At 42.4% G+C, this 144,179-nt stretch overlaps 1 protein-coding gene across 1 annotated transcript; it reads right to left on the bottom strand.

The window, feature by feature from the left end:
- Positions 1-50,162: 50,162 nt before the first annotated feature.
- TEDC2 (tubulin epsilon and delta complex 2) lies at positions 50,163-140,910 on the bottom strand. The gene is made up of 11 exons (XM_089683077.1): positions 140,838-140,910; positions 137,155-137,224; positions 133,723-133,821; positions 121,121-121,176; positions 97,341-97,977; positions 94,945-94,998; positions 87,046-87,124; positions 74,731-74,851; positions 68,347-68,445; positions 59,599-59,789; positions 50,163-50,574 (listed from the first exon to the last, which is right to left on the bottom strand). Exons 2-11 carry the CDS (start codon positions 137,181-137,183, stop codon positions 50,434-50,436), a joined length of 1,506 nt encoding a protein of 501 aa, XP_089539203.1. The 5' UTR covers positions 137,184-137,224; positions 140,838-140,910; the 3' UTR covers positions 50,163-50,433.
- Positions 140,911-144,179: the final 3,269 nt, after the last annotated feature.

Genomic DNA, 144,179 nt, shown 5'->3' with positions numbered 1-144,179 from the left:
AAAAGGTCATTCATTGTTGTGCTTGCAGGTAAAAAAAATGTGCATTTATTATTTTTGTATACAGGAGCCTGGAAAGCATTGCACCAGCGATCAGTAGATCACTGATGCCATGCAAGTCTCCTGCAGACCTGTAGATATGCTGACAGGAAGCTTCAATGAACTACCACGGCATTCCACAGCGCCGTGGTAGTTAATTGAAAACTTCAAGATGACAGCCACTAAGGCTGTCGGGACTTGCAGTTCATAAGTCTGTGAATGAACGATGTAGCAGTGTGGGTGGAGCCCCCTGTAAGATGGGGAAACAGCTCTCATTGTTTGAACACTGTTTGGAGTAAATCAAATGTTTTGACTGACATTCTGCGGTTTAGCCACAAGATGTCACTGTTTTTCTAACACAGCCTCAGACTGCATAGATACTTCTATATTCATGAAGAGGTGGGGTTTTCACACAGGAGTGGAGTGAACAAGAAGAGGAGACAGCAGCCATGCTTTGGAGAATCTCCAGGTGTGAGAACATCCCTCCGTAATCAGAAATGCAGCTAAGTGAAGCTGATGGTGTTCAAGACGCTGATCCTGTTCAGAGAAAGGAAGATTACTGCCAGGAATGCTGATGAGATTGCTGCTTGTTGGAGAGACATTTGTTCTGTTCAGAGTCACCAGCGGATACAAAGCAGACCCCGGTTGGTAAGATCATGCACGCACCTCATTTCAGTGTTGGCGCCTTGAGACTGAGACAGGCCTATAGTTAGTTAGTTAGGGTCTCTGTTTGTGTCAGGCCACAAGTGTTACTGATCATTGGAAGGATTCCACAACTTAAAGTGACATTTCACATTGGAGAGCTGATAAAATCCCACAAACTCAAGCCAGACTGGCGTTTTGCTCAGAAGGAATACTCAGGCACATGCTACAGGACCAGTTATGAGAGGGGGGATACTGTAGATTTGTGTAAGAAAGTAAGCTGTTGTGCTGCACCGCAGGCTAGCCCATACCATACACCCATACACTGATTCTTCCTTTTTTAGGGTAATAACAGGTAAGGTGTGGCAGTTAAGTTGTGCCCGCCAGTAGGTAAATTACTTCACTTTCTACCTTCATCCATCAGAAGGCGCCGTGCCGTGCAGCACAAGGGTCTCAGCCTTTGGGGCTGGGTGTATGTAAATTTATTGTATGTTTCCAGCATTTGTGGTTGTGTTTATTTGCCACATCTAAGTAAAATTCTGTTGTTGCAAAGCTGGTGTTGGGGTTGCTTTCCTCGTTAGTGACTTCACTGTATCCTGGGGAGCCCACCCCGGTACACGGCTTACACCCCCATGGCCACGCTGTTTTCAAATTTGACAGATAGTACGGGGATACTTCTCCCAGTACTATCTGTCAGAGGGAGGAGGGGGGCAGCGGGTGGTGGCTGCGGCTATGGGAACAGGTTACATGTTCCACCCTGAAAATGAGTGGAACATGTAACATGTTCCCAAAGGTGAACTTATCCTTTTTAATATAACAAACATGTTATAGATACCAGCTCTGTGCAATGGTTTAGTACAGAGCAGCCCTGAGCCGCCTTTTTTTTCGGCTCCCCCACCAGTGCTCCTGCTGAATGCCCCAGGGCAAGCTCCCGAGTCGCCTCAATGCATCTATAAGACACACAGAGCATGTTTCTGCCTCGCTCCCACTCCCTCCTCACTGTCTGTGATTGACAGCAGTGGGAGCCAATGGGTGCCACTGCTGTGTCTCAGCCAATGAGGAGGGAGAGACCCCGGAGAGCTACTTATCTTGTGCACATCGCTGGATCGAGATCAGGCTCAGTTACGTTGTGGGGGAGGGAGAATCTGCGCACATAAGGTTTTATACCTTCATTCATAGAAAACCTTTAGAACCATTTTAAACATATTTGTAAATACAGTTAGTATAGATACCTAAATCTGTCTTTATTGTAGTAGGCACCATTACTACAGTGATTACTGTAGTGCTTCCTGTGCCGAGCGGCTTTCCTGCTGCCTACTGGACACAGTAGGCTACTTGCTCGACACAGGCACCATTAAGAGTACACTTTTAATTTTCTCAATGAATGCAAAGCGTTCTTTGATTGGATAAGGTAGAGATCGTGACATCACGTCCCCACCTCTCCACCTCATTCAATCAGAGAACGCTTTGCATTCATTGAGAAAATGCAAAGTGTTCTATGAATGGTGCTTGTGCCAAGCGAGCAAGCTCCTGTAATCAGTAAGCAGCAGGGCAGCTGGGTCCCAGAAGCTAGTGCAGATCTTTCTAGTAGTAGTTCCTATTACCATAATTTCCAGTTTGTAAGGGGATCCCATAGGTATGGCCACAGGTTACCAACGTAACTTGTAAAAAATATCATACCTAAACTTCAGTTTTAACTTCAACAGGGAACACCCAAAACTAAGACTCCCAGGGCAATAGGTTGGAATTATGGCAGAGAGATCTCTTTGTTGGAATACTCAGAACATACGCAACCAGTAGCACGTACAGCTTGTGGTTCACGAAGGGAAAGATGGCCGTTCGGCAGAGGAAAAGCCTTCTCTAGTCCCATTTACGTCACAGAAAAGGCAGAAATTCTTTTTCAGATGCTTCTCTATAAGCTCCTCACACACCAGATGCCCAGACAGGTCAAAGAAACTCTTTGCCCACACTCCCTATTTTACATGCCTGATTCTACCTACATTCCTTTTCCATGAACAAACGTTCACTAGGCCTTGGGTTTATTACCCTTCCATTAGTGCCTCCTCAACTAGTCATGGCCTGGACAACATGAGGGCATTATTTTTTTTTTCTGGGCTCCAATAGTGCCTCTAAAATCCACACAGTAGGTCACTCATCTCTCTTTGTAATAGTAAAAAATGGAAAATAGCAAAAAAAAAAAAAAAAACCCCACACTCCCACCTTTTTTAGACTTTGTAATGGCATTCTTTAAATCAGCAGAGTGTTATTTTAATAAAAACTCTCTAGTGACAAGCAGTGAGATGATGAAGACGTCATGGGAACTCAGCAGCTGAGGTACATTATGCACTTCAGGAGTTAAGTTACTTATCTATTCATCTCCTGCTGTAGTGTAAACAGGTGCCAGTGGCTTCAAATATGCCTGTCAGGGGGTTTTGTTCTACAGCCAGGCATGAAATAAAAGAAAAGACCTTGAGATCTAGAGGCTTCATTCTTTTCTCTCAGCTCCTAAATGCAACATTTCAACATTACATTTCAATACACAAAGACTATGAAATGAACTGCAGCTGCGGCAAGGCACAGAGATGCTCTGGGCATGAAATAGTTATTCTCCCTATTCATTGTATGCTTCTGAATTTTGTCAGTAAACAGCCATGCCATCCTTTCTATAGATTAACAGCCTGCCATATTCCTATGGTATACCTAATAATTGCATTGTAATGTATAGAAAGTGTTATGTCAGGTACAACAGGAGAATTATATACATGGGATATCTCGATTAAAGGTTTCCATAGTTTTTTTAATACTCAGTTCTAATAAGCCAACCTGTTTCGATAGAGCTATACAAATATACACTATTTGGACAGAAGTATGTGGACACCAGACCATCACACCTACTAAATGACCAATCATATGTGGCTATCCTTACTATGAGTTCAGGTGTGTCCAGTTGTGACATAAATGTACAGATTTGAATAGATAAGATGTGACCTGTAGCAATATGTAATCATAAATTTAGTTCATTCCTTGTCATTAAAGATGTATTCAACCATAGGTATTCAGAGACAGATTGTCACCAATTAGCATCTGAAGGGACCTAGCTTCCCCTGGAAGTGACACCTGGGTGCTAATAAGATTTGTCTATAATCAGACTTTGCCACCTTCCTGAAGTTTAAAAGAGTAACGCAGACCTTTCGACTTCATGACACCAGGGGGGCTCTGATGTGTCTGGGGAGCCCTGACAAATATACACAATCAAAGGAGTAGATTTCATCTCTCATAAAAGCTAAAATATTAGTTGCAGAGAGATGAAAATACTTCCTTCTGATCAGGCACTCTGTGGACTACATCAGTGTGTAAAAACTGTATTTGTGGACTATGTAGAATGCCAGAAAAATGCAGGAAATGGTTATGTGGCACTGGATTGCGACAGTCGAACAGTGATTGGTACTGTCGTGATTGGACTGATGCGCTGGTGTCAGAAATTCAACCCCCGACTTGGTGATTCAAACCGTTCCTGGTCCAATTGCCTTTGGGCAGTTCAGCACCCAGAACAGCCTGTAGGCGGGTTCAGGAACACCCCCCCAGAGTCAATTGGCCAAGAACTAATGTCCCGCCTACGTCCATATCCCCTTAAATTGAGGACCCTGACATTGGGACATGGTGATTCGTATGGAGCTGGTTCGGTCGACTAACGGATTATGGACTTTTTCTGACTTGCTCCAGTCGCAGGGTAAATCTTGGTAAAAGTTTTATTTCTGTTTTATTCCCTTTTATTTTATAGTGAATAGTCTATGTGTGTCTTCTTGTATTTTTTGTATTTTCTGTAACTTTTTATACTTTGCACATAGTTTATGCACTGCCCACTTTTGGGATATTAAATCTTAAAATTAATAAGTGACTTCTGGGTATTTAAGCACGGGCTCATATCTCCGGAGAGATTAGATTGTATTGCATGTTAATGCCATTATATGCTCTTTCAAGCTCATTGCCAATCTGTATGCAATTGCACTGCGTGTTGGCAGATTGCATGCAGATTGTAAAGGTAACAGGTCTGTCAAACGGAGATCTGTGTGAGTGTGGTGTCCCAACAGACCATTCTGTGGATAAAATTTTGGGTGGTGGCAAGCTACCGTTTGTGGTGTGTCTGGTGTGGGGGTGTGTGGACAGTGGAAGAGTGGTTAACACCGGAGTTCTGGCTTGTAGGATTGCTGGAGGAACCCTAGAAGGGTGTGCGGTTGCTAAGCTGCTCCTCAACTCTAATTAGTGCACCAGATTGTATGTAAGATTTGTATCTGCCAGTGTGGGGTCGACCAGCTGGATTGGAGTGGAGTCTCCCTCTGGTGGTGGCCAAGAGGTAGTGCGGGCTGTGAAAGTATATCACGTCCAGTCTTATATACGGTTTTATATATTCAAAGTTAAGTCCCCCTTATTCCCTCTTTCCCCCAGTCACGGCCGCATGTGCGTGCCTTGGTTAGCTAGTCACTGTGGGCGTGGAGTGTGGGTGAACCGTGACACCAGTGAAGGGTACTGTTAATGCTACAATTTAGACAATTGTGTGCCTCTTGCCGTGTGGCAACAGATTCAGGAAGGCCCTTTTACGTCTCAGCATGACTGAACACAAAGCCAGCTCCATAAGGACATGGTTTGAGAAATTTAGCATTGAGGAATGTGAGTGGCCTGCATAGAACCTTGACCACAATCCTACTGAGCACCTTTGGAATGGAATGGAATGCCGAATGTGAGCCAACATCACAGCCTGATCGCACATGTGCTCTTTTGGCTGAATGGGTATAAAGTCCCAGAGGCACACTCCAATCTTGTGGAAAGCCTTCTTACAAGAGTTGAGGCTGTTTAGTCACAAAGGGGGGCAACTCTTACACTTGTGGCCATTAGGTAGTGACGGCTGATAACACTGAGACTTGCATCTCTGAACCATGCCTTGTGGATATCAGCAAAAGTGAAGAGCATCTTTACCTTGTTGCTGGACCTGTGCGATCTGTCAGGAGGCAGATCCCTCTATCCTGGTGACTGAATCATTGTTACATTAGATGCCAATCTCCAGAGTTGGTGAGCACACTTTCTGGACAGGTCCATGTAAAAGGCAGATGGAGTCATCCATCATAAACATTGTCAATGATCCTGTAGGTAAGTGCAGCCTTCATAGCCCTGAAGTCTTTCGAACCTCTCCTGAAAGGTTGCAAGGTCAAATTGCATACATACAATTCCATTACACTTTTGTATGTGGGACATGCAGTCGGATTCTATAAATGGAAGTGGAAACACTATCTCTTGGGCAGAACCTCAACTTACAGAGCTGTCAGTCAGCTGCTTCTTGGCTCTCAGAATGTGTTAGTGGATCATCTGAATCACACTTTCATAGATCCAAAAGAATGGTCCATCATCAGGAAGTATCCAATTCAAGTATTTAGATGTTGGGGCAACCAAGTTATTTAGCTGATGGCCTCATATAAGGAATACTCATCTCCCTCTTTAGCTCTCTAGGATCTGAGAGCCTCTGGCAATGATGACAAATGCCTATTCAATATCCTGGAAATTCCCATTAGTGTACATTTTTCCCCAGCTCTGTTGATTCTTAAGGTACTTGTGAAGGATCAGGAAGAAAAGAGCAATAGAGGCAATAGCGATTGTTCTGCTCTGACCTTGTCGACCCTAATTTCCATTTCTATGCCCACTGGTTATTTGGATCTTAGAATTCCTCCAGAGGGATCTGGATAAAGATCTGCTTTATAATACCTTCAAGATGCAAGTCTCAGCCTTATCAGCAGTCACTATTACCCTATTTGCCTTAGATCTGTTGAAGCTCTAAAGCTTACTACAAAATTATTCAAAGAGACAAGCATGAACATTTTTCTCACACAATACCAGATCGTAAGATTTTCGTTTAACCACTTGCCTACCAGCCACTTTTACCCCTTTCCTGCCCAGGCCAATTTTGATTTGCATGTTGCATTTTGAATGACAATTGTGCGGTCATGCAACACTGTAACTAAAGGAAATTTTTATCATTTCTTTGAGACAAAAGAGCTTTCTTTTGGTGGTATTTAATCACCACTGGGGTTTCTATTTTTTGCTAAACAAATGAAAAAAATACCAAAAATTTTGAAAATAAAAGGTTTTCTTAGTTTCTGTTATAAAGTTTTGTAAATAAGTGATTTTTCTCTTTCACTGATGTGCGCTGATGAGGCTGCTCTGATGAACACTGATAGGCTGCACTGATGAGCACTGATGAAGCTGCGCTGATGAGGAGGCACTGAGGAGTCTGCACCGATATGCGGCACTGATGGGCACTGATAGGCGGCATTGATGGGTATTTATAGGTGGCACTGATGGGCACTGATAGGCAGTACTGATGGGCACTGACAGGCATCACTGATGGGCACTGATAGCCAGCACCGATGGGCACTGACAGCCAGCACTGATGGGCACTATTAGCCAGCACTGGTGGGCACTATTAGCATTGAGAAGCATAGAAGATATTCCAGGAGACAGGCAGTTACTCTAGGAGAGCTGGACAGAGCCGTAGAAGGTCCTTAACCCATCAGCAGGACTGGTATCTGCTCCTTTGTGCAAGGAGGAACAGGATGAGCACTGCCAGAGCCCTATAAAATGACCTGCAGCAGGCCACTGGTGTGAATGTCTCTGACCAAACAATAAGAAATAAACTTCATGTGGGTGGCCTGAGGGCTCTAGTGGGCCCTGTGCTCACTGCCCGGCACCATAGAGCTCGATTGGCAATTGCCATTGAACACCAGAATTGGCAGGTCCGACACTGACGCCCTGTGCTTTTTTATAGATGACAGCGAGTTCACCCTGAGCACATGTGACAGACGTGAAAGGGTATGGAGGAGCCATGGTGAATGGTATGCTGCCTGTAACACACGTTTAGGCGATGGGTCAGTGATGGTCTGGGGAGGCATATCCATGGAGGGACGCACAGACCTCTACAGGCTAGACAATGGCACCCTGACTGCCATTAGGTATCTGGTTGAAAACCTTGGACCCATTGTCAGACACTATGCTGGTGGGTCCTGGGTTCCTCCTGGTGCACAACAATGTCTGGCTCCATGTGAAGAGAATTATGCAGGCAGTTGCTGGAGGATGAAGGAATTGATACCACTGAATGGCCCCCATGCTCACCTGACTTAAATCCAATAGAACACCTCTGGGATATCATGTTTAGGTCCATCTGATGCCGCCAGGTTGCACCTCAGACTGTCCAGGAGCTGAGCTCAGCCCTGGTCCAGATCTGGGAGGAAATACCCCAGGACACAATCTATCGTCTTATTAGGAGCATGCCCCGATGTTGTCAGGCATGCATGCAAGCACGTGGGGGCCATACAAACTACTGAGGACCATTTTGGGTTGCAGCAATGAAATTTCCACAAAATGGACTAGCTTGCTGCATAATTTTTTCACCTTGATTTTCGGGGTGTCTTTGAATTCAGTCCTCTGTAGGTTGATAATTTTCATTTCCATCAAACGATCGGGCATCCTTACATTAATAACACATTACTCAGTCCATATCAGTATAGATGTCCAGCATGATATTTTTCTCCATTGAGATCTGATGTGTTTTCAAAGTGTTCCTTTAATTTTTTTGAGCAGTGTACATTTACCATTATACCCGCTGTCTGGCATACTGCAAACCCAAAGCATGGGTTGTACTGCCCACTGAGTGCGACCAATTTAACTGAATGGGATGCCGCACAACCGCTCCTCAACCACGTGCAATACACATGCTTGTGTAGTGCTGGTACAGGGTATAAGGGGTTAAAACTAGCATCAATGAGGTGATATAACGCCTTCTCACCATTTGATAAGTGTCCGCTGAAGAGCAATCTGAAATTCTGTAACTGGTGGATATTCCTAGATCATTGAGGGAACCATGTTCATTGAGGGAACCATGAACCATGTTCATTGAGGGAACCATGAATTGAGGGAACCATGAACCATGTTCATTGAGGGAACCATGAATGCCAACATGTACTGTGACATACTGAAGCAGAGCATGATCCCCTCCCATTGGAGACTGGGCCGCAGGGCAGTATTCCAACATGATAACGACCCCAAACACACCTCCTAGACGGCCACTGCCTTGCTAAAGAAACTGAGGGTAAAGGTGATGGACTGGCCAAGCATGTCTCCAGACCTAAACCCTATTGAGCATCTGTGGGGCATCCTCAAACGGAAAGTGGAGGAGCGCAAGGTGTCTAACATCCACCAGCTCCATGATGTCGTCATGGAGGAGTGGAAGTGGCAACCTGTGAAGTTCTGGTGAACTCCATGTCCAAGAGGATTAAGGCAGTGCTGGAAAATAATGGTGGCCACACAAAATATTGACACTTTGGGCCCAATTTGGACATTTTCACTTAGGGGTGGACTCACTTTTGTTGCCAGCGGTTTAGACAATGGCTGTGTTGAGTTATTTTGAGGGGACAGCAAATTTACACTGTTATACAAGCTGTATACTCACTACGTCACATTGTAGCAAAGTGTCATTTCTTCAGTGTTGTCACATGAAAGGAGAGAATAAAATATTTACAAAAATGTGTGTACTTTTGTGAGATTCTGTATATATAGGATGGAGGAATTATACCATATCGTAGAAGACAAAATGGAGAAACTTAAAAAACATGGGAAAGATGGAATGAGTTTACAATTTCAAAGAGATATGTAGAACTGGTAGGAGCCTGGAAAGAAGAGAATAAAGAATAATCTCATAAAAGTTAGGGAAAAGAAAGGTATGGAAAAAAAAGGAAGGAGGAAATAAATGAGAAGGATTTTACAGAGAGTATTAGAGGAACAAGAAGAATAGGAAGAAAGGAGAAAAGGAACTGGAGCAGATACGGGGTTGGGGGGGGGGGGGGGTTGGGGTTATGAGGGGGGGGGGGGCAATGGGGGAAGTATGTATAGGAAAATGTTTTCTTTTGTAATGATGGATATTGTGTTGGCTTTGTGTAACAGTGAAATTAATAAAATATATAATAAAAGAAAAAAAGAACATTCCATCAGGGATGTGGCATCATCCTGGGCATCTGTGGCTAAAGTTTAATTGGAAGACATTTGCTAGGCAGCTAGTTGGTCTTTGCAGAATAAAGCTAGCTATAAACTGGTCCCCAGCATGAACCAGCCAAATTTGAATCAGTGTGTGGGCTCCCAAGCTTGACTTCTGTTGAAGGAACATGTTGGAAAATGATCTGTTGATCAGTGGTTGCAGCCAATCAGCTGCAACCACTGATCAATGAATTCTGCAAGCAGCAGGGGAGGGAATTAGTCCTTTAACCTCATTTGTGTAGATAGAGGAAACTGTTAGTGTTTTTTTCATTCAGCGCACTGGCTGAATGGAAAGAAAAAAAGAACTGGACATGACCAGCTTAACTTTGTGTCTCCACATAGGTTGGATGTGGCAGCCAGTGCAAATTTACGTTTTGTCTCTTACATTTTCTTCTCTGTTCTAAGTCATTGCTAATTACAATTTTGATATTTTTTGTCCTAGCCCTTTCCACAGTCATTATTATTGCTCCTAGTTCCCATCAATACTGACATTGGGAGATACCAGGAACATAGATAAATGTTCTTAATCAAATTTTCTTCTCCTAGCATCAAGACTTTTCAGAGATAACCCGTATAAACATGGAGGGGAACTTGATGCAGAGCCTCTACTAGGAACTTAACCCAGAATTGCACAGACCAAGCTCACAATACCAGGCTCCTCACAAGATTTCTGACAGAGGAGTGAAAAGAGTTATCAGAAGAGTTGTCCAAGACCCAAGGACCACTTGTGGAGAGCTTCAGAAAGACCTGGAATTAGCAGGTACAATTGTTTCAAAGAAAAAGTAATGCATTCAACCGCCATGGCCTGTATGCACGCTCACCACGAAAGACTCCATTGCTGAAGAAAAAGCATGTTGAAGCTCATTTATAGTTTGCTGCACAAAATGTAGACAAGCCTGTGAAATACTGGGAGAACATAGTCTGGCCAGATGAGACCAAAATTGAACTCTTTGGATTCCATAATACAGAACATTTTTGGAGGTCAAATGGCACTGCACATCATCCCAAAAACACCATCCCAACAGTGAAGCATGGAGGTGGAAACATCATGGTGGGGGGCTGTTTTTTAGCATACAGTACTGAAAAACTTTATGTCATTGAAGGAAGGATGAATGGATAAATGTACCAAGACATTCTTTATAAAAATCTGCTGCCATCTACTAGGATGATGAAGATGAAACATATAGTTACATAGTTACATACTGTAGTTAGTCTGGCTGAAAAAAGACAAAAGTCCATCCAGTTCAACCGTAGAAAAAAAAAAAGTTATAATCCTATACCCACAGTTGATCCAGAGGAAGGCAAAAAAACTCCAGCAAAGCATGATCCAATTTGCACCTGCTGGGAAAAAAATGTCTTCCTGATCCCCCGAGAGGCAATCAGATATTCCCTGGATCAACTTTACCTATAAATGTTAGTATCCAGTTATATTCTGTGTATCTAAGAAAGAATCCAGGACTTTTTTGAAGCAATTCACTGAGCTGGCCAGAACCAACCCTTGAGGGAGTCTATTCCACATTTTCACAGCTCTCACTGTGAAGAAACCTTTTCATATTTGGAGATTAAATTTCTTTTCCTCCAGACGTAACGAGTGCCCCCTTGTCCTCTGTGATGACCTCAGGGTGAATAGCTCTACACCGAGTTCACTCAGGGTGGACATTTCAGCAAGACAATGGCCCCAAACACAAAGCCAAGGAAACTCTCAAATGGTTTCAAAGAAAGAAAATAAAGCTGCTAGAAGGGCCCAGCCAATCACCTGACTTGAATCCAATGGAAAATCTATGGAAGGAACTAAAGATCAGAGTTCATAGAAGAGGCCCACTGAACCTTCAAGATTTGAAGACTGTTTGTGTGGAAGAATGGGCCAACATCACACCTGAGCAATGCATGTGACGAGTCTTGAAGCTGTCATTACCAACAAAGAATTTTGTACAAAGAATTAAATAAATTTCAGTTAGCATGTTCAATACTTTTTCCTTGTGTCAATCCATTTTATTACACATAACTTAATTTCTGAACTTATTTGTTTTGGTTTCTTTGTATGTATGGATTGCATGGGTTGTTACCGACATGTGGGGAAAATTTCATGTGAATAGCACCTTTAGAAATAGATTTACTGAGAAAAATGGTGACGTGTTCAATACTTATTTTACTAGCGAATGTTAATTTTATTCGACTCAATGAGTTAAGTCAAGAAAAGGCTGAGGTTTTTGTACTACTTTAACCATTATGTCGTTCAGGCTGTGGCAGAAAAATAGCCACCTTCAGTGTATGAATTGGCACCTCTTACTAGTATGTATAAGCAGCAAGCACATAAAAAGAGCATAACTGTGAGTAAATATAGTAAATAAGTTTATAAATAGATTTCTTCCCCGCTGTTAAAATGTGGAAAGCAGATTAAGGATAATCAATGATGGATTTGCTGCAAGCCCATTTTGTGTCCCTTTAAAGACGCTCTGTATGAGCCTAATATTGTAATGGATTAGATATTATTTGCAATTTACTGTTCATTTATTCCACGTGTCAAAATGTTACCAAGAACACATTTCGTTAATGTAGGGTTGATAAGCACACAAGGTCAGCTCCGGCGGAAACCTGTCAAGCTAAACGTGGCAGGAAAACAGTGAGTTTTGCTGAACACTTAATGCCACCCATCACGATATCCAGGTATTGAATAATAGGATGGAAATTACATATACAGTGTGCTAGAGCTATTTATTATCTGATGTATGGCTGCAGAGTACCCTCATATAACTCTTCTCTTTTATTCATCTGGTAGGAAAAAGATTCAGATTCAAAATGTTATCCATTTAATTGCCTACTAATATTATTAGTCCCACGTATAAGTGATGGGCCTATGAGAGATCTAACCGCAATCAGTGAAATCTCATATAAGACGTGGCACATTAAAGTGGCTGTAAAGGCAGAAGGTTTTTTTTTAACTCAATGAATTCACTGCATTAAGGTAAATAAACCTTCCCCCAGTACCCCCTAAATACTTACCTGAGCCCAATCTGAATCCAGCGCTGTGCACTAGAGCAGCAGCATTGCTCTCTCCCTCCTCACAGGACATGGAGACAGCAGCCGGAGCCATTGGCTCCGGCTGCTGTCAATCAAATCCTGTGAGGAAGGAGAGAGGGCGGGGCCACGCTGTCTGAGTCAATAGTTTGAGGTTGGGATTGAGCTCACACAAGTGCCCCCATAGCAAGCAGCTTGCTATGGGGGCGCTCAGAAGAGAGGAGCAGCCAAGAGCCCAGACGAGGGAGACAAAAGAGGAGGTTAGGAGCTGCTCTGCGCAAAACCATTGCACAGAGCAGGTAAGTATAACGTTTATATTTTAAAAAAATAAATCAAACCTTTACAATCACTTTAATGTAATTTCAAAACTGTTTTTTAGGTCTTTTTAAATCTGTAGTTTTCAATAAAAGAATATCTGGTGAGCCTATAATGAAGGTCTTTGTTCAGACACTTCCTGTTATGGTGTGACAACTGTCTACCAATTGCGTTTCTGCATGTGTTATCCTGTCACATGCCCCCCTGGTGTAAAATATAATACGCAGGCATGATTCACTGATGTCTCCCTCAGGAAGCTACTAATCATGTCAGAAATGCAGAACTATCCCGTGTTATCGGAAGAAGTCTAAATAGTCCTCCCCTGTTGTTATCTTGGGACTACAAGACAATTAGATCCTATGTTTTAGAGAGTAGAACAGTGGGAAGGATTAAAGTGTTGCTAAACCCACAACAGTAAAATCAGTCTGTATATGCAGTAAAGCATGCTTGTTATACTCACTGTGGAGCCTAAGGGGTTAATCCTCTGCATTGGGTAAAAAGGCTGTTTGATCCTGTCTTCTCTGATCCTTCGCTTCTTCCAGTGCCCCCCTCTTATCTCCTGATAAGACATACTGTATGGAGTCATTCTGCACATGCTCAGTTTGGTGTGTATGGCTAGAGAGTTTTTTTTCTTGGGAGAGTGCATGTGATCAGCACAGGGCCAATCAGCACTGTCCAGACAGAGGTCAGAGGTCCTATATCCTCCTAGAGCAGAATGAAAACTCCTCCTACAAGCTTTAACCAGTGCTCTGCTGGACACTGATAGAAGTCACAAGAATGCTGTAACTGCTGCTGAGAAAAGGTATTTAGCAGTTTATATTTACTAAAATAATTGCATTTCCATTTTATGTGTACTGTGGGAGACCAGATATAGTGAATGCAGGGTCCTGTGTTTAGTAACACTTTAAGTAGTTTAGAAAAAGACCCTGGACAGGGCTGACAGCACGCATTCCATAAAAGCTGTGTGCTGTCAGGACTTGCAGGAACTGAGTGCATTTCTGACAGATCAACAGGTCTTTTTATGTCATTGCAGAGCCTTTAACCCTTTCGCTACCACTGACGTAGGTCAAACTTCAGCAGCAGTGAGTTTTACACACACTCCTAGCTGCTACAACTGCCGGGAGTGCGTGTAAATTTGAAAAGCCGCCTATAGTCTGTCTGTGGAAGTGATTGTGCTTCACTGACCTCACCTAGCTAGAATGAATACAGAAGCAATGTGCATCATTCCACCCGCCCCCCCCAAAAAAAAAAATGCTGAGCCTGCCCTGCCCCCACATGCATTCACACATGAATTTAAATACACATGCAAAAATGTTGTATGTTGGAGGCACCTACATACAAAAATGTTGATTGCACTACACACTCTAAGGTCATTAATCATGGTTAACTTTAAACTGATGACGTTTTTAAAGTTCCTATTGAAAATTCTGGGTACTGAAGTTCATCGACATTTCATGGGTGCAAGCAATGCTTGACATGTTTGGTATCTATTTACTTGGCCCAACCTCATTATTTATATTTTACCAAAAGTTGTCTGTGCGCTCTAAAAGTAATTTAAATGTTTTTTGTACTGAAAATGTGCACTTGTTACACTGTTGCATTAATCTCATGTGACATAAAAATGTGTAACTATCACCATTTTATTCTACAGGGTCTCTGTTTTCAGAAACTATATAATGTTTTGTGGTTTTAGTTCATCTTAAAGAGTTCCAGCCGTTTTTGTGTTTATTAAAAGTCAGCAGGCACCAGCATCTCAACTGTGGGCACCAGGCTGTGACAGCTTGCAACTTCACAGCCTGGGGTCCACTGCACATGCACGAGTTGCACTGCACACAGGAGCGTATTTACCACAAGGCAAACAAGGCATTTGCTTAGGGTGGCATTTTTCAGGGGGGCAGCACCATCCCCCCAGAGGAAGGGATGAAAAAAGGGACACGAGTGCCATAGGAATCGGGTGGGATCTGAGAGAGGCTTCTTGACGGTCTATGTAGAGCCTGACTCTCATTCCCGGGGATGTCCGAAGCTGTGAAGATGACAGTCTTTCTCTCTATCTCTTGGAGAGGGGGGGATAGTGGAAGGCTCTCCTAGGTGGGGGGCAGAGGTGTTGTTGGTCAATGTCCAGCTCTCTGGGGGTGGTGTTGGTTTTGTCCGTCGGGGCAGACGATTTCTGTGCCTATGGCAACACAAAACCTAAATACACCACTGGGCAGAGGTGTTGTTGGTCAATGTCCAGCTCTCTATGGGTGGTGTTGGTCGGTGTCCGTGGGGGCAGATGATTTTTGTGCCTATGGCAACACAAAACCTAAATACACCACTGAATGCACCTCCTAATTGGTCCGGCAGTCTTCTGGGACCTGTGAAAGTTCCCAGGAGACTGCGGGAGGGAGGATGAGGAGGCCAAATATGGCAGTAGAGGGGAGGAGGAGACAAATAAGCAGAGCTCCCGCTTTTGAGTGGAACTCCGCTTTAAGGCCTAAAATGATTTTTTTAAACATGTTTGCAAAAAATTCTAAAATTGTTCTTGCTGTGAAAGGGTTAAAGAGATAAAACATAGAGAAATGTGCATTCATTGCTGAGTTGTACTGCATATCTTTCTGCCCTGACATATACGTTAACAGCATCTTGGACAGGGCAGGGACAAAAACACATTGTGGAAAGGAAATATGGAGGAAACCATCAAATTTCAAACTTTGTACTATGAACAGGGGGTAAAAAGAAATATTCTAAAAATTTAAAATTCTAAAATACAAGGTCCACTCAAATTGCATGGCCCCCTTCCACCTTTACAAATCACCTACTGTGAATAGGTATAAGATGTTGAATTATACTTACCTTTCAAACATCTTCCACATCGTTGAGTGTGACATCACTATTCTTCCAGGAAGATTCTTGTGAATGCAGAGCCGGCCAAATCTCATGAAAAGACACTCCAGTCTATTACAAGAGCGTAACAAGATTACAGCATCTCTGTGTTCTGCAGGATCTAGCCAGAGGGCATGTGACATCATCCTCGCCTAGGAGTTGAGGATGGAAAACGCAGGTAAGATAAGTGTAAATCCTTACTTATTTCTTTATAGTGTAGCACCCTTCTAGTTAGTGCAGGTTATTAGGTCAATTTTGTTTAGCTCTTTTTTAATCAGTGGAGCAGGGGCAGATTAGTCTGACCTGCTCAGTGTCTTTGAGGCTGCTACTCTGTTTTTTTTCTCCCTGTATTCTTGAGGATTCTAGAAATTTAGTGGGAAGAATAACAGAGTAAGCAACCTGAATATTAATGGTGATCCAGCTAATCCCTGGGAAGGTGTGCCCAGTAGGTGGCTAAAGAGCCCAGAAATAGTATGAAACCTGAGGCAGGAGGGAGAAATTCCTTGGGCTCAGTCTTGCCGGAGTAGACCCCTGGGGCAGGATTACTGGTGGTGCCATTTAGAAGACAACGAAGTCCCAGCTAGAGCTTTAGCTGAGGGACCTATTCACAATATCTGGTCCTGGAGTTGGTTTGGGTCAGAAGTGCCAGGAAGAAATTGGGGAAATAGTGTCCAATGTCCTATGGTGGTGTGAGTCTGTGTCTCCCTCACTGAAGAGTGCCCAGTGTATATCAGAAGGAGGCAAATGATGATACTGTGGCATTGTGAGTAGATAGCCCAAGTGATGAGTGTTAGTGACTCTTGGTCTTGATAGTCACCCATCAGGAGTAGAGAGTCTGTGGGAAATTTGGTGCAGCTCAGTGAGATAGTGAAGAGTCCTCAAAGAGTTCAGTTTACCAGTTTGGGGTATCCCATGCTCCCTTCACCCTATCCAAGTTCAACTTTACAATAAAACATCAAAAAGACACCCTAGACTGTTCTATTCGAGCCAGACAAAGAATGGGAAAAAATGCTGTGTGTCTGGCTGTGTGTGCTCCAATTGGGGAAAAAATGATCATGTTCACCAGCAGTTCCTTAGGAGGTGCACCACAATAGGTATATTTTCCATTGACAAAAGGTAGATGAGTTGGTAAGGGTAAGAGGACCTGGACAGCGTAAGTGGACCTTGCATTTTACTGCAAAGTGTGCTTTAGGTTTCGCCCTAAGCAGAATGAACTTTGAAATGTGGATTTAGCTTGGATCAAGTAGAAAGGCTGCCATTATGAAGGAAAAATAAATAGTTCTTGAGAAGAAATTTTGAAAACCTTTCTTTAACCTCAGCAAATCCATGTGGATTTTCAGCTTTGAAGGACTACCAACCTTGGCTGAGGCAGAGAGACAGAAGATGAAAAGAATTTTTTCCTGTTCCTAAGCCAAGAGATATTTGAGGTTCTTTGAAACATCCATTCAGTGATCAGCAGATAATTAAGAAAAAAAAATTGCCTTAGATGCTTTTATGTGGTGCCATGTTCCATGGATCAGGTCAACAGCAAAAGTGATAATATATTATTGTAGGTAAATGTTGATTTTAAATGGTGCACGTGGCACCAAAGTAAATAAGTCTAATTATAAAAATTAAGAAAATTTTTATTTTTATTAAATGACTTTGAGCCAGGATTTGCAACCCACCTGAGTTTGCCTGCATCATTCCTATTGTTTCAGTGATCATTTAAAAAGTAAACAAATATAAAAGTGATTATTTCAAATGTAAAACTTTCCAATCCATCTAATCACTTTTATCTTTGATAGGATAGTACAAAATTGATTTGAAGAAATAAGAAAAATAGAATTGTAATATTAAAATGATGGTGTCCCCAAATAAACAGATACGTACCTATATGGCAGCATCAGGTTGTTGGTGGCACAGCACGACTCTATGTTGATTTTTTTATTTACATTTCCAGTTCTTAGTAAAACAGAATATTCAGCTTTCACTACAAGATGTATCTTCCGTATTTATCTTCAATAATCTTCACAGTCCCCTGCTCACGTACCAGGCAGTCCTTCACTTAGGGTTTGAATGATTGCCAGCATTGTTCAACCCACTTCCTATGAGCCCAGGCTGTCATGGACACTCATCCTGGTTGTGAACCACCACTGCAGCCTGGACTCACAGTACAAAACTGCAGAGAATGGCACTGATGTCATATTTTCTATAATGCCCTCTGCAATATTAAGGACTGCCTACCATCAATGCTAAAGAAAGGAGAAAAGGATCATGAGAGGTCATGTGAATGGCCAGAAAACAGTTCCAATAAAGATACATATGAAAGAAATTGAGTTGAGTTAAGGGCAGGGGCGGACTGACCATTTGGAAACTCGAGCACTGCCCGAGGGCCCGGGGTCAGTAGGGGGCCCCATGAGATGCCCCTGGTACCTTTTTCATAGGCTTTTTTGAGTTTGGGCAAGGACACAGGGGCCCCATGATCCCCTATTGCCCAGAGGCCCCATGAGTTGTCAGTCCGCCCCTGGTTGAGGGGGAGGGTTTTTGGAGATGTGATATTATTCCTTCCATCCACATTTGCATATACCTACTTTCACTCCCCCACTGTTCCATTCAGCACATGGCTATGGAGGAGAAAATACCCCACTCAGTTTGACAGTATTAGTCCAGTCAGTGCTCTTTCCTTGTCAGTCTACAGCCTTGTGCATATTATAATTCTAGCAAATCGTAGCCGACACTGGGCTTTGCTTTCAGTCCCGATAACTAAATGGTTCTGCACAAAAAAAAAACTAAAGTAAGTATACAATGTTCGGGAGGTCAAAATTAAAATGAATAATGCACCTTCAACAAACTTTGGGTACATATATAACACAGACTTGTAACAAGTGGTTACTGTTGCCTTTGGGTTTTCTTGCCCATTCGATCAAAGTGTCATTAGCCTATTCTTAGAGAGTGGCGGGATGGGGGGGGGGGGGCAAAGTTCAAGAATGTAGACTGTGGAGTGACTGGGAGCGCACATCCTTGGGTGAACATCCTATGACAGGAACTAAGACCCTTGTAGGGCATTATGGAGTGGTATTTCTAAGAGCACCACAGCACCCACTCTTGCAACCTGTTATTGGGATACAACATCCATACAGTGAGTCACCATGTAAGTTTGGACTATCATCCTAATAGGAAATACTATATCATATATTGTCACCATATACAGTATATGAACGGTACTCACTAGAATGAATAGCACTGTGTGTGGAAAGATCTATGGAGTTAAGCATTATGCAGTGAAGATTTAAAGAAAAAAAAAAACTTTGTCTCCATTCAGTGCTATCTGGAAGCACTGCAGTGACAAGAACTGCATACTCTTATCTAGGCCAAAGGCCTAAAAAAGGAGCTTGAAGAGAACCTGTGCTTTAGAACTGGTGGGAGTGGTGTTGGCTTTTGTGGCTACTGAACCTGCACCTGTAACCACAGTATTAAGAGACCTCTATAGTGACAAGAACAATATAATCCTATCTAGGCCAATGGCCTGAGAAATAGAACCCAAAAAGTGTCTGTGCTTTAGAACCGGTGGAACTGGTGTGGGGTTTTGGGCCTACTGCAACGGTACCTGTGACCACAATATTAAGAGGCCTCTAGTGACAAAAAATGTATTGTACTACGTAGACCAATGGCTTGATAAATGGAAATTGAAAAGTGTCAGTGCTTTGGAACCAGTTGGACTGGTGTGGAGTTTCAGGCCTACTCGAACCATGCCTGTGACTAAATTATTAATAGGCCTCTGTACAAGGACTGTATACTGCTGTCTAGGCCAAAGGCCAGTGGAACTGGTGTGGGGTTTTCAGGCCTACTGGAACCATACCTGTGACTAAAGTATTAAGAGTCCTCTGTACAAGCACTGTATACTGCTATCTAGGCCAAAGGCCAGTGGAACTGGTGTGGGGTTTTCAGGCCTACTGGAACCATACCTGTGACTAAAGTATTAAGAGGCCTCTGTACAAGTGTAGGCCGTGTACCGAGGTGGGCTCCCCAGGATACAGTGAAGTCATGAAGGAGGAAAGCAACCCCAATACCAGCTTTTGCCACAACAGAATTTTACTTAGATGTGGCAAATAAACACAACCACAAATGCTGGGAACATACAATAAATTTACATACACCCAGCCCAAAGGCTGAGACCCTTGTGCTGCACAGCACGGCGCCTTCTGATGGATGAAGGTAGAAAGTGTAGTAATTTACCTACTGGCTGGCACAACTAAGCTGCCACACCTTACCCGTTATTACCCTAAAAGAGCAGGAATCAGTGTATGGGTGTATGGTATGGTCTAGCCTGCGGTGCAGCACAACAGCTTACAATCTCACACAAATCTACAGTATTCCCTCTCCCATAACTGGTCCTGTAGCACGTGCCTGAGTATTCCTTCTGAGCAAAACGCCAGTCTGGCTTGAGTTTGTAGGATTTTATCAGCTCTCCAATGTGAAATGTCACTTTAAGTTGTGGAGTCCTTCCAATGATCAGTAACAACACTTGTGGCCTGACACAGAGACCCTAACTAACTAACTATAGGTCTGGACTCAGTCTCAAGGCACCGACACTGAAATGATGTGCGTGCACGATCTTACCGACCCGGGTCTGCTTTGCATCCGCTGATGACTCTGAACAGAACAAATGTCTCTCCAACAAGCATGCAGTCTCACCGTATATGTTGCTTAGTTCCTCTGCTCTCATCAGCATTCCTGGCAGCAATCTCATCAGCATTCCTGGCAGCAATCTCATCAGCTTCCTGGCAGCAATCTCATCAGCTTCACTTAGCTGCAGCTCTGGTTACGGAGGGATGCTCTCACACCTGGATGTCATCAGATTCTCAACTCACACGGCCCCCTCATTCACCATTCTCCAGAACATGGCTGCTCTCTCTTCTTCCTGTTCTCTCTCTACTCTGTGTGAAAACTCTACCTCTTCATATATAGAAATATCTATGCAGTCTGAGGTTGTGTTAGAAAAACCGTGACATCTTGTGGCTAAACTGCAGAATGTCAGTCAAAACATTTAATTTACTCCACACAAGCAGTTTTCAAACAATGAGAGCTGTTTCCCCATCTCACATGGACTGTATACTGCTATCTAGGCCAATAGCCTGAGAAATGGAACTCAAAAAGTGTCTGTGCTTTAGAACTAGTGGGACAGGTGTGGGGTTCCAGGCCTACTGTCCATCAAAAGCTGTAAATCATGTGGTACCTCTTTAGGTCCGGGAACTGGCCTAAAAACCCAGATACTACTCCTACAAACTGGTACTCTCTATTAGTCAGGACTGCATTTTAGTTCCAGTCTGGCACTGATCTGCACAGGCGGTATATGTCAACTCATTCACAGTGTGATAAAACTTTTCTGAAAACTCTAGAAACATCACCAGCTGAAAGATTCCATCATCAAATTTCACAAGAACCGTTTCCTGTAGGGTGTTTTTATTCTTCAATTTGCCGTCTTCTCTGTACCTAGATGAGGAATTTTCAAACTGAAGTATAAACAGTGTGAAGTTAATGTATCTGTATTTCAGGAGTAGGTCAGGGAGGGTTAGCGGCACTGGAAATAGCTCCATTCTGCTCTAGGGAACCTCAATGTTCAAAACACTATCAAACAATCTGATTAGTGATACCACTGACAGGTTACCTTTCTGAGTCACCCGCTTCCCTGATGAGACACCATTCAGGATTATCCTGCCACCAGAGCTTCACACAAAAAATAGACAGTGCCGAAAAAAAATGATATTTACTCTCAAATGCATTTCAAAGTGCAAACAAGGGAGGCTCCAGCAGAGACCAATTTATAGTCCGGTCTTATTTAACAAGCAGCCAAGAATAGTTTTCTATTTTATCTTCTCCTGCAGGGACTGAGCAAAGCAGCCAACCCACACTGTATGTATACACATTTATTAGACAAGTGCTTAAGGGATTAAAGTAGAATTAAACTAAAAAAAAACCTAAGAAATACAGTACATGCAAGGAACGATTTTAATTCATATAGCTACAGATGAACTCCAGACAAACATTTGAAATACACATTTGAGATTCATACTAGGGAGCTGTTTTACCTGGTAAATTGTGTATTTATTTTTAAAAAGTTGCATTTCTGTCCACCCAGTTCTGAGCTAACACAGCCCTGTTTTTCTATGCTGCACTTTCACTTTCACTTACAGGTCTCCTTCTTACTCTCTTAAAAATGAAAATGAAAATGAAAAACATACTCACAAAAAAGTGATGAATATAAAAGCCTGTAAAACCACTGAGATGGCCCAACGTGATGGCTCAGTATCCAAATGGCAAGGTCGGGCTGCTGACGCGTTTCATGGACGTGTCCCTTTCCTCAGAGCTGGTTGTTCTTTCAGTGAAATGAGCATATTTACATTTTGCCAAGCTGGAACATAAAGATCATACCTGGAGTTTAACACTGATCATGATTGCAAAGCTCTTTTGAATTCATTTGTAGATTCACAGTCAAAACCCAGCAACTCGGTGTACTTCTGGTTGCAAGATCTTTACTGGCTACTGATCAACATGTACAACATCTATGAATGCTAACGTGTTTCGGCCACAATGGCCTTCCTCATATTCCATACTGGCATTGACCAGAGCCTTATCCAAAGAACAGAGGTATACCGCTCAGGAAAACAATCCAGATCAATCCACAACAGGTGCAGGCTTTGGCTCACCACCACATCAGTCAGGTTGACTTCACCTATGCTCTGTGCATTAACAAAGCAGACTGCAGTAGGATGCATCTTAGGGTATGTTCTGTTTCAAATGCTGCTTTATGCATTGACGTACCACCTTAGACCCAGTCTGTCCAGACAGTATGGTTACCTGCTGACTTGGCACCATCCACAGGCAGCTTAACTCTTCAATAAGATCCACAAGTTGAATCCAATGCAAATTTACTTTACCTATAGCAGTAAAGAGGATGTTTTTCCATTCTTCTGTAGTGTAAGAAGACAGTGACTTTCATGACCACTGTTTATGCGAATAACTAACACTGACTGAGGGAATATGTTAGAAGTCGGAAGGGTCTAGCTAAGACTAAAAAGGTTGTGAGAACCACAATCGGGCTCAGGGTAGGATTTCTGCTGCTGTTCCTAATTTTGAGATATGGATTGCGTGCACGCCGGAAAATAATTACACGGACAACTGTCCAGTACAACCACTTTCACATCATCTCTGTTTATTGCAGGGCGGTGCTTAACCTTTTATACATAGAAAACAAGAGAGTATACGTCACTATTACGTACCGTATTTTTCGCCGTATAAGACGCACTTTTTCTTCCCCAAAACTGGGGGGGAAATGTCAGTGCGTCTTATAAGGCGAATATGGAGCGGCCGGTCCGGTATTTCCACCGCAGCCGTGTTAGGATACCGGGCCGGCCGCTCAGCTCTGCAGCGGGACCTTACTTGTTCCTCTATCCAGCGGCGTGCTGTCTTCCCGGCTTCTGTAGTGTGGGCGCTGGGCATGACAGCTGGGTGCCAAGTGCGCATGCGCAAGAAGCGGTGCTTTTTGTGAATGGTAAGGCGGTACCTGGGACACATGACAGATCCCAGAAGCCGCCGGACCAATCACAAAGCGCAAGTGCTTCTTGCTCATGCGCACTGGGCACCTGGCTGTCATGCCGAGCGCCATTACAGAAGCCAGGAAGACAGTGCGCGGCTGGATAGAGGAACAGGTAAGATCAAAGAACAACTCTGCGGAAGTAAGAGCGGGTACCTGTCAAATTCAGGTACCCGCTCCCCACCTCCCCAAAGGTCAGCAGTCATCTGTACTGTCCGCAGTCTCTGGTTATCCCTGTGCTGTCCGCAGTCTCTGGTCATCCCTGTGCTGTCCGCAGTCTCTGGTCATCCCTGTGCTGTCCGCAGTCTCTGGTCATCCCTGTGCTGTCCGCAGTCTCTGGTCATCTCCTGTACTGTGTCTGCAGTCCATTAGTTCAGAATTTTTTTTTTCCTGTTTTCTGCCTCTAAAACCTAGGTGCGTCTTATGGTCAGGTGCGTCTTATACGGCGAAAAATACGGTAAATACAGTCACATTCTAAAAGGCACATTTTGCTTGGCTGAAATATAGGAGAAATGTAGAAACTTGATGCTTGCTTCTCGCCCCGTTATCTTTTTCACTCCCCCTCACATACTCAAAGCCCAAGTATAAGGTCCTCTCAGTGCGAAGGGAGGGGTTGAAAACATCGCTCTGAGCAAAACAAGTTAAGGAGGACTGCAAAGCCCAGCAGACAAAAATATATATACGCACAACACATATATTTAGAAATATGAAAAAGTATAAAAGTAAATATGTACAGTCATGGCCGAAATTGTTGGCACCCTTGATATTTTTCCTGAAAATCAAGTATTTCACACAAAAAAGGTATTGCATTAACACATGTTTTGCTATACACATGTTTATTCCCTTTGTATGTATTGGAACAAATATAAAACAGAGGCAGAAAAGCAAATATGACATAATGTCACACAAAACCCCAAAAATGGGCTGGACAAAAGTATTGGCACCCTTAACTTAATATTTGGTTGCACACCCTTTGGAAAACATAACTGAAATCAGTCGCTTCCTATAACCATCAATAAGCTTCTGACACCTCTCACCCGGAATTTTGGACCACTCTTCCTTTGCAAACAGCTCCAGGTCTCTCTTATTGGAAGGACACCTTTTCCCAACAGCAATTTTAAGATCTCTCCACAGGTGTTCAATGGGATTTAGATCTGGGCTCATTGCTGGCCACTTCAGAACTCTCCAGCGCTTCTTTGCCATCCATTTCTGAGTGCTTTTTGACGTATGTTTGGGGTCATTGTCCTGCTGGAAGACCCAGGATCTTGGACGCAAACCCAGCTTTCTGACACTGGGCCCTACAGTGCGACCCAAAATCCTTTGGTAATCCTCAGATTTCATGATGCCTTGCACACAGTCAAGGCACCCAGTGCCAGAGGCAGCAAAACAACCCCAAAACATCATTGAACCTCCACCATATTTTACCGTAGGTACTGTGTTTTGTTCTTTGTAGGCCTCATTCCGTTTTCGGTAAACAGTAGAATGATGTGCTTTACCGAAAAGCTCTATCTTGGTCTCATCTGTCCACAAGACGTTTTCCCAGAAGGCTTTTGGCTTACTCAAGTACATTTTGGCAAACTGTAGTCTTGCTTTTTTATGTCTCTGTGTCAGCAGTGGGGTCCTCCTGGGTCTCCTGCCATAGCGTTTCATTTCATTTAAATGTCGACGGATAGTTCGCGCTGACACTGATGCTCCCTGAGCCTGCAGGACAGCTTGAATGTCTTTGGAACATGTTTGGGGCTGCTTATCCACCATCCGGACTATTCTGCGTTGCAATCTTTCATCAATTTTCCTCATCCGTCCACGACCAGGGAGATTAGCTACAGTGCCATGGGTTGCAAACTTCTTGATAATGTTGCGCACTGTGGACAAAGGCAAATCTAGTTCTCTGGAGATGGACTTGTAACCTTGAGATTGTTGATATTTTGCCACAATTTTGGTTCTCAGGTCCTCAGACAGTTCTCGTCTCCTCTTTCTGTTGTCCATGCTTAGTGTGGCACAGACAGACACACAATGCAAAGGTTAAGTGAACGTCTCTCCTTTTTATCTGCTTTCAGGTGTGATTTCTATATTGCCCACACCTGTTACTTGCCCCAGGTGAGTTTACAGGAGCATCACATGCTTGTAACATTCTTATTTATCCGCAGTTGTGAAAGGGTGCCAATACTTTTGTCCAGCCCATTTTTGGAGGTTTGTGTGACATTATGTCGAATTTGCTTTCTTTCCTCCCTTTTTTTGTTTTGTCCCAATACACACAAAGGGAATAAACATGTGTATAGCAAAACATGTGTTAATGCAATACGTTTCGTGAGAAATACATGATTTCCTGGAGAAATATCAAGGGTGCCAACAATTTCGGCCATGACTGTATAAAATGTATATTTTAAACAGGAAAGAGAATAGGCATTTTACCAAATCCATCATAAGACTACACTAACCAGTGCAAACCAGGAGGGGAGGACAGAGGAAGATGCCAAGATCACATTAGTAAACATGTATTAATGGCCCAAGACCACCACTAAACGCCACTACAGAACAATATTAATCTAATGCAGTTCAATACAGGACACAAAGCGGGGCAGAAAAGGGTACCTGCGTCTCCATAGACTCACATTAAGGCAGTGTTGGTAGGTATCAGGAAGGAAGATACTGGTAAGATCACAAATAAAGCCAAAAAAACGAAGCATGGAATTAAATAATGATATGACTGTCAAGCGATAAGAAGGTTAAGCTACCATTTGACAATTTTTTTTAGAGCTTTGATACACTTTGAGGACAACTTCAAATGTTTTATGGACATGTCTTCAACATGAGACTGTCCACAATCTGATTCAGCAGAGATAGTGTTTTAGCATTCTTGTGAAGAAGTGATTGTGAGGATTCAAGCATTGCCTGTGATGACCAGGCTGTGTAGAGGTTAAGTAGGAGGTTGGTAATGAGCACTTCCATTGCCCATGTACATGGTCTAATGGACAGCCTTGTGGTTGAAGGTTGACAACGTATTTCAAAATCTGCAGTCCTGCAGACGCCATGCTACTGTCCCTCCTTCTGTCTGCAGTGAAATCAACCACACTAATAACACTCACTTTATTCCTTCTTCATACCACCTACTTCCCAACCCACAATTTATTATTTTCCTTTTATTCCTTGCTAAGTCATACCAGCACTGACCTCAATAACATGGTGGTCTAATTGCTACTTAGCTGGTAACGTTGGTGATGAGATTGACACATAATTACCCTGTATATCAAGGAACAAATCCAGGCCAAGCTGGCCTCACACTGCGGATTAGTATGTTGTTATATTAAGAATTTCCCATTATTTGGGAAAATGTCACAGGAACGATTTCTGTTGTGTATAACATTTAAATGCAGATTTAACAGCAGCCTTAAAAGTGGTGTCACTATTGGCATGAATGGATACTGCGGGAGGTGCATTTCCTTCAACTGATTTCCAGAATTAGAAAATTATCTATTTCTGCATACAGCTATATGTTGTATTCACGATTTCATCACCGTAAATATGTACATAGCAGCGCATAGCCATTCATGTCAATGACAGGTTGTAGGCTGCACCTGGGCAGAAGAAATACATCGGCAATTGTGCTGAATGGGTAGAGCTGGCCCATGTGCAAGAGCCAAAAGTCAGCCATAAGGTGGGAATACACGATTAGAAAATCGACCGATCGGTCATCTGAGGACTGAGAGGCGTTCGTTCGTTGGCTGAAATCGTGGCCCACATTAACCAATCTAAAAAAATCGTTCCTCGGGCAATACGTAGTGTTGACGTCTTCCATACAAGTGGAAGTGATGCGTTGTGCGTGTGACCTTGTAGCCACGCCCTTCCGCCCAGAACGAGCGATATACACAACAATTCCCAGCAATGAGTATAATATCGTTCATTACATGACCTATATACATAAATAGTGATACATAAAATATAATCTGCAGAATTCTGGTTTCATGATCTCATTAGGACAATTTACTTTTAACATTTGGATTTTTCGTTCGTGTTTACGAAGATTCCTTGGACATAAACACCCGATCATCTTCTGTTTCCGCTCATGCGTGATAGCGCTTGATAGATTTTTTTCGTACGTCCGTCATATCACCGCATAGAAAATCGGTAGTTCGTATGCGAAATAACAACATTTTTCACTGTTGTTCAACCGGATTTTTTCATTCACCATATCGTTATCGGTTAACCACTTGAGCTCCAGAGGATTTACCCCTCTTAATGACCAGGCCTCTTTTTGCTACTCGGCGCTGCACTAATTCAACTGATAATTGCGCGGTCATGCAATGCTGCACCCAAACAAAATTTACGTCCTTTCTTTCACACAAATAGAGCTTTCTTTCGGTGTAATTTGATCACCTGTGCGCTTTTTATTTTTCACGCTATAAACAAAAAAATGCCAAAAATTTTGAAGAAAAACAATATTTTTTATTTTCAGCTATAAAAAATATATAGTAAACTCAAAGTTGGTTATAAATTTAGGCCAAAATGTATTCTGCTACATGTTTTTGGTAAAAAAAATCCCAATAAGTGTATATTGATTGCTTTTTGTGGAAGTTATAGCGTCTACAAACTATAGTATAAATACTGCAATTTACGCCATTTGTTTGCTATACAGCGCTGCGCTAGTTTAATGGACAATTGCGCGGTCATGCAATATGGTACATAAATGAAATTTACATCCTTTTTTCCCCACAAATTGAGCTTTCTTTCGGTGGTATTTGATCGTCTGTGCGGTTTTTATTTTTTGCGCTATAAAAAAAAAAAAACTGACAATTTTGAGGAAAAAAAAAACAATATTTTGGACTTTTTGCTATAAAACATGTCCAGTAAAAAAAAAATGCAAAAATCTAATTTAGCCATAAATTTCTGCCAAAATGCATTCTGCGACATGTCTTTGCTAAAAAAAAAACCCAATACGTGTAAATTAATTGGTTTACATGAAAGTTATAGCGTTTACAAATGGCGGGAAAGATACTGGGATTTTTAGTTTTTTTTTTATACTAATAATGGCGGCGATCAGCGAATTATGGCAGCGACCAGCGACTTATGGCGGGACTGCGGCGGACATTTGGGGGTACTGACTTGGGGTCACTGACATCCCCAAAAACACTAATACAGTGATCAGTGCAAAAAAAAAACAAAACCTGACACTGTATTAATGGCAATGGGGAGGAAGGAATTAACTTTATTTTGCAGGGAAGGGTTATAGGAGTGAGGGGAGTGTTTTACTAGGGGGCGGGGGTGTGTGCTGGGCGGGACAAGGCTGATCGAGAAAGAGAAACTGTTCTTTCTCGATCAGCTCATCCTCGAGCTGAGAAGGAAGTGACAGACAGCACAGCTGCCGCCGATCACCGGGACATAGCCGCTAAGGAGCGGCTGTGACCCGGCGGTGATCTGCGGGACAAATAGGGCGGCGGCGCACCTCGCGCGCGCCCCCTATTTGTTTTCAAAACACACGTCTTAAAACGTGGTTTTGCCTGAGAGTGCCGCCCTGCCGCCGTATATGTACAGTGGCTGGGCGGCATGTGGTTAAAACATCCTGCTCATCAACGAAGAGAAAATCGTTTGATCGGTGGTTCCGCCAAATTTTTTGTACGATTTTCTTATCATGTGTACGGGGCAATAGATGGATCGAATCTCGGCTGGTTCAGCAGGGACTGGCTGAGATTTGATCCAACTATGGGCTGCTAGTTGTACTGAAGTCACAGTTGATATGTAATATATTTGGTGACATACAATATGGTGGAAGAATGACCAGAAGACTGAGTGAATGAGGTATCATCTCTCAGACGTTGGAATAATAAAAACACTAATGTGGCTAGACATTTCAACCAATTTCATCACCAACATGTACAGTCTCTCAGAGTCCAAATCATTGAAAGGGAAGATTGATCTGCCCAAGGGGGTGATTATTTTCCCTCCCTAGGTAGAAGGGAGGTGTACTGGATATTTATATTGGACACATTTATCCCCAGGGGTCTTCTGAGTGGGACATCACCCACTTTTATAAATAACCTCCTTTCCCTTTCCCCTTCATTCCATCCCCACCCCTTCCCCACTTTTTTAGGGAATACACCTTTATTAATTCATATGTTCAGCATACATGATGTTCAGTAAATCAAATGAGTTATATTACTAGAAAAAATGGAAGAATTCATAGGATTTGCTGATCTGAACCATTTCCCTTAAATAATTTTGAAAGTGCTGTCAAGGTTTTCCATCATTTTGTTTTATAATGAATATGTATCTGAGTTTTGGTTTTATATTACACATAAACAAAGTTTATGGGTTTTCTATGAGAATTTTTGGATTTTACATATAGAGATATGGCTATTTGTTTGATGTTTTGATATGTTTGCTGGTCAATGAGGTTCCCCATGCTCTAAAGGGATTTTTTGGACTGTAGACTCTTTTGTCTTTGGTTTGGTTTGATTCCTTTTGCTGTTTCTTACGTGAGATCCTGCAGATCATAGACCAGTGACCAGCTTTTCCTTTTGATCTTTTTGCTTTGTTATTAAGTATGGGCTTTTTTCCCCCCCAATTATAAGATAATACCTAAGTGGATGCAGCACCTGACCCCCACCAGCTCTAAGGGTGAGAACTAAGGGTGCAAACACATGACCGCTAATTGCTGGAGTGCTGGGCTGTAGAGGGAGCAGCTGGCTCAGCCTCTCAGGTGCAGCTCCAGACTCTGGGGTGGATCCCAACTTTAAAGTCGGGATCTTTCCCTAGGCTGGACAGGCTGAGTGATGTCAAACGACAATGGGCTTCAACCCGCTGTCAGCTGAAAAAGGGTCACAGGAGTGCAGAATGAACTGCACTCCTTTGATCCACAGAAGTACAGCCAAAAGAGCTTTAATTGTGTGACAGCCGATGATGCTATAAAATCACCCCCCCTCCTGCTTGTAACTTCCATCCCCATGACTAAGCTCTGAGGGGTGGAGCAAAATGCAATGGGGGCGTGGTCTGGCTGGAGCCCAGGCTGCGACTGCCATTCATTTCCTTTACATGGGAATGTGCACGATGTACGGCGTACAGATATTTCCCCCGCTACACCATTTAGGCACTTATACTCAGCTTTCTGGAATTCACATTTGAGAGATCCAACGCCACATTTGGGCCCCAACATACCCAAGGTGGAAGGAAAGAAAACTGTTTAATCTATGGCCTGCCCTAAGCAAGGCCATAGACAATGCCAAAACTGATTAAAACATTTGAATTGTTTATTTTTTGCATCCTTAGTGTGCCAGCTGATTTTTGTGCTGTAATTGAGAGTGCCTGATCCAACATGATGGATTTTCTATAGAAAAGCAAAACAATTAATGGCACAATCGTATAAGCTATTTTAGTTTTTCGCTCGAGAGAACCTTTGGATTTCGACTCGTCTGGATCCCCCTGAGTATATGGATTAGGGGTAGTCATTGGCCCACTTGCCATTTACGGAGTCACGTATTATTTTGTAACTGTTTCTGTATACTTCTTAACAGCTTCCCAAACGCCTTATAGCAGAAATACTGCTACAGGGCGGCACGGGTGTGCAAAATCACGTATATATTTATACAGCCGCAGCTGTCTATCATTCGGTCCTGGTTGGTGATTACTCACCGGCGCCCGGTGATTGCCGAGGATCTCTGACAAGGAAAAAAATGATTTGTAAACAAAACAGTTATTCTCCCTGTAGGCACGCGCACACTGCTTTGCATAACTGTGCACAGCACAGCCATATAAAGCAGTGTGCTTACAGTGAAGCACAGGCACACGGCCCCATAGTAAAGCACACACAGTTAACCCTTTGATCGCCCCTCATGTTAACCCCTTCCTGCCCAGTGCCATTAGCACAGTGTCAGTGTTTTTTTTAGCACTGATCACTGTATTGGTGTCACTGGGGATGTCAGTGACACCAAGTCAGTTCCCCCCAGTGTCAGAATACCCACCGCAGTCCCACTATAAGTCACTGATCGCCGCCATTACTAGTAAAAAAAAAATGAAATGAATGGGGCAGCACAGTGGCTAAATGGTTAGCACTTCCACCTAGCAGTACTAGGGCCGTTCTGACTCAGCAGGGGCTATGTTGGACCATGCAGAGAGACCACTGCTTCCACATACAGAAAAAAGAACAAAGGTAGGTCCTTGTATATAAAATGCTGGCTGGGGACAGGATTTTCTACTCAGGTCTCAGCTGCTTTCTAAAAATAATAGACTTCGTACACATTCTTTGTACGCAGGGCAGCACAGTGGCTAAATGGTTAGCACTTCCGCCTGGCAGTACTAGGGTCGCTGGTTCAAATCCCAGCCACAGCACCTCCTGCCTGGAGTTTGCATGTTCTCCCTGTGCCTGCATGGGTTTCCTTCGGGTACTCTGGTTTCCTCCCACACTCCAAAGACATGCTGGTAGGTTAATTGGATCCTATCTAAATTGGCCCTTGTATATGGATGTGAGCAGGGGTGGACTGACAACTCATGGGGCCCCCAGGCAATAGGGGCTCATGGGGCCCCTGTGTCCTTGCCCATACTCAAAAAAGCCTATGGAAAAGGTACCAGGGGCATCTCATGGAGCCCCCTACTGACCCCGGGCCCTCAGGCAGTGCCCAAGTTTCCAAATGGTCAGTCTGCCCCTGGATGTGAGTTAGGGACCTTAGATTGTACACCCCTTGAGGGTTAGGGACTGATGTGAATGTACAATATATATGTAAAAGCACTGTGTAAATTGACAGCGCTATATAAGTACCTGAAATAAATACATTTGAAAAAATAAAAAAAAATTCCAGTATATATACCACCATTTGTAAATGCTATAACTTTCAGGTAAACCAATTAATTTACACGTATTGGGATTTTTTGTAGCAGAATACATTTTGGCCTAAATTTATGACGAAATTTGATTTTTACATTTTTTTACTGGACATGTTTAATAGCAAAATGTCAAAAATATTGTTTTTTTCTCAAATTGTCAGCCTTTTTTTTTTTATAGCGCAAAAAATAAAATCCGCACAGGCGATCAAATACCACTGAAAGAAAGCTGAATTCGTAGAAAAAAAAAAAACGTCAAATTTCATTTGGGTGCAGCGTTGCATGACCGCTCAATTGTCAGTTAAAGTAACGCAGCTCCGTAATGCAAAAAAAGCCTGGTCAGGAAGGGGGGGGGGGGGGGCAAGTGGTTAAAGTGTTTATTACTACTTATTCATCTTTTGGTTATTGCTTTATTGTCTGCTGCACAAATAAACTCTTACTCTTCAGCCTTGGTGTGTCAGAGGGTGTGGCATTGCTGGGAAGGTCGTGGATATCCAGAGTTAGGGGACCCAAATATCAGTAGCTCCTTTGGGGGTAAGCGCTACAATTAATGATCTACGCCAGAATCTACTAAAACGTTCATCTTTTACTGGGTATATACCATGGATGTGTGATTACAGTATTAAAAGCTAATCAAGAACGGCAATTAAAAACAAATTTCCATGACATTTACACTTTTTGTGAAAATAGAATATTTGTTCTCAGCGGGTATCAATCTCAGTTAATAGTCTAATTAAACTCATAAAAAGTGCTCTATAATATGTACATCAGAAATGATCAGTCCCACGGGATAAAGGAGTTCGGTGACAATAAAGTACAAGAGTTGCTAAGCAACAGCATAGAATTGTGACCTCATCGAGATGACACAACAACAAAAAACAGCCTTATCTCTCTGAAAGCAAACAGATTAAAAACACATATCTTTACAAGACACAGCAGAATGGGAATACAATCTCCCCCCTCCTCTCTTGGGCTTATAAATCACCAATCCCCAGACTCCAATAAATGTCTGAACTATAGAGGAAGGAGTGAATATAGAGAGATAGGGAAACTAGCCTGTATGTCAATGAGAGAGAGGGAGGGAGAGAGAAAGAGGAAGACAAGAGAGGAAGACAAAAGAGATAGGGTGAGACAGAGAGAGATGTGATTGAACAGAGAAAGGGAAGAGAAAATAAATACGTAGGTGATAGCTTTTATCAGTGAATTGATTACATTGTGTTGGAAGCTTTGGAGAATACTCCATTCTTTCGTCAGCTATGGTGTCACCAATTTATTAAATTATATTTCTATAGCACATTTCTTTCTGGGAACTCAAAGTGCTTTAAATGCTGTAGGGTCAGATGGTGAAATAACCATCTTGGGCGCCCAATTTTAGACAGATGCTAATTAACCTAACAGCATGGCTTTTGAGTGTGGAAGGAAACCGGAGTAAACCCATGCAAGGATATGTAGATGGTGACCTGACCAGGACTCAAACTGGGTATCCAAGTGCTACTGGGACACAAACCAGAGGAAGGAGAGATAGAGACATAGAATGGAAAGAGAGAAAGGGATACATTATATAGGCAGATGCTGGGCAAGAACGAATTAGAGAAGGGGGATAGAGAGATGAGAGAAGTCATTGAGAAAGAGTGGGATGGAGAAGAGTCATTGAGAGAGAATGTGATAGAGAGAAGAGGGGTCATTGAGAGAGAGAGTGGGATTGAGAGGAGTAATATGTCATCCGTGGGACAAGGGGGTAGCAGATGGCAGACTTTCCTCCATGTTCCCTATTAACACGTTGGACGCAAAGTGTGGGTCATATGGGAGGACTACCCCTGGGGTGGATTCTTCTGGGCTACGCTAGGCATCTGTAACAGGATCACTCTACTTCACACATATGGGGGTACCTTTACTTTCTTGCCATTTTTATCAATACCCCGGGACAAGGCTGAGGGTGCCATGGGGGAATACTTGACCTTAGGGCGGGCCTCTACTTTTAGAGATAAATGTACCATGTACATCTACACCATAATTGTTCTCCAGTTAACTCTCGGGTCCCTGTGTAGATATACATCTTCCCAGTGTATCTTGCAATTAGGCGGGCTGTGCCGAACACAGACCACGGTCCCGGTAGCAACATGGAACCCAACCATGCAGGTTCATTAGTAGCATTCCCCAGCGACTGGTGTCTTCAGGGCAAACCCCAAGTTGGATGACTCTCACATCTTATGGGATCCTAACTAGCTGTATGCTGAAGGACCAGCAGCAAGGTTCTCAGACTCCTCCAGGGGAAACTCTCCACCCTGTCCCACATTATATCAACAGAAGCAGTGGGTTGGACTCAAAGATCCTGCCGAAAAACTCGGGAACTAAGTTAACCCCAGCCTTCCCATCCAGGGAACTAGCTAATTTCCAACCCACTTACACATTGAGAAAGAATGGGATAGAGAGAAGAGAGGAGTTGTTGATGAGAGAATGTGATAGAGAGAAGAGAGGAGTCACTAAGATAGAGTGGGAGAGAAGAGAGGAGTCATTGGGACAGAGTGAAATACAGAGAAGAGTCATTTGAGAAAGAATAGGATAGAGAGGAGTCATTGAGAGAGAGTGGGATAGAGAGGAGTCATTGAGAGAGAATGGGATAGAGAGAAGATTCATTGAGAGAGAGTGGGATAGAAAGGAGTCATTAAGAGAGAGTGAGATAGAGAGGAGAGAGGCATCATTGAGACAGGGTAGAATATAGAGAAGAGAAGAGACGAGACATCGAGAGAGAACGGGATAGAGAGGAGAGAGGAATCATTGAGACAGGGTGGAATATAGAGAAGAGAAGAGTCATCAAGAGAGAACGAGATAGAGAGAAGAATGCAATCATTAAGAGAGAGTAGGATAGAGAGAAGAGAGGCATCATTAAGAGAGAATAGGATAGAGAGGAGAGAGGAGTCACTGGGAGAGAGTGGGATAGAGAGGAGAGAGTAGTCATTGAGAGAGAGTGGGATAAAAAGGAGTCATTGAGAGAGAATGGGATAGAGAGGAAAGAGGAGTCATTGAGAGAGAACAGGATAGAGAGAAGAATGCAATCATTAAGAGAGAGTATGATAGAGAGAAGAGAGCCATCATTAAGAGAGAATAGGATAGAAAGAAGGGAGAAGTCATTGAGAGAGAACAGGATAGAGAGAAGAATGCAATCATTAAGAGAGAGTATGATAGAGAGAAGAGAGGCATCATTAAGATAGAATAGGATAGAAAGAAGGGAGGAGTCATTGAGAGAGGATGGGACAGAGAGAAAGGAGAGAGATGAGAGACAAGAGGAATCATTGAGATGTGGGTATGTAAAGTATTGCAAAGTAACGTCCACATTATTGGCAAGACCAAGGTTTCCCAGCAAAGCATTGCCCAAAGAATCACACTGTCTCTTCTGGCTTGCCTTCTTCCCATACTGCATCCTGGTGCCATCTCTTCCCCAGGTAAGTGAAACACATGCACTCAGCCATTCACATGATATAAAAGAAAACGTGATTCATCAGACCAGGTCACCTTCTTCCATTGCTCAGTGGTCCAGTTCTGATGCTCACATGCCCATTGTAGGCATTTTGACTGTGGACATGGATCAGCAGGGTCACCCTGACCAGTCAGTGGCTACACAGCCCCATACACAATGAACTACGCCCATTTTTTCTGCTTTCAACACATTGACATCAGGGACATACTTGTTCTCTTCCTAAAATTTCCCACCGACTTTCAGATGCCACAGTAATGAGATAATCAATGGTATTTACTCAACCTGTCAGTAGACATAATCTTATGGTTGACCTGTGTAACTTTCACTGAATCATAATTCAAAATTTTTCCTTTTTTTTCAGTGCTGGCAGAATGTAAACTGAAAAATGTAGATTAAAATAATAACCTTTGAATAAAATATGTATTTGCACCAGGTCTTTTCAGGTACTAAAACAGAGGTTTCCCCACCTCCACATTGCCTTGCTTATGCTCTCCAGAACATTAAATTGTGGAACTCTACTGCTTGAAAGGGTCTCAGATGGGTCCTTATGGATTAAAGTGGAAACTCCTCTATTTAGCGTCACAAATAACATATCACCATAGCTCTCAACTCGGCAGCAGGAAAGCCCTCCTCTTGAAAAGGCTGAATCATTAATTGTAGCGTGATTAAGAGATCACATTTACTTCACACTAAACATTTGCTTATTTATGTTGCCTCCACAAATATCTATCAGGGGCTGGTCCTGTGTCACCATTTTAGAAGCTGCCATTCATTCTAATTTATGGAGACTACTGGAGTCACAGCCTTGTTATAACCCTTATTGTTCATGTACTAAATAGATAACAGGAGAAGCATAATGTTGCTGTGTATAGAATAGAGACAGGACAGGGGATTGATTTGTTGAATCTAAGATTGATATAATAGTCTCATGTGCATTCTACATCTCATCCATCCAGGATTCCCAACACTGAACAGAAAAGTCTTTAAAAATAAAACAGCCAGGAAAGAAATAAGGGAGCTTCCATTGATAACTTTTTTTCAGGATGCAAGTGCCAGGGCTGTCATCTTCATCCGTCCTTCAGTACTTGGTGAGCCACTGGCCTGGATCAAGAATGTGCATGTCAGTTAATATGACCATTGACAGGTAAAGTGAATAACATGGATTATCTTGTTACAATGGGATGTGAAAGTTGGAGGGAAAAATTAGGCAGTGAGCATGTTGTCCCTGAAGTTGATGTGTTGAAACCAGAAAGAAAGAGGCATGTGTAAGGAGCTGCTGTAGCTCAAATTACTGAAAAAGTTAATGCTGGTTCTGTTAGAAAGGTATCAGAACACACAGTGCATCGCAGTTTGTTGTGTATGGGGCTCCATAGTGTGCCCATGCTGACCTGTGTCCATAGCCAAAAGTGCCTACAATGGGCACGTGAGCATCAGAACTGGACCACAGAGCAAAGGAAGAAGGTGACCTGGTCTGATCAATTCAAGAATAGTTTGAGGAACACAATGATTTTGTGGTTTTCACTTGGCCTTCAGATTCTCCAGATCTCAATCCAATCCAGGGGCGGACTAACCATTTGGAAACTCGGGCACTGCCCAAGGGCCCGGGGTCAGTAGGGGGCCCCATGAGATGCCCCTGGTACCTTTTTCATAGGCTTTTTTGAGTTTGGGCAGGGACACAGGGGCCCCATGATCCCCTATTGCCCAGGGGCCCCATGAGTTGTCAGTCCGCCCCTGATCCAATCAAACATCTCTGGTTTCCTCCTACACTCCAAAGACATGCTGGTAGGTTAATTGGCTCCCGTCTAATTTGACCTTAGTAAGTGTATGTATGAATGTGAGTTAGGGACCGTAGATTGTATACTCCTTGAGGGTTAGGGACTGATGTGAACGTACAATATATATACATATATATATATATGTAAAGTGCTGTGTAAATTGACGGCACTATATAAGTACCTGTAATAAATAAAATAAAAATAAATGTGTACACTCAGTTGCCATGTGAATGTTAAGAGTGTGGTAGGAGTGTCTGCTCTGTAGGCTGATGAGGGGAAGGGTGAGGGTATGTAGTTTACAGCAGCCTTTCTCAACCAGGGTGCCCAGGCACTCTGGGGTGCCTTGAGGTTTCTTCAGGGGTGCCTTGGCAAAATGTCTAAAAATTGCCCAAAACTTGTATACAAGCCAGTGGGTGAAACAAGCCTGCCTTGTAGTTACACAAAGCCACAGGTTTTCATTGCGCACCATTACGACCTTCTAGCCGCCGGCATCCTGACAACCAATGACATCATCAACTGATAAGAAGGATGTCAGCAGCATCCTAGTTTGCCCCTCCCCTGCCCGCTCCATCAGTGCTGGGGTCACATTAGCTCAGTTATGGAGAAAAACTGAGGGATAAGAGAAACAATGTGATACTAGTCAGTACCAGTGAGCAAAAGTGTATTTGCTTTGGAAGGATAAATCACCTCCAATGTTGGGTGTCCTACATGTGTCGATGTTGCTGTTAGAATAATGTTTCACATTTTAGAATGGGGTGCCTCGGGACTGTCCATAATTTTAAAGGGTGCCTTAACTGAAAAAAGATTGAGAAACACTGGGCTACATAGGAAAGGTGGGCGGAGCTGAGAACAATACTTGCAATTTCAGTGCTGCACAGTCAAAAGAGCACAGGACGTTAGGAGCTTGTTACATTTCTGGTGGGAACAAGAGGTATTTTTTGCACAGGTATAACAAAATGCTTTCAGTGGTATATTTAACAGATCAAAAGGGAACAATTAAGAGAAGTTCATTGATAGGGTTTGCATACACTGTAACCATTTAGCTGGAGTTCCTTCCATATGGCATGTTTTTGTTTCCATTACAGAAGATAATGCAAACACAGCATTTTGTAAGTAATTTGATGTTTAATTACACATTAAAATGTATAGGTATTTTAATTTATGATAATGTAAAAAGAACAGCCTATCGCTTAGGCGAGCGGGCAGGCTGTTTAAATACTGACCATTTTCTGTATACCATACCATGAGATTTGCAGCCAAGTGAATGTCCATTACTTTGCTGCCATGGCCCAGGCAGAGGAAACAGATCCATTCCCGGCATTAAGAATCTATTCATCATTAAAAGTTGGTAACTCACTTACACCCACCACCTGCCACCAGTTCCATGTAACCCTCCTGACTCATCCCAGAAATAATGGATCTGTTCAATCTGCTTCGAGAGCCTGCAGCGGAGTGTGTGGGGGTTACGCTCGTGAATGTGATAAAGTGCCATCCTTGGTGATAAATGTGACATCAGCTACTTAACACCTTACAAGCCTCAAGTCATAGCCAACAATGCTATTTCCATGATCAGGAATTGACTAATAGGAATGATGTAGAATCATTTTACTTGTCATCGTATAACCAGATTCTGTCAGGTTTTTTTGCCAGAGAAAGTGTGAAATAAAAAAAGTAGAATTGTTGTACTGGATGCAATTTCTCCCAGCAGGGTTCAGCTACAGTATAAATATGATCCAACATCACCCGTCACAGATGGCTATAATAAAACAATGAGACCCTATAGCAGGGATCTCCAAACTGCGGCCCAAGGGCCAGATGCGGTTCTTTTCTAGCTTTTAGCTGACCCTTGGTAGACTAATCCTACCAATGATATGAGGCACTATTCCTCTTACTGACATCAACAATGAGACAATATTTCTTCCACCAGTGATGGAGTACTATTCCTCCTACTAATACCAATAATGAGACACCACTCCTCATCCTACTACTAACCACCAACCCTGAGGCCATATTTATTCTCAATGATTCTGGGCCTGGGACATTTTCTCACTAGCCACAATCTGCCCCCCACCCCTAAAATCTGAAGGACAGTAAACTGGCCCTTTGTTTAAAAAGTTTGGAGACCCCTGCCCTATAGGAAGAGATATGCCTTGGCCTATAGCTCTGATTAATCTCAAACAGCTGCACAATGTTGAACCTTTATGTTTAAATGGACCAAGCACTAGATTTATTTTTTAAGTTCTGCAAGTTTAGTAATGTGTAAGTATAACATATCTAGATATTTAATACTGATCACAGTATTCCCCTGATAATGCCTTCACCTCCATCTTTGTTCAGACATTTTCCAGGTATCAACAGCACTGCAGAAAATATAGGCAAGTGAAAAAATGCTGTAAATTGAGAATACTTTTAGAAAAAGTGTTAATAGTTTATTTTTATCAATTAACCAAATTAAATTAAATGAACAGAAATCCAAATCAAATCAATATTTGGCGTGTCTACTCTCTGCCTTCAAACCAGCATCAATTCTTCTAGGTACAATTGCACAGTTTTTGAAGAAACTCAGGAAGTCAGTGTGGTTAAAATTACATTTTGACATTTGTGTAATGACGCACGTGTGTGATAACATCATCACGTCACGTATGTGGTGGCCATTTTGGCCATCCAACTTATAAATAGGAGAACAGTCAATAACAGACGCCATTTCCTCACCATGTGACCAGGAGATTACTTTATATTTTCTGTTGCTCACTTTATTTTCTTCTTTGCCTCATATTACCCCTGACAAAGCTCTGCCTTTGAGGGAAACATGTAGGGTTGGGTACTTTTATTTTGTCCTTTTGAGCACTTTTCTATGGGAACACATGGTCACTTCTCCCCAAAGATTTTTCTGGGGAAGGAGTACTGCACTCATTGTTGCAAGACATGGTGATCCCACCAGCCAGTTAAGAATTTTTTTGGTGGATATGGTGATGTATGGGGCTCATCCATTAGTGGTCTAAGTTATTGCCACATGGATGAGTGTACCCATATTACATACCTGTAGTAAGAGAGATATAGGGTCCTAACGCATGTAGTAGGGCTTGACAATTATTATGAGGTTGATAGGACATGGATGATTCTGAATACCAATATACTGTATCTATCCTCCCCCTTCTCTATATAGATGACCTATTGGCAATGTTTGTTATCTCTAGAGCAGTAGTTCATCTTTGCTGGACCCACAATCTATCCTAATATCCACAGGTACATGTACTGGCTAAATAAGGTATGAAGTTATTTGTGACCGTAAGGAAATTGTGGTTTAGTGTGTGCTTTCCTTGCTCTAAGGGCATATATATACTCTATTGCCAAAAGAATTGGGACACCCCTCCAAATCATTGAATTCAGGTGTTCCAATCACCTCCATGGCCACAGGTGTATAAACTCAAGCACCTAGGCATGCAGACTGCTTCTACAAACATTTGTGAAAGAATGAGTTGCTCTCAGGAATTCACGGTACTGTGATAGGTTGCCACCTGTTCAATAAGTCCATCTGTGAAATTTCCTTGCTACTAAATATTCCACGGTCAACTGTTAGTGGTATTATAAGAAAGTGGAAGCAAATGGGAACAACAGCAACTCAGCCACCAAGTGGTAGGCCACATAAAATGACTGTGCTGGGTCAGCACATGCTGCAGCACACATTATGCAGAAGTCGCCAACTGTCTGCAGAGTCAATAGCTAAAGACCTCCAAACTTCGTGTGGCCTTCAGATTAGCACAACAACAGTGCGTAGAGAGCTTCATGGAATGGGGTTCCATGGCCGAGCAGGGGTATCCAAGCTTTACATCGACAGGTGCAATGCGAAGCGTTGGATGCAGTTGGTGTAAAGCATGCCGCCACTGGACTCTAGAGCAGTGGAGATGTGTTCTCTGGAGTGACGAATAAATCTTCTCTGTCTGGCAATCCAGTGGATGTGTCTGGGTTTGACGGTTGCTAAGAGAACAATGCCTGACTGCATTGTGTCAAGTGTAAAGTTTGGTGGAGGGGGAATTATGGTGTGAGGTTGTTTTTCAGGGGTTGGGCTTGGCCCCTTAGTTGGAAGGGAACTCTTAAGGCGTCAGCATACCAAGACATTTTTGACAATTTAATTCTCCCAACTTTGTGGGAAGAGTTTGGGGATGGCCCCTTCCTGTCCCAACATGATTGTGCACCAGTGCACAAAGCAAGTTCCATTAAGACATGGTTGAGCGAGTTTGGGGTGGAGAAATTTGGCTGGCCTACACCTCAACCTGATAGAACACCTTTGGGATGAATTAGAGCGGAGACTGCCAGCCAGGCCTTCTGTCCCACATCAGTGCCTGACCTCACAAATGCGCTTCTGGAAGAATGGTCAAACATTCCCATAGACACACTCCTAAACCTTGTGGACAGCCTTCCCAGAAGAGTTGAAGCTGTTATAGCTGCAAAAGGTGGACCAACTCAATACTGAACCCTAAGACTGGGAAGCCATTAAAGCTCGTGTGCGTGCATCCCAATACTTTTGGCAATATAGTATATAAGTACAGTCTTTAACAGTCTACAGTCTTGAACATTCTATTTTATATAAATTCCTCAATGAGGGTTATATTTTAATAATGGGCATTTAGTGCATAGGGATACGCACTGTCGTAGAGTTAGAAAACTTGGCAGGTAGGTTATTCCAAACATCTTAAAGAACTAACCACAGATCTTCAGTGGAAGCAGGTTGCCTCAAATCCTTTTGTCTCTTCATGTAATCTCAGACATAGTCACATAGTTAGTCTGGCTGAAAAAAGACAAAAGCCCATCCAGTTCAACCATAAAATAAAAACAAAAAAAATAAAAAAAGTTATAATCCTACACCCACAGTTGATCCAGTGGAAGGCAAAAAAACCCAGCAAAACATGATCCAATTTGCTCCTGCAGGGGAAAAAATTCCTTCCTGATCCCGAGAGGCATTCAGATATTCCCTGCATCAACTTTACCTATAAATGTTAGTATCCAGTTATATTCTGTGTATGTAAGAAACAATCCAGGACTTTTTTGAAGCAATCCACTGAGCTAGCCAGAACCAATTCTTCAGGGAGTCTATTCAACATTTTCACAGCTCTCACTGTGAAGAAACCTTTCCATATTTGGAGATTAAATTTCTTTTCCTCCAGACACAAAGAGTGTCCTCTGTGATGACCTCAGGGTGAATAGCTCTTCACCGAGTTCACTAAACGAACCACTGATGTATTTATATATGTTGATCATATCCTCCCTTAATCTCCTCTTCTCAAGAGAGAATAAATTCAGTTCCTCTAATCTTTCCTCATAGCTGAGCTCCTCCATTATTCCATGACATTGAGATCAGGGCTATGTTAGGGCAAAACCATCACTTCCAGAACTCATTCTTCTTTACGCTGAAGATAGTTCTTAATGACATTGGCTTTATGTTTGGGGTTGTTGTCCTGCTGCAGAATAAATTTGGGGCCAGTCACACATCTCCCTGATGGTATGGCATGATGGATAAGTGTCTGCCTGTATTTCTCAGAATTGAGGAGACTATTAATCCTGCCCAAATCTCCAACTCCATTTGCAGAAATCCAGCAGTGAATTTACAAGGAACCTCCACCATACTTCACTGTTGCCTGCAGACACTCATTATTATTGAACCACTCTATGGCCCTTCGGTGAACAACCTGCCTCCTACTACAGCCAAATACTTAAAAATTTGACTCATCAGTCCAGTGCACCTGCTGCCATTTTTCTGCACAATTCCTAGGTTTTTGTGCATTTGACGTGGAAACAAGGCTGAGCGACTCAACCATGGATTAAAACATGGGAACTGGGGTAGCCAGGAGTGTAGTTAACAATCCAGGCTGAGGTCGGTAGAGGAAATAGTGAAGTAGGGAACGGTAATTCAAAAGCAAGCTCAGTTGGAAGCTGGGTCAATCACAAAATCAGAAAAAGTATCAGGATCAAGAACACAGCAGCAAGACTGAAGACCACTCAGCAAGCTGCTGAGTTCAGGTCTAAATAGCCCGCTTGGCAGCAACACATGTGCGCCTAAGTCTGCTCATAATGAAAATATAAATTCTATGCTCCCAATAATGTGCACGCTTTCATGCGCATGTCTTAGCTTGATGGCTGGTACAGTGTTCCTGACAGAAAGGGTTATAATCTCTGTCAGGGTTTTTATTTTCCTGTGTGTCCACTTTCAGGAGAACCACTCTTGCTAATGCGTCTCGAGACAGGAAATAGTGATAAATACAAAAAAATTACAGTTGTCATAGAAACAGTGAAAATCTTTCTGCCACAATAACACCAAACAGAGGATTTTCCTCCAACTCTCTGTTGTGTCTCTGGTAGGGATGAGGACATTTTGCAAAATACATCGGAGTCTGAAGGCTAAATAAAGGTAGTTTTAAGAATGTAATTGGTTTTAACTGGTTTCTGGGGGTTAAGGAAGTTTTTTTTAAGTATCAATGACCTGTTCCTGGGCCAAAACAATCCCTTTTTTAGCTGGGATGTTTGATAAATAGAATATTCACCCTTTTTTGATCAACAAAGTCATGTACTCACTTGGTTTGATTTATTAAAGGCAAATAGGCTGTTCACGTTGCAAGGGAATTTTCCTTTTGAAAAAGGTAAAGCTCTACTGACTTCCATCATTCGTCATGTGCAAGTAAAAATCCTGTTTTCTTGCACATGATTGGGTGTTCTTTGTAAACTGCATTCACTAAGATATGGGAAAATTCCCTTGAAATGTGAAAAATCCCCTCCAAGGTGAAAAATCTATTTGCATTTATTAATTAACCCCATTATGTCAGAGCTGACATGGAGATTACATGATTTTGCTGATAAAGAGTTGGGGTTAGCATTAGGATGGCCTTAACAAAGAGGTAAGTGATATGTCTGGTAGATTCTTCAGCATCTGATACTTCCAGGAATGTCTGATTTTTTTTTTTTATAAATATTTATTAATTTTCAACAAAATTCATATTACAATCCTTTTCCCCACTTAACGGAAAAAGAAAACAAAAAAAAGATACAATTTTACAAATAATTATCTCCCTAAAATAACTCCATAACCCTCCCCCTCCCTCAGGAATGTCTGATTAATTCATTCATATCTGTACGCCATTATTCTGCCATTCTCATATCTGTACGCCATTATTCTGCCATTCTCATATCTGTACGCCATTATTCTGCCATTTTCATATCTGTACGCCATTATTCTGCCATTCTCATATCTGTACGCCATTATTCTGCCATTCTCATATCTGTACGCCATTATTCTGCCATTCTCATATCTGTACGCCATTATTCTGCCATACTCATATCTGAACGCCATTATTCTGCCATTCTCATATCTGTACGCCATTATTCTTCCTTTTTCTTATCTGTACGCCATTATTCTGCCATTCTCATATCTGTACGCCATTATTCTGCCATTCTCATATCTGTACGCCATTATTCTTCCTTTTTCTTATCTGTACGCCATTATTCTGCCATTCTCATATCTGTACGCCATTATTCTGCCATTCTCATATCTGTACGCCATTATTCTGCCATTCTCATATCTGTACGCCATTATTCTGCCTTTTTCTTATCTGTACGCCATTATTCTGCCATTCTCATAGCTGCACGCCATTATTCTGCCATTTTCATATCTGCACGCCATTATTCTGCCATTCTCATATCTGTACGCCATTATTCTGCCATTCTCATATCTGCACGCCATTATTCTGCCATTCTCATATCTGTACGCCATTATTCTACCATTCTCTTATCTGTACGCCATTATTCTACCATTCTCATATCTGTACGCCATTATTCTACCATTCTCATATCTGTACGCCATTATTCTGCCATACTCATATCTGAACGCCATTATTCTGCCATTCTCATATCTGTACGCCATTATTCTTCCTTTTTCTTATCTGTACGCCATTATTCTGCCATTCTCATATCTGTACGCCATTATTCTGCCATTCTCATATCTGTACGCCATTATTCTGCCATTCTCATATCTGTACGCCATTATTCTTCCTTTTTCTTATCTGTACGCCATTATTCTGCCATTCTCATATCTGTACGCCATTATTCTGCCATTCTCATATCTGTACGCCATTATTCTGCCATTCTCATATCTGTACGCCATTATTCTGCCTTTTTCTTATCTGTACGCCATTATTCTGCCATTCTCATAGCTGCACGCCATTATTCTGCCATTTTCATATCTGCACGCCATTATTCTGCCATTCTCATATCTGTACGCCATTATTCTGCCATTCTCATATCTGTACGCCATTATTCTGCCATTTTCATATCTGTACGCCATTATTCTAGCATTCTCTTATCTGTGCGCCATTATTCTGCCACTCATATCTGTACGCCATTATTCTGCCATTCTCATATCTGTACGCCATTATTCTACCATTCTCATATCTGTACGCCATTATTCTACCATTCTCATATCTGTACGCCATTATTCTACCATTCTCTTATCTGTACGCCATTATTCTACCATTCTCATATCTGTACGCCATTATTCTACCATTCTCATATCTGTACGCCATTATTCTACCATTCTCTTATCTGTACGCCATTATTCTACCATTCTCATATCTGTACGCCATTATTTTACCATTTTCATATCTGTACGCCATTATTCTACCATTCTCTTATCTGTACGCCATTATTCTACCATTCTCATATCTGTACGCCATTATTCTACCATTCGGCTGCTACACCATTTTAGGTTTACAGGTACACAGTAGTGACATAGAACCTGGCTGGTAGAAGCACAAGGCATACACAGGAATCCGGCACAATTGAAGATCCTACAGTGGGGGTCAGCAACCTGTAGATCGTGGCCAGGTGACTGGTAAATCGCAAGCAGTGTTGTGTTGCTTTCTCACCACCTGCTTTAACTCCTTGGACCCCACAGAAGAAGGCATTTGCTGGGCGCTTGCAGAGTGACCCATGCACTTGAATAGGATGCTATTGGAAGGCAGTAGCAACCACCAAAAGCAACAGGAACTTTAATTCCTACTGCGGAATGTGTACACAATTAGTAAAGTACAGCAATTAGATGTTTAAAACCGGTGTGTGGATGCGACACTGGGCCCGCTGATCTTTGACTTCACCCATGTTGCTCAGGTAGATCTCCAGCTCTTTAAGGTTGTCTACCCCTGTCCTACAGGATGTTCTAGATCTACAGGAGAACAAAGTCTCAAATTGCTAGCAGTGGGACTGGTAAGTAGCAGCAGCGTTCATGTACAGGGTGCTTTTTTCCCTTTTCTTACAACAGAGCAGCTTTATAAAAAAAAATTCAGATTTTTTTTTTTTTTTTTTGATGTCAATCAGAAATTATTTACAAGCAATTCTTTATTTATAGCCTACCATAAGTGCTCTCCACACCAACCCCTCCTGTTACCAGAGTCACATCCTTGTGCTTCTGTTCTGTTACATTCAAGCCAGATTTACTTGTCTCTACAGACCTCTATAATATTGATCTGTTAACCTACTTACTGCTGCAGATGTCAGAGCAGCATACTATTAAATTGAGTGTCTGCCTGCCAAATACAGGAGGAGATCTCTCAGGAGAAAAAGCGAGACAGAGAGCTCAGAGTTGCCTGAGTACACTGGACTGTAGTGACAATGACCAGCACCAGATCTCTAAAGTTACCATCATTGTAAAATTATATGGTTCTATCATACAACACCAAAGACTTAACAAGTACAATTCCAACTCTACCTCTCTCTAGTTTTAACTACACAGGCTTTTTGTTTTCTTAGCTAAAGGCTGGGTAGCAGCCTGGGGTGAGTCAGACTGGGAGTGAGGTGGTGAATTTACCTCAGACCAGGCTGGGAGGTTCTATATGTCAGGGCTTCTGGAGCCCTCTCACCTTTTCAGAAACCTAAGAGAACTTTCAGGAACAGGATTGGAGGCAGGGAGGAGGCCCAGATCTGCATGTTTGAGGGATCTTGGCAAATTCCCTGGCAGGAGACTGGGCATGGCATCCAAGGACCACCCTTAAATGTGGTAGAGCTTGAGCAGCAGGAGATAGTGTCCGGTGGAAAATGGACTGAGAAGAAGGCTGGAGTGCGGAACCTGGGGTGTGGCCCCAGGGAGGGTAGCCTACCTACAGGCTGGTTGCTGGGAGGATCTCCACTGTTCCACCATCTCCTTGGGAGGACAACCTGACCACCAGGGAAGGAGCCAGCCCACTGTAAGACCTGAAGGCAGCCACCAACCCACCAAGCTTACAGGACAAGGCAGTGTGAGTACTCTTACAAACCCTGGGCCAGATAATGGGAGAAGGTGGTGAGGTGCAAAACCCATCTAGTTCTCATCCAGGACTACTTCATTGTTAGCTCTTGGGACCCCTTGCCCACGAATACTCTCAGTGCAGCTGGGTGAAGAGGAGGATTCATCCAGGGTCTGAGGAGATACATCAAGGGGACATCTGTGCTCCTTAAAAACACAGTACTATTTTTTGGATATACATTTTGTAGTTTACAGTGAAGGAAATAAGTATTTGATCCCCTGCTGATTTTGAATGTTTGCCCACTCACAAAGAAATGATCATTCTAAAAATCGATTGGTAGGTGTATTGTAACACTGAGAAACAGAATAGCAAAAAATTCAAAATAAATGCATGTCTAACAAATGATGCACTGATTTGCATGATCGTGAGGGAAATAAGTATTTGATCCCCTATCATTCAACAGGATTTCTGGCTACCAGGTTTCTTTCATACAGGTAACAAGCTGAGATTAGAAGCAGTCTCTTAAAGGGCTAATCTCATTTTGTTACCTGTATAAAAGACACCTGTCCACAGGAGCAATCAAACAATCAGATTCCAAACTCTCCACCATGGCAAAGACCAAAGAGCTGTCCAAGGATGTCAGGGACAAGATTGTAGACCTACACAAGACTGGACTGGGCTACCAAACTATCGCCAAGCAGCTTGGTGAGAAGGTGACAACAGTTGGTGCAATCATTCGCAAATGGAAGAAACACAAAACAACTGTCAGTCTCCCTAGGTCTGGTGCACTATGCAAGATCTCACCTCGTAGCGTGTCAATGATCATAAGAACAGTGAGGAATCATCCCAGAACTACACGTGAGGATCTTGTCAATGATTTCCATTGGAGCAAAGTATAGCCAGAATGGTAAAAACTCAGCCAACAATCAGCTCCAGGGTCTAATGTTACCTGTGAGTACTGTAATAATTAGAAGACGCCTATGTGAAGTCAAGATATCGGCAAAAAGCCCCGCAAAGTCCCACTGTTGAAAAAACATGTGCCAAAGAGGTTACAATTTGCCAAAGAGCACATTGACTGGCCTAAAGAGAAATGGCGCAACATTTTGTGGACTGATGAAAGTAAGATTGTTCTTTTTGGGTCTAGTGGCCGGAGACAGTTTGTCAGACGACCCCCAAACACTGAATTCAAGCCACAGTACACTGTGAAGACAGTGAAGCATGGTGGTGCAAGCATCATGATATGGGGATGTTTCTCATACTACGGTGTTGGGCCTATTTATCGCATACCAGGGATCATGGATCAGTTTGAATACATCAGAATACTTGAAGAGGTCATGCTGCCTTATGCTGAAGAGGAAATGCCCTTAAAATGGGTGTTCCAACAAGACAACGACCCCAAACACACCAGTAAACGTGCAACATCTTGGTTCCAGACCAACAAGATTGACGTTATGGAGTGGCCAGCCCAATCCAAGATCTTAATCCGATAGAAAACTTGTGGGGTGACATCAAAAATGCAGTTTCTGAGGCAAAACCAAGAAATAGAGAAGAACTGTGGAATGTAGTCCAATCATCCTGGGCTGGAATACCTGATCACAGGTGCCAGAAGTTGGTTGACTCCATGCAACACAGATGTACAGCAGTTCTCAGAAACAGTGCGACTACAACCAAATATTCATTAAGTAATTCAAAGGACAGCAAAATCTTCAAACATCTTTCAGTTTATATAGTGAATGTTTGAGTTTGTAAAGAAGAATACAAACACTGCTATTTTTTTTTGAACAGTCTAATATTTACTTTTCTTCAATTTTTTTTAGAGGAACAACACAAATTTGATATATTTTTCTTCATGTTTTGATTTGGAATAGAATGTGTCGTGTTCCCAATGCATTTGTGTGTATGGAAATAAAAGCTATTAGAAGGATTTTGAGCTTTATTCACTTTTTTCAACACATGGCTATTATTTTGAACACAACTGGAGGTGCGTCGGTCAGATGTTTACAAACTTTTGGCCATATGGTGGTGCACCTTTACAAGAAGATCAGCAATGGAAGGTCCCTGTATTTTTCTCATGACAGGTCTACTGTACCTTACTGTAGAGGGGATGGATTTTGGGCTTGTATTAATGGCACACATTTGAAATCATTTTGAGACTGTTCTAAGACCATTCTATCACACGTGCCTTAGACCTGCTTCGCATTCCTACAGATTTGTATGAAAACACAAAACCCTCTTAAAGCAAACAAAAGCCCATTGGCACAGACCCTTTTACACATTAACATGATATAAGTTATAATTCCTCTTGGGAGATCTAAAGTAATGGAGACCAAGGCATCTCATTTATTAAAATATGCATTTACCATGAACATCTGAGTTTTCTGTCAAATATGACAATTGTATAGAAAAACCTGTATAAAAATATATATTCATGATCTATAATACATAATCTGTGATGACGGGCCATGATCATAAGAACTATAGAATCCTCATTTATACACATGGCTTCATATCCTGTCTTTTGAAGCATATGTGTGCCAAGACAAGTTCTCCTCTGTGTGGTCTGTTCCATGCAGTCGGTGTTGGTCAGCCATCATCGTGGACCAGTACCGGGAAGGTGTCTCCCCCCTCACACAGTTGGGTATAGATAGCTCTGAGCAGCACATAGGAGGGTGAGAAGCTCCGACACTGTGAATCAGCCTCGGCCAGCAGCTCTTCGCTCAGCACCTATGACAGATCACAGCATTACACTAATGGCTTTTTTTTTCAGGCTAAGGTGGAAAGCAGCAATTAAATATCATTAAAACGAATAAAGTGAATCCATCTGTGCTGGAGGCTTAGCAACAATCATATAAATGATAGCAAAAGTAGCAAGCTACAGTTTATGAGCCTAGAAAACAAAGAGAAAAAAGGAGAGCAGAGGAAAACAGCCAAACAAGAAGATGATGATGAGAGAGAATAGCAGCGGCATGTCTGTTACACATGGCAATGGAAGCAAAAAGTTTGTAGTTACAGTATACAGTCACCAGCCTCTATATTATCTACACCTGTTCAATTGCTTGGTAACACAAATTGCTAATCAGCCAATCACATGGCAGCAACTCAATGCATTTAGGCATCTAGACGTGGTGAAGACGACTTGCTGAAGTTCAATCCGAACGTCATAATGGGGAAGAAAGGGGATTTAAGTGACTTTGAATGTGGCATGGTTGGTGGTGCCAGACAGGCTGATCTGAGTATTTAAAAAACTGCTGCTGTACAGGTATTTTCACACACAACCATCTGTAGGGTTGACAGGGAAAGGTCCAAAAAAGAGAAAATATTCAGTGAGCGGCAGTTGTGTGGATGAAAATGCCTTGTGGATGTCAGGTCAGAGGAGAATGGGCAGACTAGTTTGAGATGATAGAAAGGCAACAGTAACTCATATAGCCACTCGTTGCAGCCGGTGTATGCAGAATACGATTTCTGAACACACAACACGTCAAACCTTGGATCAGATGGGTTACAGCAGCAGAAGACCACACCAGGCGCCAAGTATGTCAACTAAGAACAGGGAACAGAGGCTACAGTTTGCCAAGCTTACCAAAATTGGGCAATAGAAGATTGGAAAACCGTTGCCTGGTCTGATGAGCCTCGATTTCAGCTGATGGTAGGGTCAGAATCTGGCATAAACAACATGAAAGCATGCATCCATCCTGCTTTGTATCAACAGTTCAGGCTGGTGGTGAAATGGTATGGGGGAGATTTTCGTGGCACACTTTGGGCCCCTTAGTACCAACTGAGCATCGTTTAAATACCACGGCCTACCTGAGTATTGTTGCTGACCATGTCCATCCCTTTATGACTACAGTGTCCCCATCTTCTGATGGTCCTTCCAGCAGGATAATGCACCATGTCACAAAGCTCAAATCATCTCAATCTGGTTTCTTGAATATTATAAATAAAAGTGCAGCGCTAAGTGATAAATCTGAAATTGTCCACTGTAAGGCCAGTTCATATAAACATGCCAGGTGACAAATGGAAATCCACAATGGTGGTCCGTGAGGAAGTAGCAGAAATGCGCACTCACCAGAAGGCAGATATATATAAGCAGTATATATCAAGAGCTCATGGATCCTCGGTCAAGAAGAAGCAGGTCTGGTCACTGTAGGATTGGCCTTTCCTTTCCTCAAGGGTGCAGAGCAAAATTCTTCCTCCTCTCAGGTGGATGCTTGGATTCCTAATAAGGACTCTGCAAAGAGGTACTCTCTGCACTGCGACCGCCTCCTGTAATGAAGTACCGACGTCTTCCAAGTACAGCTCCCCCCCAAACTCTCACCCTTGAATATGACAATGAGTTCCCTGTACTCCAATGGCCTCCACACTCACCAGATCTCCATCCAATAGAGTACCTTTAGGATGTGGTGGAATGGGAGATTCGCATCATAGATGTGAAGACGACAAATCTGCAGCAACTTCGTGATGCTACCGTGTCAATATGGACCAAAATCTCTGAGGAATGTTTCCAACACCTTGTTGAATCTATGCCACAATGAATGAAGGCAGTTCTGAAGGCAAAAGGGGTCCAACCCGGTAGGAATAAGATGTACTTAATAAAGTGACCAGTGAGTATATGTAATCTCAATCACTAAAATATCATACAACCTTTACCATGTTAATAAAAGTCAATTTTTTAAATATTTTTAAAACTGCAGCTTCCATTAAAATGATGCCTACTGACTCTGCCATGACAATTCCTGCCATCATGTGTTGGACTTGCACAGGCACTTTCCACTCTTATCACCAACAGAAAGCCCATCCTTGGAAATGCTATACATCCATTGCAAAGTGCATATAGACAATGGGTGGAATTTACTAAAATTGGAGCATTTAGAATCTGGTTCAGCTGTGCATGGCAGCCAATCAACTTCCAACTTCAGCTTGTTCAATTAACCTTTGGCAATAACACCTGGAAGCGGATTGGTTTCTTTCTATGCAGAGCTGCACCAGATTTTGCACGCTCCAGTTTTAATAAATAACCCTCAATATATGGTTGCAAGGGGGCTGTACAAGGACAGCAGCACTGAGATACAACATAGGGTGAAAAAAGGCAAAAATAATATTTTATATGAAAAAACTGAATTTTCTTACGATATATAGTGGTTTAAAAAACGAAATGACATTCATTAACCTCTTCCCTCCTGGTCCATTCACATAAACAGCCGACAGGGCCAGCACCGATGCGGATGGTCGTTCCTCAATATCCCCCCGCATCTGCCATCTGTGCACACTTCCTGGGAGCACGCAGTGGCGCGATCTGTGCCGGCTCTGTCCACCAGACACAGCGGAACATGGATCAGTGTACTGAGCTGCTGTGGTTGGCCCCAGTACCATGTGATCGCTGACTGCCCAATCAGCGATCCCATGTACAGCAATAAACTATGTCATTTTTAGCATAATTGTTTACTACTGTGAGCTCTGTGATTGATCACAGAGATCACATGGTAAAAAGCCATTCACAGCAACCTTGTACCATGTGATAAGCTGTGACCAATCACAGCTTATCACAGTATTTCTCAATGGCTGCAGGAATGCAGCCAGAGAGAGTGAGAAATGCTTGCTTTTACAGGCAGCATGGCTGTCAAAGCAATCACAGTGAAAAAAAAAAAAAATCCTGATCACCCCCCCACAAATAGTACCGTGTCACCATAGTGACTGCTAGGGTGATAGTTTGTAAAAAAAAAAAATACATAAAAAAAATAAAATATGTAAAAAAATAAAATAAAAATTTATATAAACTGATTTGGGTTACCAAAAGGTAGCAGAATACATTCTGGCTTAGATTTATGAAGAAAGATTATTTGCAAAATTGTATAAGAAAAACACGTTTTCCCCCAAAATGTTCTGTCTTTTTTCATTATATAGCAAGAAATAAAAAACCCAGTACTGAGTAAATACCACCAAAAGAAAGCTCTGTCTCAAAAAAAAATGACAAAAATTTCATTTGGGTTCAGTGTTGCATGCCTGAGTGATTGGCATTCAAAGTGTGAGTGTGATGAAAGCTGAAAATTGGCCTGGGCAGGAAGGAGGTGAAAGTGTCTGGACTGGTGGTTAAGAAGTTTACATCTGCTTTAAACAGAGATAATTTTCTAGTAAAAGAAATACATTTTTGGAGGAGGGGAGATCATGACATTCTTCCGCACCTCCTCCAATCACAGGACGCCTTGCCTCTATTAAAAGTCTGCAAGATGTTTATGAAATGGATGAGCTGTGATCTGTGTACTGTAGCCAGAACTGTTAAGTCTTAGTGACAGATATAGATATAGATAGATAGATGTTTGGTGCCGACTGTACTGAATGGAGGGAATAAAAGTAATGGCCTATTTAGACTTGTAGTTGGGGGGACGGACTTAAAAACATGTGGTTGAGCAAAGTTTTTAGCACCCCTCTCATGCCACATTGGCAGTGGACGAAGGTGTATACTTGCTAAGGATATGACGCTCCACACCGCACCAAAAATGTTCCGACAGGTGACCCATTCAAGTGAATGAGGAAGTGCCACAAACACCCCAAAAAGGACACGTAAGCAGTAATTATGGAGTTAAAATGGCCAGTGAGAATGTATAACCTTAGCTCCTCACACCAGTAAAACAGCTCTGAAAAGTGATCTAAATGGGATGAAAAATATAATTTATTAAAAAAACATTTTTTTTTAAACTGTAAAAATTAAAGTTACACCCAATGCATGTACAAATGTAAATACATGTATCGGGGTGCCTATGCATGAAAACATTGATTAAAATGCATGTTACACATGCCAGAGTGACAGCGAGAATTCTAGGGCGATTGTTCATGGTTAACATTAAACGGATACATGCATTTCCTATGGAAAATATAGAGCGTCAAAGTTCTAATCGACATTTCATAGGCACATGCAATTTAAGGCCTTCACATGTTGGGTATCTGTGTACTCGGCACGACCTCAACTTCTATATTTTACCAAAACATTTACGAATATGTTGTGTGTGTGCCCTTAGCTTAACTGTAGTGTATTTGTTATTAAAATTTTGCATTTCATAAATGTTACATTAAAAAATTGGAACTATCACTATTTTATTCTCCAGGGTATCTGCTTTCAGATAATATACACTGCTCAAAAAAATTAAAGGAACACTTTGAAAACACATCAGATTTCAATGGGAAAAAATCTCATGCTGGATATCTACATGGATATGGACTGGGTAATGTGTTAGGAACATAAGGATGCCCCATTGTTTGATGGAAATGGAAATGATCAACATACAAAGGATTGAATTTAAAGACACACCAAAAATCAAAGTGAAAAAATGATGCAGCAGGCTAGTCCATTTTGCTGAAATTTCATTGCAGCAACTCAGAATGGTCCTCAGTAGTTTGTATGGCCCCCATGTGCTTGTATACATGCCTGACAACATTGGGGCATGCTCCTAATGAGACGACGGATGGTGTCCTGGGGTATTTCCTCACAGATCTGGATCAGGACATCACTGAGCTCCTGGACAGTCTGAGGTGCAACCTGGTGGTGTCAGATGGACCAAAACATGATATCCCAGAGGTGTTCTATTGGATTTAGGTCAGGTGAGCGTGGGGACCATTCAATGGTATCAATTCCTTCATCCTCGAGGAACTGACTGCATACCCTCGCCACATGAGGCCAGGCATTGTTGTGCACCAGAAGGAACCCAGGACCCACTGTATCAGTGTAGGGTCTGACAATGGGTCCAAGGATTTCATCCCCATACCTAATGGCAGTCAGGGTACCATTGTCTAGCCTGTGCCAGGAGGAACCCAGGACTTATTGTTGCCCATATAGTGTACCTGTCGTTAATTTCATTAACACCAAAGCAGCTGAATCTAATTAACTACCCCCTCTGCTACTTAACCGACCAGATCAATATCCCAGGAGATTCATTGACTTGATGTTATACTCCGATTAAAAAGTATTCCTTTCATTTTTTTGAGCAGTGTGTAATATTTGGGGTTTTAACTAATCTTCAGGCCTAAAAATATATTTTAAACTAATGCAAAAGCTGCACAAATGGCTCTGGCAGCAAAGGGTTAAGCCCACAGACCAGAAACTGGAATTTCTTTATAAATTTGATTTCCTGTTCTAGTATTTCTTTTTGTAATTTAAGGATCCAACCAGGAGATTCTGTCTGTAATGAAACCGGTCACTGCAAGAAAATCAATGTTGTCTTTGTGAATGGTAAATCTGTGCAGAGTCATTGTTTGCTGCAGCTCGTCCAGCTCCCCCACCATAGAGACCTGTGGCGGATGACACACATCAGAAGGACAAGGGACTCTGCTATGTGATCCTGCGGTTACCCTGGACCCAGTGGTGAGGAGATGTGTACAGAATTCTCATCAGTTGTAGACATTTCGTACTGGGCTGCTTAAGGCGCTTCCTGGCTTCAGACATTTAGACTGCACAGCTGTATATTCCATGGAGAGAACAGATAAGAGAAGCCTTATGGAGAATGAAGAGTAAAAGGATACAGATCTGTGGTCACAGTTCGGAGAAAGTGTAATTAAAATGACCTCATACAACTGCTCATTGGAGATGATGAGGACTAACTGGGTCTCCCAAAGGACAGTAAAGCGTGTGGCATAGCAAATGGTATACTGTTAAATTGACTCGTCCATATTCCCGGAACCCAAAAATTTTTTTCACGATCAGATGTGGGTGAACCATGTAAAACATTTATTTTCATAATAGTATTCCTAAACTATTGTTTATTTTTTTAATTAAAAAAAAAACCAAACAAACAACTTTTCACTTTATTTTTTTTAACCATTTATTGTAATCTCAATGCTGCTGACCTCCTGTGGCCCTTTTTTATCTACATGCCCTTTTTTTTTTTTAAATAACATGAATCTTTTTCTGCTGTTTTAAAACTATGCACTTTAGTTTTGCTGCACTTCCAACGAGCAAAGTCTACAGTGAGCCAGTCAACAGTCAATTATTATTATTATACAGGATTTACAGTTGTGTTCAAAATAATAGCAGTCAGACATCACTAACCTGATCAATCACTGTTTTTGGTAGAAATTATATTTCTACATGGCAAATAATTTTCTAGCAGGTGTAGTAGAGTAATAGAAATCCAACAGACCCAACAGTCATGACATGCATGCTGCTGATTCTGTGTAATTGAATCACTAATTGAAAGGGGCATGTTCAAAATAATAGCAGTGTGGAGTTCTATTAGTGAGGTCATTCATTCTTTGAAAAACAGGTGGCAATTATTGCCCTTATTTAAGGAAGGAAGGCAGCAAATGATGTACATGCTGGTTACAGTGCATTTCTCTCTGAAATTCTGAGGAAAATGGGTCGTTCCAGATATTGTTCAGAAGAACAGCGTACCTTCATTAAAAAGTTGATTGGAGAGGGGAAAACATATAAAGATGTGCATAAAATGATAGGCTGCTCAGCTAAAATGATCGTAAATGCTTTAAAATGGCAACCAAAACCTGAAAGACGTGGAAGAAAGCGAAAAACTACCATTCGAATGGATAGAAGAATAGCCAAAATGGCAAGGACTCAGCCAATATCAGCTCCAGGAAGATGAAAGAAGGTGTAAAGTTCCCTGTGAGTACTGTTACAATTAGAAGACGCCTATGTGAAGCCAAGCTATCTGCAAGAAGCCCCCGCAAAGTCCCACTGTTGGGAAAAAGACGTGCTGAAGAGGTTGCCAAAGAGCACATTGACTGGCCTAAAGAGAAATGGCGCAACATTTTGTGGACTGATGAAAGTAAGATTGTTCTTTTTGGGTCTAGTGGCCGGAGACAGTTTGTCAGACAACCCCCAAACACTGAATTCAAGCCACAGTACACTGTGAAGACAGTGAAGCATGGTGGTGCAAGCATCATGATATGGGGATGTTTCTCATACTACGGTGTTGGGCCTATTTATCGCATACCAGGGATCATGGATCAGTTTGAATACATCAGAATACTTGAAGAGGTCATGCTGCCTTATGCTGAAGAGGAAATGCCCTTGAAATGGGTGTTCCAACAAGACAACGACCCCAAACACACCAGTAAACGTGCAACATCTTGGTTCCAGACCAACAAGATTGACGTTATGGAGTGGCCAGCCCAATCCCCGAATCTTAATCCGATAGAAAACTTGTGGGGTGACATCAAAAATGCCGTTTCTGAGGCAAAACCAAGAAATAGAGAAGAACTGTGGAATGTAGTCCAATCATCCTGGGCTGGAATACCTGATCACAGGTGCCAGAAGTTGGGTGACTCCATGCAACACAGATGTACAGCAGTTCTCAGAAACAGTGCGACTACAACCAAATATTCATTAAGTCATTCAAAGGAAAGCAAAATCTTCAAACATTTTTCAGTTTATATAGTGAATGTTTGAGTTTGTAAAGAATACAAACACTGCTATTTTTTTGAACCGTCTAATATTCACTTTTCTTCAATTTTTTTTAGAGGAACAACACAAATTTGATATATTTTTCTTCATGTTTTGATTTGGAATAGAATGTGTAGTGTTCCCAATGCATTTGTGTGGATGGAAATAAAAGCTATTAGAAGGATTTTGAGCTTTTTTCACTTTTTTCAACACACTGCTATTATTTTGAACACAACTGTATATAGCGCCAACAGTTTGCTCAGTGCTTTACAATATAACGGGAGACAATACAGCAACAATACAGTTCAATACAAGAGGGATATGAGGGCCCTGCTCCATGGAGCTTACAACCTAGGAGATAGCTTCAAACATGCTTTGGACAAGCATAGATCTATACACAGACAAAAAAACAAAAATAAAAAACACAACCCCCACCAAAAAAAAAAAAAAAAAGAACCTAACAAACACACACAAAAAAATAAATGGTCAGACTCGATAGACCACTCGGTCTTTTTCTGCCGTCACTTTTCTATGTTTTGAAAGCAGTCATTGGAGAATACATATCCATTTAGATCTACTGCATCAAACTTGGAAAACTTGCTTTGTAAATGGTGAATTCAGAGCTTTAAGGCAGTATTAAACCCACAGGCTCTAGGGTCGTCTGTTCGAATCCCAACCACGGCACCTCCTGCCTGGAGTTTGCATGTTCTCCCTGTGCCTGCGTGGGTTTCCTCCGGGTACTCCAGTTTTCTCCCACACTCCAAAGATATGCTGGCAGGTTAATTGGATCCTGTCTAAATTAGCCCTAGTATGTGTATGTATGAATGTGAGTTAGGGACCTTAGATTGTACACCCCTTGAGGGTTAGCGACTGATGTGAATGTACAATATATATGTAAAGCGCAGCACAGCAATCGGTGGTGAGCTGTGTCCCTCGGACAGTCACAGCTGATCACCTGTAAACAAATGCTGGTTATTGGCATTTCCTTTCCTCAGCGCTGTCACAGCACTAACCGGCTTTCCTGTGACAGGGGAAGTTTACACTGACAATCAAGGCACTGATCATCAGTGCAGCCCCATCAGTGCAGCCTACCAGTATAGCCAAGTATCGTGGACTTTAGTTCTGTTCTATACTAGTTGTGTATGCTTTTATTAATACACAAATGCAGCCATTTGTGTTATTTTTATACCTGTCTGAAGTTCGGCTTTAATAAAACATGACATTGGAAGACAAATAGAAATGGACATAACCACAGAGGACACACAAAGAGGAAGTAAAATAAATACAAAGTATAATCAATAAGAGCTAAGTACGATAAAATACAGCAGAAAGGATAATCCATACCACTTACTCTCCCATGTTACCTTTTGTAAATGGATCTTCTGCTGTAGCTCCCGCACTCGGAGATGAGTGGTCATCAGCTCCCGAAGTTCATCCGGATGGCTGTATACGAGTACAGGAGGCAGTGTGCAGAATTCAGAGGGACAGCCCGCCACCTCTGAGGAGTCAATGGTAATGGAAAGCTTCTCACACCATTTTTGGTATTGCTCTGCAACTAAATAGGTAAAAAAGAATAAGCAATATATAGGTATGTGGACAAAAGTACACAAAACATAACTATATAATCATGTGATCCCCTCCCCATCATCATAGGGAATGGCTTATGTCATCAGATGACCAAGTACACAGACTACTGGAAGTAATGTAGAAGCACACACAGAGGAGGGCTCCATCTAAGTGCAGCATTAAAACATTTATTGTATGATAAAAACAATTTGGCAACTCATATGATGTAAGTTTGTGTCGGCATATAGAGAATAAGAGCAAGCATCAGGCTTGACAAAGAGGCAGGAATGTCTTGAAACTTGTAGCCATGCCCTCAGGATGTCCCCCGGTGTCTGCCATCATCCATTGGGTTCCTCTGGAGCAGTGGTTCTCAACCTGTGGGTCGCGACCCTTTTGGGGGTCGAGTGACCCTTTTACAGGGGTCCCCTAAGACCATCAGAAAACACATATTTCCGATGTGTAAAGAGCAGCTACTGTGTAGAAAGCAGCTGCTGTGTTGAAAGCAGCTACTCTGTTAAAAGCAGCTACTGTGTTGAAAGCAGCTACTGTGTTGAAAGCAGCTACTGTGTTGAAAGCAGCTACTGTGTTGAAAGCAGCAGTATTAGAGGTAAAACGACACTCATGAATTATAATTACTGGGTAAATAATTTTATGGTTGGGGGTCACCACAACATGAGGAACTGTATTAAAGGGTCACGGCATTAGGAAGGTTGAGAACCACTGCTCTGGAGTCTCCTCCCGACCATGCAGTGCTCTGAGATTCCTATGCCTACTTGGCTGGTGGCAGTGCTGCACAATCCCTGGACTGGATGCCTCTGCTATAGAAGGTTCCCTGGATGTCCTGATTTCATATGGTCTACATGACTCCACAAACTTACTTCATGTGAGTTGTCAATTTATTTTTATCATACCATAAATATTTCAATGCTGCACTTAGATGGTGCCCTCTGTTGTGTGTGTTTTTATGTTTTCATTCAGAGATTTCTTCTTACTCGCTGGAAGAGTTGCATCTTGTAAAAGGAAGCTTACTGGAGTCTAAGTCCTGACATACCTGATAAAAGACTGGATTATTTGACTCATGGTTATGCATCCCAGTGTTTTTTCTCTGATATAATGAGGTTACCCATACACTACTTGAGCTATATACACATTTCTTTGTAAGACAGAGCTAATGGATTGGATGGCGCTGGAACCTAAGGTGAATAATATTTGGTACCCATGATTGATTTGTTCTAAACCATACTATTATTATACCAATGGTGCATCTGGATAGTATGTGGGCTGCTTCCATACACCGACGGACTCCCAAGGAAACCTCAGGATGTAAATGTTATAGTTGAATCGGAAGATTGGAGTACCACACCGCAAAGTTGAAATTTAGAGAAAAAGGTCTTATTCTAAATCTGTGATACACTTGATAGCCAACGCGTTTCAGGGACCACATTCTGGCCCCTTCATCAGGGGTTAAGGAAACAGCTATTAAAAACTCTGACCGTAGATAAAGTAGAATCTTATAATGTCTCGTTCCCCATCAGCAGCTGGTGCTACACTCAGGTTGCAACATACAGCAGCTAATGAAGGGGAACTAGACTTTATAAGATTCTGTTTTATCTACAGTCAGAGTACGTAAGGGCGGATGATTCATGTAGCATTTACTTCTTGGAATCTATCTGCCCTTAGCTCAGGCATGCAGGCAGTAGGGTGTGCTTAGCTGAGAAACCCCCTCCTGAAAACTCCTGGGATTTATATCATTTGCCTAGGCCTGGAAACCGAGAAGCAAATGTAAAAAACAAAGTTTACAAGTAAACATAAGAAAATTGCATAATGTATGGCCTTCCTTATACCGATAGCACTGTGTGATGTAATGCTGCCTGACTAGCTTAAAGTGGTTCTAAAGGCTCAAGGTTTTTTACCTTCATGTATTCTATGCATGAAGGTAAAAAACCTTCAGCGTGCAGCGCCCCCTTCCCCGTCCCAATCTTTACCGGAGCCCTGAGGAAGTGTAAGCACACGAAACGCGTTAGGGAGGTGCCCCTGACCATTGTACATATACCGCAAGGCCATCCTGATGGCCATATTGGATCCGGATGGAAGTTTGTTTTTTAATCTGAATATGCTGGAATTTTGTGAATTAAAGACCTACTGCACTATTGGAAGCTTTCTCTGGGCTCATCATTTCTATGGGAGCCCACTTTTGAAGGTTCCTGATGACCTGGCTTGGTGTGTGACCTCTCCCTCCCCCACCCTGGTGACTGGCATGGTGGAAATTTAAAGAGCACACCTAGATTGATGACACCTAGTGGCCTACACACTGATGACATCTTCATGGTATTACAAGTCCAGAGCACCAGGAGCAGGTCTTAATTGCTCCATGCGCAGTTAATGCGCTATCTGGTTAGTGCAATGTTTGTATACTTTCAAGAGCACAAGAGACACGGTTATCCCTCTATTGTGGATTTATGAACATTTGCACATAATCACTTTGCTGTACTACTATATTTGGACTAAGTCGCTGGAATATGATATTGTGCAATTTCTGATTTATCTGATTCTATATATTTTTCATCTATCTGATTCTATATTTTATATATTTTTTACATTAGCGCTGCATACTTATTTTAGATTTACCTGAGCCCCCTCTGACCCAGCAAAGTTCGACAGCCTCTGCTGTCCTGGGTACTCCTCCTTCTCATTGGCTGAGACAGCAGTAGGAGGCCACTGGCTCCCGTTGCTGTCAATCATAGCCAATGAGGAGAGCGCAGGGGGCTGGGCCAAGCCTCGGCTCTGTGTGTATTATTGACGCATAGAGTAGTGGCTAAGGGATGAGTACACAGTGGTGACCCCAGGGCGAGTGCCTGTTATTGGGAGTGAAGGGATGGATGCTGCTCAACTGACCCCAGGAATCCAATGTTGATGAATGGCTTCAGCCGCTGTACTGGCCACGCCCTCTGATGCATTGCAGGGGGGCTTGGTCAGAGAGCAAGGCCAGCACAGCGGCTGAGGCCATTCCTCAACATTGGATTCCTGCACTCGGTTGAGCAGTGTCCATCCCTTCACTTGCATTGGCTGACACTGGAATCACTCGGACTCATGCTCCCCTCTTCTCACTTGCCGGTAGGGTGATCCCTTTCCTTCCATCCATAGCTTGGAGCGGCGCCATAAGGTAAACTTTTCACGGCTTTCCTTGGGGGCACTGCTCAAGGGGGAAGAGCCAGGAGCACCGGCGGGAACCCGAAAAAAAAAAAAAGTTCTGGGCTGCTCTGTGCAAAACCATCGCATGGAGCAGGTAAGTATAGACATGTTTGTTATTTAACCAATTTTACACCTTCCTGCCCAGGCCAGTTTTCAGGTTTCAGCACTCTCACACTTTGAATGACAATTGCGCGGTGATACAACATTGTACCCAAACTAAAATTTTATAATTTTCTTCACACAACTAGAGCTTTCTTTTGGTGGTATTTAATCACTGCTGGGGTTTTTATTTTTTGCTAAATTAACAAAAAAAGACCAAAAATTTTGAAAAAAAAAAGTTTTTCTATGTTTTTGTTATAAAAGTTTGCAAATAAATAATTGTTCTTCATAAATTTAGGCCGAGATGTATTCTGCTACATGTCTTTGGTGAAAATAACCCAAATTAGGATGTATTTTGTAGTTTGTAGGAAAGTTATAGAGTTCACAAACTATGATATAGATCTGAATATTGATCAATCCTGAAGTACTGACAGCCAATCAAATTTCTTGAGGTCCAAGAATGTCAGAACAGTACAGATATCCCCCAAATGACCCCTTTTTGCAAAGTAGACAGTCCGACGTACTTCATAAGAGGCATGGCAAGTTTTTTGAAGTTGTATTTTTTTTGCCAATTTTTCGGAAAATGAAAAAGTTAAAAAAATTAGTTTCACTATTTTTTTTTTTACATATTGTCACCAGTGCAGTACAGCGTCATCATATAACTGGCATGGCGGTGATCAGGGACACTGACTGGTGACAGTATGAAAAAAATATATATTTTTTTTTCTTTTTTTTATTATTTTTTATTAAATTTTTTTTCTTTTTTTAAGATTTCTTTTTCATATTTCACTATGACCAAAGTAGTACAATGTTACCATGGTAACATTGTACTACTTTGGGGAAGTGATCAGTATTTTTTTTTTTTACACAATTTGCTTATAGCAAAGAATTACTTTGCTATAAGCAAGCATTTACCTGAATGACATCGATTCATTCAGGGTTTTTTTTTTTTTGTGCTTAGCTGTGATTTGGCCACAGCTAATCACATGACATGTGCATGTGATTAGCTGTGACCATTCACAGCTAGACACTAGTATACAATGGATGGCATGAATGAAGCCATCCATTGTATACAACTGTCATGTGACCTGCTGTGATTGGTCACAGCAGGTCACATGGTACCGGCAACGGGGCCAATACTCAGATCTGTCATCGGCCGTGTCCGAGGTACACGGCCGGTGACAGATCGCGCCGCTGCGCCGCTCTGCAGGAGCGCAATCTGCGCATGTGCGGGAGGACGCCATATGGCGTCCACCCGGAACGCTGATGACATTTGCCGCCCGCCATTCGGCCATAGGGCGGGCGGCAAATGGTTAAAAAGAAACAATCTTTAATGTCACTTTAAAATGATATCCCCTCCCAGTCTGAGAGCTCCTGTACAGGGTTCACAGGAGACTGATAAGGTATCGTCCGGTATTAATGTACATTACAAATACATTTCATGATCTGTAATGAATATATAAGTGAATTAAATGTTTTCTTCCTATTTTCTGCCTGGAGGAGTTTAGAGCAAAAATACGTTTTGGCCAGAGATCTATATCATAGCTCCGTAATATAACTGACATCTGAAACAACACATATCCTCTGACATCTAAAAGGAAGGTTTCAACAACCGTGATAAAAAAGAAAAACCCTTCAAATCTCGAAACCACGACATTACGGATAATCAATTTGATTGTTAGGTGGAAGTAAACCTAGCAACCTATCATTAAATTAGTAGTTTGTTTAGAATCATGGGAGCAACAGCAGCTGACGTGCTATTGATTTCCATTTTACGATCCAGTTTGATTAGCTAGTGCCAGAGAGCTGGGTGATACAGCAGATGTTTTTTCCACTCATTTTCTGAGAGAGACGATGACAACCTTTGTATGAAATGAGAGCTCTAAAGAGTAATTGCACCTTTGTAACGGCAGCCCCTGACCTCCCAGTTCTCTCCCTGATCCAGCAAGAGATCGCTCACTGGACTGCACAGTCACTTGTCAAATTCTTCCTCTCCTCCCATTCATTGCTATGGAGAGCTAGTCTGGAGCATGAGATCATATTAAAAGTCCATTGGATGGAAGGAGGTGCAGAGGGCTCCTGAATGGGCCCAGCCAAGGAGAATTTGGCAAGCGATCTGGGAGAGCAAAATCTCTCTGGATCGGGGAAAGAGGAGTATAAAAAAGGGAGGGAGGCCTACCAAATAAATGTAACTGCACTAGAAGGTGAAGTTTCATTTTTTAGGGCCAGTTCACACCACATGCGTTTCAGTAGCTTTTTTTCTAAATCCAAAACACACAAAAAGTAGGTTATATGGTTGTCAATGTCAGTTCACATCAGTGTTTGCAGTTCCAGTGCGTTCTGGATGCAGAAAAAAAAGTTGAACAGGCTGCATTTTTCCTGTACAGAACTGTACTAAAACACGGTAAAAATCATCAAAACGCACTGGAATGCACATGTCCCTATTTAAATAGAAAAAAAGAGTGGAAAAAATTTACTGGAACTCATCAAAAACGCACCGGAATGCACCAAAAATGCATCCGGAGAGCATCTGGACCACGTTTCTATAGTGTGAATCGGCCTTAAAGGCCAATTTAACATTCCGTTGAAATTAACTAAATGCATTCCAGGTGCATCAAAATAGAATTTATTTATTTCAGGTACTTATATAGCGCCGTCAATTTACATATATATTGTACATTCACATCAGTCCCTAACCCTCAAGGAGCGTACAATCTAAAGTCCCTAACTCACATTTACACATACACATATTAGGGCTAGTTTAGACAGGAGCCAATTAACCTACCAGCATGTCTTTGGAGAGTGGGAGGAAACCGGAGTACCCAGAGGAAAGCCACGCAGTCACAGGGAGAACATGCAAACTCCAGGCAGGTGGTGCCATGGTTGGGATTTGAACCAGTGACCCTAGTACTGCCAGGCGGAAGTGCTAACCATTTAGCCACTGTGCTGCCCTGTGTACAAAGAATGTGTACAAAGTCTATTACTTTTAAAAATCAGCTGAGACCTGAGTAGAAAATCCTGTCCCCTGCCAGCATTTTATATACAAGGACCTACCTTTGTTCTTTTTTCTGTATGTGGAAGCAGTGGTCTCTCTGCATGGTCCAACATAGCCCCTGCTGAGTCAGCTATGTAGCTCTGCACTCAGCAGAGTTCAGGCTCCCCGCTGATTAACCACTTCCAGACCGGACACTTTCACCCCCTTCCTGTCCAGGCCAATTTTCAGCTTTCAGCGCTATCACACTTTGAATGACAATTGCGCGGTCATGCAACACTGTACCCAAATGAATTTTTTACCATTTTTTTGAGACAGATAGAGCTTTATTTTGGTGGTATTTATTCACCGCTGGGATTTTTATTTTTTTTTGCTATGTAAATGAAAAAGTTCAAAAAGTTTGAAAAAAAGTGTTTTTTTTAATAAAATGTTGCAAATAAATAATATTTCATCATAAATCTTGGCCAAAAATTATTCCGTTATCTCTTTAGTAAAAAAAAAAATCCAAATTAGTTTATAACCAAAAATTATAATTTTTAAACATTTTTTTTTACATTTTTATTTTATTTTTTTTACATACTGTCACCCTAGCAGTACAGTGTCACCATGGTGACACTGTACTACTTGTGGGGGGTGATGAAGATTTTTTTTTTTTTCTACACGGATTGCTTTTACACCCATATAGGATGTAAAAGCAATCATTTCTCTTTCTCTCTGTCTGCATTCTTGCACTCATTCAGAAGTACTGAGTGAGCTGTGATTGGTCACAGCTTGTCACATGGTACAAGGCTGTTGTGAATAGCCTTGTACCATGTGACCTCTGTGATCATTCACAAATTTCACACGTAGTAAGCAATGATGTCACAAGTGACATCTTGCTTACTACTTTGCATGTGATCACTGATTGGCCAATCAGTGATCACATGATCGGGACCACGCACAGAGGTCCCGTCTGACAATCGGTGTTTCACTGTGTCCGGAGGACACAGCGGGCACCGGATCGTGGTGCTGCGCTCTCCCAGGGAGCGCGCACAAGCAGGGTGCGGGGAGGCCATTTATAAACAGCCAGCTGACCCTGCACTGCCACCGTCCGGCCATTTATATGCAACGGCCGGTCGGGAAGTGGTTAAACAGCTATAGGTCTGACTCAGGGACACATGTTGGACCTCTGCAGAGAGACCACTGCTTCCACACACCGAACAAGCGGCATTATCTATGGCATGCAGTTCTACACAGTCATTTATTTTTCACTAGGTCTGTGGTTGCTTTTTAAACAAACTGAACTGTAAGACATTGCACATCTTTTGTTTTGATGCACCTTTAATGTATTTAGAGGTTTTAGTCCCCTATCACGCGGGCTGGATCCGGTATTGTTCAGGAGTATCTGTTTTCTGATCCCCTGCTGAGCGGAGTGGAGTGGCCGGATGACAGGTCCTTGTCCCTTCCACTTATGTATAGCGGACATGGACAAAGCCTGATCTGATCTATGAGATGTCGGATGTACGACGGACCAGCTGTCCATTTACACCCAACTGCCCTCCGTTCTGATAAGAGGGGAACGGATCCCCTTCCATTTGTTTTTGCCGGATCGGAAGTAGCCGGGTGTAAAGGGACAGCTGGTTTGTTCACATCCAATTGCCCAAAAAAGGAGAATGGAGGGTCTAATTGGGTCCGCCTGAAAAACAGACCTAATCAGACCACTTGTGTGAAAGAGTCTGAAGTTGAAAGTTCAGGGACTTTAACTTCTCCTGGTTAGAAGAAACTGTATAGCATATGAAAAGTAGCCTAGGGGCTCCATCTACTGTAACTTAGGCTATTTTTCACATATTTGTAATGTTTCATATTTAGCTGTCTAAAAAAGCAACAAATTGTAAAATAGTACAAAGCCCCCTCTACATTAAAGTGAGCATTTTTCCTGCCTTCAGAGCTAAAATCGCACCAAAATTTAACATTTTCCAGAACATTTCACATTTTTTGTTACATATTGCATCTTCAAAAAATAATAGCTCTATGTGGTTACTTCTCGGTCATGTCAAACATCTGAAACTATTTTTTTCAAGTGAGCAGCCTGTTACATATTGTACTGTAATTTTCAGCTCACATTTCCAGATAAATTGGCTTTTTACCACTCTGTATTTATGAAGCGGATGGCGACCTACTGTCCTCCAGATGATGGATAGCGATGTAATAGGTTTGTGAGGAGAACCATTGCGCAACAAGATAGGACAGAATGTCTGGACTGATAACAAGGAACATTACTTACCCAGCTCGAGTTTCTGTAGCTCACAATGAGATTTGGCTACTTCATCTTGCATCTCTTCCAGCATCAGCAGCGTACGGTAATGTTGCCAGTGAGCCGGACCTTAGGAGACCAGAGAAATGTCAGATTTGGATCCATCATCAAACTATGACCCTTCACAAATGTCAAAAGGATTAGCATAATATGCTCCCTGTACATGATTCTATAAACAAACAGATGCCTCAGTACCTTCTTGGACATACGATGATAGATAAAAAAAAAAGCAGGAATATATCTTAGATTATAAACTAAATGATTATTTGACACAACCCCCCCCCCCTTTCCTCCCAAGCATGGTAAAACACAGCCTTTTTACCTAGAGGACCCCTTGAAATAATTCCCTTGGCTTCCCAATAACCCTTGAAAAATAGTCTTGGATAACCCTTTCTTAAACCAATTTACTGAAGGTCAATGGAAAAATGCCCCTTACATTGGTGGCCAGTAGGAAGAATGCCCCACTTATAGTGGCAGTCAGGATGACTTAGAGACAGATAAAAAATATCATTGGTGTCATGCAGATGGCTCTGCCAAGTGACACTGCCTGCAGAACTAAGCTCACAGCCCAAGAAACTTCTAGCAAACTCTTGAGGAACCTCAAAGGTTCTACTGAACCGTACTTGAGTGTGGCTGCTCAATCAACTCTGTGCGGGCCATTCAATTCAACCAAAGTCTGAGGACATGTAGGGACTCAAGCACTCAAAGTATAATAATGCAGAAAGTGGTGCTGATGTAATCAAGTCAATGTTCTCCCTCTATCCTCAAGGACCATCCACCATTGGAGAAGAGGCAAAAGGGATATTGCATGTCATGTGACTGGCTTGAAAACTCTGAAAAATGGTAAAAACATTGCCTGAAAAGAGGGGGCTGTCATGGTCAGGGGTCAGGCTCCGAGACCAGTAGCTACAATAGTAGAGAGTCCCACTGACAAGCAGGAAAGGTATAGAAGGAGGTCACCCTGGCAGATGATGCGAGTTCATCCGAGGTGTGGGTTCTAAGTACTAACTGGTATTCACCAGAGGTACTGATGGTGGAGATGGGTTTTGCACTAGGTCGCAGTCCTCAGGGTCGCCCCACCAGGAAGTGAGCAAGCCAGGGTCCAGTAGTGGATATAGTTGGTAAGGATCAAACAGAAGCATAGTCAGCAAACAAGCCAAAGGTTGGTAACAAGTGGTTGCAGGTTGGGATCAAGCAAAAGCATAGCTGAGGAAAAAGTCAAAAGTTGGTAACGAGTGGTAGCGAAAATACAGACAAGAGCAGTTGTGGCAAGAGCAAGATATTGGCTGGAAAGAGCATAATAATCTGGCAAACAGGAAGTGCAAAAGCATGGCTTTAATAGGAAGTTCATGGGAGGAGCAAAGGGTTCAAGGTTCAAAACAAGCAAGGTTCAAGACATGATCATTCAAGGAATTGTCCAGGGAGCTATGTAGCATTCCAGGTGGCCCAGCAAGAACAGACATTGCCAGGCTCAGCAGAGGTTTCAGGTTCAGATCTGGGTCCTGACAGGGACACTGGAGAAAAGGGACCTGGAGCCCAGAGTTGGGTTTTAATCTCCTGATCTACAAACAGGCAAGGAGGAGGAGTTCACAGGAAACCAATACAAGGAAAGGTGTGGCCTTCTGCCAAGAGGTGTTGCCTCTATAACTAAACAGGCACCATCAGTTGGAAAGGTGAATATATCACAGGTCATGGAACCCCAGCAGACTCATAGGTCAAGAAACCCTAGTTAAGAATAGCTGCTTTATCAACTCTGAGCAAAAAAAAAAATGCGTGCTGAAATTTTTAAATTAAAAAAAATCACATTCGATGTGCAATCAGAACAAAACACAATTACGGCGAAGTCAGATCTATGTCTAATATGCCCTAAAATGAGCATTACTGCAACACATGGCAGCAAATGGTACTTTTGTATGATGTCATTTGATGTCCCCCAGAAGTCTGAGTCATGGTATATTGATGCAGAGTGGCATTGATGTTATCAAGTTAATGCCGCTCTCTGCATCGCTGAGGACCACCAACTCTCGGAGAAGAGGTGAAAAGACCCTGCATACCACATGACTGGTTTGAAGACTCAGGAAAATAGTAAGTAGAGAAGAATGAAACAGAAAAAAATTATACGTGGGGGGCCACTTGAGGCGGAAGTCCTGGGGCCCAGGGTTGGGTTTTAGTTCTTCTGAACTACAAAAACAGGCAAGAAAAAGGGTTTCCAGGTTGCCAATCACAGGAATGGTGTGCCTTCAACAACAACAACGCTTGGATGGAAGACTGAAGTACTCAACAGATAGCCTGTGCTCCCTGTATACTTTCCAGGGTCATTGGAGCATGGTGGAATAAAAACACCCTCACACATAACTCCTTATTTCATTAATAACAATTAAAAATGGCTCAATCAGATCATATTAATTTTCTAGTAAAATTAGGACAAGAATATATGAAGGAATACTGGATGTCTCCTGCCACCTGCTCTTTGGCCAGCATTTGAGGGGTTAAGAACGTGCTGCACGCATTCTGTCTGATAGAACCTAATGGAACCTCAGCAGGCTACAATTTAGGTGGGATGAGCAGCATGAGTCACCATTTCTCTAATGCCACAGCACAAAATGAATCCGCCGCACACTCCAGAATAAAAAAACGAACTTATAAAAATCAGCCAAGCGGCGGTCACAGTGACACACACCGAGAGCGAAGAAATATTCAGCAAGGAACAAGAAAGCAGAGTAGCCTAAATATTCTGTTACAGGCAAAGCCCGTGTCCTCACATAATGAGCCGCTCTGCAGGTCCCTGAGCAGGGAAACGTTTACAAGGGAAGCTAGCTTTGTTAAAAAAAAATCAATATAAATTATTGCTATACAAGCCATTTTTGTAATACATTGCCATTACAAAGTTACCCTTTTCGTTTCGGTTCAAAGCCAGCCATAAATTCTATCACTGATGAAAAAAAAAAAAAAAGAAAATCTTTGCAACTACTGTATGGTATTCAGCATGTAGCCAGCGTTTTCCCCTGATCTCCCATTTCATGTAACTAGCTTACCGCCTTTCGCAGCTTGAAGTACTACGGGTAGCAGCCTGTTGCGTAAGTTATGACTTTCCAAGCTTTCTTCATAGACAATTCATCTTTGGTTAAGTAGATGCAATACATGCTACACAGCTGAAGAGATGCTGGGGGGAGTAGTATTTCTTAATGCAACAATGGGACTGATCAGAGGGTTTCAGGTTTCATCAGGTTGGATGGGGAGCGTTGGTGCACAGCCATTTTCAGATCTCTCCAGAGATGTTCAATCGGGTTCAAGTCTGGGCTCTGGCTGGGCCACTCCAGTACATTCACAGAGTTGGCCTGTAGCCACTCCTTTGTTATGTGGGCTGTGTGCTTAGGGTCGTTGTCCTGTTGAAAGATAAACCGTCGCCCCAGTCTAAGGTCCAGAGCGCTCTGGAACAGGTTTTCATCAAAGATGTCTCTGTACATTGCTGCATTCATCTTTCCTTTGATCCTGACTAGTCTCCCAGTTCCTGCCGCTGAAAAACATCCCCACAGCATGATGCTGCCACCACCATGCTTCACTGAAGGGATGGTATTGGCCAGGTGGTGAGCGGTGCCTGGTTTCCTCCAGACATGACGCTTGGCATTCAGGCCAAAGAGTTCAATCTTAGTTTCATCAGACCAGAGAGTTTTGTTTCTCATGGTCTAAGAGTCCCTCAGGTGCCTTTTGGCAATCTCCAGGCGGACTGCCATTTGCCTTTTACTGAGGAGTGGCTTCCGCCTGGCCACTCTACCATACAGCACTGATTGGTGGAGTGCTGCAGAGATGGTTGTTCTTCTGGAAGGTTCTCCTCTCTCCACAGAGAAACGCTGGAACTCTCAGAGTGACCATCGGGTGCTTGGTGACCTCCCTGGCTAAGGCCCTTCTCCCTCGATTGCTCATTTTGGCTGGATGGCTCGCTCTAGGAAGATTCCTGGTGGTTCCAAACTTCTTCGATTTACGGGTGATGGAGGCCACTGTGCTCAATGGGACATTCAATGCTGTAGAAATTTTTTCTGTACCCTTCCCCAGATCTGTGCCTTGATACAATCCTGTCCCGGAGGTCTACGGACAATTACTTGGACTTCATGGCTTGGTTTGTGCTCTGACATGCAATGTTAACTGTGGGACCTTATATAGGCAGGTTTATGCCTTTCCTAATCACGTCCAATCAACTGAATTTCCCACAGGTGGACTCCAATCAAGTTGTGGAAACATCTCAAGGATGATCAGTGGGAACAGGATGCACCAAAGTTCAATTTTGAGTGTCATGGCAAAGCCTGTGAATACTTATGTACATGTGTTTTTTTTTATTTTTTATTTTTAATAAAATGCAAAGATTTCAAAACGAACTTCTTTCATGTTGTCATTATGGGGTATGGTCTGTAGAATGTTGAGTAAAAAAAAATGAATTTACTCAATCTTGGAATAAGGCTGTAACAACAAAATGTGGCAAAAGTTAAGCGCTGTGAACACTTTCTGGATGCACTGTACATGCACTTTAAAGCCTATGTGTAGCTAAAATTAAAAACCGAAAAATTAGCACAAAGGGATGTAACTTACAGTCACAATAGGATTTGTCCCTTGTGCCGATTTCTCTTCTTTTATTTGAGATTTTACTCTGTCCCTGACCCCATTCCTTTGCACTCTCATTGGCATAATCTTCTGGTGTGGCGAAGGCTAATAAAACTAAGGGGCTGTCACAGGCTCTCATCAAGGAGCCCAACTTTGGCCACTTCTTCTGCTTACCTGCACCATTCACAGACGCTGTACTACAGCTTCTATGAATAAAAATGGATCTATGAATGGAGGGGGCAGACCCATCAATCATCCACTTGTCCGCCACTATTAGTTCCTCTTTCATAATAGAAGCTGTAGTATGGCTTCTATGAAGTGGGCTCTGGAAGATTATGGAGGTTGGGTTAGGAGTGGAGGAGAATTTCAACTAAAAGATGGGAAATCAGTACATGGGACACTTCCTACTGACTGACTGTCAGGTCATTACTAATGACAAGGAGGCACTCTTTTGAACTGGAGGAAAAAAAATTTAACTTCCACATATGGAAAGACTTCTTCACAGTAGGAGCTGTGAAAATGTAGAACAGACTCCCTCCAGAACTAGTTTTGGCCAGCTCCATTTTTAAAAAAGAGCTGGATGCATTCCTAAATGCACAAAATATGGCTGTATATTAATGGTGATAACCACCAGGGGTAGTTGATCCAGGGAATATTCGATTGCTTTCAGATCAGGAAGGTATTTTTTTTTCCATTGGAGCAAATTAGATCGTTTTATTAGGGTTCTTATGACTTCCTTTAGATCACAGGTGTCAAACACAAGGCCCGCGGGTCTAATCCGGCCCTCCAGGCCATTTCATGTGGCCCTTGCACCTCTCCTGCAGGTACCCCCCTTGTCCCCGTCCCCACCTTGTCTCAGCAGTCGGCAGCGAAAAGGAGAAGAGAACTCCTCTGCCAAATCCTGCACCTCTCAGTGCAGCTGCAGCACCCCCTCATCTCTGCCTCCCCTGGTCTCAGCATTCAGCAGACTCTGGTAACTGACTCCACTCCTCCTCTGGTCCTCCTCCAGACCCTGAACTTTCTGCTTTCCAGCTCTGCCCCCAAAGGGGGTGTATGGTGATGTTATGGAGGGTGTGGGATTCTTGACATCTGATGTAATGGGGGGTGGGGTGCTCTGGACATCTAGTCTTACAGATACAACCGGCCCTTTGAGGGCAACTATAATGCGGATACGGCCCGTGAAGAAATGGGGTTTGATACCCCTGCTCTAGATCAACTGTAGGCATAGGGTTCTGTATGTGGAGGGTTTTCGATTGGCTTATTTTTCAAATGGTTGAACATGGAATAACATATGAACATACACACACACAGCACCGAAACAAGTTCATCTAGTGCCCAGAGCAAGGATGTGGAACTGCACTTCCTCCCCCCACTGTTGCACGCCATAGAAAGGGTTTCGTGTCGTGTCCATTCAATGCCCCCTTGCTCCGCTGTGCCCGGGGCAGCTGCCCATCCTGCCCACCCCTTGTCCTGGTCCTGTATACACACATGGATGTAGTGTGATGCGGTCTAAAAAGCACATTCCACCACAGCTTGAAGAAACTGACTTTGACAGATACCAGCCTAGTAAAACACTGCATATTTACCATGTGGGTCAGAGTAACCCTAGCCTAAATCCTGCATGCTCTGTTTAAAATGTAAATAATTAAGACTTCTTCCCAATAGTGATAGAGCTGATGCTGGTTATGAACACCCGCAGTCTCCATTTTTTTTATTGTTGCTGTGATCGAGTCTGTCAGCCATAGCCGGCGCTCTCACCTGATCTTTTCCATGTCTTGGCTGAGTCTATATATTCCTCCAAGCGCTTGACGGCTCTCTGCAAGCGTGCGGTTTCCTCTTCTATCTCAAACAAGTTTAGCTCGGGGCTTTCCGGTATAAACTAATAGATAATTAAGGAAGACAACCGTCAGCATGAAAACTTAATCGTACACATTTTCTGCCGCATCTGTTGAGGCAATGGGAACCTGTGGCTCACAAGATGCTAATACGAAAACTCCTTTAATGTAAATCCTAAGTAAAGGCACTGTGTATCAAACAAGTGCCTGATTATCAAAAAAATTACTGTATTTGCTTTCACCAGGTTCATTTTAGTGTTGCTGACCTCCTACAGCCTATTTAAGGCCACTTCCAGTCTACATGTAGCCCAGCGATGGCTGAATGGCATTTTTCATGGTGGGTTACCTAACGGTAACCTATATAATGTGTGTGAAAAGAGCCAGCTGTCGTCTCCATCATAGGGCAGCACAGTGGCAAAAGGGTTAGCACTTCCGCCTGGCAGTACTAGGGTCGTTGGTTCGAATCCCAAAGACGGCACCACCTGCCTGGAGTTTGCATGTTCTCCCTGTGCCTGCATGGGTTTCCTCCGGGTACTCCAGTTTCCTGCCACACTCCAAAGACATGCTGGTAGGTTAATTGGATCCTGTCTAAATTGGCCCTAGTATGTGTATGTATGAATGTAAGTTAGGGACCTTAGATTGTACACTTCCCCAATGGAACACAGATGAAAATAAATCTTAGACATGTAACGCGCTCTTGGTTAGGCAGATAGTTGTTTTTTTTCTTTTTAGACAGAGGCTGATTAGCAGCCTGGGATGAGTCAGCCTGTGAGTGAAGCAGGAGTTCACCTCAGGACAGGCTAGGGAGGTTCTGAGTGTCGGAGCTTCTGAAGCCCTTCCACCTCTCCAGAATCCTGAGAGCTTTCTGGAGGAGGGGAAGAGGCAATCCCTTGGCAGGAGGCTGGGCATGGTGACCAAGGCAACGTATCACAGAGCTCTTTTTTGCTCATGTTCCTGCCATATCAAAATGGGAATGGGGCCTAAAAATATGGCGCTGGGCCCAATAATCTTTGAATTCTCCCATGTTGTTCAGGTAGATTTCCACCACTCTATGGTCCAAAGACATGCTGGTTGGTTAATTGGATCCTGTCTAAATTGTCCCTAGTATGTGTATGTATGAATGTGAGTTAGGGACCTTAGATTGTTCACCCCTTGAGGGTTAGGGACTGATGTGAATGTACAATATATATGAAAAGCGCGGTGTAAATTGACAGCACTATATAAGTACCTGAAATAAATAAATAAATCAAATCAAAAGCCTGTGTGTGGGTACCGGTCAGGTTTTTAATGCTGTCTGTGATTCTGCTAGGGATTAGCGCGCTCTGAAGCTGTCCTGTTAACCCCCCTAGCGGTCTGATTATGTCCATATTTCTGTGCTCAAAGGTACATTTTTTTACATGGAAATATGTATTTTTTTTATTGTAGACCTATAATTTTTTAGGAATAACTCACTGAAATCTGTCCGAACAAGAGTCTAGTAAACATCCCGGGTATGTTAAAATTTGAAACACGAAATCATAAATTATAATTTAATAAATAATCATAAAAAATAATACTATAATAATAAAGTTAATTCAATAATATAATCAAACCAAAAACACTGAAATTTGAAATATAGCACCAAGTTCGCACATCACTGAGCAAAGTCGCAAAATAGTTTTCGTGTCTGATGACGAATTTCCCCCACGAATCATTATCACTCAATTCTGCAAGTGGTTCTAATTTACTATCGCTGTTCTCTAGCTGGTCTAAAACCGATTTTGACCTAAAGGGACGCTTTTTGGACGCCATGGATGTTCCCAGGCAGAAAGAACAGTAAAAATGCAGGCAGGGCACAGGACAAAGCACTCGGGACAAAATGTATGTGAAATGGTTTGATACAGTAATGTTTTACTATGTGATTTTAGTGAATGTCACAATATGTCATTTTCAAATTTCCCGCCAGTTCCGTCCCCCGTACGTCCCGACGTCGCAGGGGATGGAACCCAGATGACAGATGCCAGCATCCGCCGGAGGACATTGCCAGGGACACTGCAGGAGGGACATCGTGGGAGCGCAGGACAAGGTAAGTAATCGAGGGATCCCGGAGCAGCGCCGCATGGTATTCCCGAGTGTAGCTCGGGGGTTACCGCTTGTGGTACTGAAACTTTACCCCGAGCTACACTCGGGAATACTGCCAGGGAGGTTAAGAAAAGAAAAATCCAAAACATTTAGTTGTCACTAGAAAAGGCATAGAGGGCAAATCTTGGAAGTGGGAAACTTGTTCTGGTGTCTAAAGCTGGCTATACATGAATAATTTATTTTTATTTTTTTGTTCAACCAGAAGGCTGAACAAAAAAAAGAAAAACAACAACCCATCGAATGTGTGGATGAGGGAACCACTCCAACTGTACTATTGGATTCTGACAGCAGGGAGACTTCCCCACCGTTAGAATACACTAATCAGTGCTGCTGGCAATAGCCACCAGCACTGATCATTCAGGAAAAACCTGACAGGCTGGCTATACAAAAATCGACTGTTAGATCGACTTTTGTAGAACCAGGGTACCCATATATGGATAAAATTTTTTGGCAAATCCCTGCTGAACTGGCTGAATTTTGACTCATTTATGGCCACCCAAATGCTAGGTTCACACTTGTGCGGCTCTGCAAGCCACATTTTGCACAGCCATGGCTGCCCATTCATTTGATAGGGCTGCTATGTCTCCTGAAAATGCACTTGTATTAAAAAAAGTATCCTGCTCTCTTTGTATTCCTAGGCATGAGAGCACATCCATCTCAGTGTGGTCAGTTTTCTGGCTGTGCAGGGAAAACAGCACTGATCATTCAGGAAAAACCTGACAGGCCGGTTATACAGAAGTCGATTGGTAGGTTGACTTTTGTAGAACCAGGGTGCCCATACATGGATCAAATTTTTGGCCAATCCCCACTGAACCGAGTAATTTATGGCCACCCTAATGCTAGGTTCACACTTGTGCTGCTCTGCAAGCCACATTTTGCACAGCCATGGCAGCCCATTCATTTGATAGGGCTGCTGTGTCTCCTAAAAATACAGGGAAAAGGTCCCTGCACCTTTTCTGAAAACGCAGCGTGCACGGAAACCACAAACAAAGCGCAGTTCCTAGTGCAGGAAACCGCGCCGTGGTTTCCAAAGCGTGGGGGGTGCTATTAGGTTTAAAGACACCCCCACACATCTCCTAAACTGCAGCGCATTTTTGCCTGCGGGTGCAGGAACAGGAGCGGGCCCACAGCAGCAACCACCCGCACAAGTGTGAACCTAGCCCAGTGTTTCTCAACTCCAGTCCTCATGGACCCCCAACAGGTCATGTTTTCAGGATTTCCCTTAGATGAAACAGCTGTGGTAATTACTAAGGCAGTGAAACTGATCAAATCACCTGTGCAAAATAATGGAAATCCTGAAAACATGACCTGTTGGGGGTCCATGAGGACTGGAGTTGAGAAACACTGACCTAGCCTAACGGGATTTTCCTTAGTTAGATTTTTCTCTCACTTCTTGTTTCTTCAGAATGGGAAGTGAAAGCAGAACGCCAGACAAAAAAAAACAAGATTAAAATGAATAGCCCATTAAATTCACATCAATGAGATTTGACAATTCAAAACCACATGGCAAGTCACACCCTATGTGTGCCTATGGAGCCGTTCAAATCGGGGCGACTCTGACTTACACTGATTTTGAAAAAGGTTCCTGCACTATTTTTGTCGGATTCATGTGCGACTTGCATTGATATCTGTGCATGAAGTCGCAACGATGTCGGCAACCTACACGTGAAATCGCACAGCCGGACGGCTTTGAAATCACGCTACTTCAGCTGAAGTAATGGGATTTCAAAGCTGAAAACCAGGACTAAAAGACAAAAAAACCCCAAAAGATTAAAATGAATAGCCCATTAAGTTCACATCAAGGAGATTTGACAATTCAAAACCGCATGGCAAGTCGCACCCTATGTGTGCCTATGGAGCCGTTCAAATCGGGGCGACTCCGATTTGCACTGATTTTGAAAAAAAGTTCCTGCACTATTTTTGTCGGATTCATGTGCGACTTGCATTGACATCTGTGCATGAAGTCGCACAGATGTCGGCAACCTACACGTGAAATCGCACAGCCGGACGGCTTTGAAATCACACTACTTCAGCTGAAGTAATGCAATTTCAAAGCTGAAAACCAGAACTAAGACAAAAAAAAAATATCTTTGGCTGCAATATTCACCTTGAATGCACAGATTCTCTTTATTTGTAGTTTTAGATAAGTGTGGAAAGGTTAGATCCTCGGTCACGTTTTTTATTGCAGTCTGTGTCCTCTTTGGGTATATTCAATCCTCTATTTGTGCTGGTGACCATTGCCATCAACAAAAATGAGGGGAAAGCCAACATTTTAGAGTTGCCCTCAGAACATGGGGGGGGGGGGGGGGGGGAAATCTTCCAATGTGCACACCAGATTCGGGGACAACCAGGGGCGGGCGGACTGACAACTCATGGGGCCCCCGGGCAGTGGGGGATCATGGGGCCCCTGTGTCCTTGCCCAAACTCAAAAATGCCTATGAAAAAGGTACCAGGGGCATCTCATGGGGTCCCCTACTGACCCCGGGCCCTCGGGCAGTGCCCGACTTTCCAAATGGTCAGTCCGCCCCTGGGGACAACTATATAAAAAGGGATCGCTGCTCATTTTGGGAAATTTCCTCCAACTTCCTGATTCATCTCTGAGGCAAGATGTGAAGGAAAATCTCACATTACATGGACAGCAAAAAATAAACTGGAAGGGTTTTTAAAGAATATGTTACCCCAACGTGTCATATTCCTGCTATGGGTCTGTTGTACCATACACTTGTGATAAAAAGTAAAAAATGTATATTATATAAGGCGTGCTTGTTAGAGCCCAACCTCTGTAGCTGTAGGATAAAGGTGCCAGATGGATATCAGGGATGGATGGATGGATGGATGGGAGCAGTAACACTGAGGTAGCTCTTCTTAGAGTGGAAGCAAGGCTCTAATGCAGTAACAAGAAAAAGAGAGGAAGGCGCCTCTAAGTGTAGTATTGACAATATATTTAGTAAACAATAGCTGAATTGCTGGACGGCTGGATGTCCCACCTGGATCTTATTGCACCACACGATGAGTCTTTTTAACTATGTATCTTGTAAGTGCAATTTATCTATTGTTTACTAAAAAAATTGTCAATACTGCACTTAGAGGCGCCTTCCTCTCTCTTTTTTATGCTAAAAAGTATCCTGTTCTCTTTGTATTGCTAGTCATGAGAGCACATACATATCAGTATGCTCAATTTTCTGGCTGTGCAGGGAAAACAGCCTGCCTTCCTCCAATGGCCCTGCACAGCTATTCACTGGGAAGATCAGTGTGCTGCTGTTTCTCCACCCCCACCTCTCTACTGTAAGCCCCTTATGCAGCTGAGATAAGGGGCTTAACTCTTCCCTGCTCTATCCTGAACTAAAAGGTTTTGGCTGCACAAAGGAATGATTTGTATGGCTCTGCACAGTATCCTGAAATGAGGTGTAATGGAACCGACCCAGACTGCACTTGAGTACTTCCGTAAGAATACTGCCCTGCATAATGACACAGGGAGGGGCAATCTACATTTAGTAACAAGAGACACACAGGTATTCAAACTTCACACCAGCAGACAGTCCCATCAGGAGGGAGGACTGCTGGAGACACCCCACCCACAAAGCTAATACACATAAACACATACATCCCATAATAGTTTGCTCCCAAGCCAGACAAACAATAGAACGCTTGAGTACTTCCTTTAGCATACCGCCCTGCATAATGACACAGGGCGGGGCAATCTACATTTAGTAACAAGAGACACACAGGTATTCAAACTTCACACCAGCAGACAGTCCCATCAGGAGGGAGGGCTGCTGGAGACACCCCCCCCCCACTAAGCTAATACACATAAACACATACATCCCATAATAGTTTGCTCCCAAGCCAGACAAACAATAGAACACTTGAGTACTCCCATTAGAATATCGCTCTGCATAATGACACAGGGCGGGGCAATCTACATTTAGTAACAAGAGACACACAGGTATTCAAACATCACATCAGCAGTCAGTCCCATCAGGAGGGAGGGCTGCTGGAGACACCCCACCCACTAAGCGAATACACATAAACACATACATCCCATAATAGTTTGCTTCCAAGCCAGACACACAATAGAACAATGAGAGGGAGCCACATAACATAAAACAATCAACAATCCCTACCCCACCTATCTCCTAAACATGTCTACACAGTCTGAGACAAAGCCCACACAATATTAGGACAGATCACCCTGTACCCCTAACAGGCACAGGGTGATTTACACATAAGAGGGATATGGGGAGCTGAGACAGGGGTCTCCCCACCTCTCCAAAGTAAGCTGGGTTCCATGGGCCCCCCACCCAAAGTGACTCCCGTCACATGAGGAATTTTTCCTTTTATTTTTTGGGATATAGGATGGAATAAAACATCTGATCTAAGAATGCACACTTTGCTATGCTTTACATTAGTGGAGGGTTTTTTTGGGTTCCTTTTAGTCCATTTTATAGAAAATTACAGCGCTGCAGATTGAACACAAAAGGTCATTTTTAATAACAATCAATTACAATATGGCATATGCAGCAATTGTATATGCTATATATATTTTTTGGCAGCCATTTTTCCCATGAAAATGGAATTACCCTTTAAGTGTCATTTAGTTAGGATTTTCTTCTTCAAAGAGGACTTCCGTCTTTAACCCCTTCACGCCTAAGGGTAAAACAAATCTAAATGCCTAAGCACAATTCTGCACCATTGACATGTTAGTAAAACCGTACATATCATCACAACTACTTTGTACATCCAGGTGGATTATATCGTGTTTTTTTCAGGACAAATTGGGTTTTCATTTGGTGGTAAATGGTAATGGACAGCTCCTAATTTTTTTTCATTATGAAAGGAAAACTGGCCCAAAATAGTAAAAAAAATCATTTTTCTTTTTATTTAGCTGTGTGTTTCTTGTTACGACCATAACCTACCACCATAGAACAACCCAAAATAAATTCTCCAGCTCTTGACGATCGCAGCGATACCATATATGTGTATACAAACAAATTGACTTGCGAACCACCGAGGTATATTATAAAAATATGAGTATTAGATCGGTGGTTAATATGCCCACTCTCGTGTGATGTGCGTTTATCAACAAAATATTTAAATAATTACCGCGCTCTAATATCATCAAAAAGGTGTAATCAAAAAGTGCAAAAGTGCTTATAAATAAATAAAAATAATAATTGTTGATGTGCCATGATGTGGTGATGTCAGGTACAGACAGGACATTCAGAGAGGAGACGTTGGTGGAAGTGGCAGCAGAGGAGACATAGGAGGAATACAAAGGCAGAGGATTAAGGAGTGGATCAAAGGAGGGAGTATCCCTCACAGTCCTGCAGCCACACAGGTTTACAACATCACTGCAAAGATCTTATCTTCACACCAAAGGAGAGTATATCTGTTCAGGCTGGATATTCATTTACACATTGGGACAGTTTTCTCACAATAGATTTTTATTTTATTTTATTTATTTTTGAATTATTTTTCATATTATTGCATTTTTATATTATATTATTGATTTTTCTTGAGGTTTACAAATGGAAAATTTGCACATTGTTATAAGGATTGCACATATAGGGATCTGCTAATATGATATGATTGTATCAATTTTTCACATGCTTTATTTTATTTAATTAGTCACGGCACATCAACAATTATTATTTTTATTTATTTATAAGCACTTTTTGATTACACCATATGTGTGTTATTTGTTGTTTGTACCTGTAGTACAGCCCAGAAACAATAGTGCGCATTTTGTTTTTGTCTTTTTTTTTTTTTTACCTAAAACACACTGACACTAACGCTAACTGACACTGATACCAATTTTTTTTTTTAAATCCTGACATATGACCCTGACCCAAACACTAACCCTGGCTCTGAACTAGACCAAACCTTGATCTAGGTCAGGGGTGTCCAAACTTTTTTCAAAGAGGGCCAGATTGGATGAAGTGAACATGGTGGAGTGCCGAACATTTTTCCGAACATTCTTTGAACCATTACAATTAAATGCAAATAAATTATTTTATGCCAAGTTAATGGCAAACGACATACTTTTCATTTCATAACATTAAGATCAACTGACAGCTGAGTTTTCACAATGTATTGAAAATAAATTAAAAAAAAACTTACCTGCACTGATGTGAAGGGTGAAAAAGGTAGCTGGAGCTGAAGTCTCTGCTCGGCAGCCGGGAGGGGAAGAGAAACACACTTCACGCTGGAAGCCCGGCCCTGACGTCACCGCTCTCTGTCACTCCCAGCCCGGTGCAGTCACGCATGCGCACTGCTCTCAAGCAGAAGACTGTCTGCCACAGAAGGGAGGGCCGTGCGACAGCCGCATTTACACAGACCAGGGAGAACGCGCCGCAGTCAGGCATGCGCACTGCCCTCTGCTCTCAAGCAGAAGACTGTCTGCCATAGAAGGGAGGGCCGTGGGAAGGCCACATTACACAGAGCAGGGAGGGCTGTTGGAGGGCCGTATTAAACCGACCCCCGGGTTGTAAATGGCCCGCGGGCTGGACTTTGGACATGCCTGATCTAGGTATTTTTCCTTTTATTTTTTAATATTTATCTTTTTTTTGCAAACATTTTTTGATCTCTCTATGTCAGGAGTTAGAGAGATACAATGTATCTCTCTTCTCCATTCATAGAGAGAGAAAAAACAAGGGGGCCGGGCTGCACAGTGACTGATCACTGCGATAGCCAATCAGAGGCTATCAAAGCAATCACGTGGCCCGGAAACGGGAGTACCAGGTCCCGATCGTTAGAACGGGACCTGGGGCTCTCAGTGACACCGCGGTCTCTGTGCTGGGAGCGCGCCGAGCGGCGCACTCCCAGCACAAAGACAGGTATGCAAATATGCAGCCCCACGGAAAAAAGCCCAGTTCCGTGAGGCCGCATATTTGTGTGCTGTCGGCGTCAAGGGGTTAAAGTTGCTTATGTCATACCATTTTTTAATACCCTGATAACATAGCAATTACAAAGAAAAAAAATATTTTAAAAGCGCCTGTTACGTCATCTGTAGTCTCAAAGACAAGCTATGGCCGGCGCAGTGGGCGTGGTATTTGTGGCTCCACTCGTCTCTTCCTGCGCCACAAGCAATATTTCCTATAAAGCAGATGTGAATAGGCTGTCAGAGGAATACTTTTCTGTCACTGCCATCATAGCCTAATATCCGGTATGTGTCTACATGCTGATAACACGGTTGTCAATCATTATGGGCGGGTAATTAAAAGCATAACTCCGCATCTAGTAATGACTATTACTGGTGCCTGCAGCTTGCAAAAATCAACCGTGAAACTTGGAGAACTAGAGACAGCATTTAAATGGCAGGAAGTGTGATTAAAGCTTTTGGCATACAGTGGATTTCTGCTCATCTGTGAAGTATGGGCAAGTGCGTCTATGAATTGAAGACAAATCTGTAGAGGTGTAAAAAAAAAAAAACAAAATAGCAGGTGGAGTTGATTTCCTCTTTCAGAAGGCATGGTTCACTTTTTTAACCAACAGGAAATCCAGGCTAAAAAATGCCATGCAGCCATCGCTGGAACTTACGTAGACTTGAAGTGGCTGTCAAGAGGATACAGGAGATCAGCAGCACTGAGATGAAGGCAATTGCAAATGACCGTTTATGATACACGGTTCTTTAGAATACTAAAGCTAGCAATACACAGTTATATTTTCGTATGTATTTCTGAAAAACTGTTTCTTTGCTTTAGATGATGAAATCATTGAATTGAAAATTTTCATTTGAAAGTTTACACTGTTGAAACACATCCACTGTTAGAATTTTGTTTGTCTACAATCTACAGCCTGCAGCTACATCTAGAATATTACAAGATTTTACCCGGGCCTCAGGAACTTGTCCCATATGTGAAAGGGGGGGGGGATTCTGGTGTGCAAGGATGGGCTCTGATGTAATGGGAGCGCTCTGATATGAAAGGGGTCTCTAATGTGATAACAAGTCTGTGATGGGAAGGGGAGCTCTGATGTGCAAGGATGGTCTCTGCTGTAATGGGAGAGCTTTGACGTGAAAGAGGGGCTCTGATGTGATAGGAAGATTGAGATGTCAATGGGGCGCTCTGATGTGAAAAGTGAACTATGATGTAAAAGAGGGGGGTCTGATTTGAAGCGGAGGCTCTGATGTAAAGGGGGCTCCAATGTGCACTGGAAACTCTAACGTGCAACTTCTGATGTAAAGGGAGGACCTCTGACGGCAAGGCGGGGGAGGGACTGATGTGAAGAGGCACCACCTGCCTGGAGTTTGCATGTTCTCCCTGTGACTGTGTGGGTTTCCCCCAGGTACTCCGGATTCCTCCCACACTCCAAAGACATGCTGGTAGGTTAATTGGTTCCTGTATAAATTGTCCCTAATATGTGTACGTATGAATGTGAGTTAGGGACCTTAGATTGTACACCCCTTGAGGGTTAGGGACTGATGTGAATGTACAATATATACTGTATGTAAAGAGTTGCATAAATTGACGGTGCTATATAAGTACCTGAAATAAATAAATAATAAGAGGGGACCTCTGGTGGGAAGGGGGACCCCTAATGGCAAGGGGGGACCCTTGTTGGGAAGGGGAGACCTCTGATGGAATGGAGGGATAACTTCTGACATGAAGGGGGGACCTCTAATGGCAAAGGAGGACCTCTGATGGGAAGGGGGGGGGACTTCTGATGTAAAGAGGGGACCTCTGGAGGGAAGGGGGACCACTGATGACAAAGTGGAATCTCTGGTGGCAAGGGGGGGCCTCTGATGGGATGGAGGGGAAGCTTCCGACGGGAAGGGGTACCTCTGATGGCAAGGGGGAACCCTCTGATGGGAAGGGGGGACCCTCTGATGGGAAGGGGAGACCCTCTGATGGGAAGGGGAGACCCTCTGATGGGAAGGGGAGACCCTCTGATGGGTAGGAGGGACCCTCTGATAGGAAGGAGGGGGACTTCTGATGTGAAGAGGGGACCTCTGATGACAAAGGGAATCTCTGGTGGCAAGGGGGGACCTCTGATGAGATGGAGGAGTAACTTCTAACAGGAAAGGGTACCTCTGACGGCAACGGGGGACCCTCTGGTGGCAAGGGGGACCCTCTGGTGGCAAGGGGGACCCTCTGGTGGCAAGGGGAGACCCTCTGGTGGGAAAAGGAGCCTTCTGATAGGATAAGGGGCCTTTTAATGCAAATTTGTTTCTTGCAGAGTGTTTATAAATAATAATAATAATTTTATTATCCTGTTTATTTAAATTGTATTCATTAAATTTATAAAACTGATTTTTTTAGGCCTGTGAATATTTGAAAAATATATCATGAGGCCTTCTGAAAAGTAAACTAAAAGAAACTAAAAACGTTTTCCACCCTTTTGGCTCACTGCGGTCAAAAACGATTATCGATTTATCAACTGTTAGAAAACCAAACATTTCTAAAATGATAATTTTCTAACAAAAAAAAAAAAAATCTAATGGTGTATGAGTTTATAGCTGCTTCAAACTATTTGTCCACTTCAAGACTTCTCAGACACAGAGATGCGATTTCAGGCTAAACCTGAAGGACGGATCTTATTTCCAGTCTCCCTGTGTATTCATCACTGGCAGCCCAGCTAATGAAAGCATCAGATGTTCCAAACTTAACCATGCAGGCCACGCATCAAGGATATCCCTCCTTGAGCGTTATTGATCAAATACCATTCATTCAACGTGAACACTGCTCAAACGGTTCCTTGTTCCCACGGCAGATTATCTTTATGTATTAGTAATTATTTTAGACCGTCTAAAACCCCTCTGAACATTCCCAATTAAAAAGCTAATAGAGCCATCGCAATCATTTTGCAGAAGGCAAACGTCAACACATATTGACATGCATAGTATCACCGTAGCTTGCTACAGCTGTTACCCTGTGGTTAGGGAGCCTGAAGAGACAACGGCAAATATTACCATAAATTAATATCCGCAGATGCAAATGCAGACAGATTTAATGGCCCCATAAAAGTTCCCGTCACGTGTATGTGCAGAGTGAGTTCACAATGTGACAGACTGGTCAGCGGGATCGTACATCTGTTAGCCACATCTGACTACAATCGGCGCATTATTCTCTTAGGACCATCGAAGGGGCTCTTACGTCAAGCAGCAGGAAAAGGATACTGTTGTTTGCAGCTGCTGGATAAAGGAGGGCCTGGAAGCAGGAACACGGGGCTGAATCTCAAAGTACTTCTCCCACAATCTACAAAAAGACAGGAAGACAGTATAGTTATTGAGTCACAGAATGAATGCATGCAATTTCCTTACAGCCCTCTCTTTGGTGATCCTGATTGGGAGGAACAAAAAAGGTTTTGATCCAGGTCCTATATGGAGACCCTGAGCATGACCCTGACGTCTTGACAAATACAACACTATAAGGAAGTAATAAACAATGCCGTTTTTTTTCTTTTTTACATGTATTGTTCAAGTATGCGTGTGCAGGTTCTCGGCATTGAAGCTATGGCATCCTGTCTACAGCAAGTGTCGACAGCATACCATACTCAAAAATCTACCAAAATTAGCCCATATTGTATAGAAAGAGAACCAAGTCTGGGAATAGAATAGACTGATATGTTAAAAAAAAAAGCTTTATTGTACAAACGCATGTTTAAAATATTATTATTAAAAGAAGAGCTGGCAGAAAAAGAATACAAGATTCAGTATAGTTAGTCTGGTTGAAAAAAGACAAAAGTCCATCCAGTTCAACCATTAAAAAAAAAAAGTTATTTATTTATTTCAGGTACTTATATAGTGCTGTCAAATTACGCAGCGCTTTACATATATATTGTACATTCACATCCGTCCCAAACGCTCAAGGAGCGTTATAATCCTATACCCGTATTCTCTGCTCCTCACACGACCTCCTGCTCTCTAGCTCCCTTGTCTCCTCCTCCCATGCATGTCTCCAGGACTTCTCCAGAGCTTCCCCCATCCTCTGGAACTCTCTACCCCAATTTATCAGACTATCGCCTACTCTGCTCACCTATCTCTTCAGGGAAGCCTATCCTGCCCTCAGCTAATAATGGAATCTTCTACTCCTCTTACCAGTCCATCCCCCACAGTTACTACCTTTTGTACCACTAGCCCCTCCCTCCTAGATTGTAAGCTTTAAGTAGCAGGGCCCTCCTATCCCTCTTGTATTGAACTGTATTGTTGCTGTATTGTCTCCCTTTATATTGTAAAGCGCTGAGCAAACTGTTGGTGCTATATAAATCCTGTATTATAATAATAACAATAATAATAATATAATAATACCCAAAGTTGATCAATATACCCAAACAGGATACACAGCAAAAGATGATGCATGTACACTATTGTGTACAAATAAAAACATCCACAACACCCAACGCGTTTTCAAAACGGTGTTCTTATCCTCTCCTTAATACAATGAACTGGTTGATGTGTAACAAGCAAGTTGAGTAGTGAGTATACTATGTTATTGTACAGAAGCAATAATGATAGTATATTATATACTGGTATTGTGTAATAGTATGGTCTAAAAACTTGCTTTAGACTTAGGACTTTCTGCACTCCCCTGAAAAAGAGGATATGAATACCGAAACGCGTTGGTTGTCGTGGACATTTAGCATCGATGCATGCTGAGTTTCGGAAAGTAATTTTTTTTTTTGGTATACAAAAATAACAAACATGTTATACTTACCTGGTCTGTGCAATGGTTTTGAACAAAGCAGCCCCTATCTTCTGCTATTTGGTTCCCCCTACAGAGGTCCCGGCTCATCCCTCCAGCTGAGTGCCCCCAATAGCAAGTCGCTTGCTATGGGGGCACTCAAGCAGGCTCACTCCAGAACTGTGCTCCTGTAAATGGACATTGTCTTGTTTGCACACCCCCAAAGAAGAGGATATGAATACCGAAACGTGCTCGTTGTCGTGGATATTTAGCATCGAAGCATGTTGAAAGAGTTTCTAAAAGTAATTTTTTTTTTACAAAAATAACAAACATGTTATACTAACCTGGTCTGTGCAATGGTTTTGAACAAAGCAGCCCCTATCTTCTGCCATTTGGTTCCCCCTACAGAGGTCCCGACTCCTCCCTCCAGCTGAATGCTGCCAATAGCAAGTTGCTTGCTATGGGGGCACTCAAGCAGGCTCACTCCAGAACTGTGCTCCTGTAAATAGACATTGCCTTTTTTGCACACCCCTGAAGAAGAGGATATGAATACCGAAACGCGTTGGTTATTGTGGATATTTAGCATCGATGCATTTCTAAAAGTAATTTTTTTTTTTAGAAAAATAACAAACATGTTATACTTACCCAGTCTGTGCAATGGTTTTGCACAAAGCAGCCCCGATCCTCTTCTGTTTGGTTCCCCTGCCAGAGGTCCTGGCTCCTCCCCCCAGCTGAGTGCCCCCAATAGCAAGTCGCTTGCTATGGGGGCACTCAAGCAGGCTCACTCCAGAACTGTGCTCCTGTGAATGGATATTGACTTTTTTCACACAGAGCATGGCTTTGCCCTGCCCCCGTTCTCTCCTCATTGGCTCACTGACTGTAATCGACAGCCAATGGCTCCTGCTTCTGTATGAGCCAATGAGGAGAGAGACACTCGGAAGAGCTGCTGCTCTCATGCACATCGCTGGATTGAGAGGGGGCTCGTGTAAATTTAGGGGGCTGCACTCAGGTTTTTTACCTTCATGCATAGATTGCATGAAGGTAAAAACCTTCTGCCTTTAGAACCACTTGAATCATGTATCCATTTCCTGCCAGCACTTCTTTTTTATGGAGCACTGTCAATTATAGTCCCAGGGGGAGACTTTGCTTCTTCTTTGTCATCATATTAGTGATGAGGACAGTGTACATACTGAGACCCACACGTCAATCTTTTTTTTTTTTTGCTATATTGTATATAAGGGATGATTACACAGAATGTACCATAATTGTGTCTTCTATATCACGGGTGTCAAACTGGCGGCCCTCCAGCTGTTACCAAATTACAAGTCCCATGAGGCATTGCAAGATTGACAGTTACAAGCATGACTCCCAAAGGCAGAGGCATGATGGGACTTGTAGTTTCGCAACAGCTGGAGGGCCGCCGGTTTGACACCCCTGTTCTATATCTTCCTACAACAGGGTTTTCAACCTTTTTTCACTCATAGTATGGAAAACTGACTGAGCCTATTCCTAGAAGCTTTGGCATGGCAAAAGGCAATAATGATTTCAATAAGGTACCAAGATGAAATTGCTAACAGCAGTATTATTATTGTAATTATTATTGTAGGAATTGTTAAAAAAAAACAAAAAAAAAAAAAAACATAAACCGGGATTAGAATTAGTATATTGGAATATTCTATTCCTGATTTACATGTAAAGAGGTAGGGCTTAGCTAGGTATTACTGAACACATTGTGTGAGATTACTATGAGCTTAAGTGGACTTAAATAAACTTTTGAAGAAATATACCTTGCTGAGAAAAAAAAATATCGGAGGGTTTAAACCGAGAGTATGCTTCTCCTGTGTAAGGCAAACCAGCAGGTTAGTTTAAGGCCTCATTCACATGGGCGTATCTAAAACTGGCCATACATGCTTCAATTATTTTTATTCAGCTGGTGGGCTGAGCAAAGAAAATCTGAACCGATTCCCCTATCCACACATTTGAAGCGATTCCCTTATCCACACATTTGAAGCGATTCCCCCATCCACACATTTGAAGCGATTCCCCCATCCACACATTTGAACCGATTCCCCCATCCACACATTTGAAGCGATTCCCCCATCCACACATTTGAACCGATTCCCCCATCCACACATTTGAACCGATTCCCCCATCCACACATTTGAACCGATTCCCCCATCCACACATTTGAACCGATTCCCCTATCCACACATTTGAACCGATTCCCCTATCCACACATTTGAACCGATTCCCCTATCCACACATTTGAACCGATTCCCCCATCCACACATTTGAAGCGATTCCCCCATCCACACATTTGAACCGATTCCCCCATCCACACATTTGAACCGATTCCCCCATCCACACATTTGAACCGATTCCCCCATCCACACATTTGAACCGATTCCCCTATCCACACATTTGAAGCGATTCCCTTATCCACACATTTGAAGCGATTCCCTTATCCACACATTTGAACCGATTCCCCTATCCACACATTTGAACCGATTCCCCTATCCACACATTTGAACCGATTCCCCTATCCACACATTTGAAATGATTCCCCTATCCACACATTTGAACAGATTCCCCTATCCACACATTTGAACAGATTCCCCTATCCACACATTTGAACCGATTCCCCTATCCACACATTTGAACCGATTCCCCTATCCACACATTTGAACCGATTCCCCTATCCACACATTTGAACCGATTCCCCTATCCACACATTTGAACAGATTCCCCTTCTCCACCCCTGGGAGACTAGAACACTCAAAAGGGAAAGATTTACTAAAACTGGAGCACTCAGATTCTGGTGCAGCTGTGCATGGGAGCCAATCTAACTTTAGCTTAAATTAACACCTTCCCGCCCGGCCTATAGCAGACTGACGGCTGTCAATCTGCTTTAGGCCGGGTGGGACATTCGCCGTTGTGACTGGGTGTCATATGACGTCCTGTCAAAACGAGCCGCTCATGTGGCAGCAGCGCAATCTGTCACGGCTGTGTCCACGAGACACAGCTGATGACATATCACTACACCGGCCCGTTGCCAGTGTCATGTGACCGCTGTGACCAATCACAGCAGATCACATGACAATTGTATACAATGGATGGCTTCCCATCATGCCATCCATTGTATACAATTATGTCGTTAGCTGTGACCGGTCAAGGCAGTCACATGATACAGCCAGGGCCAATCATAGCCCATCTGTATCATGTGATCAGCTTTGCCCAATCACAGCTAATCACAACAAAAGACTGAATGAATCAGTGTCATTCAGTAACAATGATTGCAAATATCAATGAAATACATTGGTATTAGCAATCATAATGTGTTAAAAAAGAAAAAATTCTGAACACTTGCCCAGAGCAGTTCAATGTTACTATGGTAAAATTGTATTGCTTTGGTCACAGTGTGCTGAAAAATAAAATAGTAAAAAAAAGAAAAAATGTAATAATAAAAAAAAAAAATAGAAACATTTGAAAAAAAAATACAAATTCAATCATTCTTATTATTTTCACCAAAGAAATGTAACAGAATACATTTTGACCTAAATTTATGAAGAAATGCTATTTGCAAACTTTTATAACAAAAAAAACGAAGAAAAGTGCATTTTTTTCAAAAGTTTCAGTTGTTTTTTGTTTTATTTAGCAAAAAATAAACTCAGTGGTGATTAAATACCACCAAATAAAGGTCTATTTGTGTGAAAAAAATGATAAAAAATTTCATATGGGTACAGTGTTGCATGACCGCGCAATTGTCATTCAAAGTGTGACAACACTGAAAGCTAAAAATTGGCCTGGGCAGGAAGGGGGTAAAAGTTCCCAGTATTGAAGTGGTTAAGCTTTGACAATAAAACCTGGAAGCCAATTGGTTTCGATGCAGAGTTCCACCAGATTTTGAACTCTTCGGTTTTAGGAAATCAACTCAAAATTGTTACCTCTTCATAATCTCACCTATGACAATAAAGACCACTCACAACATTGTGACTGGGTTTGGGGCCCTAGGCTAGCATCTACCTTCACTTTTTCAGATGTAAATGTAAGTGAATGCCATTAATGATGAGCATCCCAGTTGTTTGGGCTTTCATCCGAACTGTCAAGCTATCAAATGACTGATGTCATAACTGATCACATGTACAGCTCCAGATCAATCAGAGGCCAGGATGTAGACTTCTTTGGCTGTAAAGGAGAGGAGGATTTAGTTCCCCTTTAAAGTGGTTGTGAACCCTTACATATACCTAGTGAAGTGAATGACCTCAGGTGATGCACAGAGAAGAAATGAATCCTCCTATATAAGCTGTACCTGTTTATCTACAGCCATCTTTCTCTTTCTTCCATTCAAAGTGGAGAGCGTCCACAGGATCTCTCAGCTCTGAAAATCAGAGGGCGGGAAACTGAAGTTACATCAGTGAGGAGAGCTCTTAGTGCTGATTGGAGGGGAGGGGAGGGAAGGGAGGGAGGGACACCCCCCCCTTCGCACAAGAACAGAGCTGAGGCTGTCAATCACAGACTATGCCCTCCCGTAGTACGATTTGTCTCTTGGTGTCAGGAAAACTTTTCAGAAATGACTCATGCAGATAGCAGAGGAAAGGGACAGCAGACCAAAGTCACAGTTAGTACTCTGGATTAAGACAAGTACACTCTATAGAGAGATATTCTTGGTTCATATTTCATGTTTGAGGTTTACAACCACTTTGAGGTAGCTTTGTTTATGTGACTTTGTACGTTTTATGTTCTGACCTCTAACCCAGACCAACCCTTATTTCCTTTTTCCTGTATTTTTCGTATCCAAACTTTTATGCTTCTGTTATGCTGGATGTTATTTGTAATAATGATTAACTTTTAGGGGGTATTAAATGCAAGATAGGCTTTTTTTTTTTGCTGAACTTGTACACTTTAAACTCATAAGTAAAAACCAAAAAGAAATCATTTAAAAAAAAATTACAGATGGAACCTAAATTTGAAAAACCCGGTCTGATGTTGTCACCAGAAATACATATTCCCTGACTGTTTAAAGTGAAACTAAACTCTGGTTTAAAAAATTGTTCTATTTAATAACTCAAAAGTCCCTTATATTGCTCTCAGCCTCCTCCGAATCTCCAAAATTCGATTTGTTGCTTCTGTGATCCGACTTCCTCCTAGAGGGTGGCTATGTTCATTCTTCATGGTCCCACTTTATGTAGGAACGTAGCCAATCTCTGTTGTTCACTCCCAATATAGACTGTGAACTATGGGATGTGTAGTGTACATAGAGCAGCCTTCCTCAACCAGGGTGCCCAGGCACCCTGGGGTACCTTGAGGTTTCTTCAGGGGTGCCTTGCCAAAATGTCTAAAAATTGCCCAAAATTTATATACGAACCAGCGGGTGGAACAAGCCCACCTTTTATTTACACAAGGCCACAGGTTTTCATTGTGCACCATTAAGACCTTCTAACCTCTGGCGTCCTGACAACCAGTCATCAGCAGCCGACATCATCAGTTGATAAGGAGGATGTCAGCTGCCTGCACAGCATCCTAGTTTGCCCCTCCCCTGCCCCTCTCCATCAGTACTGGGCTCACATTAGCTCAGTGATGGAGAAAAACTGAGGGAGAAGAGAAACATGGGAATACTAGTCAGTACCAGTGTGCAAAAGTGTATTTTCTTTGGAAGAATAAATCACCTCTAATGTTGGGTGTCCTACATGTGTAAATGTTGCAGCGTTATATAAAACTATTAGAATAGTTTTTCACATTTTAGAATGGGGTACCCTTTTATAATTATGGAAAGTCTGGAGGCACCCCATTTCAGAATGGGGTGCCTCAAGACTGTCCATAATTTTAAAGGGTGCCTCGGGACTGTCCATAATTGTAACGGATGCCTTGACTGAAAAAAGGTTGAGAAACACAGACATAGAGCATCACATATGACTGCAACTAATGTGCACACCACATTCCAAGCAAACATAAGTGGGAAAAGCAGAGGTTTGAGAAGTCACATTGGATGTTACAAGGAGGCAAAAAAACACAGTCAAATTTCATAAATAATAGAGTACAGGGCCATTAAGTAGTGGATGTATATTGATTATATTTGGAGAATAAGGATATTGTTTATTGTCACTTTAAATGTGCACATTGGCTCCTAAATTCTACAAGAATTAATCCTGTTTAAATAGAATCGCCGAGGTATAGTAGCCACATCACCCCAATAGGTATCACTCCCTTGCTGGCCTGTAATGTTGTAGAATCGCGCTCATTAGCAGACAGTCCAGTCAGCGAGGCAACAACACAAAGGAAGATGGTAAGTAGTCTCTTAGCGATTCTGTTGCAGGATAGTTTTTTTCCAGCTACAGGATTGCTTGTGTGACATGGCTCTAGCCATTGTATGCACCCATTTACAATATTGAGCTCACCTGCTATTCTTCTTGTAACGCTGCTGAAACTCCATGGGCAGCCTAAGTGTTGATCTGTAAAAAGAAAAAAGGCACATTAACAAAGCACCATGTCTGTAGAATACTATATGAAAAAAAAAAAACACATAGGCAAAATGCGTTGTACAAATATAGCGATACAAAAAAAATGTAGTAGGCATTCATAGGTATTCCAAGAGTGAAAAGTAATCATTGGACTAACCTAACAATAACGTCTATACTTGTTTGGACCTGTAACTGCCATATATATATATATATATATATATATATATATATATATATATATATATATAAAAACTGTAACTGCCATATAATTATACAGGATTTATATAGCGCCAACAGGTTGCGCAGCGCTTTACAAAATGAAGGCAGACATGACAGGTACAATACAATTTGGCTTGAGAGAAAGCAGAGGGCCCTGCTCGTTAGAGCTTACAATCTAGCAATCTCTCTCTATATACGTGTGTCTGTCTCTCTTTATATATCTATCTATCTATCTATATACCTCTCTCTCTCTCTCTATATATATATATACACACACACACACACACAGCGTTCTAGTCAAACTGGGACTTTTCATTCCAGTGAACATTCAGCATGTGGAACGCCTGATCCTGGATAATCAATGCATAACCTATCCTGAAATTGCACAACGACGAATCTTTTTGTGGGAATGGTGAACACAATGATGACAAAGTGAAGCAGGCTGTCCTAGGATGGTTCAAGTGTACGAACAAATCTTTTGATGTTGAAGCTTTCCAGGCATTAGTTAAATACTGGGATAAGTGTATAAATGTAGCAGGGGAGTATGTCGAAAAATAAATGATAGATTCCACTCCTTGAAATTTGTACTTTTACTATATAAACGCAAAAGTCCCTATTTGACTTAAACACTCCTTGTGTGTACACAGGTGTACCTCGGTTTACGAATTTAATGTGCTCTCCAGGACGTTTCATTTTGGGAAAAATTCGTAAACCGAAAAGCAGTTTCCCATAGGAAAGCATTGAAAACCTATTAATGCATTCGGGAGGTCAGAAAAAAAGTTAAAAAAAAGTCGCTGTCACTACAGCTCAGTGCCGGTTTTTAAATGTAATTACAGGCTTTTTTCTTCACTATAGCTCAGAGAATCAGCTGTCACTTTCTCCCAGCTAAAAGAAAGTTTCCTTTTAGTTTGTTTCCCAAGATAAAAGAAACAAAAGTATCCTTTAGCTCTGGGGAAAGTGACAGCTAATTCTGTGAGCCACAGTGAAGAAAAAAAAAAAAAAAACGGCAATTTATTATTTATTTATTTCAGGTACTTATATAGCACCATCAATTTACGCAGCACTTTACATATATATTGTACATTCACATCAGTCCCTAACCCTCAAGGGGCGTACAATCTAAGGTCCCTAATTCACATTCATATACAAGGGTCAGTTTAGACAGGATCCAATTAACCTACCAGCATGTCTTTGGAGTGTGGGAGGAAACCGGAGTACCTGGAGGAAACCCACGCAGGCACAGGGATAACATGCAAACTCCAGGCAGGAGGTGCCGTGGCTGGGATTCGAACCAACGACCCTAGTACTGCCAGACGGAAGTTCTAACCATTTAGCCACTGGCAATTGCATTTAAAAATCAATACCGACATACACTTCGTAATGCGATAATTTTTTTAAATTTCGTAAACCGAGGCATTATTTTCAATGGATTTTCATTCGTAAACCGAAAATTACATTAACCGACGCATTCGTAAACCTAGGTACACCTGTATTTTGAAGGTGTATTTGTGTCACCTCGGTTTTCCACCTTCCTGCCTACATGTGGCGAGGGGCACCAGAGTTTATGGCTGATATTGAAAACATCAAAAGTTCTGTTCTGAGTCCTGAAGCTTGGAGACTCTGTAAAGCTGTAGGTAGGATATTGGGATAAAGCCTCTATTTCTAGGTCCACATCTTACCTGCTAGCCAGACTTCAGTATCAGTTTCAGCTGACCATATATACAGTATGTGAGTTGACTGATGCTCACTCTACTCTGGGATTCTGCTGCTGAGTGAAAAGTCTGAGATCTGACAGAACAATAAACTATTTTTAGATGTTCATGTTTGGTTTGGGACCCATTGGGGGTCCTCTTAGGAACTAAAAAGAGTTTAGTTAGTCACTCAGACAAGCAGATTTTTCCAATTTTGTTTTATGCTATGGACTTGCTTTACAAAGCCCCCCTGCTGAGGACTGTTTGCCTTGCTGAAATGTGCAGGACAAATCTGTTTGGACTGTTCCTGGGTGTCTCATGCATGGTTAACCACTGTCAATAACAGTTGAGAATGTCCCCTGTGCAATATATACTTTACATAAACTACTGTAGAATCTGTAGATTAGAGACTTTGTATCTTACCCTACGTCTTTAAGGGTCAAGGCTTTCTTTTTTCTCACTTGATCTTGTTTGGAAGACTTCATGTCTGCAGACGTTGATGTGCCGGCAACATATTCCATATCTGGAGCTGAAGATGGTCGCAAGTTTCCTGGGGTGTTGTTTGTCTTGGTGGGAACTGCTTTGCTTTCTGCCGGCCTATCTTTACCATCGTTACCCTTTTCTGAGGTCAATGGTCTTAAGGGTAGTGATTTGGCAACGTTGGCAGTTAATACTGGTCTGTCTTTGCCAATGTTACCCTTGTGTTCTGCTGGCCTTCCTGTGCCACCATTGCCTTTGTCTGAAGTTAGAGGTCGTAAGGGAGGTGCTCTGGTGGTGTTAGTCAATGCTGGCTTCATAGACCCTCTGACTCTTCTCTTCTCTGGCATGGTCTTATATGGAGGCTTCAGCTGGTAGGTCTTGGGTTTGGTTCCTGTATTTACAATCTTCTGTAAAGGCTCCACTGTCTTATCTTTGGTCGTTGGGTAATTTGGTATTGTCTGCGTAGTGGGTGGGGTGTTAGGCAATTCTGTTCGTATGCTTCCTCGCACTTTTAATGCTTTCTCCAGGGCTTTGTTTAAAAGTTCCACTTCCTCAACCTCCTCTGGAGATGGTTGGCTCTCTAAGGAGAGGATACACAAAACAGAGTTCAAAAACATCTCTTATCACCTATTAAAGTGTAATAGAAGCCACAATGTTTTCTTTTAGCTCTGGCTAGATTAGGTGGTGTTAGAACCCTTGTCAGGCTTTCATGGCTTTCTGTGTCCCCATTGGGAAAATTCACCTTCTCTGTGTGTCCTGATGACTATTGTCTCTGGGATGGAAAAGGATGAGAAAGTAGTAGTTATCAGAGGAGGAATAGAGGGAAAATCCTAAACCTTGTTTATACTTGTGGCTGGGGGTGCTAAAAATAGGCAGTTGAGCCCCCCAACCACCCACCTGGAGGGAGTGGTCCACATGCCTGGGATACCTTGCTTCACAGCTATGGCAAAAGTTATACCTCACGTCACATTCGGTGGGTGGTCCCATTGCTGAATGTGTCCCATACAAGTAAATCAGACAGTGTCACAACCACGTCCAATGGTGCAGGCTTCTAAAGGTTAAAACAGATATTCAGGAGGCAACATGCTACCTCCCAGCCACCTCTAAAAACCAATCCACTGCAGATTGCCTTACATTGGAGAGAACTGTTCAGCTGACAGCTTTTAAAAGAGGGGATTCCACTTACTGGAGCTATTGCCTCATACTTCCTGTTGTGTCTCTGGGATAGGAAGTAAAGGGATATTTCTGTAATTGGACACAAAGAAAAAAAAAAAAAAAACTTGACTGGGGCTTTACCTATTACCTATTCCTCCAGAGATCGGTAATCCATTGACCACGGGCAGGTGACGGCAGACAGCAATCCTTCCTTGCCAACCTCCTGAAAACTAGACAGGAGGGGCGATGGGGGCAGCATTTATCAGTACCGTACCCGATATATTTTCCTCCTGCAGCAGTTGAAAGTCGGCTTCTCCTCTACCTCCCTTGGCAATTCAGCTGCTGCAGGAAGAAAATACAGCGGATTGGAATCAGTAAATTACTGCCCCTGCTGCCCGTTCCTCTTCTTTTTGCTGCCCGACCCCCTTGTGTGCTCCCCTGTCCCCCCTTCCCTCCACAGCACTGCCGGTTTCCCTCCTCTCCCTCCAGCTGCTGTGGTGATCTAATCAGGATGGAGTGGTGGAAGTAGCTGGTAAATATGTAATTTACAGACCCCTTCCTTTTCTGAATGAACACAGTGAGTCACTCACTGTGTCCATTTATAACTGAAGAACACTAAACTGTGCTTACTCTGCCTCAGTTTGTGAATGAACAGGAAGCTGCTCAGCACAGAGCACTTCCCATACATTCACTGTCCAGTGCAGCTGAGGCTGCAGGGAAAAGGACTGGGGGGATCTCTGTCCTCAGTCCCTTTCTCTGTCTCAAAAGGGAATCATTAAGGCACTGCTTAGACCCCTGATATTTCACTAAAGGCCCCCCAAGCAAGACTCCTGTCACAAATTTTTGTTAAAAAAATGAACAAAATTGTAAAAAGTTAAATAATAAAAAATAGGAAAAAAAATGAATAAAAAAACTATTGACGTCATCCACTGCTCTACTGACATCATCCACTACTCTAACTGACACCAACCTCTGTCCTACTGACACCATCCACTGCTCTATTGACTGAAACCATCCAGTGTCCTACTGACATCAACCTCTGTCCTACTGACATGTCTACTGCTCTACTGGCACACAGTCATCTGCGCTACTGACACCAACCTCTGTCTTACTGACACAGTCCACTACTCTACTGACACCATCCACTACTCTATTAACTGAAACCATCCACTGTGTTACTGACATCAACCTCTGTCCTACTGACACGTCCACTGCTCTACTGGCACAGTTATTTGCCCTACTGACAGAAACCTCTGTGTTATTGACACTGTCCACTACTCTACTGACACCAACCTCGGCCCTACTGACACCATCCACTGCTCTATTGACTGAACCCATCCAGTGTCTTGACACATCCACTGCTCTACTGGCACAGTCATCTGCCCTACTGACACCAACCTCTGTCTTATTGACACTGTCCACACACCGTCCACTGCCCTACTGACAATGTCCACTGGTTTACTGACACTGTACACTTCTAAGGTAGGGCAAGTTTATATTCTTAGAGAGACATTTGTTTTATTATACTGTTCAAATGTTTCCTATTTAGTTAGGCATTGCTAGTTAATTGCTTAAAAAAAAAATAAGGGCGCAAAACCCCAGTGATCTTTGATCTCTTTCATGTTGTTCAGGTAAATCTCTACCTCTCAAACGTTTCCAAGCTCTGGCCTACTCTATATTAACTAAATAATTGTACTTCAATGTGTATATATTTGGAGTAATTTGGAAAAATATAAATTCAGACTAGATCTGACATTTGTCTGTATTGCTAATAAAGTGTCAGGAAAGAAATTCTATGTACACCCTCTGTAATTATTGAATTAGAATAAAATACACATTTCTTGACACTGGCTAATTAGGTTTTCTCCACAGTTACGTTTTACAAAAAGCAATTGCATTTTCACAAAAAGCAATGGGATTTTGGAAAGGAAAATTTTAAGCCTTTTGCCTATTGACCATTTTATGATGAAAGGAGAAAGATTATTTCTGGGTCTAATGTAACTAAGGTGAACCAATCATTAAACTTTACATGTCACCATGCATACATCCCTATCGCAATATACAGGAACAAGATTTATATAAAAAAAAAAACTCCCACTTTTATCAGTAAAAAGCAGACCCAGAGTTTTAGGCATGCAATAGTTCCTAGGGTGGTAAGTGTTGAGAATAATGCCAGCCATACATGGTACGAATCTCGTCCCAGGAACCATGTATGGGCAAGGCTAAATGTCCTCAAGTTGGTGGATCAATCAACTTGGGTACAACTAGCCTGTCGGATTTTACATGCAATTACTGCTGGCAGCTATTAAAGCCGATAGAAGTAATCACTGTGTTCTCCCAGTGGGAATGGCTCCTCCCCGACTCCCCGAACACAAGAGAAGGATTCCCCCATCTACACTGACTGTGTTGATGAGGGAATTGAGCAATTTTCAAAGAAAATCACTCCATCTATGGCTGGCTTAAAGTAATCAATCTGTTGCAAGCAGCAGGAAGCATTTCCTCAGTCTTCTCTTCCACAATGATCACTCAGACTGCACAGTGTAACTGCTACAAGTCACTGAAAGAGAGGATGCAGAAAGATGCATGTTTGGTCACAAATACACATGACCATGCTCCATCCACCACCTGTGTGTAAAACAAATGGCTGTGAGGAAGTCGACTGAAAGACGAAACGCGTATGCCAGATGTGACGTCAGACGCAACTGGAAGTACCGCGGTGGCCATTTTGGAATTGATTGAACTAGGCTGTTTTTACTTCAGATTCATGTAAATGCAATTTATATTATTAAACTGATCTTTAATACTGCTGCACTATAAGAGAGTTTGTTTATCTTTTATGATCACTGAGAGCATATGAAGAACCAGGGAGGAGATTGAGCACGCTGATTACATATTTTGAAAGGCAATTTACCAGACATGCAGGATAAGGTGCATGCTTGAAGGGGAAGGGATCGGATTCAAAATATGTAATCAGTGTGCTCAATCTCCTCCCTGGTTCTTCATATGCTCTCAGTAATCATAAAAGATAAACAGTCACTCCCATAGTGCAGCAGTATTAAAAGATCAGATTAATAATATAAATTGCGCTTACATCAATCTGCGGTGAAAACAGCCTAGTTCAACCAATTTCAAAATGACCAATGCGGTACTTCCAGTTGCGCCTGACATCACATCTGGCTGACGTGTTTCATCATTCCATCAATTTCCTCATAGGCATTTGTTTCGCACACAGGTAGTGGATGGAGCATGGTCACATGGGTATTTGTGGATTCTATTCACAGCTGAAATGCACATTTTTCACCCTAAGAGGGTAAGAATATTTAGGAGATAAGTGGCAGACACTATTTGTTTAATATTACATCGTGCACAGGTTTATATGTATTATTATTATACAGTATTTATATAGCGCCAAAGGGTTTGCTCAGTGCTGTACATTAACGTGGGGGACAGAACATGAGACAAAACAGTACAATACAATACACGAGGGGTTTGAGGGTCCTGCTCTTTCGAGCTTACAATCTAAAAGGGAGGGGATAGTGGTACAGGAGGAAGTGGCTGTGGGGGATGGAGTGGTAGGAGGAGTGGAGGAGATCGGTTGTTAGGTGAGGGTGGGGTAGTCTTCCCTGAAGAGATGGGTTTTCAGGGTGCGCCTAAAGGAGAGGAGAGTAGGTGATAGTCTGATGGATTGGGGTAGGGAGTTTCAGAGGATGGGGGAAGTCCTGGAGAAGTCCTGCAGTCGGGCGTGGGAGGAAGAGACCAGGGAGCTGGAGAGTAGGAGGTCCTCTGAGGAGCGAAGGGCACGGGTAGGGTGGTATTTGGGTATCAGGTCAGTGAGGTAGTTTGGGGCAGCATTGTGAATGGCTTTGTATGTCTGTGTTAGTAGTTTGAATTTAATACGCTGGGCAATCGGGAGCCAGTGGAGGGAATGACAGAGGGGGGAGGCAGATGTGGAGCGGTTGGTGAGGTGGATGAGTCTGGCCGCTGAGTTCAGGATCGACTGGAGTGGGGATAGCGTTTGTTAGGGTAGGCCAGTGAGAAGGGAGTTGCAGTAGTCCAGGCGTGAGGGAGTGTACGAGTTGTTTAGTAGTGTCTGGGGTGAGGAACGTACGTATCTTGGAGATGTTGCGGAGGTGGAGCCTGCATGACTTTGATAGTGATTGGACATGAGGTTGGAAGGAAAGGTTTAAGTCCAGGGTGACACCTAGGACTTTGGCGTGTGGGGTGGGACTGATGGTGGCGTTGTTAGTCGTTATGGAGAGGATGGGGGGAGGGGGGCGTGGGCCGGGGGGAAAACCAGGAGCTCGGTTTTGGACAGGTTTATCTTGAGGAAATGGAGCGACATCCAGTCTAATATGTCGTTCAGGAGGTGGGCGATGCGGGCCGAGAGAGAGAGGGTGAGGTGAGGGGTGGAGAGGTAAATTTGTGTGTCGTCGGCGTAGAGGTGACAGTTAAAGCCATGAGAGTGTATCAGTTTGCCAAAGGAGGAGATGTAGATGGAGAAGAGGAGGGGGTCCGAGGACAGAGCCTTGGGGGGACCCCAACAGAGAGGGGGAGGCATGTAGCACATTTTATAAGAAACACTACACTATATCAGTTTTTTTTTCTTTGGAGATTTGGATCAATGTATTGAAAGATCAAAAGGAGAGTGAGATATTCTATGGCATACAACACATTCTGGTTCAAGAGATTCTAATGAGAAGACGGGAGAATTGGAGTACGGAGTTGTGCGCTGGTGTATACACATAAAGACTTTTTACCCGGGGGGGTATTGGACTGTCAGCTGCACTTTCGTTTTATGCCATATTTTGTGGCGCTTATTATAATCTCTAATATTCACTATATCTGGTCTCCCACAGTACACAGAACATGGAATTGCAATTATTTTAGTAACTATAAACTGCTAAATATCTTTTCTCATCAGCAGATACAGCATGTGTGTGTACATACATACACACACACACACACACACACATATACATACACACACATATATATATATATACACATATACATACACACACATATATATATATATACACATATACATACACACACACACATATATATACACATATACATACACACACACACATATATATATACACATACACACACATATTATATGTGTGTGTGAGATTTTGAAGTTCCGGGCAGGGGGCGCTTGCCCTACCTGTGCTGCCATTCACATCCTCGGCTGTCAATCACTGGGTCCTGGACGGAGATTCCCCGCCGGTACCTGGTGATCGCCGCGAGAGATCGGTTTATAAACAACACAGATCTCTCTCCTGTCAACACCTGCACACTGCTTTGAATGGCTCTGCATGGTGGAGCCATACAAAGCAGTGTGCTTAGTGTAAAGCACACACACAGCTAACCCTTCGATCACCCCACATGTTAATCCCTTCCTGCTCAGTGCTATTAGTGCAGTGTCAGTGCTTTTTATTAGCACTGATCATTGTACTGGTGTCACTGGGGATGTCAGTGACACCAAGTCAGTTCCCCCCAGTGTCAGAATGCCCGCCGCAGTCTCGCTATAAGTCACTGATCGCCACCATTAGTAGTGGAAAAAAAAAATAATTCCAGTGTATATACACCGCCATTTGTAAATTCTATAACTTTCACGTAAACCAATTAATTTACACATATTGGAATTTTTCTTAACAAAGACATGTCGCATTTTGGTCTAAATTTATGACAAAATTTGATTTGTAAAACTTTTTTTTACTGGACATGTTTAATAGCAAGCAGTCAAAAATATTGTTTTTTTTTTTTCAAAATGGTTGGTCTAAAAAAAGACTGCCAATTTTTAAAAAAACTAAAAAAATTTTTAGCGCACAAACTATGTTTTTAGCACAAAAAAAAACAAAAACGCAGAAGCAACTATTACTGAAAAAAAAGGATGTAAATTTCATTCGGGTGCAGTGTTGCATGACCTTGCACTTGTCAGTTAAAGTAACGCAGAGCACTATCGCAAAAACATGGCCTGGTCAGGAAGGGGGGTAAATCTTCTGCATGGGCCAGCGGCTAACTGGGGGTAATAAACACTGCCACCTAATGGTCAAACTGCATAACTAAAATGCAATGCATATAGGGAAAAAAATTACTTAACTGCAAAAATAAATCATTTTACAGTATAATAGGTCTTCAAAATATAATTAAATGTTCTAAGGGGCCAACCTTACCGGTGTTTAGTAAAAAAAAAAAAAAAAAAAAAAAAAAAAAAAAGGGCAAAGAAAATGCCAGCTGAGAGAAAATGAATTAGAAATGAATTACACTGAGGCGTAAAATGAGAATATTTTGATGAAAGCTTCTCATTCTCCAGACAATTGGACCTATAAATAGAACGCAGACGATAGCGTATTCTGCTCACAATCCAAGCGCAGAAGGAGAGAAAGGAGATCATCACCGTGCGAGGAATTAGCATACATTAGCTGGCGCTCCACTAACCACGTATCATAGTGCTTGTCTGGGAGATGGGTTTCATTGTGACAGCGCCCAATGTGCTCTCCGCAATATTATAACGTTTGTGTGAAATGAAATGGATTTCAATAGCCTTTTTGGAAGCAAGATTACTACCCCGCCGCTCTGCTTTCCCTACAGTAAAATATCGGGATTATTACAGTAATAAAACAAACATTAACTCTTCTGCTTCCTTGGCAGCATTGGTTTCTTGATGGTAGTATACATTTACTGAGAATAACTGCAGTACGGGAAATACAAGGAGGTGATCTCTATGAATCTGGCCAAATATGGGAGCCGCCATTGCACTTGTAGTCAATCTAGATCTCCTCAAATGGGTAGGAAATGCAGGAGAAAAGGTGGTGGCCGGTTCAGCGAGAACTGGTTAAATTTTGGCATGTTGGAAGTCTGTTGGAAGGAAGCTGGCCATCAGACTGGCTTCTGTCGAATGGTCAAGCTAGAAAACCAGCATTCGATCAGAACTTGAAACCAATGGCTGATCACTGTATTTTAACTGGGGGCTGTCATAATACAACAGTGCTGCACTGGAGATCCTTGCATCTACATCGCATGTATGGATCTGGCAGTTTTTTTTGGAAGATCTCTCCATGCATACCTTGCTTAACCTGTTGCCATCCGGCCTATAGCCAGATGGCGGCCGGGAAAACAGCTCGTCCCCCTGGGTCGCCCCACATGGCGTCCTTTCAGGCATGCGTAGTGCGCCTGCCCGCAGGGCCGCTCTGTGGCGCGATCTGACACGGCCAAAGACAGATCTGTGTACCTGTCCAGTTTCCAGTACCATGTGACCTGCTGTGCCATCCATTGTACACAAGTGTGTCTAGCTGTGAATGGTCACAGAGATCACATGAGATCACATGCACAGGCTGGGCCAATCACAGCAGGTCACATGACAGTTGTATACAATGGATGTCTTCATTCATACCATCCATTGTATACAAGTGTGCCTAGCTGTGAATGGTCACAGAGATCACATGCACAGGCTGGGCCAATCAGAGCAGGTCACATGACAGTTGTATACAATGGATGTCTTCATTCATGCCATCCATTGTACACAAGTGTGTCTAGCTGTGAATGGTCACAGCGATCACATGCACAGGCTGGGCCAATCACTGCCCATCTGTGTCATGTGATTAGCCGTGGCCAAATCACAGCTAAGCACAAAAAAAAAAAGTCCTGAATGAATCGATGTCATTTAGGTAAATGCTTGCTTATAGCAAAGTAATTCTTTGCTATAAGCAAATTGTGTAAAAAAAAAAAATAAAATACTGATCACTTCCCCAAAGTAGTGCAATGTTACTATGGTAACATTATACTACTTTGGTCATAGTGAAATATGAAAAATAAATCTTAAAAAAAGAGAAAAAAAAGTTTTAAAAAATGAAAACTAATAAAATTAAAAAAAATTTACATTTTTTTTCGTACTGTCACCAGTCAGTGTCCCTGATCACCGCCATGCCAGTTATATGACGATGCTGTACTGCACTGGTGACAGTATGTAAAAATTAAAAAAAAAAATAGTGAAAATAAATTTTTCATTTTTTGAAAAATTATGACAAAAAAAATTACAACTTCAAAAAACTCGCCATGCCTCTTATGAAGTACGTCGGACTGTCTACTTTGCAAAAAGGGGTCATTTGGGGGGTATCTGTACTGTTCTGACATTCTTGGACCTCAAGAAATTAGATTGGCTGTCAGTACTTCAGGATTGATCAATTTTCAGATCTATACCATAGTTTGTGAACTCTATAACTTTCCTACAAACTAAAAAATACATCCTAATTTGGGTTATTTTCACCAAAGAAATGTAGCAGAATACATCTTGGCCTAAATTTATGAAGAACAATTATTTATTTGCAAACTTTTATAACAGAAACCCAGTGTTGATTAAATACCACTAAAAGAAATCTCTAGTTGTGTGAAGAAAATGATAAAATTTTAGTTTGGGTACAGTGTTGTATGACCGCGCAATTGTCATTCAAAGTGTGAGAGCGCTGAAACCTGAAAAATGGCCTGGGCAGGAAGGAGGTAAAAGTGCCCGGTATGGAAGCGGTTAACTACTTCAAGTCCGGACACTTTCACCCCCTTCCTGTCCAGGCCAATTTTCAGCTTTCAGCACTCTCACACTCTGAATGACAATTGTGCGGTCACGCAACACTGTACCCATATGATTTTTTTTGCATTTTTTTGGAGACCGATAAAACTTTATTTTGGTGGTAATTATTCACCACTGGGATTATTTTTTTGCTATATAAATGAAAAATTCCAAAAATTTTGAAAAAAAAAGTTTTTCTTATAAAATTTTGCAAACAAATAATCTTTCTTCATAAATCCTGGCCAAAATGTATTCACCTATCATTTTAGTAAAAAAAAAAAAAAAAAAGTAACCCAAATTAGTTTATAACCAAAATTTTAATTTTTCAAATTTTTCTTTTACATTTTTATTTTATTTTTTTATATTAGAGCAAATATAAACGTGTTCTAGGTAAGTGTGACTATGTATGGCAATTTATTTTTTTTTTTATTCAAATATTTATTAAATTTTTATATTTATAATTAAACATAAAAAGAAAAAAAAAGAGGCATATACAAGAAGAACACACTACATTTCATCCACAATCTCATATAATATTCTTACTCTTATTCTCTTTCTATTACCTCCTTTTTCTTCTTTTCCCTTCCCTCTACCTTTATGCCCTACCACATCCCACCCCCCTCCCACTTTGCATTTTTCTCTTACTTCCTTCTATATGAAATTAAGAATCTTCTCCTAACATTACTTCAGATATATTCCTTTGGTGTACGAAATCTTCCCATTTCTCCCATCTCCTGTTATATATCTCTATCTTATCTTCCTGGATATAATATAGTTTCTCTATCCTACTAATCTGATTTACTCTCTCTACCCAATCCTTCTCTTTCGGAACCTCCAAGCTATGCCAGAACTTAGGTATCAAACCCTTCGCTGCATTTACAAAGTACCATATACCCGAATTTTTATATTTATTCACTGGTAAGTCTGTTTTATGTAATAGACACACTTGTGGGTCTAATCCAATCTTTATTCCTGAGATTTTCTCAATTAAGTTTACTGTTGTCTTCCAAAAATTTTGTATCTTTGGGCATTCCCACCAAATGTGAAACCATGTACCCATCTCTCCACAACCACGCCAACACTCTTGTGTTCTCTCTATACCCATTTTGTACTCCATAGTTGGTGTGATGTGCCATCTTACTAAACTCTTATAATTTACCTCCACCTCTCTCATGCTAATATTCTCGTGTGTGAGTCTATATATCTTCCTCTGTTTATCTTCATCTATCTCCACTTCCAAATCTCTTTCCCATTTTACTATATAACTTGGTTTAAATTCCGTGGCTAATTCGGTGAGAATTTTATAAATTTTTGCCGTGGCCCGTTTTCCATCTCCTCGTGATTCCAACAACCTCTCGAACAAATTCCACTCCCCTCTCCCTCTTATGGGTTTCGGAAGACCCTCAACAAAGTGATTTAATTGGTGATATTTCCATTCATCAATCTTAGTAAAAAGTTCCCTTCCACCTTTTTTTAAATCTTTCAATGTTTTCAACTTCTTTCCGTCCATAATATCCCTTAGTTGAATGTCTTCCTTTTTGATCCATTTTCCCATACTCCCCTCAATACCTGGTGGAAAATACTCCATATTCCTTAGTGGCATTAATTGTGAATTAAAATCCCAGTGCATATACTTGTGTAAATTATCCCAAACCTTCAAAACATTCAATGTGAACACACTCGTGGTTTTCTCTAAACCTCTATATTGTGCTGGTGCCCATATGTTTCTACTCAGATCAACTCCGCTCAGATCATTCTCTATCTTCACCCATCTTTTCTCCCTTTTATTGTGTGTCCAATCATAAATTCTTGTTAAAATTACAGCATTATAGTATCTCTTAAAGTCCGGCACTCCCAGTCCCCCTCTCTCTTTTCGTCTACTTATCAAGTCATACGATAATCTAGATTTTTTATTTTTCCATATAAATTTTGTTATCATCTTTTTAATTTCTTTAAAAAAAGCTTCTGGGAGTTTTATTGGGATCATTTGATATTTATACAAAACTTTGGGTACAATTATCATTTTTATCAGATTTATTCGTCCTAACCAGGAAGGGATTCCTCCTCCCAATTTCTTCAATTCCTCCTTAATCTCGTTTAAAAGGGAAATATAATTTAATTTATACAATTTTGAATATGAAGCAGTAAGATTAACTCCTAAGTATTTTATCTCTCTATCTCTCCATGTAAAAGGGAATTCTTTTTTTATCTTTTCTTTCTCACTATTCGGTAGATTTATATTCAAGATCTCGGTTTTTGTCGGGTTGATTTTTAGATTTGATATTTCTCCATATTCTTTTAAGCTTTTTATTAAGTTCGGGAGTGTTATCCTAGGATTGCCCACATAAAACAACAGATCGTCCGCAAAGGCTGCCACCTTATGTTCCGTTTCCCCTATTTGTATTCCCTTTATATCTACGTTCTTCCTAATTGTTTCTAGTAGGGGTTCCAATGTTAACACATACAATAAAGGGGACAGTGGGCATCCCTGTCTAGTCCCATTTGACATCCTTATAGGTGTAGATTTTTCACCATTAACCAAAATAACCGCGGATGGCATTTTATACAATTTTCCTATCCATTCCCTCATTCTACTACCTACTCCCATGGTCTCTAGGGTGTCCATCATAAAGCTCCAGTTTACTCTATCAAAAGCTTTTTCAGCATCGATCGAGAGAATCACTGCCGGGGTTTTCCCTTTCTTAGCTTTCTGGATCAATAACAGGGTTCTAATTCCGTTATCTCTACCTTCCCTCCCTGATACAAAGCCAACCTGATCTCCCTGGATCCATTCTGGCATTAAGTTTTTGATCCTATTTGCTAAAACCTTCGCGTATAATTTTGTATCTACATTTAGGAGTGCGATTGGTCTATAACTTGAACATTGAGTAGGATCCTTCCCTTCCTTATGTATAAGTGTTATATGGGCTTGTAGGGATTCCTGTCTAATCTCCATTTCTCCCCCCAAGGCATTCATATATTCCTTCAACTTTGGTATTAATACTTCACTATATTTTTTATAATACCTCACGGTGTATCCGTCTGGGCCAGGACTTTTCCCCACTTTAGTGTCTTTTAGTGCTATTTTTATTTCCTCCTGTGTGATTTCTAATTCCAGGGATTTCAATAGGTCTTCATCTATTTTTGGTAGTCCTGCATTTTTTAAATATGCCTTTCTTTTTTCTCTGTTCTCATTTTCCCTATTATTTACTAAGTTTTGAGACTTAATATTATACAGCTTATTGTAATACTCCTTGAATATCTTCCCAATTTCTTTAGTAGAGTGAGCCATTTCTCCCTTGGGGTTTCTTATTTTTTCTATGTAATTTCTATTTTTCTTTTTTCTCAGGGCCTTCATTAAATATTTTCCTGGACGATCTACCCATCTATACCTCTCCACTAGAACTTTATTAAGTACTCTCCTCCTCTCTTCTTCCATTAATGTCTCCAGTTCTTTCTTCTTTCCTATTATCTTTTGTCCTATCTCACATGTTATTGTATTTTTATGGATTTGTTCTAGGTCAGTTATATCTTTTAAGAGCTCAGTCATTTTCTTACTCCTTTCCCTTTTTTTTTTTTGCCCCTAACGCAATCAATATACCTCTAATATATACCTTATGGGACTCCCAGACAGTGGCCATTGACACGTCTCCTGTTTCGTTCTCTTGAAAATATCTTTCCATTTCCCGTCTGATCTGCTGGTCAGTCTCTTGATCTAATAGAAGGGCCTCGTTTAATCTCCATCCCACCCCCCTTGTCAGTTGTTTCCCCCATCTCAACTTCATTATAACTGGGGCATGGTCTGAGAGGGTCATTGTTTCTATTTCTACTTTAGCCACCCTTTCAATAAGTTGATGTTCTACCATTATATAGTCCAGTCTTGAATAAATCTCGTGTGCATTAGAGAAGAAAGTATAGTCTTTTTCCTTTCCATGCATTATCCTCCATATATCTACTAGTTGACCCTCATATATCTCCTTCTTCAAGATCCTCATAGACCTACCTCCCTCCCGTTGCACACGAGATGTTGTATCCATCTGTGGATCTAGACATAAATTCAAGTCTCCCGCCACTATCAGCCTTCCTTTTTTAAAGTCCCTCAGTTTTCTTAATATCCCTTTCAGGTATACCTCTGGTCTCTTATTTGGGCAATAAATATTTGCTATTGTACAGTCCATTTCCTGTAATCTACCTTTTAAAAATAAGAATCTCCCCTCAGGGTCTGTCTCTCTTTCCTCCACCTCCCACCTTATATTTTTAGCGAACCCAATTGCCACCCCTTTGGCTCTCTTAATTGGGGAGTCTGCATAGAACCATGTTGGATAATTTCTAGTATTTAATTTGATGTTTGACTTAATCTCAAGATGCGTCTCCTGTAAAAAAACTACTGAGGCTTCTCTATGTTGTAATTCCTTAAATAGCTTAAATCTCTTCCCAGGACTATTCAACCCTTTTACGTTATATGTTATAAATTTTATATCTTCCATGATTCTTGAATACATCTCATCCCTATGCAAAGTATTTTTAAAACCTTCCCCCTATACCATCCTCCCACCCCCATTCCCCCCCCCCTCCCACATCTACTCCCCCTCCATCTCCCCCCTCCCCCATTGGGCCTATTTTTATTCCATCTAATCCTTTTGTGAGCCAAATGCCACATTTGGATCCTGACCCTGAGGTGGAACTCTAACCTTGTACGGTTCACCTACTCCCCATTTCCCCCGATGTTCCCCTATCTATTTATTCTCTATTTCTTCTTCTAACTTGCTGCCATTCCTCTTTTCCCTCAGCATATTTCTCTCCCTCTTCTTCTTCCTCCCAACCTGGAATTTCTATTCTTTGAATATTAAGTTTATCAAAAAAGTCTCTTAATTCCTCTGGAAATCTCAGATATGCAGTGACTCCATTCTTCCATCCGATTAGACACATCGAGCTATTCCATCTATATTGTATATTTTGTTTTTTCATCTGTTCTATTAGTGGTCTCAATGATCTTTTTCTCAATAATGTCTCAGGTGTCAAGTCTGCAAAAATTTGCAAGTTTTTTCCTTCATATTCAATACTAGCTCTTCCTTTTATCTTCTTCCATACTTCTTCTCTCTCTCCATTTTTATTAAATTGTACCACTACATCTCTCGGTCTCTCTTCCATCCGATCTCGTTGGAACCTTCCTAACCTGTATATATTGTCCAATATAAATGACTCAGTTCTAGGTCTACCCATGATGGATTTAAAAATTTTTTGTATTGTCTCTCTTAGATCTTCTTCTTGTGTAAGCTCCGGGATTCCCTTTATCCTGAGGTTATTTTTCCTGTACATGTTACCTTGTATCTCCAACTTATATCCCAACTTTTTCTGTTCTTGCCTAATCTCCATTATTTGATTTCTCAGTTCAGGAATAGCTTGAGCGTGTTTTTTAATTTTTTCTTCTGTTTCTTCTACTCTGGACAAAAGATGTCCCAAGTCTTTCCGAATTATTCCCATCTCTTGTTTAATTGATTTTTCCAAATTTCCAAACATTTCTGCCATCTCCTTTTTATTTGGGATTTGTAGTTCTCCTTCCTTTACTCTTAGCTCTATTCCTTCTATTATTTGTTGGCTATTATTATCCATTTCCCCAGGCGATCTGGTACTCTTATCCATACTGTTTTCCATTATACTTTTTTCTGCTATCTCCTGAGTTCTTTCTGGGGTCACATTGCCTTGAGACGTAAATTTTCTGATTGTTCCAGATTGGGAGTGTTTGGGACCACTCCCTTTGCTATTTTTACTCTTCATCTTTTCTATATATGTCCAGACCCTTTTCTTTAAGGCTTTAGGGTATATGCTATAATGGGTCTTTTTAGAGAGGTTCTAATTTCATCGATTTCCTTGATATTTCCCCCTCTCTCTTTTTTTTTTTCTTTTTTCCCCCAGTCTATAATTACTTCTGCTGCTTTAATAAACTGTCCATAACACGGATTTGATATACAGTCCATCCACTCTCACTCACCCACATTCCAGCTGCCTTTCCAGGGAAGTTGTCCTTTAAGGTCTCTGTCCTCTGCTCTGGCTCTGCTCCTCTTCCCCTCGATTGAAGGAGGGGGGGGGGGGGGTCTCTCCGGGTCTCCTTTTTCCTCCTTCTACCTCTCTCACAGGTATCCGGAAGACAGGGTCTCCTTTCTCCCACGCTGATGTCTCTCTAACTCCACCGGAGAGCAGCCAAATCTCTCCTCTTCTCCTTTCACCGGGACGCTGAGCCGGTATCACGTGTCCTGTCAGTGAGGAAGCCGGCTTCTCCCCCTGTGTCGGAGAACCGGCCGGCTTCTCTGTCTCCCAGAGCTCCCTTTCGGGAGATCACGTGACTGTCGCGCGTCACCTGGATTCCCAGCAGTCTCGGGCGGGAGGTATCGTCCGTCCCTCAGTCGTGGATTCCTGCAGCTCTGTCCTCGAAGTTCTCTTCGGGGGGCCCCTCTCGCCCGTGAGTTTTTGCCCGGGCACCTTCGCAGCTTTACTCGGGGAACATTTGGGGAGGGAGAGTGGCTATCCTGTGGAGAACGTTCACATCGCGCTCTCACCTGCCGCCATAGTTAGGCTCCTCCTCTACCACTCATGAATTCTGATCAGGAAGCAAGAAAACTCATGTATGGCAATTTATGGCTGATATTTTCCAATACTTGAATTAGCCTGTTCATGACTGGTTCTCTTTACAGCTAAATTTCAGGCAGATATAAAAGACACAACTTATTACAGCTCTGTAATTATGAAAGCACAAGTTCCCTTTTTCAGAAAAAATGAAAAGGTGAATTAACATCCCACACCCTCCCCACCAACTGGTCCCTGCTGCACTTACCTCTGTGGGTGATGAGCTGTCAGTGCCTACGCAGCCAGTGCAGTGGTTCAGGGATTTGAAATCCCCACTCTTTCCTTTCATGGGGCTTCCGGGACAAAACAGAGCGATTCTTATTCATCTGTGACGGCACGTAACTGCAACGACTATTTGGAAGCTCTCTGGTTCGTCCTGGAAGTCCCATAGAAAGGAGAGGAAGAAGAGTCGGGATTTCAAATCTCCGGACAGCTGCACTGGCAGCTCATCACCCACAGAGGTAAGTACAGCGGGCAAAAGAAGGGTGGGGAGGGTGTAAGTTGTTACTTCACCTTTACATTATTGACTTTGTAAAAGCCCCTTGCAGTCCCTGTACAGCAGAGCTCAGACAGAAAGAGGGAGAAGGAGCCAACCAGTTCATGTGTTGACAAGAAGCATGATGGAAACAGGAATTGAGCAGAGTGCAAGAAAGACGAGCTGATCACTGTGCTGCTTCTCCTTTCACTGACCAGTCACAAATTGGGGGTGGGTCTATGACAGCCTGAGCTCCAAGGAAGCTGGACATCAACCTGAAGACTGAGGACATCTAGTGGACGAAAAGAAGTATTGCAGGGAAATCTCCAGAATCAAGGCGAGTTATGCAACAAAGCTGCATTTTATGTTTTCATTGACTTTTTCTGCTTTAATGTCAGATCTTAATATTTTGAACAAGGAAGTGTCATCACTGCCTGTGGCAACCCATATCGGAAACAGCTGAAGGATATCTGCATAGTATCCTACAGGAATTGATTTTGGGAAGAGTGGATTATAGTATGTATTGAAGACAACAATCTCCCTTAATGCAGCCTAGCGTGAACAAGGTCAATATGGAAATATTGACTTTTCATACGAGCTGCAAGCTGTTGAGCACATCAAAAGGCTTCCTTTGTGAACATAACCTGAAAGGGCCTACAGACAAAATATTCTGGGTTTTAGAAGGGAGACTCACATAGCCCCAGTCACATAATAACTGGCCGCCTTTCATGCCACCTGTTTGTCAGATGTCCGCCAGCAGATAAAAATATTCACTTTTCAAATGACATCAGAGTGTGATCAGCATGCTGTGAAGAGTTTTTCTATGTACAAAGAACACGAAACTCAACAGGACACACCAACTGAAGTAGCCAAGCCTGAAATTACCAAATAGAAAGGTGAGGGAAACTGATTTCCTCATCACATTAATACAGGCCTTACATGACAGCCTCTGTAATACTGAGCCAATTGAAGTACCTAAAAAGCAGATGGGGTTTACGCTTTAATTGCTTTAATTAAATTTGGCTTCTAGTCGATAACTTTCTTTTATGTTTTGCAATGTGGTCATTCCATAACGTAATAGATTTATGAGAAAAACTGTACATACTGCTATATGCATAATAATATATATATATTTCTATATATATATTAGGATAAAGGTACCCTTGCGGAAAATAAAGTTCTCAGGTTTTTAGAAATGAATATATATATATATATATATATATATATATATATATATATATATATATATATATATATACACAGTTGCAAGAAAAAGTATGTGAACCCCTTGGGATTACGTGGAGTTTTGCATGAATTGGGCATAATATGTGCTCTGAACGTCATCTAAGTCACAACAATAGAAGAACACAGTCTGTTGAACATAATACTACACAAACATTAGATGTTGCCATGGTTTAATTGCACATAACATGTAAACATTCACAGTGCAGGGAGGAAAAAGTATGTGAGGCCCTAGCTTAATGACTTCTCCCAGAGCTAATTGGAGTCAGGAGTGAGCCAACCTTGACTCCAATCAGTGTGATGATATTGGATGTGTTGCTGACAGCTGTACTGCCCTTAAAAAACACACACCTGTTTTGGGTTTACTGGTTTCAAGAAGCACTGTCTGATGTAAACCATGCCTCGCAGAAAAGAGCTCTCAGAAGACCTACGATCAAGAAATGTTGACTTGCATGAAGCTGGAAAGGGTTACAAAAGTATCTCCAAAAGCCTTGATGTTCATGTGTCCACGGTAAGACAGACTGTCTACAAATGGAGAAAGTTTAGCACTGTTGCTACTCTCCCTAGGCATGGTCATCCTGTAAAATGACTGCAAGAGCACAGCGCAGAATGCTGCATGAGGTAAAGAAGAATCCCAGAGTGTCAGCTAAAGACCTACAGAAATTACTGGCACATGCTAACATTTTTGTTGACACATCTACAATAAGAAAACATTAAACAAGAATGGAGTACATGGGAGGACACCACGGAGGAAGCCATTGCTGTCCAAAAAGATTATTGCAGCACGTTTGAAGTTTGCAAAAGAGCACCTGGATGTTCCACAGCACTACTGGCAAAATATACTGTGGACAGATGAAACCAAGATTGAGTTGTTTGGGAAGAACACACAACACTATGTGTGGAAAAAAAAAAGGCACAGCACACCAACATCAAAACCTCATCCCCACTGTAAAACATGGCGGAGGGAGCATCATGGTTTGGGGCTGCTTTGCTGCCTCAGGGCCTGGACGGATTGTTGTCATTGATGGGAAAATGAATTCCAGAGTTTATTAAGACATTTTGCAGGAAAATGTACGACCATCTGACCGCCAACTGAAGCTCCGCAGAGGATGGGTGATGCAACAGGACAATGACCCAAAGCATGCAAGTAATTCAACAAAACAATGGCTGCAACAGCACAGAATACACCTTCTGGAGTGGCCCAGTCAGAGTCCTGACCTCAACCCGATTGAAATGCTGTGGCATGACCTTAAGAGAGCGATTCACACCAGACATCCCAAGAATATTGCTACACTGAAACAGTTTTGTGAAGAGGAGTGGTCCAAACTGACTCCAGATCGTTGTGCAGGTCTGATCTGCAACTACAGGAAATGTTTGGTTGAGGTTATTGCTGCCAAAGAAGGGTTAATCAGTTATTAAGTCCAAAGGTTCACATACTTTTTCCTCCCTGCAATGTGAATGTTTACATGTTATGTGCAATTAAACCATGGCAACATCTAATGTTTGTGTAGTATTATGTTCAGCAGACTGTGTTCTTCTATTGTTGTGACTTAGATGACGTTCAGAGCACATTTTATGCCCAATTCATGCAAAACTCCACGTAATCCCAAGGGGTTCACATACTTTTTCTTGAAACTGTGTGTGTATATATATATATATATATATATATATATATATACATACATACACACATATACACACATATACACACACATACACGCACACACACACAGTTGTGTTCAAAATAATAGCAGTGTGTTGCAAAAAGTGCATAAAGCTCAAAATCCTTCTAATAGCTTTTATTTCCATACACACAAATGCATTGGGAACACGACACATTCTATTCCAAATCAAAAAATGAAGAAAAATGATATCAAATTTGTGTTGTTCCTCTAAAAAAATTGAAGAAAAGTGAATATTAGACTGTTCAAAAAAAATCGCAGTGTTTGTATTCTTCTTTACAAACTCAAACATTCACTATATAAACTGAAAAATGTTTGAAGATTTTGCTTTCCTTTGAATCACTTAATGAATATTTCGTTGTATAAGCACTGTTTCTGAGAACTGCTGTACATCTGTGTTGCATGGAGTCACCCAACTTCTGGCCCCTGTGATCAGGTATTCCAGCCGAGGATGATTGGACTACATTCCACAGTTCTTCTCTATTTCTTGGTTTTGCCTCAGAAACTGCATTTTTGATGTCACCCCACAAGTATTCTATCGGATTAAGATCCGGGGATTGGGCTGGCCACTCCATAACGTCAATCTTGTTGGTCTGGAACCAAGATGTTGCACGTTTACTGGTGTGTTTGGGGTCGTTGTCTTGTTGGAACACCCATTTCAAGGGCATTTCCTCTTCAGCATAAGGCAGAATGACCTCTTCAAGTATTCTGATGTATTCAAACTGATCCATGATCCCTGGTATGCGATAAATAGGCCCAACACCGTAGTATGAGAAACATCCCCATATCATGATGCTTGCACCACCATGCTTCACTGTCTTCACAGTGTACTGTGGCTTGAATTCAGTGTTTGGGGGTCGTCTGACAAACTGTCTCCGGCCACTAGACCCAAAAAGAACAATCTTACTTTCATCAGTCCACAAAATGTTGCGCCATTTCTCTTTAGGCCAGTCAATGTGCTCTTTGGCAAATTGTAACCTCTTCAGCACGTCTTTTTTTCAACAGTGGGACTTTGCGGGGGCTTCTTGCAGATAGCTTGGCTTCACATAGGCGTCTTCTAATTGTAACAGTACTCACAGGGAACTTTACACCTTCTTTCATCTTCCTGGAGCTGATTGTTGGCTGAGTCCGTGCCATTTTGGCTATTCTATCCATTCCAATGGTAGTTTTTCACTTTCTTCCACGTCTTTCAGGTTTCGGTTGCCATTTTAAAGCATTTTCGATCATATTAGCTGAGCAGCCTATCATTTTCTGCACTTCTTTATATGTTTTCCCCTCTCCAATCAACTTTTTAATCAAGGTACGCTGTTGTTCTGAACAATGTCTGGAACGACCTATTTTCCTCAGAATTTCAGAGAGAAATGCACTGTAACCAGCATGTACAACATTTGCTGCCTTCCTTCCTTAAATAAGGGCAATAATTGCCACCTGTTTTTCAAAGAATGAATGACCTCACTAATAGAACTCCACACTGCTATTATTTTGAACATGCCCCTTTCAATTAGTGATTCAATTACACAGAATCAGCAGCATGCATGTCATGACTGTTGGGTCTGTTGGGTTTCTGTTACTCTACTACACCTGCTAGTAAATTATTTGCCATGTAGAAATATCATTTCTACCAAAAACAGTGATTGATCAGGTTAGTGATGTCTGACTGCTATTATTTTGAACACAACTGTATATACAGTCAGGTCCATAAATATTGGGACATCGACACAATTCTAACATTTTTGGCTCTATACACCACCACAATGGATTTGAAATGAAACGAACAAGATGTGCTTTAACTGCAGACTGTCAGATTTAATTTGAGGGTATTTACATCCAAATCAGGTAAACGGTGTAGGAATTACAACAGTTTGCATATAGATCTGACCTCGGCTTGGCTAATAGATGTTCTCACCTGCTCTCCTGATCTGACCTCGGCTTGGCTAATAGATGTTCTCACCTGCTCTCCTGATCTGACCTCGGCTTGGCTAATAGATGTTCTCACCTGCTCTCCTGATCTGACCTCAGCTTGGCTAATAGATGTTCTCGCTTGATCTCCTGATCTGACCTCGGCTTGGCTAATAGATATTTTCACTCGCTCTCTTGTGTATGACCCCAGTTATCCTATTGACTACGTCTGCTCCAATCTCCACTTGGCACCTGACCTTGGCTTTGAACTAACTACTTTGTGGTCCTCTGCTACCCTGAAGGCCTGCATACCTCTCAAGGGCGCCACCTGTCTGCAGACACCGCTCCAGTGCATCAGCTGTGCTCCTGGGTGTAGCTCTGACAAGCACTCCTACAGGCGACCACTTTGGGCCTGACTCCTTCAGTCCCATATACAGGAGAGTCTGGAACTCAGCCGCAAAGGAAGCCCTCTCTCTATTGGCCTCTGTCAGTACAAGTATCACGTGCCTGGTGTAACTCTGTTAGAATACAATGTTAATATTTAATTGTACAACTACAACAGTATCAATTTTCCGTAGTGATATATTCTTCAACCTGTAGATGGCAGTGTTTATAGGTTTGTAGCTGCATCAATGGTCAAACTCTATGTCTTTTCTCTATAATAAAAGTTCCTGTTTCCTGTTAGCAGAGAAGCAGCTGGTAAACACATGTGAACTGTGCACTGTCTGTTCTGTAGAGCTATACACAGAATCTCTAATACACTCCAATTATGTTTCTGCCACAGTTCTAGCATTGAGGTTATTTACAGTTAATTTGCAATTGTGCATTTTTATTTTCACACTACCATTAACAAAATAAATAAAAATGAAAAAATTAATTACTATTAATAGTTACAAAAAAGGCAAGAAAATAATAGCTAAAGTGAGAAAAGGGGTGGAGGGGGGGGGGAGGAGATATTATTCAGGGGTGATTACAGTTAATGAAGGGTAAATAAGGTGTTAAAAAGTAAAAATGTTGTTAAAACATTGCTTTTTTTACTTGTAAGGTTGCTTTAACAAACATGATATGCATATCAAAGTCCACTCCTTTGTACGCAAGCAGTTAAAGAGACAATGCTTTTGTTTTCCTTTATCTGTGTATGTATGTGGTCAACTTAAACTGGCTGTAAACCTCAGAAATGAAATATGAACAAAGCATATTCATCTATAATGTGTACTTGTCTCAATCCAGAGCAAGTGTCATTTCTGTCTGCTGCCCCATTCCTTTGCCATCTGCATGAGTCACTTCCGACAAGTTTTCCTGACAAAAGAAAAAAAGGTTACAGGGGAGGGAGCTCCAGCACACAGTCTTTGACTGACAACCTCAGTTCTGTTCCTGTGTGCTGTGTGAAGGGGGGGGTGTCTCTTCCCTCCAATCAGCTCTCACTGAGATCTGCAGAGTGTAACTTCAACTCCCCACCCCCTTCTTTCTTAATGCTCAGACAAGCTGTATAAATTCTGGACTTTGAACAGCTGTAAAGGAGAGAGGTCCTGCAGATAAACAGGTACAACATCTGCAGGAGGATTTATTTAATCTCTGTGTATCACCTGAAGTTCTCTCAGCTCTGAAAAGCAGGGAGCAGGGATCTGAAATTACACTCTCAAGAACTCAGTGAGGAGAGCTCTGAGCCGATTGGAGGGAAGAGACACAACCCCCTCCATACAGGAACAGAGATGAGGCTGTCAAACTGCTAGAGGTCCTTCACCTGTCATCACCTTTTTTTTTTGTCAGGAAAACTTGTCAGAAGTGATTCATACTGACAGCAGAGGAAGGAAGCAGTGGACAGAAATGATACTTAGTGCTCTGTATTGAGACAAGTACACACTATAGAGGGATATGCTTTGTTCATATTTCGTGTCTGAGGTTTACAACCACTTTAAAATCTCTTCTTTTATAGGGTGCTGCTGTTTTTACTCTTTTTTATTGTAGTGCCAGGGACATCTTTAAAGACGTATGCAGAAGATGTGTATTGATAGAGAAAGACAGAAGCATGTTCACAGTAGAGAAGACTAAAAGGATTATTTTCACTACTCACCTTGTGGTTCACTTGGTGTCTCATCGTGATGGAAATCCTCACAGCTGTCAGTTTTCCTGCGGACATATCAGGCAATGTAAGATTCTTTACAAAAACAGAGTGTTGTGCGTCTTACTGCGGAATCTACAGACTTAGATCTATATGTCAGTGACATTTGCTGCACATAAATATATAACCTCAGTATATGGAGTCTGTTTTATGGGAAGCAATTGCCACAGAAACATCTGCATTCAAACAAAATACAATAGAATGATGATGTCGTCAGCACATACGGAGTCCATTCATAAAACTGGTTTTATCTTGTTCTGGTTCTCTTGATTGATATCTCACCTGATCTATCTCATATCACCTACATTAACAAACAAACACGCAGAACTTAGTTTTTTAGGCTGTTGTGTATGTAGGGGTAGTTTACAATTTCTAGTGTTATTATAGTCTTTATTTTATCAACCCTTAAAAAAAAAATTTCACAAAGATTTGTCAAGTGGGCTTTCACAAACACCAGCTTCAGGGTGCGGATATATGGAGCTTCAACCAGCCAGATCAGACAACTGTCATTTATTATCCATAGGTGCCCATAGCCATGAGATGATTATCTACCACTGCAGACAATATCACTTTATTTAGGTGTTGAGCATTGCAGGGGTATTTTAACACTGCTAGGGCTACTATGGTGCTTTCTTTTACCAGCCCTTATGAAAAAAAAAAATTATTTCACAAAGATTTGCCAAACTGGCTATTACTCCTTAAAGTGTTACTAAACCCAGAACCCCGCATTCACTATATCCGGTCTCCCCGGACTCCGCATTCACTATATCCGGTCTCCCCGAACCCCGCATTCACTATATCCACTCTCCCCGGACCCCGCATTCACTATATCCGGTCTCTCAGGACTCTGCATTCACTATATCTGGTCTCCCCGGACCCTGCATTCACTATATCCACTCTCCCCAGACCCTGCATTCACTATATCCGGTCTCCCAGGACCCTGCATTCACTATATCCGGTCTCCCAGGACCCTGCATTCACTATATCCGGTCTCCCAGGACCCTGCATTCACTATATCCGGTCTCCCAGGACCCTGCATTCACTATATCCGGTCTCCCAGGACCCTGCATTCACTATATCCGGTCTCCCAGGACCCTGCATTCACTATATCCGGTCTCCCAGGACCCTGCATTCACTATATCCGGTCTCCCAGGACCCTGCATTCACTATATCCGGTCTCCCAGGACCCTGCATTCACTATATCCGGTCTCCCAGGACCCTGCATTCACTATATCCGGTCTCCCAGGACCCTGCATTCACTATATCCGGTCTCCCAGGACCCTGCATTCACTATATCCGGTCTCCCAGGACCCTGCATTCACTATATCCGGTCTCCCAGGACCCTGCATTCACTATATCCGGTCTTCCAGGACCCTGCATTCACTATATCCGGTCTTCCAGGACCCTGCATTCACTATATCCGGTCTCCCAGGACCCTGCATTCACTATATCCGGTCTCCCAGGACCCTGCATTCACTATATCCGGTCTCCCAGGACCCTGCATTCACTATATCCGGTCTCCCAGGACCCTGCATTCACTATATCTGGTCTCCCAGGACCCTGCATTCACTATATCTGGTCTCCCAGGACCCTGCATTCACTATATCTGGTCTCTCAGGACTCTGCATTCACTATATCTGGTCTCCCTGGACTCTGCATTCACTATATCTGGTGTCCCAGGACCCTGCATTCACTATATCTGGTCTCTCAGGACCCTGCATTCACTATATCTGGTCTCCCAGGACCCTGCATTCACTATATCTGGTCTCCCAGGACCCTGCATTCACTATATCTGGTCTCCCAGGACCCTGCATTCACTATATCTGGTCTCCCAGGACCCTGCATTCACTATATCTGGTCTCTCTGGACCCTGCATTCACTATATCTGGTCTCCCAGGACCCTGCATTCACTATATCTGGTCTCCTCGGACCCTGCATTCACTATATCTTGTCTCTCTGGACCCTGCATTCACTATATCTGGTCTCCCCGGACCCTGCATTCACTATATCTGGTCTCCTCGGACCCTGCATTCACTATATCTGGTCTCCTCGGACCCTGCATTCACTATATCTGGTCTCCTCGGACCCTGCATTCACTATATCTGGTCTCCTCGGACCCTGCATTCACTATATCTGGTCTCTCTGGACCCTGCATTCACTATATCTGGTCTCCCCGGACCCTGCATTCACTATATCTGGTCTCCCCAGACCCTGCATTCACTATATCTGGTCTCCCCAGACCCTGCATTCACTATATCTGGTCTCCCACAGTACACATAACATGGAAATGCAATTATTATAGTAAATATAAACTGCTAAATACCTTTTCTCATCAGCAGTTACAGCAGTCTTGTGACTTCTATCAGTGTCCAGCCAAGCACTGGTTAGAGCTTGTAGGAGGAGTTTTCATACTCCCCCGATTGTCCAATGAGGCTGCATAACCCCTGACCCTCTGTCTGGACATCACTAATTGACCCTGTGCTGATCACATGCACTCTCCCAAGAAAAAAAACAAACAAAAAACTCTCTAGCAATACACACCAAATTGAGCATGTGCAGCTTGCCCCAAAGGCTCTGTTTTATCAGCAGATGGATTGGGGACAGTATAAGAAGGGGAGGGTCAGAGAAGACAGGAACAAACAGCCTTTTTACATAATGCAAATGATTAACCCCTTAGGTTCCACAATGAGTATAACAAGCATGCTCTACTGCGTATACAAACTGAGTTACAGCAGTCTAGTGACTTCTATCAGTGTCCAGCTGAGCACTGGTTAAAGCTTGTAGGAGGAGTTTTCATTCTGCTTTGTTTGTCCTATGAGGCTGTATAACACCTGACGCTCTGTCTGGACAGTGCTCATTAGCCCTTTGCTGATCACATGCACCCTCCCAAGAAAACAAAACTCTAGCAATACACACTAAGTTGAGCATGTGAAAAGTGACTCCTAGAGCTCTGTTCTATCAGCAGATGGATTGGGGACAGTATAAGAAGGGGAGGGTCAGAGAAGACAGGATCAAACAGCCTTTTTACAGAATGCAGATGATTAACCCCTTAGGTTCCACAAGGAGTATAACAAGCATGCTTTACTGCATATACAGACTGATTTTACTGTTGTGGGTTTTGTAACACCAGTTTCAGGGTGGTGATATATAGAGCTTCAATCAGCCAGATCAGACAACTGTCATTTTATCCATAGGTACCCATAGGCATGAGCTCATCATCTCCCAATACAGACAATATCAGCTGCATCAGGCAGTTGTTTTCATGTCTATGGGGGCCATTGGAGCGCTGGACACCCTGAGTTAACCGCCTTCAAGCTAATACCTCAAAGAAAGATTTATGTAGAATATCCGAAGAACCAAAATCACAATGTTATCAATAACATATGAATGCCTTGACGCGTTTCACGCCAAAACGGTTAGTCTTGAATGAGCGCCGAGGCATGAAAAGCATCATGGCATTCCTATACCGATGTCAGCATTATGATTTATGGGCTCTACAAAATGTTTTCACCCAGGATTTACATGGTTTTTTTTAATTGAATCTGGGTGAAAACTCAGTCTTGATAAATAAACCTCCGGGATTCATAAATAAACCCGGTTCATCAGATTAAGCTGCGTGGATCTGTCTTTGAACAGTCGCATGGTGTATTCAGCAGGGCAAAGCTGTTAATTTGGAAGCGATTCAGACATTGATGTGAACCAAGTCATCCCAAGGAGGTAGCAGGTCTTTCACCACCTTCAGCCCTGGTTCACACTGATGCAGTGTGTAATTTGCAGCGTTTTCTGTGCGAATTCTGCACCGCATCAGAATCGCACCCCGTTCATGCGAACCACTGCGGGCGTGTATGTTAAGTTAAAGCGGAGCTCCACCCAATAGGGGAAGTTCCGCTTTAAGGACTGCTCCCCCACTCCCCACTTTTGGGGGGGGGGGAAGAGCGGGTACCCGAATTTGACAGGTACCCGCTCCCACTTCCGGTCCAATCACCTAGGTGATCGAAAGTGGAAGGTGTCCTCCCTCCCTGTAGTCTTTTGGGACATGTGACAGGTCCCAGAAGATTACAAGAGCATTCACGAAGCGCAGCGCTACTCGCACATGAATACTCGGATGTGAAGCCGCAAACTATCACAGCCGGGTGCCCACGCTGAAGATGCCGACCTCCTGGAATACAGGACATCTGGTGTAACGGGCTGCGGGGGACACACCACGGGACCGAGGGACAGGTAAGTGGCTGTTTTTTTGAAAGTCAGCAGCTACAGTTTTTGTAGCTACTGGAACTTTAACAACACCCTGAAAGCGGTCTGCAAACCATGGTGCGATGTGCAGAATCAGATTGCATAGGTGTGAATACCCATGCAATCCGATTCTAGTGCGGACCCAAAAAAGGCTCCTGCACATTTTTGGTGCGGGTGTGGTGCAATTAGAGCCATACAAAATGTATAGCTCTGATCGCACCGCACACAAATCGCATGTGATTTGCACAAGAATTATTATTATTATTATTATACAGTATTCAGGGTGGATTTGATTTAAATAAAACTGATTTAAATCACTAGTCAGTAAGGCTTGATTTAAATCCTAGTTTTCTACATAAAGACTAATTCTTGCTGGTATAACTTTAATATGCAAGTAGATGAAGATTTTTAGAATAACAACTTGTCATATTAGTTTTTTTATCCCCAGTTTAATAGGTTAATCATTCATATTTGGATAACTTTTCTGTTGTACTTAGGAAGGAGAAAAATAATCATTACCTTAATAATAACAATTTAAATAGATTTATTCAACTGAAACAATAACATTCCAGCATATGTGATTTGCTTAAACATCCATGTTTGTTAACTAATTTGGCTAAACAAAATATAAATATTTTAAGAAACTTAGACTATCAGCCCCTTCCTCCTCACACTTAGTTTCACTTTCTTCTTGTGCAGATCTATTCCACTCCAAACAATCAGAAAAATATTGTTTCTATTCTATTCACTGAACTTCTTGAAACTTAGCAGTGAAGGGGTTGATTCTGTATTCATAGGTTTGTAGAAGTTAGGATGAAGGTCTTTTTCTTAACTCTGTTCATGTTATAACATTTTTGCTGTGAAGAAGAGGCATGTGATCTCTCTGAGTCAAATTCAGTTTTGAGAACTGCAAAAGTAAACCAACATCTGTGATAATATCTTGTAGGCAGAGAAACTGCCCAATAATCTTACAAAAACCTCTGGAAGAGCATGACATTGTGAATGGATTCATGGAATTTATTTACCAAAAAAATTAAACATATACAGCCTTATTCTACATAATTAAAAAACTAATCTTTATTTCATGATGGAATAACCTTTGGATGGTAATATATTTTCCTCAAAAAGCATTTTATTTAAAAAAATCCGATTTAAATAAAAAAAAATCCGATTTTTTAAAAAAAATCATTGATTTTTATCCACCCTGACAGTATTTATATAGCACCAAAAAGTTTGCTCAGTGCTGTACATTATAGTGGGAGACAATACATGAGACAATACAATACACAAGGGGTTCGAGGGCCCTGCTCCTGGGAGCTTACAATCTAGGAGCGGTGCGGTTCCTGTGTGAATCACATACGATATACTGCACCGCATATATGTGATCCCAGCCTTAAAATGATATTATTGGTGATTTAGAAATGTCTGGCTGTCCTCCTTTCTGCACTGACATAAATATTCATGTCCAAGAAATCCAAGCAAAAAAAAAAAAGGAAGAAGAGGGGGTCAGATTATCAGATTATGCCCCCCCTCCCCCATTCTAACCATATCACAATGAGCATAGATGTCTTTAGTCTGCTGTCTGTTATATGATTATTATTACACATTTCAGATGAGCTTCTAAATATAGTACAGCTAGAATGGACTGGTTCCGTTATCACTAAACACAGTCACTGGCTGATTTACATGCTGCCAAGATCTGTACGCTTATATATTTAGTCTTTCAAGGGCAAAAAAAAAAATGTGGTTATTTTTAGCCTAAGAGATTGACATTGGAAATGACTGTAAACAGCAAAAAGGCAATAAAACTGCAGAATTAAAAGCCGACTCTACCAAAACCCACTGCTGTCTGATTCATGGGTACATGGGTGTTGGCAAGTTGAATCATGAACTGGTTAAATATCTTTTTGGGACTCCAGTTGTGAGATTTAGCCACAGTACTTTGCGTCTCCTCCGTTCCTAGTGGGTCATCTACTGTAACAGTCTGCAGTTATTTATTTAACCGCCTCCCGCCCGCCATATAGTGTAATGACGGGCGCAAGGCGGTTCTCTTGTTCTGGGAGGACGTCATATGACGTTGTCCCACTCAAATCACGCATGCGTGGCTCCAGGCGATCAGTGATGTGCTGTGTCTAATCACCGATCAACGGAAAGAGCCGAAAGAGGTCGGCTCGGTCATGTGATCAGCTGTGTCCAATCACAGCTGATCGCATGTCCAATCACAGCTCGAGAGGAGAGCAGAGCCGGTAATCGGCATCCCTCAGAGGGGACATGTGCACTGATCATCAGAGCAGTGAAGATCAGTGTGCCCTGATGATCTGTGTAGCCCCAGCAGTGCCACCTGTCAGTGTCCATCAGTGCCAGCTGTCAGTGCTCAACCATGCCACCTGCCAGTGCCCATCAGTGCCACATCAATGCCACATATCAGTGCCTACACGTGCACATCAATGCCACATATCAGTGCCCATGTGAGCTGCCTTTCAGTGTCACCCATCAGTGCTAATTAGTGCCACCTATCAGTGCCAGTCAGTGCCGCCTAACAGTGCCAGTCAGTGCCACCTAACAGTGCCAGTCAGTGCTGCCCATCAGTGCCATATATGAGTGCTGCCTTTCAGTGCCCATCAGTGATGCCTGTCAATGTCCATCAGTGCCACCTACCAGTGCCTCCTCATTAGTGTCCATCAGTGCCACCTATCAGTGTCCATCAGTGCAGCCTATCAGTGCCCATCAGTGCAGCCTCATTAGTGCACATCAGTGAAGGAGAAAAATCACTTATTTACTAAATTTTATAACAAAAACTAATAGAAAACTTTTTTTAAAAAAAATTTCATTGGTTTTTGGTTTAAGAAAATGAATAAATACCACCAAAAGAAAGCTCTGTCACAAAAAAAATGATAAAAAATTTCATATGGGTACAGTGCTGCATGACCGCGCAATTGTCATTCAAAGTGTGACAGTGCTGAAAGCTGGAAATTGGCCTGGGCAGGAAGGGGGTATAAGTGCCCTGTAGGCTAGTGGTTAAAGTGGTTGTAAATATGAAATATAAACAAAGCATATCCCTCTATAGTGTGTACTTGTCTCAGTTAGGAGCACCAAAGCCTAGTACACACAATAAGAAAATTGGCTGAAAAACTCACTTTCAGAGCGATTGTCCGAAAATCTGATAGTTAGCCGATCACGAGAGTTCATATGAAATTATCCGAAGGAACAAGCACCAAATTTTTCTCGTATACCAGAACTAATGATTTTCGTTTAATCAGTACAGTATTGGTCTGAAAAAAATCGAGTGACCAAGACTGCGCATGCTTGGAGATGAAAGAATACATTACAAAACAATACAGTGAAGGAAATAGGTATTTGATCCCCTGCTGATTTTGAATGCCATGGTGGAGAGTTTGGAATCTGATTGTTTGATTGCTCCTGTGTACAGGTGTCTTTTATACAGGTAACAAAATGAGATTAGCAGCACTCCCTTTAAGAGACTGCTTCTAATTTCAGCTTGTTACCTGTATGAAAGACACCTGGTAGCCAGAAATCCTGCTGAATGATAGGGGATCAAATACTTATTTCCCTCATGAACATGCAAATCACTGCATCATTTGTTAGACATGCATTTCTTTTGAATTTTTTGTCGCTATTCTGTCTCTCTGTGTTACAATACACCGAACATTCGATGTTTAGACTGATCATTTCTTTGTGAGTGGGCAAACCTTACAAATCAGCAGGGGATCAAATACTTATTTCCTTCACTGTATATTATATCACTCTCAAAGTTGTATTCTGTCTTATGAGAATTTTCATAACTTTAGTAACCTCTTCATTTTCAATACGAGACTATCATGCAAAAAAACCCCAAAAAAACGGATGATCATCTGTCCAATTTTTTTTTTTTTGTGCGTTAGTGTCATTTCTGTCTGCTGCTTTGTTCCTCTGCTATCAGCGCAAATCACTTCTTACAAGTTTTCCTGACACCAACAGAAAAAAAGGTGACAGGGAGGGAGATCCAGCACACAGTCTGTGATTGACAGTCTCAGATCTGTTACTGTGTTCTGCGTAAAGCGGGTGTGTCTCTTCCCTCCAATCAGCTCTCAGAGCTCTACTCACTGAGCTCTGTAGAGTGTAACCTCAGCTCTTCACCTCCTGTCTTTTGAAAGTTCAGACAAGCTTTAAAAATTCTGGACTTTGAACAGCTGTAAAGAGAGGGCTGCAGATAAACAGGTACATCCAACACAGCAAACACTTTTCTCCTGTCCAGGTACAACCTATGTAAGAGGATTTGTTTCATCACTGTGTATCACCTGAGGCCAGTCACTTCACTAGATATATGAAAGGGTTTACAACCACTTTACAAATTCTATGCAGTATATGGAGTGAGGTGGGCCAACATCAGCTGACACTACTGTCAAAAACACGTGAGTGCCACTGATCACGCCAAATGAAATATTTCAACGTTGGAGTTTTTAAAAGCTATAAAAAGCATGCCATTAAACTTGGTAGCACCCACAAATCTCAAATATTGTGGAGACATTCTGAAAAAGCACTTCCAGGGAAAGATTTCAAATAATGAGTGGAGAGAGGAGTTTGTAATATGTGATTTACACACTAGGTGTACGTTCTGCTGAAGTCTGTGTGATATTTCCAACACCCAAAGGCCAGAAAGTCAGGGGGAAGGGGGATGAGCATCTTCATGTAACCAGTAAAGTGCATCAGCAATCTACTAATTCCATCCAGCAAACACAGCAACTCTGCTGAATTTAGAAAGACTCTCAATGTACCCTGGCCTGTGTTCTGCATGAGACAACTGTTTTTTTTTCCAGTCCTGTCCTGGGGCTGCTTGTTATATGTATATGGTAAAGTGTTACTAAACCCCGGACCCTGCATTCACTATATCTGGTCTCCCCGGACCCTGCATTCACTATATCCGGTCTCCCCGGACCCTGCATTCACTATATCCGGTCTCCCCGGACCCTGCATTCACTATATCCGGTCTCCCCGGACCCTGCATTCACTATATCCGGTCTCCCCGGACCCTGCATTCACTATATCCAGTCTCCCCGGACCCTGCATTCACTATATCCAGTCTCCCCGGACCCTGCATTCACTATATCCGGTCTCCCCGGACCCTTACATTCACTATATCCGGTCTCCCCGGACCCTGCATTCACTATATCCGGTCTCCCCGGACCCTGCATTCACTATATATGGTCTCCCCGGACCCTGCATTCACTATATCCGGTCTCCCCGGACCCTGCATTCACTATATCCGATCTCCCCGGACCCTGCATTCACTATATCCGATCTCCCCGGACCCTGCATTCACTATATCCGATCTCCCCGGACCCTGCATTCACTATATCCGATCTCCCCGGACCCTGCATTCATTATATCCGGTCTCCCCGGACCCTGCATTCACTAAATGCGGTCTCCCCGGACCCTGCATTCACTAAATGCGGTCTCCCCGGACCCTGCATTCACTAAATGCGGTCTCCCCGGACCCTGCATTCACTAAATGCGGTCTCCCCGGACCCTGCATTCACTAAATGCGGTCTCCCCGGACCCTGCATTCACTAAATGCGGTCTCCCCGGACCCTGCATTCACTAAATGCGGTCTCCCCGGACCCTGCATTCACTAAATGCGGTCTCCCCGGACCCTGCATTCACTAAATGCGGTCTCCCCGGACCCTGCATTCACTAAATGCGGTCTCCCCGGACCCTGCATTCACTAAATGCGGTCTCCCCGGACCCTGCATTCACTAAATGCGGTCTCCCCGGATCCTGCATTCACTAAATGCGGTCTCCCCGGACCCTGCATTCACTAAATGCGGTCTCCCCGGACCCTGCATTCACTAAATGCGGTCTCCCCGGACCCTGCATTCACTAAATGCGGTCTCCCCGGACCCTGCATTCACTAAATGCGGTCTCCCCGGACCCTACATTCACTAAATCTGGTCTCCCCGGACCCTGCATTCACTATATGTGGTCTCCCCGGACCCTGTATTCACTATATCTGGTCTCCCAGGACCCTGCATTCACTATATCTGATCTCCCCGGACCCTGCATTCATTATATCTGATCTCCCCGGACCCTGCATTCATTATATCTGATCTCCCCGGACCCTACATTCACTATATCTGGTCTCCCCGGACCCAGCATTCACTATATCCGGTCTCCCAGGACCCTGTATTCACTATATCCGGTCTCCCAGGACCCTGTATTCACTATATCCGGTCTCCCAGGACCCTGTATTCACTATATCCGGTCTCCCACAGTACACAGGACATGGAAATGCAATTATTTTTAGTAAATATAAAAAAATATACTGCATATACAGACTGATTTTACTTTTGTGGGTTTAGTAAGGTTTTTCTTTTTGATTTTCACTGAACTGCACCTTCAAAGCAAACCAATGGTATTAGGTAATAACAGTAAATAGGCTGCAGATCTGTATGTCAGCCCCTTCCAGGTTCCTGTATGCATTTCCAGCTTTTTCATAGAGATCCCCAGTAGACTCAAACTTTGTAGAGCTGTTCAAATGACACAAACCACAGCCTGCATATGGCCACCATGTAGACCCATCCATTCCTGAACCCGGCACCTTCCGACTGACCAGTGAGATCACATTGTTGGACAATAGATAGACATCAATAGCATGATGGGGTAGGGAAACCCAGGATTCATAAAGGAATGGTTGTAATTTTCTTTATAAAGTAGCTAAAGATATTAGGCTACTGAGATTTCATGCAAAGAATGTGTAGGTGCCTCCAAGATCTGCAATCTGTGGAACATCATTACAACATGCATATTTACATACAGGGGCGGACTGACAACTCATGGGGCCCCTGTGTCCTCGCCCACACCCAAAAAAGCCTATGAAAAAGCCAATGAAAGGTACCAGGGGCATCTCATGGGGCCCCCTACTGACCCCAGGCCCTCGGGCAGTGCCCGAGTGCTCGAATGGTCAGTCCACCCCTGTTTACATATTAAACTGGAGGATCCTACCATTACCTCTTCCTGGTGATCATACTGTACACCAATCAGCTGTAACATGACCACCCACCTGATATTGAGTAGGTCCCCACTTGCTGCTAAAATAGCTGTGACCCATTGAGGCATGGATTCCACTAGACAAAGCATCACACTGCCTCTGCCGGTTTGCCTTCTTCCCATAGTGAATCCTGGTGCCATCTCTTCCCCAGGTGAACGAGACACATGCACCAGGTGATCAACATGATGTAAAAAAACAAAAAACACAGGATTCATCAGACCAGGCACCTTCTTCAAATGCTCCGTGGTCCAAAAGGCCAACGGTAGCCACTTTTGGCTGTGGACACGAGCCAGCATAGGCACCCTTACAGTCCGGGGCTACACAGCCCCATATACAACAAATTGCAATGTTCCGACACAAAATCTATCACAACCAGTGTTATCTTTTTCAACAATTTGAGGTACAGTAGCTCTTCTATTGTCCCCGGTTCACATACATGCGGCCGTGCAGGCCGTGTTTTGCACGGACACGAGAGCCCATTCATTTGAATGGACTCCCGTGCCCCGTGACATGTAGGGAAGAAGTCTCTGCACTTCTATTTAAAACGCAGCTCGCGCGGGAACCTCGGTTCTCAGGACGGTTGCGTTTCCCAGTGCGGGCGGCATGCCATTAGAACAACGCTGCAGATCCACATGAAAATCCATGCAGCCGCACCACCCGCACAGAGAAATGCGGACCCGCGGGCAGGTGCCATTGTTCTAATGGCATGCCGCCCGCACTGGGAAACGCAACCGTACTGTAAACCGAGGGTTAGCCTTCACTCCCCACATGCATGAATGGGCCTTGATCACCCATGACCCTTTTGCCGATTCTCCTTCCTTGGACCATGTAGATCCTGCCCACTGCAGACCAGGACCATCCCACAAGAGCTGTGGTTTTGGAGTTCCTCTGACCCAGGTGGCTAGCCATTACAATTTAGCCCTCGTCAAAGTCACTCAAATCCTTACGCTTGCCCATTTATTCTAACTTCAACACATCAACTTCAGGGACAACACGTTCACTTGCTGCCTAATACACCTCACCCACTTTCAGGTGCCATTGTCACAAGATAATCCATGGTATTCACTTTCCCCATCAGTGGTTATAATTTTATGGCTGATTGGTGTGAGTTGAAGCTGACCTTCAGTACAGAAGAGCTCCAGATATGATACGATATTGTAACTCTTGCACACATTTCTATAGATATCCATTGGATGTTTCCTTAGGGAGGTACTGCAGAATAATTAACCTCCAAAGCTGCGCAAAGTCTACAAGTCATTCATGATTTTATGCATACCAGTCACCCAGGAGTTTGCGGTACTGCCTCATCTGTTCTTCAAGCTGCCTCTCTTCTTCCTTGCAGCTATGAAGGGCTTGATTCAAAAGGGACAGCAACCTGTTATATCAGCAGAGGAAGAATATAAGACGTGTGATTTACAACAGACGACATTTATGTGATGCATTTATAGAATATCAAAGTCAATACGCAATCTAAGGAGATACTTGTATGTATTCTATTCTTACCTTGTGGTACAGTCATGCACATTAACCACTTCCAGTCCTGACACTTTCACCCCCTTCCTGTCCAGGCCAATTTTCAGCTTTCAGTGCTAGCACACTCTGAATGGCAATTGCACGGTCATGCAACACTGTACATATGAATTTTTTAGCATTTATTTTGAGACAGATAAAACTTTATTTTGGTGATATTATTCACCACTGGGATTTTTTTTTTTTTTTGCCAAGTCCAAAAATTTTGAAAAAGTGTTTTCTTATAAAACTTTGCAAATAAATAATCTTTCTTCATAAATATTGGCCAAAATTTATTCAGTTATCTTTTTTGTAAAAAAAAAAAATAAATAACCCAAATTAGTTTATAACACAAAATAATAATTGTTTTTTTAATTTTTATTTTATTCTTTTATATTATTATTTATGTTTTTTTTCTAACATACTGTCACCCTAGCAGTACAGTGTCACCATAGTGACACTGTACTACTTGTGGGGGGTGAGGAGATTTTTTTTTTTTTTTTTTTTTTACACGGATTGCTTTTACACCCATAAAGGCTGTAAAAGCAATAATTTCTCCTTCTATATGGCTGCATTCTTGCAGCCATTGAGAAATACTGTGAGAGATGTGATTGGTCACAGCTTGTTACATGGTACAAGGCTGTTGTGAATAGCATTGTACCATGTGACCTCCGTGATCATTCACAGATTTCACTAGTAAGCAATGATGTCAGGAAATGACATCTTGCTTAATACTATTCATATGATCACTGATTGGCCAATCAGTGATCACATGAATCGGGATCTCATACAGAGGTCCCGTACAGCGATCGGTGTTCCACTGTGTCTGGAGGACACAGTAGGCACCGGATCGCGGTGCCGCCCACTCCCAGGGAGTGCGCACATGCTGTAAATGTGGGAGCCGTTTATTTTATTGTTATCATATCTTTTAGTGGCACATTTGTGTCATTACGTGGTTCTAGTTTTTATTTTATTTTTTTTCTTTGTTGCTGTGGTTTTTATTACCTTTCAGCACATTGTGTTATAAGTGTTGTTGCACTTATTTCTGTGTTTGTGTTCACATAAATTAATCCCAATTAGGGATTTCATCACATATTTTGTCACATCACTATTTTTGTAGCACATTTATGTGGTCCGAAAGTTGTATTTGGAGTCGGGTTCCATCCTGACAGTCTCACTTTTATTTATTTACGTCAGTTGTGAGTTGTTTGGACACAGCACTTTTTTCTAGGTATCATTTATGCCATTGATCTATCACTTTATTTGTGATTGATGTCACATTTTTTTCCCTGTTTTAAGGGATGTATGTTTAGTGGTTCACTATTTTTCGTCAGTGTGTGGTTTGTTGTCTATACATATATGTATATTGGTTGCACTTTTTCACAAGTTATTTATCAGTTTTTGATGTGTATACCATTTTTTGTTAGAATTCATCTGTGATTTATATGTATGCAATAATATGCCTTTTAAGTTTATTTAGAAACTGTATAGGGAAGCGCAACACCATTTTTTCTTTTGTATGTTTATGAACGGCAACCCACTCCTGCACTGCTCCCGTCCGGCCCATGTACATAAAAGTGGTTAATAATACTGGGCTGTCACATTTCCTTGTTAAATATGCAGATTTTGCTTCCTTCTGGGCAGGGGCGGACTGACCATTTGGAAACTCGGGCACTGCCAGAGGGCCCAGGGTCAGTAGGGGGCCCCATGAGATGCCCCTGGTACCTTTTTCATAGGCTTTTTTGAGTTTGGGCAAGGACACAGGGGCCCCATGATCCCCTATTGCCCGGGGGCCCCATGAGTTGTCAGTCCGCCCCTGCTTCTGGGCAATACTGCACAGTGCTTGCTCCTATTAGTGCCTGCTAAAAGCTTGCCTAAAACTACAGCCATCATTCCTAATAAGATCTGTATTCAGAATTCCCAGGCTGGAAGTGGAGGATGCTTTAGTGTTTTTTTAATGCCCTGAGAAAGAGAGCTGTAAACACTTGAAACATGTCAGCTGTAACTAGGTGATGTCATAAAGCATGTCCAGCTTCCCTGTGCAAGGAAGGTATGTTTGAGTAGGCAGTAGGTGCCATCTGTCCAGTGCAGCACCAAGGCTCTGGGATTAGGGGGACACTGCTACCGCCTGGAAGATGTTGTAAAGGGTTGTGATTATTTTTATAGCAATTGTAAACCTATTTTTAAAACAACAAACGTCTCTAATGGTTTTGCATACAGCAGCCCCAGTCCTACTGTTCTCAGGTCCCCACCAATGCTCCTGGCTCCTCCCCCCTGCCGAGTGCCCCATTGCAAGCCCCTCGTTATGGGGACACTTGTGCAGGCTCGGTCCTGAGCCGCAATGTGTAGCTATTGACACACAGAGCACCACTCAGCTCTAACTCCTGCTCCATCCTCACAAGATTTGACAGCAGCAGGAGCCAATGGCTGCTACCTCTCTGTCCAATGACGAGGGAGCCGATGTTCTCAGGCACAGTGCTGGATCGAGATCGGGCTCAGGTAAGTATAAGGGGGGCTGGGAGCTGAATGCAGAAGGTTTCATTACCTTTAGGGTCCATGCACACTGGCTTAAATGACGCTACTTCTAGAGGCATTTAGCTTTTTTATGCCTCTAAAAGCTGCTAATGTTATCCTATGTGTCCATGCACACTAGGTAGTCTAGAGGCATTTTTTAAGCTCAGCGTTTAGAGGTAGAAAAAAAAAAAAAACCTTCTGGTTTGTGTTTTTGAAAGCATTTGTTTTTCCGGCAGAAAAAAAACTCTAAATGCTCCTAAACGCTGTGGCATTTCTAGAGGCATTTAGCTTTTTTATGCCTCTAGAAGCTGCTAATGTTATCCTATGTGTCCATGCACACTAGGTAGTCTGTCACAGCCGGGCGCCCACACTGAAGATGCCAGCACCAGGGAGAGAAGACGGCCGGTGAAACCAGTGGTGGTGAGGACACTGCTGGACCGAGGGACAGGTAAGTGGCTGTACTTTAAAAGTCAGCAGCTACAGTTTTTGTAGCTGCTGGCTTTTATTTATTTATTTTTTCAGGTGGAACTCCGATTTAACTATCTAGTGCAGACAATATATGGTGTTTTCTTTGTTATAATAAATGTTTTTATCTAAGGACATTTATATTCATGTGACTCTTACAGTGAAATGTATAAATCCTCTATCTGCATTGCATAACTATGACAAACTGTTGAATTCTTACCTGTGTGAGGCCCTTGAAGACAACATCATGAAATTTTCTGGTGTTGGTATGAAATGTTCATATGTACCTCCTAAAGACAAATAAAGCTTAAGATGATCATAATATTCAGAGAACCTGTGACAGTTGGGCATATGCAAAAAATATATTTAATATATTGAATATTTAAAAACGTAAAATATAACATGCATGTGCTTTTATGAACAAAATGTAAATGTGCCCCCTCTATAAATCTTGTGGGCCCAGTCCTGCAGCCTCCTGGAAGATGTGATGTAAGTATCCCAGGAGGCCGCAGGACCAGGGCCTAGGCCAGAATGGCAGTGGTGAGGACCAAAGAAAAAAAAAAAAAAAAGATTCAGGGTCAACATTTGTTTCCAACTAAGGAAAGCAGACAAGAAGGTTTGGCGTTTGACCCAGATCACCTCAATAAGTAAGCCTGTAAAGGAGGAATAGAGTTTTAAAGGGAATCGGTCAGGATGGTGCTTGATTTGCACAGCCAAGCCTTCCATGCAAAGATAGTGGCAGCCAATAATATCAAGACTTGCACAGGGCTAAATGCCTGCCTGTGTTCTCAAAGATGTGATGATGTAGGTGAAGGCACATCCTACTTGGAAGATGCCAAAGGGATGCGTTTTGTTTCCAAAGTCCGGACCCATTCACATCTGGGTGTTTGGGAGCTTTAGCCCAGGTTCACACCAATGCGGTGCGGAATTCGTAGCGGTTTCTGTGTGAATTCCGCACCGCATCAGAATCGCACCCCGTTCATGTGAACCGCTGCGGGTGTGTATGTTAACAACATCCCGAAATCGGTCCGCAAAATCCGGTGCGATGTGCAGAATCGGACCGCATGGGTGTTAATACCCATGTGATCCGATTCTAGTGCGGACAAAAAAAAAAGAGTCCTGAACCTTTTTGGTGCGGATGCGGTGTGATTTGGGCCATACATAATGTCTGCAATGTACTGCGGACGGGCGGCATAGCGATGTACCTGTATGTTGCTGGCCTCTCCTGGGTACAGGGTGCACGCCAACGTGCGCCGACTTTGTCAGCACATCCTGGCCAATTATTCATGGCCGGCACCTGCTGATCGGCTGTATCCAATCACAGTCCAGAGCCCTGTGTTGACAAGCAACGCAGGGCTCTGTACAGAGGGAACAATCTCTTTGCAAAGCAGGGAGAAGGAACAAAAAGATTTTTACTAAAAAGCAGCACATTGTGCACACATTACACTTGTTAGGCACACACTTAAAAAATTGACCCAAGATGTAAACCCCTTCCCAGCCAGTGTCATTAGTACAGTGACAGTGTATAGTATTAGCACTGATCACTGTATTGGTGTCACTGGTAGTTAGCCAGTTTCCACAAAGTGTCAGTTAGTGTCAGATTGCCTGTCGCACTATCACATTCCCACTATAAGTTGCTGATCGTTGCCATTACTAGTATAAAATATAAAGCACAGTGGCTAAATTTATTTATTTCAGGTACTTATATAGCGCCGTCAATTTGCGCCACGCTTTACACATATATATTGTACATTCACATCAGTCCCAAACCCTCAAGGGTGTACACTCTAAGGTCCCTAACTTACATTCATACATACACATACATACTAGGGACAATTTAAATGGTTAGGACTTCCGCCTGGCAGTACTAGGGTCATTGGTTCGAGACCCAGTTGTTCTTCCTGTGCCTGCGTGGGTTTCCTCCGGGTACTCCAGTTTCCTCCCACACTCCAAAGACATGCTGGTAGGTTAATTGGCTCCTGTCTAAATTGGTCCTAGTGTGTGTATGTATGAATGTGAGTTAGGGACCTTAGATTGTACGCCCCTTGAGGGTTAGGGACTGATGTGAATGTACAATATATGTAAAGCGCTGCGTTAATTGATGGCGCTATATAAGTACCTGAAATAAATAAAATAAATAAAAATTCCAACTTTCATGCAAACCAATAAATAAACGCTTATTGGGATTTTTTTTTAAAACATGTAGCAGAATACATTTTGACCACAATTTATGAAGAAATTTTATTTTTTTTCTTGGATGTTTTATAGCAGAAAGTAAAAATAGTTATTTTTTTAAAAATGATCACACTTTTTTGTTTATATAATAAAAAATAAAAAACCCAGTGATGATCAAATACCACCAAAAGAAAGCTCTATTTGTATGAAAAAAAATTCTATAATTTTGTTTGTTTGATCTACTTCTCTCGAATGGGGCTGTGGGAAAACTTTCATTCGATCAGTGCCTATGGCTAATCAGCTGCAGAGCTGATCAGTATATTCCTCTCTGTCACAATACAATGTCCTAGTGGGGAAGATTCCTCCATCCATCCATCTCACTTGTATTTTTTAAAATGGATTTTCAAAATGATATAAATTTCCTATGGGTACAGTGTTGCATGACTGTGCAATTACCAGTTAACTGCTTAAGGACCGCCCTATAGCAGATATACTGCTACAGGGCAGCACCCGTGTGCAGAATCATGTATATATGTGTCACTTTACATTTCCGGGTAGGGTGTGCACCCTGCGCAGCCATCAATCACCGGGTCCCAGCCGGTAATTACCCACCAGCGCCTGGTGATTGCCGAGCATCTGCGACGGGGAAGAAGATTGTTTTGTTTACAAACAATCTTCCTCCCTGTCAGCTTGAGCACACTGCTCAGGATGGCTGTGCACAGTACAGCCATCCCAATCAGTGTGCTTACAGTGAAGAACACCCCCCCCAGTAAAACACTCCCTACATACAGTTAACCCTTTGATCGCCTTTCATGTTAACCCTTCCTCCCCAGTGCCATTAGTGCAGTGTCAGTGCTTTTTTTTTTTTTTTTAGCACTGATCACTGTATTGGTGTCACTGGTGTGTCAGTGACACCAAGTTAGTTCCCCCCAGTGTCAGAATGTCCGCCGCAGTCCCGCTAAAAGTCACTGATCGCCGCCATTACTAGTAGAAAAAAAAAATACCATTATCCATACCGCCATTTGTAAACGCTATAACTTTCATGTAAACCAAATTATTTACACGTATTGGGATTTTATTTAGTAAAGACATGGAGCAGAATACATTTTGGCCTAAATTTATGACATTTGATTTTTTTATTGTACATGTATAATAGCAAAAAGTACAAGATATTGTTTTTTTTTCCTCAAAATTGTCGGTCTCTTTTTGCTTAAATACCTCCGAAAGAAAGCTCAATTCATGGGAAAAAAGGACGGAATTTTAATTAGGGTGTGGCATTGCATGACCGCGCAATTGTTAAAGTAACGCAGCGCAGTAATGCAACAAAATGGCCTAGTCAGGAAGGTAGGGGGGTAAATCCTTAGGAGGGCAAGTGGTTAAAGTAGCGCAGTGCCAAACACCCAAAGGTGCCCTGGTCATAAGGAAGGTAAAAACTTTCGGAGTTCAAGTCGCTAAAAATCTCGCCACACTAAAATGCGCAGTACTTTGCACTCGTGCGCTGCGTTAGCCAGGAGCAAGGTGCACAGTGGGGCCATTAGGAATTAAAGGGGAACTGAAGTTTTGCTGTAAAAGACTTTTATTTGCTTGCTGATCTTGGTGGTTCTGCTCATGCAGGGTGTGATCAGTGCTGCCTGCACTACACCCGTGTATCCCCCCCCCTGTGCTAGGACTACACACTTTACTGATAGGAAAGTCCCATAGAGAGGAGATCGGTGCTCGGTGTATTACCCGGTACAGGCGGATGGACGTGCTCTGGCCGGGAACTCAGCGCTCAGCCCGGGAGAAGAGGAAGCAGGAAATGAGTGAGTTCCCTCCCTAGTGATTGTTACCAAGAGGAAGACGCCGAACCCGCCTTCGCCAATCAGAGGATGGCAGCACGAAGCTGAGCCATGACAGCTGGCCAATCAGCTTCCTCTTCACACTACAAGCGGCACAGGCGGGATTTCTTTTTGTTTCTTTAGCGTGCTGGTGGCTCCAGGCTGAAGCAGCGATCGCAGGGACGGACCCGGCACATCCTGCCTACCGGACTGCTGGGGCTGGCACGGCACGTGTGATCACTTTAACCACTTAAGGACCGGACACTTTTTGTTCACATGTAACAATCATTTATTTTTATTTTTGCTATAAAATTTCTTAGAACCCCGAAACATCATATTTTTTCTAACCACTTGAAGACTAAGCATTTTCTGGGAAGTTTTATATACGAGTTTAAATCCGTATTTTTTGCTAGAAAATTACTTATAACCCTCAAACTACCCCAATCCATCAGACTGTCACCCAGGGGCGGACTGACAACTCATGTGGCCCCCGGGCAATAGGGGATCATGGGGCCCCTGTGTCCTTGCCCAAACTCAAAAAAGCCTATGAAAAAGGTACCAGGGGCATCTTATGGGGCCCCCTACTGACCCCAGGCCCTCGGGCAGTGCCCTAGTTTCCAAATGGTCAGTCCGCCCCTGCTGTCACCTACCCTCCTCACCTTTAGGTGCACCCTGAAAATCCATCTCTTCAGGGACGCCTACCCCGCCCTCACCTAACAACCGATCTCCTCCACTCCTCCTACCACTCCATCCCCCACAGCTATTTCCTCCTGTACCACTATACCCCTCCCTCCTAGATTGTAAGCTCCAAGGAGCAGGGCCCTCGAACCCCTCATGTATTGTATTGTCTCATGTACTGTCCCCCACTATAATGTACAGTGCTGAGCAAACTTTTTGGCGCTATATAAATACTGTATAATTATATATATATGTGTATGTGTGTGTATATATATATATATATATTTTAGCAAAGAGCCTAGAGAATGAAATGGCAATCATTGCATTTTTTTATGCATGGCATTTACACAGTGGTTTTTCAAATGCAATTTTTTTTGAAGAAAATACACTTTAGTAAATTTAAAAAAAATGCCCCAATTTTTCATAAAATATGAAAGAGGATGTTACAGCGAGTAAATAGATACCTAACATGTCACGCTTTAAAATTGCACATGCTTGTGGAATGGCGACAAACTACGGTACTGAAAAATCTCCATAGGTGACGCTTTAAAAATGTTTACAGGTTACCTGTTTAGAGTTACAGAGGAGATCTAGAGCTAGAATTATTGTTCTCGCTCTAACGATCGCGGCGATACCTCACGTGTGTGCTGCGAACACCGTTTACCTATGCGTGCGCGATTTAAGCATGCGTTTGCTTCTGCATGCGAGCACAGTGGGATTTTTTTCTTTAGTTACACTGTCCCTCTAGTTTTTTTTTTCACTTTTATTCCTATTTTAAGGAATGTAAACATCCCTTGTAATAGAAACATGCATGACAGGTCCTCTATAAAAAGATCTGGTGTCAAAAAGACCCCAAATCTCTTATTTGCCTTTAAAAGCAAAAGATCGAAAAAAAATTTTTTTTGCTTTAAAGAAAAAAATTTGTTTACTTCGGCTGCCGACTGGAAGTGACGTCATGATGTCGTTCCAGTCTTCCATAATAGAACCAACCAAAGACCATAGAGTCTTTCATTGCCACCATCTTCAGCAGGCTGGACCGTTGGATCGTCTCTCGGACCGGCTGGTATTAACGGGAAGCCCGAAAAACACCGGTGAGCTGCAGGGAGGGGGTGTTACATCGTCATCCCCATCTTCTCCCGCCACTATGGAAAGCGATCCAGCCGCTAGGGCCGCTTTCATTTGTGAAGCCGCCCTGCGCTATGTGAATGTTCCCGCAGCTATCTGGCACCTGCGAGGTACATCGTCGGCATCTTCTCCCTGGGCTCTTACAGGTGCTACTATTCAGGCATTTGGATTGGCTGGCACAAGATGATACCACGCACATGCGTGGGAGTGCAGTCATCCTGACACAATGGCGGTGTGCTAGAATATAAACTGAGCTGTGCATGCGCAGCTCAGTGGACATTCTGATGGGACTGCAAACAGGCAGGTACGTGTATTTTATTGCATAAGAGCATTGCATGTCTTTTCTGCGATAAAGAGCCTGCCTGTGTGCAGTTTTTTTTTTTTTTTTGCCTTCAGTTCCACTTTAGAATAGCTCTGAAGTCTAAACTTTTATTTTTTTTACTCTAATGCAATCTGTCAATTAAAGTGATAAAGACAATGACAAAAAAAAACAGCAAACATGTCATACCTGCTTTTGCACAGAGCGTCCCCGATCCTTCTCTTCTCCGGTGCCCCGTCAGCGCTCCTGGCCCTTCCAAGTGCCCCCACTGCAGGCAGCCAGTTATGGGGGCACCCAAGCAGGCTCACTCCTGAGCCACTGAGAGTCCCCAGAGAGCCAAGGCTCTCATGCACATTACTGGATCAGGATTGTGCTCAGGTAAGTATTTGGGGGGGGGGGGCTGCTGCACGCATAAGGTTTTTTTTTTACCCTGAAGGTAAAAAACCTTGAGCCTTTACAACCACTTGTGTGGAAGAAAAGTCTAAAAGTCTATTCCTAGAATGTTCCCTCTTCCTACCCATCCTGTAGAAAAAGAAAAAAAGTCTGTATACTTACCTATTTTTAGTCCGCTCTGTTCCAGTCATGTGATTCTGCAACCCCAGCACCGCTCCTCTCACTTCTGTCTATCACAGGAGAAACCAAGGACTCTGGAGCCGTAGGCTACAGCTGCCATCAGTCAAACTACTGTAAGGAGGGAGTGAGGTTGTGGCTTACTGGCTCCGTGTGTGTCTATAGATGCACACAGCCTCAGTCATGACCCAAGCACACACTCATTGGTACCTCCTTAGCATCCTGTTTGCTAAAGGAGGCACCCAAAGGATGGACGGGCCAACAGTACCAGTGGGGACTACCAGAAGAGGAGCCTGGAAAGTGTAACCCCTTTATTTAGAAGAAATGCCTTTTAGTATTCCTTGAAATTTGGAGCATTGTGTGACTAATAGCGGTTAATCAATACTAAATGCTGCACTCCATTGTACAATCACTAGCAAATAAATGATGAATGGGGTGACCAACATTCTAGGAAATGTCACTCTAGTGTGCCCAGGCTTATGCTGGCCATACACTGGCAAAGTAGCCAAAATCAACTCTGTGCAGGATGGTCACGTGATCCTGCAGCTCCAGCTCTCCTGT

Source organism: Staurois parvus, unplaced genomic scaffold, assembly GCF_062004578.1.
Source record: "Staurois parvus isolate SC_StPar_1 unplaced genomic scaffold, SC_StPar_1.0 ptg000018l, whole genome shotgun sequence".
In the NCBI taxonomy this organism is placed as follows: domain Eukaryota; kingdom Metazoa; phylum Chordata; class Amphibia; order Anura; family Ranidae; genus Staurois; species Staurois parvus.
The sequence above is the reverse complement of the archived record's forward strand: the minus strand, read 5'-3'. Positions and strand labels throughout refer to the sequence as shown.

Bases quoted from the DNA above. Each gene is read 5' to 3' on its own strand.
- TEDC2 (XM_089683077.1), bottom strand. From the start codon at position 137,183: ATGATGTTGTCTTCAAGGGCCTCACACAG. The intron at 133,822-137,154 runs GTAAGAATTCAA...CTGATATAACAG, and splicing joins TCTTCAAGGGCCTCACACAG to GTTGCTGTCCCTTTTGAATC. The intron at 74,852-87,045 runs GTATCCTTTTCC...ATTATCTATTAG, and splicing joins TCCAGCAGCTGCAAACAACA to TTTATACCGGAAAGCCCCGA.